We start from the raw sequence: 144,179 nt of genomic DNA, 5'->3' as shown, positions 1-144,179 counted from the left end.
AGTAGTTTATGTCAATTTTTACTTATTTTTGTCACATGTGAGTGGTTCTGTGACATTTTTTATTATTATTGTGTAGTTGTCGTGAGAACAGAGACATCCGGACATCAGCATTTAATAATGTCAATAACAGTGCATGAAGATGACTTTTCAAAGTGAAACCATGCTTCAGGGGTTGAAAGGTTGTTGTGGAGGGAGGCAATCAGTAAGGGGAAGTGCACAACCAGCCTCCTTTTAAAATGGCCAAACCTCACAAAAATGTTCTGCTTTTTGCTTTCACTTTCCCTTTCCCCTTTCTAAAATTACATGCATACACTGTCTTACTGTATGTGTGCAATCTCAAGTTCCAATCAGTACTCAATAAGACTCTTGGCTTGAAAATTGGATGTATTCTGTAGGTTTAAGGCTTTTGTTGTCATGTTTGGACTTGTGTTCCTTACCTCTATTTTAAAATGCTTCACAGTTTTATGTGGAAAATGAATATGTACCATGATTGTTAAGAAATAACTTTGATTTGAAAAATACCCAACTTATCCTTTAAGCTCCTGAACTAAAGCTTGTGGATGTTTCTTTTGGCTCTTTAAAATAAGTGAGCAGATCCAGGGTTCATTTTGGCATTATGTGTTATGTTACTAATAAAAATAACACTATTACTACTAAAAATAAATGTGACGTATACAGAATCAACTTAACCAAAATTAACACAAAATGAGGCTAGATAAACATATGCTGAATATTACAATAGGTTCACTTCATGCTCATAATAAATGGAATCTGTCCTTACTGTAGTCCACACCGTTTATAACTTGAATACTATAAAAAATTTACAGTTTGCATTAAGTTTCCTGTTGGTACTCCAGATTCCCTTCCACATCAATAAACAGCATGCAAATTATATTATTTTTAATGAGTAAGTTGGCTTCACTGTCAATTAGATGGATGGACTTCCAATTGTACCTTGTCTAATTGTTCAACCGCAGAGACCAACCTCAAATGTCATAGATGCATTCCTGTTATTGTAAACCTTAATCTTTGGAATTTATTAAAAGATAAAAAAGGGCAATTGAAGAGGATCCTTAACTAAATTTATTTACTTTTCAGCAGTAGTATTTTTCATATTTGTTTTGTTAAAAGCCAGAAGTCTGTATGACAATCAGCATCAAGTGACTCCGTGAGAACCCTAATTACAAAGAGGACTATTTCATTTATGTTAGGTAGAATGCCCATAGGGGACTGGGCGGTCTCGTGGCCTGGAACCCCTACAGATTTTATTTTTTTCTCCAGCTTTCTAGAGGTTTTTTTTTTGTTTTTTCTGTCCACCCTGGCCATTGGACCTTACTCCTTTTCTATGTTAACTTATGTTGTCTTATTTTAATTTCTTATTTTGTCTTTTATTTTTCTTTTCTTCATTATGTAAAGCACTTTGAGCTACTTTTTGTATGAAAATGTGCTATATAAATAAATGTTGTTGTTGTTGTTTAAGTCAATAACTGCACATGAACCTTGTTGTAGTATGTTCGGAACAAGGCTAGAAATGGACAGTATGTGATCTTTATTGTTGTTTTATTCTATTTTATCCTCTTACTAAACATGCTAAATAAATGTTTTAGAATCCATTCAACTTAGATGCAAATCTTGGTCCCACTCTTGCACGTCACCTGATTAGTACTGCACCTGATCCCACCCTTCGATGAGCACACATGCTTTATCTGCACAGTGTTTTCAGGCCTTGCCTGACCAGGTTACATGGCCACCAAACACGCCTCTCCTAGATAGTCTTTATTCTTATCCTCACCTGCTGTATGGTCAGAAGCATTAGGGAGTGACTGAAAGAATGAAAATTGATATTTCTGCTCATCTCCTGATAAGATATCGTGCTCAGAAATACATGAGTAGAGCCACTGCTTCTTGATTGAGAGAAGCCAGCTGAGGTGCTTTAGGCAAGTAGATGCGATACCCTATAAATATCTCTTTTGGGAGGCATACAAGGCACAGCCACCCAGAACAAAACTGTAGGACAGACTTAGGACATGATAGAGAGTCTCTTGACTGTGCTGGAAATGTCTGTGCATTAAGAACAGTTATAAGAAATTGTTGGGAATAGGAAGGCCAGGTCAGTACAGATCAGTATGTTGCTACTGCTGCCCTCACCAGGCAAACTGAATCAAAAATAAGGATAATAATAATGAGAATTCAAATTGAGGCTGGAAAGAACAATATCTTCAGGCTGTATAGAGTTATTTTTGAAGTCCTTTTACTGTTTATGTTTTAAATTTGCTCCATAAAATATAGTTTATCAACATGAATTCTCAAAGGGCAGCACGGTGGCGCAGTGGGTAGCGCTGCTGCCTCGCAGTTGGGAGACCTGGGGACCTGGGTTCGCTTCCCGGGTCCTCTCTGCGTGGAGTTTGCATGTTCTCCCCGTGTCTGCGTGGGTTTCCTCCGGGCGCTCCGGTTTCCTCCCACAGTCCAAAGACATGCAGGTTAGGTGGATTGGCGATTCTAAATTGGCCCTAGTGTGTGCTTGGTGTGTGGGTGCGTTTGTGTGTGTCCTGCGGTGGGTTGGCACCCTGCCTGGGATTGGTTCCCTGCCTTGTGCCCTGTGTTGGCTGGGATTGGCTCCAGCAGACCCCCGTGACCCTGTGTTTGGATTCAGCGGGTTGGAAAATGGATGGATGAAATATAGTTTATATATTTTGAATAAGAAAATGGATGTATTTGATAGATTTTAGTTTGGTGAAACAATTCAGTGTGGCAGATGGCTGGGGATCGTGCCCAGCTGGGATGTCTGGAAGAACCAGGAGAAAGACAATACCTTCCCCGGACTACGAGAGGGCAGCCTCCCTGGTCCACATTGGGGCCACGGTATCAGAGCTTAGAAGCTCAGCCCTGTTGGGGCCCGTGGCCACTGCCAGGGGGCGCCCAGATGATTATAGAGCCTTGGACTGCAGCACTTCCACCACACCTGGAAGTGCTGCCAGAAGAGAGTCCAGGCTCACCCGGAGTGCTTCCAGGTGCTCATGCTGCACTTCTGCCACACCAGGAAGTGCCGCCGGAAGATTGTCACAAAGCACCTGGAGCATTATAAAAGGGGCCGCCTCACTCCATTAGTGGAGCCAGAGTCGGGAGGAAGAGGACGGAGCATACGAGTGGAGGAGTGAGGGCGGCAGAAGAGTACAGGAAAGAGAAAAGTAAGAAGGGACTGAGTAATTTTGGCTGATTTATGCATTGTGTGGTGCTGTATGAGGAAAAGAATATTAAACGTGTGTGATTTTTGGACATCTGGTATCTGTCTGTCTGTATTGGGGGGCTCAACTTCCACATCAGAAATGTGCTTTTTATCTTAATTTTTCATAATAAGAATTGTATAGTATTAAGCATTTATTATAATATATGGTTTTGCTCATATTCATAAATTATTTAATTCTGTCTGAAGCAGTATTGCTATGGATTTTGAGTTACTATCTGTCCATATATTTTTGTCAGAATATTTTTTTTTTCCATTTTGAAACTTACTAACAAGCTTATTAATATGTGAAATAATTTATTTAATGAATCAAATAGCTATATTATTCAGGTTAAGTCAACATAAGACTCAAATATTGTTTTGATTTTAAAAGTTATTTCTTAATTGTCTATGTTTTATACATATATAGTCACCACGGGAGGGTGTTGTTACACCCCAAACTCCAGACACAAGTCCCAGTTTAAATAAAACGTTTAATCTTATATTTCTACCTTCTACAAAGGTTTCCACAGGGAACAAACAAAACATGCTACAATTCTTCAGTCTCTTTTTCCTTCCCTCTCTCCACTCCTGTAGATGGAGCTTTGTTCATTTCCATTCAACTCTGGCTCCCTGTACTGGGAGGAATCTGGATGTACTTCCGGTGTCACAAAAATGTCCATTGGAAACACTTCCGGGCAAGGCTGCAGTAATTACTACATACAATACAGACAGATGTTTATCAGTGCTTTAAGGATCTTTAAAATCAACTGTTAAATACAAACATTTTTGTTGTTTATCGTTCTACTAGGGGAGCAAGCCCCCCTTGTGCCTTTGGCGCCCAACCCCCAGTTACGGCCAGAATATTAGTAAAATCTGTAAATGTACAAAAAAAATATTTATAGGAGTCAAAGTCACGAAATTCTATAAATATGTAAAAGAAAAATTTATTATTATTTAACAAAGTAAAAATCATTAAATAAGAATAAAATATTTACTCCCTTACTGATTGGAGTATTCCCGTTTAGCTGAGGTCCACTATGCTTGATGAGTATTTATAAGAGACTAAATAAACGATCTATTCGTTTTAACTGACATTCTTATAAACCACGACTTTCTTGATATTTTAGTTTATAATTTAAAAATGGAATAAGAATCTGAAAATCTAACAACATCAAATTAAAGTTCAATAAACTCTGAAGAGATCGATACCAATCATATATGTGTAGGTTTTAAAATAAGCCTGATTTAAAGTGTGACAAAAAAACGTGACATAAAATCGTTGCACAAAATCGTTGCACTTTTAGGTTTAGAATTTTATATATATATATATATATATATATATATATATATATATATATATATATATATATATATATATATATATATATAATATATACAGTACTGTGCAAAAGTTTTAGGCAGGTGTGATAAAATGCTGTAAACAAAGAATGCTTTCACAAAATGCAAAGTGAGTGAACAAAAGAAAAATCTAAATCAAATCAATATTTGGTGTTACTACCTTTTGCCTTCAAACCAGCATCAATTCTTATAGGTGCACTTAGATAGATAGATAGATAGATAGATAGATAGATAGATAGATAGATAGATAGATAGATAGATAGATAGATAGATAGATAGATAGATAGATAGATAGATAGATAAATGCTTTATTAATCCCAAGGGGAAATTCACATACTCCAGCAGCAGCATACTGATACAAAAAACAATATTAAATTAAAGAGTAATAAAAATGCAGGTAAAAACAGACAATAACTTTGAATAATGTTAACGTTTACCCCCTACACCCCCCAGTGGAATTGAAGAGTCACATAGTTTGGGGGAGGAACGATCTTCTCAGTCTGTCAGTGGAGCACGACAGTGACAGCAGTCTGTCGCTGAAGCTGCTCTTCTGTCTGGAGATGACACTGTTTAGTGGATGCAGTGGATTCTCCATAATTGATAGGAGCCTGCTGAGCGCCCGTCGCTCTGCCACAGATGTCAAGCTGTCCAGGTCCATGCCAACAATAGAGCCTGCCTTCCTCACCAGTTTGTCCAGGCGTGAGGCGTCCTTCTTCTTAATGCTGCCTCCCCAGCACACCACCACGTAGAAGTGGGCGCTCGCCACAACCGTTTGATAGAACATCTGCAGCATCTTATTGCAGATGTTGAAGGACGCCAGCCTTCTAACGAAGTATAGTCGGCTCTGTCATTTCTTATACAGAGCATCAGTATTGGCAGTCCAGTCTAATTTATCATCCAGCTGCACTCCCAGGTATTTATAGATCTGCATCCTCTGCACACAGTCACCTCTGATGATCATGGGGTCCATGAGGGGTCTGGGCCTCCTAAAATCCACCACCAGCTCCTTGATTTTGCTGGTGTTCAGGTGTAGGTGGTTTGAGTCGCACCATTTAACAAAGTCCTTGATTAGGTCCCTATACTCCTCCTCCTGCCCACTCCTGATGCAGCCCACGATAGCAGTGTCGTCAGCGAACTTTTGCACGTGGCAGGACTCCGAGTTGTATTGGAAGTCCAATGTATATAGGCTGAACAGGACCAGAGAAAGTACAGTCCCCTGTGGTGCTCCTGTGTTGCTGACCACAATGTCAGACGTGCAGTTCCCGAGACGCACATACTGAGGTCTGTCTTTAAGATAGTCCACAATCCATGCCACCAGGTATGAATCTACTCCCATCTCTGTCAGCTTGTCCCTAAGGAGCAGAGGTTGGATGGTGTTGAAGGCGCTAGAGAAGTCTAGAAACATAATTCTTACAGCACCACTGCCTCTGTCCAAGTGGGAGAGGGATCGGTGTAGCATATAGATGATGGCATCCTCCGCTCCCACCTTCTCCTGATATGCAAACTGCAGAAGGTCGAGGGCGTGTTGAACCTGTGCCCTCAGGTGGTGAAGCAGCAGCCGCTCCATGGTCTTCATCACATGCAACGTCAGAGCAACAGGCCGGAAGTCATTCAGCTCACTAGGATGTGATACCTTTGGGACTGGGGTGATGCAAGATGTTTTCCTAAGCCTTGGGACTCTCCCCTGCTCTAGGCTCAGGTTGAAGATGCGCTGTAGAGGACCCCCCAGCTCCGATGCACAGACCTTCAGCAGTCGTGGCGATACTCCATCTGGACCCGCTGCTTTGCTGGCACGAAGTCTCCTCAGCTCTCTGCTCACCTGCACTGTTGTAATTGTGGTTGAGGATGTCTCTCCTATGCTGGTATCAGCAGAAGGATGGGTGGAGGGTGCAGTACTCCGAGGTGAGAGTGAGAGTGGGTTAGGGTGGTCAAACCTGTTAAAGAAGTTGTTCATTTGGTTTGCTCTCTTCACGTCTCTCTCGACGGTGGCACCCCGCTTTAAGCTGCAGCCAGTGATGATCTTCATCCCATCCCACACTTCCTTCATGCTGTTATTCTGCAACTTCTGCTCCAGCTTTCTCCTGTACTGCTCCTTCGCCGCCCTGAGCTGGACTCAAAGTTCCTTCTGCACTTGCACAAAGTCAGGGATTTTGTAGGATTATAGTCAGGTGTATGATCAACCAATTATACCAAACAGGTGCTAATGATCATCAATGTCACACGTAGGTTGAAACACAGTCATTAACTGAAACAGAAACAGCTGTGTAGGAGGCTTAAAACTGGGTGAGGAACAGCCAAACTCTACTACCAAGGTGAGGTTGTGGAAGACAGTTTCATGTCATAGCAAGACTGAGCACAGCAACAAGACACAAAGTAGTTATACTGCATCAGCAAGGTCTCTCCCAGACAAAGATTTCAAAGCAGACTGGGGTTTCAAGATGTGCTGTTCAAGCTCTTTTGAAGAAGCACAAAGAAACGGGCAACGTTGAGGATCGTAGACGCAGTGGTCAGCCAAAGTAACTTAGTGCAGCAGATGAAAGACACATCAAGCTTATTACCCTTCAAAATCGGAAGATGTCCAGCAGTGCCATCAGCTCAGAACTGGCAGAAACCAGTGGGACTCAGGTACACCCATCTACTGTCCGGAGAAGTCTGGCCAGAAGTGGTCTTCATGGAAGAGTTGCAGCCAAAAAGCCATACCTCCGACGTGGAAACAAGGCCAAGCGACTCAAGTATGCACGAAAACATAGGAACTGGGGTGCAGAAAAATGGCAGCAGGTGCTCTGGACTGATGAGTCAAAATTTGAAATATTTGGCTGTAGCAGAAGGCAGTTTATTCATCGAAGGGCTGGAGAGTGGTACAATAATGAGTGTCTGCAGGCAACAGTGAAGCGTGGTGGAGATTCCTGGAACGTTTGGGGCTGCATTTCTGCAAATGGAGTTGAAGATTTGGTCAGGATTAATGGTGTTCTCAATGCTGAGAAATACTGGCAGATACTTATCCATCATGCAATACCATCAGGGAGGCATATGATTGGCCCCAAATTTATTCTGCAGCAGGACAACGACCCCAAACATACAGCCAAAGTCATTAAGAACTATCTTCAGCATAAAGAAGAACAAGAAGTCCTAGAAGTGATGGTATGGCCCCCACAGAGCCCTGATCTCAACATCATTGAGTGTGTGTCTGGGATTACATGAAGAGACAGAAGGATGTGAGGAAGCCTACATCCACAGAAGATCTGTGATTAGTTCTCCAAGATGTTTGGAACAACCTACCAGCCGAGTTCCTTCAAAAACTGTGTGCAAGTGTACACAGAAGAACTGATGTACCTAGAAGAACTGAAGTACCTAGAAGAACTGATGCTGTTTTGAAGGCAAAGGGTGGTCACACCAAATATTGATTTGATTTAGATTTCTCTTTTGTTCATTCACTGCATTTTGTTGATTGATGAAAAGAAATGATTAACACTTCCATTTTTGAAAGCATTCTTTGTTTACAGCATTTTTTCACACCTGCCTAAAACTTTTGCACAGTACTGGATATTTAAATATATATATATATATAAGGAGTGCAGTGGAGTGTGTACACCTGATGAGCCCAGAATGAGGGCGAAACACGTGTCGTGTACTCTTTGCATTTATTTGACAGTAAACTATTTCAACCATTCTATGATCTTCTCCTCACAAAACTGAGGGCACCGTGGCGGATGTTAGCAGATTGCTGACCAACCACAAGCGTTACCTGGTAGGTAACCTCCCATACAATCAGATTGTGACACAGACTACGAATGCCGTGAATGTAATTACCCCGATCTACATACTGTCAAATAAACGAACCTCACGCCGTGGCGCAATGTTAGGGGCATCGCCGCTGACGTCCGAGGTTCGATTCCCGAGAGGGAGTGCAGTGGAGTGTGTACACCTGATGAGCCCAGAATGAGGGCGAAACACGTGTCATGTACTCTTTGCATTTATTTGACAGTAAACTATTTCAACCATTCTATGATCTGCTCCTCACAAAACTGAGGGCACCGTGGCGGATGTTAGCAGATTGCTGACCAACCACAAGCGTTACCTGGTAGGTAACCTCCCATACAATCAGATTGTGACACAGACTACGAATGCCGTGAATGTAATTACCCCGATCTACATACTGTCAAATAAACGAACCACACGCTGTGGCGCAACGTTAGGGGCATCGCCTCTGGCGCTGACGTCCGAGGTTCGATTCCCGAGAGGGAGTGCAGTGGAGTGTGTACACCTGATGAGCCCAGAATGAGGGCGAAACACGTGTCGTGTATTCTTTGCATTTATTTGACAGTAAACTATTTCAACCATATATATATATATATATATATATATATATATATATATATATATATATATATATACAGTCATATGAAAAAGTTTTGGAACCCCTCTTAATTTTTTGGATTTTTTTTTATCATTGGCTGAGCTTTCAAAGTAGCAACTTCCTTTTAATATATGACATGCCTTATGGAAAAAGTAGTACTTCAGCAGTGACATTACGTTTATTGGATTAACAGAAAATATGCAATATGCCTCATAACAAAATTAGAAATGTGCATAAATGTCGGCAACCCAACAGAGATATTACATCAATATTTAGTTGAGCCTCCTTTTGAAAATATAACAGCCTCTAGATGCCTCCTATAGCCTTTGATGAGTGTCTGAATTCTAGGTGGAGGTATTTTTGACCATTCTTCCATACAAAATCTGTCCAGTTCAGGTAAATTTGATGGCTGCTGAGCATGGACAGCCTGCTTCAAATCATCCCATAGATTTTCGATGATATTCAAGTCAGGGGACTGTGATGGCCATTCCAGAACATTGTACTTCTCCCTCTGCATGAATGCCTTTGTAGATTTCGAACCATGTTTTGGGTCGTTGTCTTGTTGGAATATCCAACCCCTGCGTAACTTCAACTTTGTGACTGATGCTTGAACATTATCCTGGAGAATTTGTTGATGTTGGGTTGAATTCATCCGACCCTCGACTTTAAAAAGGGCTCCAGTCCCAGAACTAGCCACACAGCCCCGCAGCATGATGGAACCTCCACCAAATTTGACAGTAAGTAGCAGGTGTTTTTCTTGGAATGCGGTGTTCTTCTTCCGCCATGCAAAGCACTTTTTGTTATGACCAAATAACTCAATTTTTGTCTCATCAGTCCAAAGCACTTTGTTCCAAAATGAATCTGGCTTGTCTAAATGAGTATTTGCATACAACAAGCGACTCTGTTTGTGGCGTGAGTGCAGAAAGGGCTTCTTTCTCATCACCCTGCCATACAGATGTTCTTTGTGCAAATTGCGCTGAATTTTAGAACGATGTACAGATACACCATCTGCAGCAAGATGTTCTTGCAGGTTTTGGAGGTGATCTGTGGGTTGTTTGTAACCATTCTCACAATCCTGCGCATATGCCGCTCCCGTATTTTTCTTGGCCTGCCAGACCTGGGCTTAACAGCAACGGTGCTTGTGGCCTTCCATTTCCTGATTACATTCCTTACAGTTGAAACTGACAGTTTAAACCTCTGTGATAGCTTTTTGCAGCCTTCCCCTAAACCAAGATACTGAACAATCTTTGTTTTCAGATCTTTAGAGTGTTGTTTTGAGGATCCCATGCTGTCACTCTTCAGAGGAGAGTCAAAGGGAAGCACAACTTGCAATTGACCACCTTAAATACCTTTTCTCATGTTTGGACACACCTGCCTATGAAGTTCAAAGCTTCATGAGCTATTCCAACCAATTTGGTGTTGCAAGTAATCAGTATTGAGCAGTTACATGCATTCAAATCATCAAAATTACAAGGGTGCCCAAATTTTTGCACAGCCCATTTTTCACATTTGATTTAATTTCATAAAACTAAATACTGCTTCACTAAAAATCTTTGTTTTCATATGACTGTATAGAGTAGATTATAATTTATTTTGCACAGTCACTTAACAAGATGCACAAACCAAATGAAATGTGCTTGTTTGTAGATGCTTACATTGAAACATAAAAAAATCCCTTATTAAAATTCTGGGGATACTGAAGTTTTCAATGCATTTATTTTATTTTTTCCTGCTTATAAACCCTATTTTCTTTAGTAACATGCATGCCCACTAGGAAGAAAATACTATGCAGAAAGACTCATTCAGTAATTCATATGTACAAATTTCGGTAGGTATTCACTCTGGTCTGCAGGAATATAATTTGAATTCTGTAAAAGTATTATTCTTCATTGTTAATTATATTCACATTATTAATTTTAATATGTATCCTAAATTATTATGTAGCACAGTGATTAGCCTTGCATGCCTCATGGATCCAGTACCTGAAGTTCAACTCCTGTGCCCTTTTATTGTTCAAATGGAGTTTGCACATTCTCTCACACTTGTCCTAGTACTCCAGTTATTTCACCGCAACCTCAAAATATGACACTTAGAATAATTCCAAATTGGCCACGTGTTAGTGTGAATGTGCATGAGTATGCCGTGATTGACTCTTTTTAGGGTGGTTTCCATGTCTTGTGCATGATACAGGCTCCAGCTCCCTATAATCCTGACTTGGATTAAGTAGATTTGAGAAAATTATATTATTTTTGATGGATATGTTTATTTGTTATGCTACGTGTAAACATGGTCAGATTAGTCTGGGAGAAATACAACTAGAATGTAATTCTTTGTGTTCAGAGAAGAAAAGTAGATTATTTCTTAAAAGAGTTTAAATTTGAATGATTTTTTTAACTATTATTTTATTAGATTTTTTTATATAGCCATTGTTGAAATGCATACAGAAAGCACTTTCACTTGTGCATTTGAAAAAATGTTCTAGATATTATCTACAGTACATTTAAACAATGTGTCTGAATCATGCAATGCATATTTTATGTCAGGCAGGTATAATATTTTATGCCATGTCTAATAAACCATAATAAAAAAATACTAGAAATCAAATCAAATTATTTTTGATGAAGCAGAAAATATTGCTTTCAGCAGATAACATACAACATAAATAGTCTAGAAAAATAAATAATAATCCATACAACAATTTTCTGCATCATATTTATATAATGTGTAAAAATGAACAGAAGTCAATTCTGGCAGGAAGTACAGTGACTTACTCAAATGTTATTCCAGGCTTATACAACATAATAAAAGCAGTACAATAAATGTTGACATTTACCATAACTTTATTGCTTTTTTAATAACAAATAATGTGGCATACACACTGTTTTTTCAATATTTTATATGAAATTATAATAACCATTATGTTTTGAATGTTCTACACACTCCAAAGTTTATGTGGTAGATTATTCATGAATCTCAATATCTGTTTTTGTTTTCTTGGTCTTGACAACTTAAACAAGCATTGGTAGCTAAAACACAAGGATGTATGTGTTATTGAGAAACAGAGTATAATGGGCCCAGTGGGACTTTATATTTGGGGGGTTAATCAGCTACACTTATTACTCACAGTTTTGGGACTGACAAAATTGTTACATCCAAAGAGCTCACATGCATTCTGTTTTTCATTTGCAGTTGCTGGCAAGGGCTTCTTGACCAAGACACTTTACATGACACGGGAAATGTATAATTTAGTATGTGAAACTGGCTAAATTTCAATTACATATATAGGCACATCATTTTTGGTGCCATAGATACATAATAGTTAGTGCTGCTTTAATACAGCACTATTATTGTGGGCTTTCTTTTTTTCCCTGAACAACTCAAAGATGTTCAGGTTAAGTTAATAATTGACTAAGTGACTCTACACTGACCCAATGTGATTAAGTAAGTGAATATGGATGTGTTTGTGAATATTCCTGAATTGCTCTCAATGCTGCTGGATTGGCACTGGCACATTGCAAACCTTAATTGAATGAGAGGAATACCATTTTTGAAAACAATGGTTTGACAGCGATATAATCAATAAATAGCATATTATTGTGATATTTGAATGTATTGGTTATGCATACAGTATATATATATATATATATATATATATATATATATATATATATATATATATATATATATACTGCTGAAAAAAATTAAAGGAACACTTTTTACTATAATCAGACTATAGCTTCAAGTCAATGAAACTTCTGGAATATTGATCTGGTCAGTTAAGTAGCAGAGGGGGTTGTTAATCAGTTTTAGCTGCTTTGGTGTTAATAATATTAACAACAGGTGCACTAGTAGGGAAACAATGAAACATCCCCCAAAACAGGAATGGTTTAACAGGTGGAGGCCACTGACATTTTTCCTCCTCATCTTTTCTGACTGTTTTTTTCACTGGTTTTGTATTTGGCTATGGTCAGTGTCACTGCAGGTAGCATGAGGCGATACCTGGACCCAACAGAGGTTGCACAGGAAGTCCAGCTTCTCCAGGATGGCACACCAATACGTGCCATTGCCAGAAGGTTTGCTGTGTCTCTCAGCACAGTCTCAGGGGCATGGAGGAGATTCCAGGAGATAGGCAGTTACTCTAGGAGAGCTGGACAGGGCCGAAGAAGGTCCTTAACCCAGAAACAGGAAAAGTATCTCTGCCTTTGGGCAAGGAGGAACAGGATGAGCATTGCCAGAGCCCTACAAAATAATCTCCGGCAGGCCACTGGTGTGAATGTCTCTGACTAAACAATCAGAAACAGACTTCATGAGGGTGGGCTGAGGGCCTGACGTCCTCTAGTGGGCCCTGTGCTCAATGTCCAGCAGCATGGAGCTCGATTGGAATTTGCCATAGAATACCAGAATTGGCAGGTCCACCACTGGTACCCTGTGCTTTTTAAATATGAGAGCAGGTTCACCCTAAGCACATGTGACAGACGTGAAAGGGGTCTGGAGAAGCCGTAGAGAACATTATGCTGCCTGTAACATCATTGAGCATAACCAGTTTGGTGGTGGGTCAGTCATGGTCTGGGGAGGCATATCCATGGAGGGACGCACAGATCTCAATGCCCGGCCTCATGTGGCAAGAGTATGCAGGCAGTTCCTGGAGGATGAAGGAACTGATACCATTGACTGGCCCCCATGCTTGCCTGACGTAAATCCAATAGAAGACCTCTGGGACATTATGTTTCGGTCCATCCGACGCCATCTGGTTACACCTCAGACTGTCCAGGAGCTCAGTGATGCCCTGGTCCAAATCTGGGAGGAGATCCCCCTGGAAACCATCCATCATCTCATTAGGAGCATGCCCCGACGTTGTCAGGCATGCATACATACAAGCATGTGGGGGCCATACAAACTATTGAGCACAATTTTGAGTTGCTGCAATGAAATTTCGGCAAAATGAACTAGCCCGCTGCATCATTTTTTCACTTTGATTTTCGGGGTGTCTTTGAATTCAGCCCTTTTTAGGTTGATAATTTTCATTTCCATCAAACGATGTGGCATCCTTTCATTTCTAACACATTACCCAGTCTATATCAGTATAGATATCTAGCATGTTTTTCCCTATTGAGATCTGTTTTCAAAGTGTTCCTTTATTTTTTAAGCAGTTATCTATATATTTATATATATATATCTATATATCTATATCTAATATATGTATTTATTTGTCACACACGTATGATTCGGGAACAGTTTAAAGGCTTATGTGATTGTAATTCTCCTCTGGTACATGAGGTGGTGCTATGCAATAATGTTTTCCCTTCTTCTCTCCCCTCTGCAGAAAGGGAGACTGACACAATTCCACCTATTATGTCACTTCTGGGGTCAGCCCACCAGCAATCACCTTTCTCTCTCAAAATTGCCTCTTAACTGGAAATCACGCCATCTTAGGCAATCTGAATAGGAAAGTAAGATGACTCAATAATTTGCACTTAACACATGTTGTTTTGGTTTTTTTTTTGAGATCTTTTGTATCTTTCAATATAGGGGGGTTGATTTAAAGGTGCCCCAAAACACTTTGTGCTTTGCTTCATATATATATATATATATATATATATATATATATATATATATATATATATATATATATATATATATATCTGCGGTGGGTTGGCACCCTGCCCAGGATTGGTTCCTGCCTTGCACCCTGTGTTGGCTGGGATTGGCTCCAGCAGACCCCCGTGACCCTGTGTTCGGATTCAGCGGGTTGGAAAATGGATGGCTGGATATATATATATATATATATATATATATATATATATATATATATATATATATATATATATATATATATATATTAGGTAAATTTTCAATTTGTGTATTGTATGTCTTAGAATAGGCCCTGCAGTACACTGGAGCTCTCTGCATGGCTGGTTCCTGCCTTGTGCTTGATACTTCCTTGGTAGGTTCTGGGTCACCATGGAGTTTAAGATGTTTATGTTATATTATGTTAAGAACCCGTGAAACTGACTAACATCTGTTTTATTCAAATAGTTTGAAAAGGTATAGTTTCATGGCTTATGACTTTATCTTTGTTACATACAATATGTGACAAGTCTCATGGTGAATAGTATGGGATAGTGGTTAAGGCATTGAACCTTACAGATTAAGGCCTCTACTGACAAACTAAAATGGCATCTATTCCAAATATAAAAATGTATTCAAAGAATTGTACCATAAGTACTTAACTGAAAGTGCTTAAGGGTTGTGTTCACTAACCAAAGCGCTATATAATTAATTTTTTCCTGCAGAGTATTCAAGAACTTTACATAAATCTGGTAAAAAAATATCAAGTTAAACATGAAATATAAACTTTGTGGTTCAACGTTAGATTTTGCAGTCCTACCTTTTGTACCACAATGGCTATATATTTTCATCTATCCCAACTCACTTGATTCGAGTCTGGTTGTTGTCATAAGTCGATCTTGGATAATTTGAAAGCTTGTTTGCTTTCTAATTTTATTATATGAGGGGACCCGAAAGTCAGTGTTTTTACACATCTAATACATTTTTATTATGAATTGGTATTTTATTGTTTTACAGGCAAAAGTATAACTGTATATTAAGCAGGTGTGTGGTATTCCGCCTACCAGGCTTTACCATTTTAAAGAAGAAGTCCTATGAATAGGGTAAAGGCGACGTTTCATAATTCATTAAAAGCACTTACTTGTGTAAGACATTAAGTCCAGGGTGCATTTCGCGGTCATTTTGACTTTGTCTTCGGCAGGTTTATGCAGCGGAACGCTGGCAACGGGTCGGGTATGCCTCCAGATCAGGCCTACTGGAGGACGCTGCGTGTACCCCCGTCATAAAGACGATAATCACTCTAGTCCTGCCGTTGGCAAAGAGAGGTGTGAAGCGTTTTTAGTTAAGAATGCATGCATTCATTAGTGCAAGGTCGTAATTCCCAAAGAAAAGAAGTACAGTGGAACCATGGGTCACAAACGTGTTGGACCACGTACAAATCGGGCTACAACCAAAAAGTTCGCCAAACTTTTGCATCTGTTCATGACAACACACTCGGGTGACAAACAAGCCAGTTTCCCTTCCGGTTCATACGCGCCGATGATTTCCGCACGTGTTCAGTCTCTCCTTGTTCATTTCCTGTACAGCGAGCAAGAGAGAGAGCGCGCAAGAGAGTGAGCTGGCCAAGAAAGCAGTTAAAGAATGCACCGGGCTTGTTTTTAAAGAGACTGATTCAAGCATTGTTTTAACCTCATTGTAATTAATGAAGACTTTGTTCTATTGGATTTTAACCTCCACTTCACTTCTGTTTACAGCGATCGGTTCGTAGCGTGCATTGTTGCAATGTTACTTTTCTTGGTTGTTTATTAAATTACGGATTTTTCATATGTTCATGTTTTTCCCTGTGCTTAAAACTCATTTAAAAAAAGTGTTTACAGCAAGCGGGTTCGTAAGGCTATAGCGTGAATTCTTGCAATGTTACTTTGATCTGTTCAAAGTTTTCTCAGTGTTATTCAATATTTTTACATTTAGTTTACTATTATGCTGTGCATTCTATGGTATTATTAATTATTTTTGTGCTTAAAAATCTTTAAAAAAATATATTTACATACATTTCGTATGGTAAGGAACGGATTAATTGTATTTACATACAATTCTATGGGGGAAATTACTTCAGGTCAAGACCAAATCGGGTTCCGACCAGAGTTTTGGAACAAATTATGGTTGTGACCCGAGGTTCCACTGTACTTACTTTTGTAGTGTGTATCGGCTCTTCCAAGAGAGCACCAGTTCACGCTCGCACGCATGCGAGGCCATGAGTCCTATTTATTACAAGCCTTGCAAAGATTCAGAGGAGCACCTGTGCAGAAAGCACCTGCGTCTGCTGCGATTGATTAAAGGGAGCAACATGTCGCGGGATTGGGTGGAGACTTGTGACCAGACTACAAGACGCACATCTTTAGACTCAGTGGTGTGGTTGGTATAGCTTTTTCAGTTAGTTTACCAAACAACGGCTTGTGCCTTATTTTTTTTTATAAATTTCTTATAAATATATTATAGGTATCTCTTAGTTTAGCTTTATTTTGGTGGAGGTTTTTATTTATATTTTGGGTTTTGGTGTACTTTTTTTTAGTTCTTGTATGTGCACTTTTTTTCCCCCTTGTAAATATTTTTGCCTTCTTTTGGACTTTGTTATTAATGTAGCTTCTTCCAGAACTCCTTTTCTTCATTTAGGATGACTAACAATTTTTTTTTGTATATATACATTTTTGTCTGTATTTTTTTGTTTTTGGGACTGGAAGCTTCACTGTATATATTTTGTTCACTATTCTTGACTGGGACGTTTTTTGTTTTTTGTTTCACCTGTAAATAAACCCACTCTTGTATGGAAATGCCACTTTTTTGTGTCTGTGTCTCCATGTCTGACTTTTCACACATCTGATCCCGGTCGGTCCTGCACTGCAAGATGCCCACTGTGTGTCTGTTGCCAACCTTGCCGCTACACGGGGTGTCACAAGGTGTACCTACTAATTTTGCACTCAATTTGGTCATGGTATAATTTAGAAAAAGACATCAAAATACTGTATTTTGTGTACTGTATGTTATCTGTTACCAAATAGAAATTATTATTCTCTAATACTATGAATATCGATTCTTAATATATAAATTCTGTATCTTCTCTCTTAAGACATACCTATGCAAAGGAAGGAATTCAGTTTCCACTCTTTATGTCCTCTTATGGATGAATTCAGTAATTCCTTTCTTCCATGTTTTAAATGTGTGATAGTTCTTATCTTTTAGGAGTAATAAAATAAAGTTATCATTATGCATATTATACACATTGCTTCTTGACAACCCATTTTTCATAAAATGTTTTAGTGCAAGTTCTCTATTTTAAATATTAAAACAGTGTTTCAGTGGTTTTTGTTATATTAATGATCTGAATTTTAACTATATAGTCATTACTTGTCCATCTTCATACAAGTCTGTAATATTTGATTTACGCTTTCCACAACCTTTATTTTCTATACCTTCATATGTAGTAATATTCTTTCCCAATCTTGTTATTAATATGTACTGGATTGAAACTTTTAAAACATTTACTACCCTATTCTAATTTTCTTTGTTGTTGGAATTACAAAGTCACCGTTTTGGATGTTATACACTCCAGTACACACTCACTTTTTCATAGAAAACCAGGGACTAAGTCTAATGGTACAGAGCATGTTCATAACTGCTCCCACTTGACAGACTCTCTTCACTATATATGACTGGAGACTAATAGTTTAGTTTTCTGTTATCTGACTGAACTTTACCTTTTGAAGCAGATTTAATCAAACAAAATTAAAATAGCCAGAAAATAACACCAACTTGTGAGTCAAAGTCAGAAGTCTCAAAAATCATTGCTGAGGTCCTAACCATAACTAAATAATTATTTTAACAAATAAACTCAAATGGCAATAATTTGTAGGAGTGTTTGCTTGTATTCAAAAGCTTGCATACTTTGTGCTGCATGCTGCCATCTTGAACAGGGATGGAGTGATGACATTAAAAGGTCAGGAATCATGTGATTTGCAACAGTGTTGTTACTTGAAGCAACACAGTAATCATGCACAAATCACACACACACATAAGTGGATCACAAAAATGTTGCCATAATGACGTTACCATCTAAACATTTAAGTAAATAAAACATTTAAAAATCTCAAAGCTTAAACACAGATTCTTGACACTACTCTGCTTTATGAGTTTCTTTAACATCTGCATTAATGTTTAAAGGTTTTAGACATAAAAGGAGTCCCTTGATCTGTTAAGATGTCTTTTGGGATTACACCCATGATTAGACCCCCCCAGTAATTCTTGTGTTATGGTTTTAGAATTACTGACCCAAAGCAGGTTAGTCTTCAGATATTGGGTAATATATTCTGCAATGCCCAGGATATTTTATGGCTGTAAGTAGAAGGTATTAACAGTCCCATTACATCCATAGTGATATGTTCAAATGAAAAGTCTATTAATAGAGGGCACATCAGTGGTACTTGCTAATATTATTTAAAAATAACCATTCCTCATTCAAGAGGACATACAGTAAATAACAACAATAATCAACTGCATTTTTGTCTCTGCAACTCAAACTTCATTACCTTTGGACAAAAAAAAGCAATTGACATTCCTGATTTACACATAGTAATAAAGGGTTTTGGACATTTTCTTGACCTACAGCTCTGTGTTTGCTTTCAGGACCAACCAGTAAGGTTCTTTTGCTTTGCTTATTGGAATAACCAATTTGAACTGGTTTGTTTGTTTTGATGTACATTAGAAGAACCTGCCAGCTTTCAGTTCAACAATAACAGTACTCTATATTGGACTTTTTGCCTGCTTTGTTATTTATTGTTATTTTTGCAATTAATTGTATTATAGTTAGGACATGGAAAGATGGGGGATTTAGTACTTTTCCTTAATAGCACTGTATTTATCTATATGTACCATATAGAGAATTGGGAAAAGATTAAGTGTGACCATTTATATTTTATTTATTTTACACTATGTATTGTCCAGTGATCACTGTCATTGCTTATTGTACTTGTTAATCTATAAGGTAAGCATGATTTGACTTGGCTGAATTCATCCAAACTACCAGATGAACGTTTATTTCTGAACCTGGCATTTTTTTTTCAAGATCGCTACAAATTTCTCAGGAACTGCAATAACTGTGTCTGTCTCACAATCCATGTGATTGTAGTTTGCTTATAGTTTCAGGCCAGGATCACCTTTTTATGATTCCATGGACAGGATTTGGATGTACCCTTGACCTGGACACATCACATTACACTTCTGCAAGTGGGTGCAACAACAGTAGTTGAAATGCCATTGTATCCCAATGTACACAGGTAAGCTAAATGGAAGACAGGAATTGTTGTGTTGCTCCCAGAGTGCACGTAGGCAATGTGTTTATTCCCATTCAGTTCAACATTCTCAAAGCAGGGGCTATACAAAGACCAATATGCAGTAAGCACACTTTAGCTTCCTCCATGACTCCATCCATAACTCCATACATATTGATTTACAAAGGCGGGGACAGGCACAAGTGATGTGAATGAATAATGAAAATTTGCAGCCCTTGATGTACTCTTGGTTGCAGGCAAGTTGTCCATACCTTTTTGCATTTTCTCTACTATGAAGCTTCTAACTTGGGCAGATAGTTTTTACATCTGTGCTCTCTTCTTCTCAGTGGCATAATCTGTTTCAGATCTCTTTCCAAGAAGTTCTCTCTGTAAGGATTAATTAGCTCGATCAGGTTCTATAATGTCTTCCAAAAATGTCTCTGGATGAACCTGGAAAGAGAGTCTTACACTCTGCAGTAACAGTTCTACTATCACACGTGTCACATTTTTGCCCTTTGTGTTTAGTGTAGGCTACAGTCATTTAGCTGCCTTTACCAAAAAATTAAAAACTTGTGCCCTTACTAGTTTGGCAGGATTAATATTATTGGCAATTATGACTTCCGACATTCACTGTATCACCCTGCTAGACATAAACTTCTTTTTTTCAAGGTGTCATAATCACCGGCTAAATGCTTATCTAAACCATCAAAAGTCGGTACACGACACAACTACCCCCGCTTGGTGGGAGCACTGACTCAAAATTTGGCTATACATGTTTGATGTTGCGCCTACACTCATACCGAGCTTCACTAAGCCTGCCCGATACCAGAAATTTGGCAACAGACTGTCGCTTTCTTTTAGTCTAACAAGAAAGAGATTGCCTGTTGCGGGGTTCCTGAGACTTGGAGAAAGTATAGGCCTGGGATTAAGTATTTTTTGCATAGCAATATCTTTAGTGGCCGTTTCTGGTTAAAAAAGCATTTGTTATACTGAAATTTACATTTCGTTAAATCAAAATCTGTTAATTACAATGTTGTATGAACATTTGTCCAGCTAAATGCAACATCCATTTAGCAATAATCTGTTTTTTGGAAACATAAGATTGATGATAGGAGCCAAGAATATTGACATGACTTGTGCAGATACAAACTAGGAGCTAAAGCCATCATAAAGAAAGGTTAATTTTTTTCAGAGGAGAGAGACATAGCTGAGAAACAGAATCAATCTTTGTAAAATCCTTAGACAAGTCTTTAAAATAAAAAGGCAAGCATGTGTCTAAAAAACACCATTTAAAAATACCATGAAAACTAAGGCACTCTTGAATACTGATGTCTTTTAAAATGGTCCAAGACACAAAAGGGTTTTAGAAAGGAGCATGCTAGATAATAGGCAAATAAAGCATGCTGCATGTGAACGGAAGTAAATTCAAGATTCAGACCTATGCTTGACCTCAAATTTAATCCTAATAAAAATCAGAACAGTCAGTAACAATGTAGTGCCTCAGGCAGCTCATTCACTATGATGTAATCAATTGACCATCATCTTTCCCATGTAGCCTGCAGCTTCAAGATTCATTTCCTTCTAGCATTTGGCTTGATATATAACAGGAGTACACTCTCATGTGTCCAGAAAAATAATGAAGAGACATCTTGTTTTTGCTATGAGGCATCTTTAATGTCCATTCTTGCAATCACATCTGAAATAACATCTAAGTCTTGGAATTTGCTGGTTCCTTCTGCCAGACTTTTCTGTCATTATTTAATCAACACAATTCCATCTTTTTTATCTTGTGCCCCCATGGTCTGTGGCTAGTTCATCTGGGCCTTACTTTCAATTTGGTACTTTAAGATAAATTTCTTGGAGAACTCTGATTACACATTAGAGGGCTTACTGGCCCTTATACTGTAGCTATGCTCAAAAATGCATAGTATGGTATCCTTTTGTTTACTTAATGCCATACCCTCCTTTTTGTCCTATGCAAAGCTAGAGCCTCTTGCAGTCTAGACAACCCTTCACCATCTGCACTGTATCAGATAGCAGCTGGATTTCCATCTCTTAGTCTAAAAATGTTACTAAAATACTCTGTATTATCATTAAAACTGTAGATCAGATTCTTTCTGTAAAATTCTTCTAGCACCAAATATTGTTCAGTTTTCAAAGAGCCTTGCATACATTTATTTTGGTTGAAGTTTACCTGCTTTGTTTTTCCATATTCCTTCCACTTCATTGGCAGTTACAAAGCTGGTTGTCATGATATCACAGAGGTCTTTGAATGACCTTCTTTGTTAATTAGAGTATTATTTTAGCAGTATTATGCTGTATTACTGACTAACTACCACTAGCACTTGATTTTATTCCCATTTTCAATTTTTGGTATTTTTATGTGCATTGCCATTAGTGTTGGCAACTTAGCAACTTCATTGCAGTATCTCGTGAATTTTCAGACCCCTTTGGCATTTTGTATTTGGCAGGACAAGACCAGTCTCCAAAGTTGTTCAGGTATGGACTTAGGAAGCCACCTCCAGTTTGCTGGACTGTTTTGATAGCACAGACTGGGACATGTTTGCACTGGAAATGTACTTTAAAAAATATAAACAGCACATCAAGAAACACATTGTGGACAACAACCCCCAAAGTATATGGAAGTAAATCAAAACACTAACCGACTATTAGGCTAGCACCCTGCCCACAATCGATGACACAGATCTTTCTAATACCTTGAACCAGTTTTTTACCCACTTTGACACTAAAGACAGTGGAGCAACTCTTTACACTACTATATCAGTAGGTGAACAGTTATTGGTTTTATAGTGTCACCAAGTGAGATCCACCCTTCAAAAGGTCAATGCTAGCAAAGCCACTGGCCCGGATAGAGTGCCTGGAACAGTACTAAAGGCATGTGTAGCCTAGCTGGCAGGCGTGTTCACTGAGATATTTCATTTCTCACTCCAACAAGCAGTTGTTCCAACATGCCTCAAATTTTGAGAGACTGGTGCTTTTGCATATCAGATCTGTTATTCCTCCAGATCTGGATGAACACCAGTTTGTTTATCGGTGAAACCGCTCTACAGATAATGCTATCTTGACTGCACTTCATATAGCTCTATCCCACTCAGAGCAACCAAAGACCTATGTGAGAATGTTATTTTTAGACTTTAGTTCTGCATTTAACACTATTATACCTCAAAAACTGACAAACAAACTGAGCAACTTAAGCCTGGACATCTCTCACTGCTTTTGGGTGTTGAACATCCTCATGAATAGACCACAGAGTGTCAGGACTGGAAAGCATGTTTCACCCACGCTAATCCTGAACACAGGTTCTCCACAAGGATGTGTATTCAGCCCAATGCTTTTTACCCTTCTGACACACGATTGCACCCCAATATACTCATCAAACACAATACTGAAGTTTGCTGATGACACCACAGTAGGTCGGACTAATCTCAGATGATGACGAGACAGCCTGCAGGATGTGGCACACCTGCTGAGTGGTGTATTAATAATAATCTGATCCTTAATATCAGCAAGACAAAGGAAATCATTGTAGACTTCAGGAAAACAAAAGGCAGGGAACATCTTCTCCTTTATATTCATGGCGAAGCAGAGGACTGCGTGAAGAGTCTTAAGTTCCTTGGAGTCTATATAACAAAAGATCTCACTTATATATTTCTTAACATATCTTATCTGGTAAGAAAAGCTCAACAATAAGTGTACTTTCTCAGGAAGCTGAGAAAGGCTCATCTACCTCAGCCACTTTTAATCAGCTTCTATAGTAGTGCAATAGAAAGTATCCTCTCCTAATCCCTGATTGTGTGGTATGCCAGCTGCATAATTACAGAATGGAATGCGGCACAATGAGTCATCGGGGCAGATGTCCCAAACACAGGCACCATCTATACTAGCCGAATTCGGACAAAGGCTAGCAGCATTATCAGAGACACAACACATCCAGGCCCCACTGATTTCTGGAAAGAGGTTTAGGGCAATCAGATCATGCACTAACAGACAACACATATAGACAAATTTTACCTTCACATACAAAGAACTTATTCTTAGGCAATGCATATTGATTCTTTAAATACTGTATAATTTTATTTTTTTTAAGCTGTACATAATATCATTTTGTATGTAGTAATTGAATATATGCTGCTTTTTTCTTCTTTACTTTTCTTCATTACTCATAAACTCATGAACTCATGTAACAACGGATTGCTATGCAGTTCATCACAGCACAATAGAAAATCGGCTAACGGTCAGTCACTAATTGCTTGTTGCCCCACCTGAGAAAGTACCTTTTCTCATCTAGAACTTTAAAAAATGTACCTAATAGTGAAGCTATATTTTTCACATAGTCAAAAAGTTACTGATTTCTTTCCAGTTTCTGCTTATTCTGCATCAAGTCAACAACAGACAGTTTTAAATACAAATGATCTGTTCTTAATGCACTGCCCATTACCAAAACATTTAAAAAAAGTTATTTGTTTGGCGTTGGATTAAGATGTCCCATTCAAAATTATATTTGCAAAAGTATAGTAACAATGAAAGTCAAACTATGATTTCAATGGACGGCTGAAGCCCTTCATTGGTAATAATTCTAGGATGTATTGTCTTTACCGCAAGGTGGACTACTATGCTAAATTGTGTCACATAAAGAAGAACACCTTCACTCAAAAATACATTTAAAAATCAAAACCATAAAACTCTTCAAAGCAATCTACACCACCACTTGTAGCCTAAAAAAATTGATTCCTCTGTATTAATTTTACTTAATATGTGCCGAAGTGGACCATTTTTAAAATTCCACAATAAACAAAAAGGTACACACATTTTATTCAAAAATATTTTTAATTAGTGGTCTTTAATCTACATAGAAAAATTTTGCTATTCATTTTGTATGATTACAAGTAAGCTTAGCTTACGTTTAATATATATGCTGCCTTTTCTCTTATTTCATTTTGGATGCAACATTTGTAATATTTAACTTTAAATTAGCATTTTATTTTTTCTTCTTTGGCTATGATTTATTAAAATTTCAGTAAAACCTTTTCAGCTAGTCCCTTTTTATTATGGATATGGAAATGAAATTACATCCTCTGTTGACTTCTGGTGACTTTTTGCACATGTGTTAGTGACTTTACACTGAAAATAGTTGGAAACACAGGTTGCCATATAGCGTTTTTTGTCCTTCATGGGTGTCACCATTGTATATCTGAATAAGATGTTACTTGGTTGCTAGGTTCACATGTCATGTAATCTGTGACAACATGGTGGCAATTTTGTAAAAAATGGTTATGCACATTAAGCAGCATCCAACCCTCATTGAAAAATAAATGAATGGCTTAGAAAGAAAACCTTTTAAAATGATTTGAAAGTTTTTGAAAAGTTTCTGAGTACCGAATATTTTGGTTTTATTAGTGACTAGCCACAATACCTGTCAAAGTCAGGTAATAGAATACTCTTAAAAATATTTGCCATCTCTTGTCTTAGGTGTACTTTCTGCATTCATGTGTGTTTGAACCTCTCTTCACCAGTGCTCCCTTGTCAAGCATGCTCTTGTAAAGCCTGCTTCTCTGATTCTGTCATAATTTGTGAGGCACCTTTCTTCACATTTACTCTTTCATTGTGTCACCAAAGCCAAACTGACCAATCAAACCAAACCCAAACTGACCAATCAGATTGCTAAAGGGACTGAACACACAGACTTCAGTGTTTTATTATATAGTAGATACTGAATTCAGAAACCCATTTTTAAAATTAAAGAAAGATCTCCTAATGTTGTGTGTTTGCGTTTTGGCTATGTCCAACTTTCCTTTTGTAGCATGCTTAAAAATCTGTGCTCCTCTGTGGCAAAATTCTGTTTTCCTGGAATTTTATGAAGGCTTCCAGGAGTCACAACACCCAGCAGTAAATTAATTATTAAATCTTTAAGGCTCCAGCAGTTTTTGCAACTTTTTAAAAATATTTTAGACATTTAGGCAGCTTTAATTAAATGTTAATACCATGTTATTAAATTATTACCTATTTAAACTTCATTCCTGTGTTACAGATTTTTGTGATTACCTTTTGCAGAATATACTTAGAATCTTCAAAGATTTTGAGATGATATGCAGTTTTGTTTATCTTTCTCTTTTATACTGATCAATTTTTTAAATTTCTTTGCCTACACTAAAAACATTCTATTTGCACTAGCATAGATCAAATAAATATTCAAAATATTTTATTATATTTATCAGTTTTTCATGTCCACTAAAGTGAAATGGAAACTCTCTTGTGCTGTATAAACCAAAGGGAAAGGAAATATTAATAAATTTGTAGCTGTTCCCAAAACAGCTAACTCATTAAGTGATCTGCTTTAGATTATTAATAGCAGGCGTCACATGTCAAAGACTCCAGTAGATAAATAAACTGTGTAGTAGTAATTTTCTTAGCATAAAATGGTCTTTCTTTTCAGTCTCAGTCACAGTGCTTTCCCCTCCTCAAGGTATGGTAAGTTGGTTGAGATCATGATCTGTAACTGCATCTGAAATTTATTTTCCTAGTTTCCCAGTTTGCCTCATCTTTCTGTTTAAATATCTAATGATGGAATTCTTCTTACCAAAGGCTTGGAACTTTATTAAGAATATCTCACATCATTCATTGGTGATGTCCACTTAAAGACAAAGAACATGCTAGTGTTTAATGTGAAAGACAACCCAAATATAATATTTGGTGCAGCTACAAGTTAAACTCTAAAACCTGTGTAATCATACTCAGTTGATTTGTTCTGGCTTTGATGTTATTTTTGTTATAAGAATTTGTTACTTTAAATACTGTCTTCTTTTAGTGATTAATAACAATGGTGATGTAGTACTATTCAGTTTGTGGTGACGTTTTAGAGTAAGGCTATTATTAAATTGTAGAGTATTCTAACTAGCATTCTTAAATCTGTCTTAGAACTTTCATCCTGGTAAGTTCTTAATTGGAGATGATTTGCTGTTTTTTTAATTCTTATTAATAACCTTATCAACTAGCAAAGACTTACTTTAAATTCATTGGGGAGTTAGTCATATACAACAAACAGACATCATTGACATGTTGCCTATTAAGGTCACTACTACATGATGATCTTTCTGTTTTTTTATGAGTATCAAAAATTACTTTCTTTGTTAAACACCATAAATGTTGACAACATTCAAGAACTATTCTTTATTTAGCCTTTTCCAATTCTCCTAATTCCCTTCTATTGTAGGTGGGCTTAATGCTTAATTGATGATGAATGATATTTTTCAAATATTGAATCCATTTTAATTAACTTATATTTTTGGTTCTGTGCTCTCCAGTTCAACGTGAACTCTTCCTTTTTTACATAAAAGATTTTGATTATGACAATTCTTAGAGAAAGATGTGACATATAATATATAATTTATTTCAACAAAATTATTGGGTCATACTGTCTCTTGATAATCTCCATAGATGTCACCAGTTCATATTATTAAACACATTAAGTTTTATTTGTTGTAAGGTTGTATTGTGCTCTTAAGCATTTCGTATAAATAATTAAGCACATTATATATACTACTGGATCTTCACATTCATGCGTGGAATATATAGAGATGTAATTATTTTTCTTTCCATAGAAAAATTTGTCAACATCCCATAACAGCTCATTTTATTAATAGTTGTACAAATATTTGCAATATAAGCACAATTCTTTTCACTATGTTGAATATGACTACAGATTTAATATTATTTCTAAATAATGTTGACCCATGAAAATATTTTACTTACAGCTCATGTTTATTGATATTTCCTTGTTATTTTTTATTAGTATTATCTTGTCCTGGGTATGACATTAAACTGCATCCAGCCCTGCAAGTGGTCCTCCAACTTGCAGAGAAATCATGGGGGTTGGTGGCAGGATTGGCACTCCAGCCACCGTAAAAAAACTTCACACAGCTCCAAGATGACAGAAAGGACTCCTTTTTGCTCTCCGCTGGAGTAGCTCTGCCGCTTAATGAAGGGGACGGGGGAAAGCCCTCAGTGGCCCCATCCTCGGAAGAGTCGAAACCGCTGGAGAGCCAATGGGGTCAGATCTGTTGGGGATTGGAACTGGTGTGGTGCTGAGGCATTGCCCGCTGCACAGCAGCACTCGGGTTCCAATTTGAGGCGGCCCATACGGATAGGCGCATGGAACATCTTGTCTCTCCAGCAAGATGATCATCTTCCTCTGCTGTCGGAGTAGCTGTGTAAACTCCACATTTCAGTGGCAGCGATCTCTGAGGTGTGCAGACCGGGGACTGGCCAGATCTCTGTAGGTGGATTTTTTATTGGTCTGGTCGGTCTGATGGATGTCATACTCGGGGAGTAGCTGTTGCTGTAGCGGATTGTTTTCTTCCAATATGCTTTCAACAAGCATATTATGAGACTCAGATTACGGCACTCCCTGGGTACCTTGTCTGTTGTCTCAGTGTATGCTTCAACCGCAGTGAGTGATGTCTCAGTGAGAGAGACATTTTATTCGCAGCTTCGCTCAGTGGTTGATAGGTGCCCAAGAGGTGAGACTCCTCTGGTCATGGGTGACTTCAATGCAGCCACTGGCACTGACAGGGCTGGCTATGTGGATTGTCTCGGTCTCTCCATGGGTCTGGTGGCCGTGGTGAAAGTGGCTCCATGTTCCTTGACTTTGCAAAAGGTCAGGGGCTGCAAATTGCTGGATCCTGGTTCCTGCACCCAGAACCGCATCGTTGGACTTGGTACTCCAATTATGGTGGTGCGGTGAAGGAGATCGATCACACCCTTGTGGGCAGGCACTGGAGGCTCTTGCAAAACTGCAGCATCTACATAAGTGCCCAGTTTGTGAATTCTGACCACAGACTTGTTGTTGCTACTCTTAGGATCCAGCTTAGGTCCAGCAGGTTACCACCTACTAGGAAAATGAGCCTGGAATTGGCCAGACTCCAAGACCAGGCTGTTTCTAATGAGTTTGCACGCAGTCTGTGTGAGGAACTTGCAGATTTGGGTGAGACTGCTGATCCTAATGTGATGTGGGAGACCATCCGTGACAAGACCCTGAAGGTTGCTGGTGTTGATTCTGGGGTTCGTCAGGAGTGTGTTCTTGCTCCTACTCATGTGTTTTTCCCAGTTGATTCTGGGGTTTGTCAGGAGTGTGTTCTTGCTCCTATTCTGTTCAATGCTTGCATGGACTGGGTTCTGGGCAAGGTCATGGGGTCCAGCGGCTGTGGGACATCTGTTGGTGAAGAAAGATTCACAGATCTTGACTTTGCTGTGATCTTCGCGGGTCAATGGATGCTCTGATCGAGGTGCCCGAGAGACTGAGTGAGGAGTCTGAGTGCCTGGGCTTGCACGTGTCCTGGATAAAAACTAAGATCCAGGCCTTTATTGACCTCTTGTGCACAGCCATCAGCAGTGTGTCTGTTTGTGGAGAGAGTGTCAACTATATCGAGAGGTTTACTTACCTTGGCAGTGACATTCATGTCTCTGGTGACTCTTCCTATGAAGTCTGTAGACGAATTAGGAGAACATGGGGGGTCATGAAGTCGCTGGAAAGGGGTGTGTGGTGCTCCCAATATCTATGCAAAAGGATGAAGGTCCAAGTCTTTAAAGTCCTGGTGCTTCCTGTCTTACTATATGGCTGCGAGACATGGACGCTATCCAGTGACCTGAGTTGGTTTGACTTTGTGTCGAATAAGCAGTTGCTCATGGAGTCCCGAATGAGGCACATTGTGAGGGAGCGTCAGTTATGGCACTACGGCCATGTGGCGCATTTCCCCAAGGGTGATCCAGCTCGTAAGATCATCATTGTTGGGGACCCAAGTGGCTGGACCAGGCCAAGGGGTCACCCACGTAACACCTGGCTGTGGCAGATAGAGGGTCATTTCCGGAGGGTGGGACTGGACTGCATGTCTGCCTAGGGGGTTGCCAACCAGGATCCTGGTTGTTTCATCGTGTAGTGGGTGCTAGCAGTGTATCCTCCCCAACTTGAATTGACTTGATTTTTTATTAGGATATCAGTACATAAACAAAACTTTCAATAAAGAACAAAAAAGAACTATTGAAACTGCACAAGCCACAACCTTGTAATTAATTACAGAGAAAACAGACCAAACAAGGCTTTGTTTAATAAACAAACTGTTGCTGTTACTTGGAGCAAAAGGGAAAGAACTTAGGTCTACTTATGAGGTTCAGATGCTGTGCTCAGACCTCCGTTTCCAAGTAAACTGCTGGCAAATATACAAGCGCTGGATAGCAAGTCTCATGAACTATAATGCCAGATCAATTCTCAGTGGGACATGAAAGACTGCTGTGTGCTCTCTTTCACAGAGACCTGGTTGAAATCAAACATTCCTGACACTGCAATTCAACCAGCTGGGTTTACAGTTCATCATATGAATCGAACAGCTGATTCAACTTGCAAAGATAAAAATGGCTGTTCTTTATCATGAACAATCTTTAATCCTTGGAGGTAATGTGGATATCATCTTGAAGTTCTGTTTATTTGATGTGGAATACCTTTTTGTAATATGTATCATCTCTATCTACCAAGATCATAACTTTGAAGATGCACTTTACAGACAGTAAAATATACCTACATTTCTAAATGTGAAGGCTAACTTCATTATAGCAAAGGATGTCAACCACTGTTATTTAATGCAGGGCTATCCAAAGCTTGTCATGAAAAGCTTTGGATGGCCCTGAAGAAATTGGGCATTACATCCCACCTTGTTGACCTGATAAGATCGCTATACATAGACCAAGAAGCCATAGATGTATAGAGTGGTTCAGGACTGAAAAAGATGTGCGACAAGGTTAAATTCTTTCCCCCTCTCTTTTCAGGGTGAAAAGACAGGAGGATGTCATCATGGAAATATTAGACCTGCAAAAATCCAAAATCGGTGTGAAGATTGGTAGTAAAAATTTCAATAATCTCTGCTATGCTGACAATACAACATGTGATGCGATTAGAGTCAATGGAGAAAGTAACGATGCTCGGGATCATCAGTGGAACTAGGAGACGAAGTCGTCAAAAAAGATGTTGGCTTGATAATATCAAAATGGACACTGGCCTAAGCATGGAACAATTAATAAGGAAATTTCAAGGCCAAATGTAGCGCTAAGAAAAGTGCCTTGTTAAAACTAGGTATGCTTCTGTAACACTCCTGTATCTCATTTGAAAATAAGGTATGATAATGTTATGTTAAGCTAAAGTGAAAATTTGAGTGAGGACCAAAAAAGGGATGAGCAAAAATCAAAACCAAAAGTAATTCATTATGTGTCAAAACCAGAGTGCAAGCCTATATTGAACTCAAACAGGAGCAAGCTACAGTCTAATACCAAAGAAACAGAATATGCAAGATATTTATTTTCAAGAAGCTTCTCCATAAACTGATCAGGATGCCTCCTGGACGCCTCCCTGGTGAGGTGTTCCGGGCACGTCTAACCGGGAGGAGGCCCCGGGGAAGACCCAGGACACGCTGGTGGGACTATGTCTCTCGACTGGCCTGGGAACGCCTTGGGATTCTCCCAGAAGAGCTAGAAGAAGTGGCCGGGGAGAGAGAAGTCTGGGCATCTCTGCTCAAGCTGCTGCCCCCGCGACCCAACCTCAGATAAGCAGGAGACAATGGATGGATGGATGGATGGATCTCCATAAACTTGGATGTTGACATGAACAAGGCACTGACTTAAAGCCTTTCATTAATAATGTTATTGCTGCGCGACCTCCAAAGATCTGCCCATAACAAGCCACAGTCAAGTCTAAGTAACAGTAGCTCAAAAGGAGCATACACAATGAAACAAAATGTCACAGCAAGCTTCAGAACAAGACATTAAATAAAATAAACTTCCCCAAAAATAAAGTAATGAAAGAATTAAGAAACATTGAATGTTCCTTAGCAATCCAAACTAAGAATAAACCTTAAATAAAGCTCAGAAAAAATATTACAGAAGAAATAAATGAACAAACAGCAACCATTACAGATAAATATTGTTTTTAATGACATTACAATGTAGAAGATAGCTGTAATATCTGTGCACAAGTCACACATTTTGCTTATAACACCAGCTTTTCTAGTTGGCTTGTGATGGCTTTCAGCCATTCCCCACTTTGGAGAAAGTATTTGAGACTTATAAAATAACTTTTTTTCACAGTGCATAGAATTTTCTGACTATTAACTCATGTGCATTACAACCAAGCAAAGTTGTGTAAAATGGTAGGTGTCTGTGAGAATGTGTCACTGTATCCGCATGCGCATGTCTGTTCGCTTTGACAAATAAAAAAGAAACAGACCGATTTTGACAGTGCCTTTTGAAGTCAGTTGAGTTGGGTCTACTGACAAAGCTGAAAGCACTTCATTTTGCAAACTCCTTCCAAAAGAATAATGCCCAGGCAATGCTGGGTATATTCAAAGAGCTGCTAAATTATTGTTTCAAACACTGACAGTTGCTGAAAATCTATGCCATGTTTCCTGTATCAACAGCAACTGCTGAACAAAACCTTTCAGAGCTCAATTCAAACTCACAAATCTGACTGAACAAGAATGGCTTTCTGATCTTCTGATTCTATAGTGAAAGAATCAAACAAAAATGAAGTCATTACAGTCTATTGAAACATGAGATCTAAAAGGAAGATTTTGTAATAAAACCCAAAAGTTGAAAACATTTTGAAAGCAAAATGGTATTATCTCTGTTTTGTTTTCATTACTGAGAGATCTTATTACATATATTTTATATATATAATCATTTACATTGCAGTTAATCTTTTTGGATAATAATAATTTTACTTTCCCTTGCTGAAAGTCAATTGCAAAAATAAAGAATGGTGAACTCTTTGAGAACAGATGCTTAGTTCTAGTGGCTACCTGAATATATAACCCGCAACAGGAATAAAAAAATCTTTGATTAGATGTGCTGTGGTTCTTTTAGTATCTCATGTAACTAGATGGGATTTATTTTTATTTGCTCTTACGTCTTGTTAAGATGTTTCAAGGTTTTGGAGACCCTGAAAGTCCCCCAGCTGCGAGGTGTGCCAAAACTCTGTCAACACAGGCAGGGATTGCTTGTCCATCGGTGAGGCAATTGAAGGTTCGCAGCTTCACCTCATACGTGCCAGCTGGCCGATGGCTGATGCGGGGAACATTCTAACCTGGCCCTGTTATTGCTTGTTTGCTGTGTCTGTGTGTATTAGAGTTGTAGCTCCCGTTTGAATAAAAACCCTGACTATGCCTGTTATGGTTTTCCTAAAGCCTGTGAACTCAGTGTCTTCGCTCAGGTGCAAGACAGAGACTCATGTATCACCATGTGTTATTTTACTAAAATAAAGATATTGTATGTGCAGTACCAGGGGTGTAGTGGCTTTTCTGATAAGTCTATATAAATAAGACTGAATGTCTGTCTTTCTGTTTATTTCTTATATAATCTTTTATTCTTTGACAGATCTGGACCAGTTCTTCCATATTTGCTCTCTAGGACTATACAAACTAGTCAGAACCCAAATTTTGACCCTGGGGTTAGCAGTGGGATTTTTTTTCTGTGTGCTATGCTTTGCACACCAGTGCCACATGCTGGCTCAGAGCAAGGTAAACATCCGAACAGACTGAAGTCAGACTAGCAGGCAAAATGACCAAAGCTTAACATTACTTACCTGGGCAATGCCATGTGTTATGTCTATCTGCTGTAACATAAAGAAAAGAGCATCATGTACTTTTGCAGCAGGATGTTGAGGCTTGATTGACAGTGGAAATGCAGCACAGAACAAAAGATAATCAAATGGATGTTGTTTAACTCCTACTTTGTTTGCCGTTCTTCATAATTTAATCACTACAGTCTGTCCTCCTTGAACTAAGAGGACGAGTCAGACATGGCAGCATTCGTGGTTATGACCCAGCAATTTACTGCAATTATGGAATCCAATTTGACCAAAAAAAAAAAAACCAACAAATTCTTGACTCACGAATGCAGAGACATTAATAGAGAGGCAGGGTGAGTGACGGATGCACTGTAAAAATGCCAGTAAATGTAACGATACAGATACTGTAAATGGTGAAAGTAAGATACCTTTTCTGAAAAAGGAAAGTTACCTTATATTCTTTTGAAAATTACCTGTATATCTTAAACAATACATTTCATTATATTTTACAGCCAAGTTCTGTGAAATTAATATTTATCTACCTTCAAAATATTCTACATACTGTTTACTGATACAATACAGTTACACTGAAAAAATCGATGTTAATTTTACAGTATAAAAATGTTAAATCGCGAAGGTAAACTACTGTAAAATGTAAAACGGTAAAGCACTGTTTCAGTAACTCCGACGTCAGGATATTTGCATAAGGAAATCCCCCTTTTTATCATATTGTTCCTGGCGAACCGCATACCTTTGAACAGTAGGGAAAAAAAACGTAAAGTTAACAGACTTATTTTTCCCTGCATGCTGAAGGTTTTTTGAGGTTATGGAAGCTGATTTATGGTGGGTTGTATTTGAAAAGCTGGCAAAACCTATAGGATACCATACGCCACAAAAGTAAATTTTACTTCTCCGCCAGACAATGTGTCATAACTTCCTTAAACATTGAATTATTTTCAATTTATGTAATTAAATGATACATTTGGTATTGGTTGTTGTTAGTTTACTGATGCAAACGGTATACTGGTGTTTGATCCAGACATTATTTTCTATTTTTTTATTGATTGGCATATTTATTACAGTGCAGGGATTTCAGTTTTTTTTTTTTTTTTCTTTATTTCGCCTTATACGATTTCTCGTATTAGGAATTTGTTAGTTTTCGCATACCCCTTGGGGTCAGAGCGCAGGGTCAGCCATTGTACAGCGCCCCTGGAGCAATTACAGGTTAAGGGTCTTGCTCAAGGGCCCAGCAGAGTAGGATCTCTTTTGGCAGTGACGGGGATTCGAACCGGCAACCTTCGGGATACCAGCGCAGATCTTTAGCTTCAGAGCCACCACTCCACCCCGAAATATATAAATAGGTTATAGTTAAACGTTCACTTCTATTGGAATGTGTTGCAAAAAAAAAGTTATTTACTACAAAATCATACTGTAGACCTAAAAATATTGTCACCTTATTTTTTATGGTAAAATTCTAGCAACGACAGCTGCCAGTTTTTTCAATGTAAATATAACATGTACCGTAGACCTAAAAATATTGTCACCTTTTTTTTTAATGGTAAAATTCTGGCAACCACAGCTGCCAGTACTTTACCATAAATTTAATATTATTTTTTACAGTGTGGGACAGCTAGCAAAAAGAACAGGGTCACCATTTAAAAAACTCATTCTACAAATATATTTGGACAATGCTGGGTATTTGGCTAGTCTAATATATTCTTCAATCATTGACAAACATTTTGGCCAAAGTTGTGAATATTATAATGTATTTGAAATTAGACCCAAACATATTGTGAAATTAAAAACACAAAAATAAATTTGCACAAATTTGTAGTTAAGATTAAAATGTAACAGCTCCCTTCATGAGTAGTGCATCTTCTCCCATTTATAGCCACAACCCCCCCAAAAAATTTGTACATGTCACTGTTAATGAGTCAGTGTTCCTAACAGAAAGATGCTCTTATTCCCAAATTAATTTTGTGTAAATACTGACCGTGCTCAACCTTAGAGACTGAATTGTTGTGCTCAATTCAGGTTAAAGGGAATTGTACCAAAAACAAATTTCTGCTCACCCCAAAACAGCCATCAAATAAAAATAAAGAAATACAGTGACAAATAAGAAGCACTGACGAACCGCAGTTTTGTCAAATTATTGCTAACAATAAAGAAAATATTTATTATTATAATACTGTATAAAATATTTATTTTAAATACTTATTATTTATTATTATATATTTCATTATTTTCACTCTGCATCAAATGCTGGCTTTCTTGTTCTATTTTATTGAGCTTATATTCTGTTTTGTAGTCCTTTCAGCTAGTTACTAGCCTCTCAGTTGAGATTTTTTCAGTATTTATTTATTTATATTTTGGTGAGGTAAGTTTCACCTCTTGCTAAGTTGTGTCTTCCTTGCCTACACTTCTGGTATTATTAATTTATGTTTACTGTTTCTTTTGTTCATACAGCTTTCATTTATTGTCAACTGATTGATGGATGGATCTTCTATTGTGAGCAACTGACCTTACACAACAGGTATTACAGTACACTGTCTTCAGTTTGTGGTGTTTGATGTATATATTTGTATTTTCATCACTTTTTTAATATTTTATTATATTGGGTCGCTGTGCCCTGAAGAAGTTCATCTTCGGAATGTGTCAGCCAGACATACACTTTACAACTCTTGAACTGGTCAGAAATCTAGTGACATTTCGTTCAGTTTCTCCTGATGCTATGCTTGTTTAGGCTTCATGATGTATTCTCTAAAATGATTGCTTTATTTTATGGGCTGAAACTGTTTTGTTCTGTTCTTTGTGTTTTTCTTCTATTGCTACATTCACGTTGTATCGATTTTCTGAAGTTTATTTTTTCGTTTTTATACATGTTTCATAGATATTTTACTCTGCATCATTTGGTTCTGTTTTTTGTCCCATGTGAAACTGTATTTTTTGTTTATTGAGTTTGTAATATTTTGCTCTAAGACATGTGAGATAATTAAAAGTGGGTGCTAAATCAGTTCATGGGAACACTACATTTATTAAACTGCTCAAAAAAATTAAAGGAACACTTTGAAAACACATCAGATCTCAATGGGAAAAAAAATCATGCTGGATATCTATACAGATATGGACTGGGTAATGTGTTAGGAATGAAAGGATGCCACATCGTTTGATGGAAATGAAAATTATCAACCTACAGAGTGCTGAATTCAACACCCAACCGAAAATCAAAGTGAAAAAATGATGCGGCAGGCCAGTCCATTTTTCAGAAATTTCATTGCAGCAACTCAAAATCGTACTCAGTAGTTTGTTTGGCCCCCACGTGCTTGTATGCATGCCTGACAATGTCGGGGCATGCTCCTAATGAGATGATGGATGGTGTCCTGGGGGATCTCCCAGATCGGGACAGTCTGAAGTGCAACCTGTTCTATTGGATTTAGGCCAGGCGAGCGTAGGGGCCAGTCAATGGTATCAATTTCTTCATCCTCCAGGAACTGCCTGCATACTCTCGCCACATGATGCTGGGCATTATCGTGCACCAGGAGGAATCCAGGACCCACTGCACCAGCATAGGGTTTGACAGTGGGTCCTAAGATTTCATCCCAATACCTAATTGCAGTCAAGGTGGCATTGTCTAGCCTTTAGAGGTCTGTGCGTCCCTCCATGGATATGCCACCCCACACCACCACTGACCCACCACCAAACCGGTCATTCTGAACGATGTTACAGGCAGCATAACATTATCCATGGCTTCTCCGGTCCCTTTCATGTCTGTCACATGTGCTCAGGATGAACCTGCTCCCATCTGTGAAAAGCACAGGGTGCTAGTGGTGGACCTGGCAATTCTGGTATTCCCAGTGCTGCCAGTATATCACTCCATCCAATCATAGCCAGATAGTTTTAACAAATGAAATATATTATTTTCTTATGACATATGAAATTTGCTATCTGCTTGGATGTGATTACATGTATTTAGAAGCTTTTGGATACAGCTTAACTTACTCTGCTTTCCTAACTATCCTTAAGTACATTACAACATCTTCAGGGTGGGCGTCATTGGAAGCAGCATTGGCAAGCAACCACTGTGGCTTGGAAGCTGAGAAACTCTCACTTTTCTTCCAAAATGGGATTATGTAAATTGCTGTGTTTTATATGAGTTATAATCAATTCAGTTTTATTTTTACATAGGACGTTTTTCATTTATAGCATAGAACACAGTAGACATTTACAAATGTACTTACAAGTACAAATTAAATACAAGATAACATTCATTAAAAAACATCACACAATAATACAAAAAAAGCATTGTGCTAAAACAGACAATGCAGTATGTACAGAGAAAAACTTATTTACATTCAAACTAATACTGATATTCTTAAATAATATGGTAATATATCAAATATGGTAATATATCAAATGAGTCAGATGTTAATATACAAAAAACTTTAAAATTAATACAGACGTTTGTTTACCTTTTTGTCTGTTTATGTAACCACTGGCATTCACATTTTGTCAATATATTTTAACAACTTATATTAATTAGTATTAGTTAGTTAAGTTTAAAACTTCAGGCAACAGCCAAAAATGTATACAGTGCACTACTGATGATTAAGTGACATATGCTGCCATACAAAGTTTTCAGCCAAAAATAAGGTTTTCAGATTTTTATTTGTCTCATACTTTAAACTTGAAATAGAATACTTGAAAGTTACCTAAACACTTTTAAATGCAATGTCAAATAAACATCAAAACCTTCAATAATGAAAATCATTATATTAAAAGAAACTCATCTCCTTTGTACAAGCAAGTAATTATTCCTTAAGAAAAAATATAATGTATTACATTAACAAGTCTCACAGTTTGATAATTTGACTCATTCTGTTTCGTAAATTATTGGATCACCCACCTAAAATTAATTTTTGAGGCTAAATATCCCGCACTTTCCATAAGGCCCCAACTTTTAAAAGAAAGCAAACAAATGGTGACTAAACAGCAAAGCCGATAAACATTTCTGTGACATTGCATATTTACAGCTCTGTGTAATCCAATATAGAGAAGTGGAAAAAATGCTAAAATACTACCACAATGCTGATTATGTATTCTAAATGTAGTCCCCAATGTCCATGTGTGGTGAAGTAATATGTTGCATATAAGTTAATAAATATTTTCTTTATTTGTAGAATTAGCATTTTACTTGTTATAATTTTTAAACTTTAGGAATTTTGTTTTTATGACTGAATTGCTGGCCACCTGTGGCAGAGAGGGCTAGTTTTATTGCTGAATGACTTTCTTGGTTGTATGTCTGTTCGAAGGATGATGACAAACATATAACTTTTTGGGGGGTGTTGTGCTTGAGCTAGTCTCTTGGTGAATGGCTCAGCAAGGTGTGTTTGTCAGGAACTACACAGGGCAAGAGCAGCGTTTGGGGGTGGCAAGTGGGACGACTGCCTCAGGCCCCACTCCTAAGGGGGCCCCGCTTTTGATGTCTGAGAAGTTATATTTTGATCCGGGTGTTATCTTGCAAAAATTTAGCTGAATACTGTAATGAGAAAATCCGGTGTATGATAACATTATTTTTATTAAATTTGTGTGCAAGTTTATATAGTCCTCACATATCTTTAACAGCGTTTGACATAACTGGCCCCGTGTGGGGTTGGTCAGCCATAGGCCCTGCACACCCCTAAGGTCGCCTCTGACACAGGGACTATAAATAGAGAAGCTTGCAAAGGCCTGCTCTCTGTGCCATGTTGCATCCTGACGAAAGCAGACCAGGGGGTGACCTGAAGAAAGCAGGCTGCCTTGGTCTTTGCAGATAATAAGCTGACCAGGAAGAATCAGATGCAAGTATAAGAAATGCTAGTATATGAAATTACACTTTTAGCATTATCAGGTTTTATGGTCTTGGTTTACTAAGGCAAATTCTCTTGGCTTGTATGGCATCAGTTATAGTAAAATATATTACCTATAACATAGTTTAAAGTGTAGCTCTTTCTCTTGGCTGTTTTTTTCATTATGTTTAATTGCTTGAGGTTATAAATAAAGAAGGGAAGGGAGGAGAAAGTGCTGAACTGAAGTACTGTAGCTGACCTCAGAGTAGTAAGTGTACGTATGGCATTTGAGGCATTTTACACAATCAAGAATACAAGGTGGAAAATAAGGTTACCATAGGAATACGTGACAAAGACCATGACAATCTTAAAGAAAGTTATGAATGTCAGATTAGCAAGGAAAATGCAGGGTCATGGGATTTGGTTGGGGGTTACGGTGTTCTGACCCATTTTAATGTGTGTTGATAGATTTCACAGAGTTTCTAAGTGTTCCAAAGTGCTATGTACTGTATGAGGGTCAAACATCCAAATAAGAATTTAATTGTACTCGTACATGGCACAATATACAGTATTTAAACTGTACAGAATACACTGCCTTTCATTTATTGTCAAATCAAAGCCTTAGTATTTTTTAATAGAGTCAATGCTATTGACCACTAGAACATGTGGTTATTTAGTTTGTAAAACCAATTAACTGTCAGGATAACTTTTTTGGGGCTTGTGAAAACATAATAACAAATATTCTGAGGAAATAAAAAAACAATATGTGATATAGCTGAAATGCAGGGAAACATAATGAAGGTCTACAAACGAGTTACCAATTTGTTTTTTATTTTATAGTGCATGCTGAGCCACTCTTGGTGAGAGTATGCTAGTGAGAAACAAATGGTTTGCAGGCAATGTTTTTGAGCGAGAATAACTAATCGATAGCTTGTAATGTTTCCTACTGGTAGACATTTATTCAAGTCCATAATTATAATAAAGATAATTTTTGCTTTTAGGCTTTGAAGAAAAAAAGAGTGTTGTGGTTCATAGCAAGTTTAGATCATGGTTGAATGATTTTTAATTATGTTTATTGCAGCAATGTTGGTATATCAGAATCTCACAACAAATGGCTTGCCCTGCTACAGCTGCTTCCCATGGTCTATGAAATAATTCCTACCCTTACCTGAAGACTTTGTGCTAAGCTTTACACAAAGGATGTACTTTTCATTCTGCTCATTAAACTGGAATGAATTACTGTTATTATGTGATCATCAGAGATTTGCTCAAATATGTGCCCTGTTATCCTTATTTTTACTTTTTTTTAACCCTTTATGACTTCTGACTGTTCATTTACTTCTTTTTTTACTGTTTTGGCATTAGTGGAGTTATGTATTAAGAGGGTTTTACTTTGTTTACAATAAACATGGATATTATGAAACTTAAGACCAAGTAAAAAAGTTTTTTTGTTTTGGTTTTGTTTGTCTGCAGAAGGGATGAGAAAGGGTTGATTAGGCATTTTAGTAAAATGTTTATTCAAGCCATATGTCATGCGTGTTAGCCTGTTTTGCTTGAAACTTTGAAGCTGTCCTTGTATTTGTTAGGTTGAGGCTGTCCAGACCCTATAAAGATGCACAAGTCTTCTGAACCATGGATATTCGTTCATGAAGTGAAAAAATAATTGTTGAATGTGATTTGTTTCTTTTCCATCACTCATCAAGTGACATGGTAACTGTTCTTTGTTTTTCAAGTCAGCTGGCCCCTTTTTTCTTTTTTCTGTAGAGTTGCCATGTATCAGTCTAAGTAGCAGCTATCTAGTCTCTGCCTTGTGTGTACAGCTACCCAGCTCATTACTGTGTGAAATTTGCTTTTGGTCAGCCATCTACACAGTGGGGCAAGCTACAGCTGATTCTTGTAAGCTCTCACCTATAGTAGCAGCAGCAGCTTTTTATTATTGGTTGTCTGTGGAACTGTTGTGGAACAGATGGCTGCCCAAAACAATCAGCATGTTCTATTATAAACTTGTGACATTCCTTAATTGGGAGTCTGGTTTCATGGTTTTAGGAAGAACACCTTTAATTTTCTAGCTTCACATACTGGCTGTACACATGTACACTCTGGTGTTTATTGTGTGGGTTTCCTGATATCAAGTTTCTGTTTGCTGTCCTGTGCTACTCTTTGTACTAAGAGATCTGCACAGCAGCAAGCTAAGAAGTTATTTGGGTTTATTTTGGATTTCATATTAGAAAAGCAATGTTGTTATTGTAGGGTTTTTAGTTTTCTGCAAATTTCAAATGCAGATAATTAAATTCTGAGAAGGGCTTAATCAAATTTTCAAAATATTTTCAACCAAAAGGACTATTAAATGTTTTTATATGTTTTAATTTGCAATAGTAAATAATTTTTAAGTGTTCTGTTTATTTCTGGCTTTGATCATTCTCTAACTGTCATGTTTTATACTCAACCACACACTTAACCAACCTCCTGCTTTGTGTTGCCAATGTCAACAATTTTGTATACTGTAAGCTGGAGGGCTGATCACATCCTCAGAGGACACAGACGCCCCTGGGAAAACCCCTGAAACAGCTGACAGTCTACCTTCAAGTTGTTCCTTACCCTTCTTACTTGCACTATAACGTGCGATAAACCTCTTGCGTGGTACTCCGCTTACTTAAAAGCCTTGTACAGCGCCTGTCAGTTTTGGAATTGATTGTTTACTTCTCTAACTCTCTGACATTCTCTGCTCCTTGCGGAACTGTCATCTCTGACTTGTCATGGAGCACGTTTAAACTTTTGAAAAGAGACAAATGTTTGTTTGCAGTGTTTTGAATAAAGTTCCTGTTTTTTTTCTACAACCTCCTGTGTCTCTGTGCAAACCTGTGACCCAAGCATGACAAGTGGTACCAGGAGTGGTTGCACAGATGGAAGCCGAGGAGATATTTCAACTCGCTCAGAATGTTCCGCTACCTTACGATCCGGAGGATGATCCGATTCCCCACCAGAACGAAATAATCCCCCACCATCAAAATAATCAGTGAAATTTTCCACTGCCTCCACTTCCTGAAAATTCTAAGAATGTGCTGACGAAGATGGGTTCTTCCGATGACCCAGAGATGTTTCTTTTGGCTTTTGAGCAAGTAGTGACTTTGTTGGGATGGGACAAACGACACTGGGCTGTTATCATCACCCCCTTTTTATCTGGGGATGCCTTACTTTTCTTACGGAATGTGCCTCGTGATAAGCTCGGCAATTATGATTTCCTGAAGAAGCAAATTGTTTTGCATAAGACCACAACCTTTTTGGCTAAAGGTTTTGCACTTAATGACTGGAAACTAGATATGCACAAATACAAGATTTGATTCATAAAGTACATTGATGGTTTGAGGGGGACGAGATGGAGCTAGTCGTAGAACATAGTACTGGCTGGGATACCTGCAGTTCTCCGAGATGAGTTTCTTCGTCATAATGTTGAATCATTAACGATTGTTTCCCAACGTTTACAAGGTTCTCAGACCACTTGGAGAAAAAGCGTTGGATTTGGTACCCCGTATGCTGTGTTACAACCTCAGAGAGAGTGCCCAGGGCATTCTCGTCACTTTGACCGAAGATTAGAACATCGACAAGCTTCAGGACCTGATAATCAAATGTCGTCAGGAAGGCCTCCAGGGAATGTAGTTATTGATGGGGTGCCCGTTTCTGGAGAGGCAGGAGGCGGCTGAGGCCGTGGACATCGCCGAGGATATTTCAGCAGTTGAGCTGAACGAAGATGTTTCCGGTGTGATCAACCTGGTCACTTGGCAAAGTAATGTCGCCTGTCTCCAGCTCAATCGATGGAAATTGGATTGGCAGAGGTTTGTTGCTCCTGTATTCCTGATTCATCTAAAAAAAAAGATGGCTTATTGATCTCAGTAAAGTTGGGGGGCCACAAAATCTCGGCGTTATTGGAGTCAGGCAGTGACCTTTGTGTTGACAGACCGGACTGTCTTGACGACGGATGCCTTAGTAACACTGAGACTGTAAAAATATGTTGTGTACATGGAGATGTTAAAGACTATCAGACATTGCTTCTTCCTTTGACTTATAAGGGTCATCACTTTAAAGTTTGCCCTTTTTCCTAGACTAATTGCTGAATGTCGTGCACTGGTCATCGAGTTCCCTGTTGAGCTTAGTTGGGGGGAAGAAGAAGGAGGACTAATGGCGGTCAGGGATAATCTAGAGCGCCAATTAGATATTGAACCCGATCTCTCCAGTGAGGCTGAGGGAGACACCCCCCAATTTCCCAGAGTGGCAGGGAGGTCCTTCTACATCATCTCAGATTGCAAATGCCTCTGAACTCAAGCGAGTACTAGCGAGCAGTCAGATTTTGTGCGCTTGCAGCATGCTGATGGCTCATTAGAATATGCATTTAAACAGGCTTGCACTGCTAGTGGCTCCTGTTACCAACAGCGTGATACCGGGAGCTTCAAAACTCCACACTTTCTAGAAAAAGACGGTTGCCTTTTCAGAGTGATTTCAGACCATTTAATGGGGAAATTTATTGAACAACTAGTTGTACCTGAAATACATAGGGAAATTCTTTTGCAGCTGGCCCACTCTCACATCTTGGGAGGGCACCTGGGTGCTGATAAGACCAGAGAGCAGTTATCAAAATGATTTTATTGGCTGAATATGGGAAAAGATGTTGAACGGTTTTGTACTTCATGTCCTGACTGTCAGATCGTCTCCGCTTATAAGCCTCCTCGGGCTCCCCTTTGTCCTATGCCTATTTTGGAAGTCCCCTTTCAGAGGGTGGGATTAGATATTGTAGGCCCTTTGCCTAAGACTAAAAGTGGGTATCAATATATGCTGGTGTTGGTTGACTGTGCAACACGATATCCAGAGGTGGCTGCTTTGAAAAAGGCCAACTCCTCCACTGTAGCCAAAGCTCTGTGCGGGATTTTTACTCATATTCGCATCCCTAGAGAAATTTTAACTGACCAGGGGACACCTTTTACTTCTCGTGTGATGAAACAATTGTGTGACAGCTTTGCTATTAAGAAATTGAGTACCACTGTTTACCATCCACAGATGAATGGTTTGACTGAACGGTTTAACAAGACTTTAAAACAAATAATAAGGCGACTTACTCATAATGATCCTACATCCTGGGACTCTGTCCTGCCTTTTGTTATGTTTGCGGTGCAGGAATCGCCGCAGGCATCCACCGGCTTGAGTCCGTTCGAATTGTTATTTGGCAGGCACTTGAGAGGCATCCTGAATGTTGTACGAGAAGAATGGATAGGAAACGAGTCAGCAGCTCTTAGACCGAGCTTTGCTGATCGGGTAGTTTCGTTGCAAGATAGAATTTCTAAACTTTCTTCTATTGCTGTAGAGTATCAACAGCGTGAGCAGGAAACTCAGAAACGTCTTTACGATAGGCGCAGTAATCTCTGTGAATTCAAACCTGGTGATCGTGTTTTGGTACTAGTTCCATCTGACCCGCACAAATTTCTAGCAAAATGGCAGGGCCCTGCCATTATTGAGGAGTGTATCGGATCGGTAAATTACAAGGTTAGAATACCAGGCCGGCGCAAACCATTCGAGATTTTACACATTAATCTCTTTAAGGAATGGCATGACTGACAGGAGATTTACACTTCCTTGGCTACTGTTTCTCAGACTGATGTTGCCATTGGTAACGATTTGACTGACTCACAGAAGACAGAACTGTTATCTTTGATTGAACGGAACACTGATGTCTTTTCAGACTTACCAGGCATGACTAACCTTGCAGAACATAAAATCACTACTGAACCCGATGTTCGTGTACAGATGCGGCCATATCAGATTCCGGAAGCGCGACGAAATATTGTGCGCGAAGAAGTCAAGAAGATGCTGGCATTAGGTGTAATACGTGAAAGTAAAAGTGACTGGTGCAGCCCGGTCGTATTAGGCCCAAAGCAAGATGGTTCGGTTCGCTTCTATATCAATTTCAGGTGCTTGAATAAGGTCTCTAAATATGATGCTTATCCGATGCCCCATGTTGACGAGCCGTTGGAAAAACTGGGTCAGGTGAGCTATATCTCCACGCTAGATCTCACGAAAGGTTATTGCCAGGTGCCTCTAGAAGCTGGCAGTTGTGAGAAAACAGCATTAAAGACCCCTGATGGACTTTATGAATTTACGAGACTCCCGTTTGGTCTTCATGGGGCACCTCTAACTTTCCAGCGTATGATGGATCAGATCCTGTGTCCTCATTCTGAATATTCAGGGGCGTACCTTGATGATATCGTGACTTTCAGCAATGATTGGCAAACGCATTTAGAGCGTCCTCAAGCTATTCTCAAAAGCTTGAGACAGGCTGGCCTTACTGCTAACCCAAAGAAATGTAAACTGGGTATGTCTGAGACTCATTACTTAGGTTATTCTATGGACTTTATTCTAGAGGTTTACTTCGGCCACAGTTAAGGAAAGTGGAAGAGATGCTTGCTTACCTGCAACCAAAAACACAGAAACAGATATGAGCTTTTCTGGGGCTTACTGGTTACTACAGAAGGTTCATCCCTAACTTTGCACATAGGGCTGCTCCTCTTTCAGAACTTACTAGAGGCAGGAGAAACCACCCTATTTTATGGACAGAAATTTGTGAACGTTCCTTCTGTGATTTGAAAACTGCTTTGACAACTTATCCGGTTCTGCGGAATCCCGATTTCTCAAAGGATTTTGTCTTACAAACGGACGCAAGTGAGTTTGGTGTAGGCACAGTCATGTCACAGATTTTTGATGGAGAAGAGCACCCTATCACATATTTGAGTAGGAAATTACTTCCTAGGGAACGCAATTATTTGACAATGGAGAAGGAATGCTCGGTGATTAGATGGGCTGTCGAAGCGCTTTGTTATTACTTATGGGGTTGAAATTTCACTTTGGTAACTGATCACGCTCCACTTCAATGGTTATACCATCAGAAAGATACAAACTCTCATCTCATGGGATGGTTTCTGCGGCTTACAATCTTACAGTTTTATGGTAAAGCATCGACCAGGCTTTGAGCATGTCAACGCAGACGTTTTATCATGGCTGTAAGAACCTGGTACAGAGAGTCGCTTGATTCACGAGAATGTGAATAAAGCTGAGGAGGGGGGTGTAAGCTGGAGGGCTGATCGCAACACTCAGAGGACACAGAGGCCCCTGGGAAAACCCCTGAAACAGCTGACAGTCTACCTTCACGTTGCTCCTTACCCTTCTTACTTGCGCTATAACGTGCGGTACTCCGCTACTTAAAAGCCTTGTACAGAGCCTGTCAGTTTTGGAATTGATTGTTTGCTTCTTTCTCTCTCTGACATTCTCTGCTCCTAGCGGAACTATCATCTCTGACATGTCATGGAGCACGTTTAAACTTTTGAAAAGAGACAAATGTTTGTTTGCAGTGTTATGAATAAAGTTCCTGTTTTTTTCTACAACCTCCTGTGTCTCTGTGCAAATCTGTGACCCAAGCGTGACAAAACTAAAGCCTGTGCAGCCCTAAGTGTTGACATTTCAAAAATCTTTCTATTATGAATTATTACTTTCATCACTAAATATCATGCTTTCTGTAGCTGCCCAAATATAAGGTGTAGTTAAGCACAGGTAAAACACTTGCTGAAAGAAATCTCAAAGTCCAAAAGTTCGTTTTAAAAATATTTAGTGAAAGTTAAAAGCAAATAATCCACACAAGAATAAAAGAAAAAATAGTTACACACGTAGAATAAAAGGCAAAAAAAAGGAAAAATGTATCTTCTCTAAACTTAGCTTTTCTTGAGAAACTTTAGTTATTCCTGTACTTAAAGGTTCTTTACTTCTTCTTCTCTACTTAAAGATTCTTAAATTCTTATATACTTAAAGATTCTTAGTTTCTTCTTCTGTATGCTTTAAATGTACGGCACAGCACATAAATTAAGTGATGTTTTCTTACATATTTACTTCACACACTCAAAAGGCCCGTAGGCATGTGCCCAGGCACGGTTTACAACCTTATGCCTTCCACACCTTACTCATGGCAAGGCTGTCACTAACTGAAGAATAATGTTTACTCAAAGCTGTTAGAAATGGCAAGAATATACCAATACAGTTCTATTTATGGGGGTTATAGGAACTTCCCATAGATTATGCATTGTCATCTAGTAAAATATTCATGAATCTTATAGAACTAGGAAAATGACTCTTACACTTTCCTTTGCTCAATTTTTATTATTGTTCTGTTTAAGAATAGAGGAAAAGATTTGAAATGAGGACCAGGAAATCAAATGTAAGCCACAAAATACGCTAAGATCAAAACCACAAAATCAGATCGTCTTTTGTAAAGCCAAAACAAAATCTTAATTCATAGTCAACGAAACATGGTGAAAAGATCTTCTGCCAGGAAAACACTAACTTAAGCAAACAGAAATATTACAGGGACAATTCGCCAAACAAGATTAATGAGAAAATGCCTAGACTGATCATTATACCATTGAACTGGTTGTCATGTCATGTGTGCATACTTCTGGGTCATTTCCATAGCAACGTCAAAATGACTGTGAGCAAAGTAAATGGTGTCTTGGATAAGATGTAAAAAATGATCAGCTGTATCAAAATGAAGACAAAACGAAAAGCTAATGTCAGGAATGATTCATGATCCCAACAAACCATCATAACTAAGTAATCAACTCAAGAAATATTCATGAGAACGGAGTAAAAAAATTATAACTAAATTATACTCACAGCAATTATGTGCTGGGCCTTTCTAGCTGTTATTTTGCCAAATTATTTTGTCAGTGTTTTGCTGTAATTAATAGCTTGGCAATCGCCTGATCCACACTGTATGCTCACTTGCTGCTTTAGCTTTTTTTTGGCATTGTTGTAGAGTATAATCATTCTGTTAAGAACTTTTCTGGAATATTGTTACTATTATTTTGTATTGTTTGTATTTATGTTATTACTTTCATATTATCATTTTGTACACATGGGTGGTGTCATTTTGTACTGTTTTAAGATGGGTGTGGCCACATTGTTTATAGTTTCATAGGCCATTGCCAGTCATTCAGACAGATCTGTGATATCACTATGATTTTTTTGGATTTACTTTTATAAAAAGAAACCAGTAACTTGCTTATCAATATTTAGGACTAATTAAACTAGTTGTATACAGACCTTTTTCTTTGTTTTTTGACTTAGATTCTTGCTTTTGATTTTTGTGTTTGCCATTTTTTCCCCCTAGTATTCTAACCTTTTTGCCTGTCTCTAACTATATGTAAGGCTGCTGCTTTCAATAAATACTTATTAAGTGCAATTATACTTAACAGCTCAGCACATTATAAAATTATTACAAATATAACATGGCTAAAAAGTATTCAACATAACCGCAGAAAATGACATCAAAACATGTTACATGTGTCTTTATTTAGTTAAGCCACCTAATCTGCCAAATAAACCCATTCATTATTGAATCATTTTTTTCCAGTACACGATTGAGAATAATAATCTGTTATTATTGTTATTATAACAGGAATGTGTAACAGTATCGCTGATGGCTGGCATCATAATTAAGCTTTTCACTTACCAGTTCTTAACTTAATAGATCTGAATGCGCTATAAGAAGGCACTTAAATGACAACATTTGCTGTAAAACAAAACTAAAGAAATGTGAGAAGGTTTGGGGAGAGTTGTGTTTATTTTCAAACTCTGTTGAGGTGTTCAGTGTGTTTGCACAGTGCCAATGAAGACTACTGCACAAAGATTTACAGAGAGATGTTGCCATCTGTTCAGAGACAGTGAATTGGTGCTTCAGGGGACCTTATAAAGTGGCTTACAGCAGGATGGCAAGTGAGTAGAGTCTGGCTGTGATCACTGTTCTTCATTCAGGGTGGCAACTTGTGGTCTGTGGAAGAAACAAACAGATGCATTACTGCACCCTTTGTCTCCTTCAGTTTAATCAATGTAAGCTCATGGCTGACTGTGTGTGATCAACAGCACCACTTATGTTTGGCACATTTGTAAAACCGGTTATTAAAATATTTATTGAGCACTTATACCAGTCCCCAAAAGTAACCTTTAAAGATGACAAGGTCAGAATCTGCAGACACTCATGGCAGACAACTTTACATTGTATATGTACAATATCAGGGATTTACAATACACTATGCCATGTACCATTACTAAAATAAATGAACACCAAAATACAAGTGGTATAGGCTCTAAATAATCTTGCTCCATCTTACATCTTACATAGAGGGAGAGAGAGAGAGAGAGAATGAGAGGACCCCACTGTGCAAGACTGAGTGACAAGCTGTTATAGTGAGGGGTTTTTCCCTGTGAGTCACATAAAGAGGTGGGATTAGATGTAGATGGGTTGGATGTCCTACTGCTACCATGCCAGACTGTTGGCATGTAACGAGACCTACCCCCCTGCATTCTGGTAAAGTAATGTATTTATGTTGCATGTTGATCAATAAATACACATATCTTCACTAGAGACTTGAATAAATAAACATCATTTTATGGTGAATTCAATAAATGCCTACTCATCTAACTTCACACCTTCCTTATACAGTATATCAATCCCACCTACATCTACAGTAACTCAATTCCACCCGGTGTCCTGGATTGAGGGGTACTGGTTTACAGTTGAAGTTACACCTGAAGAAGTATAAAAATCCTTCTGTGTTTTTAAGGCAAAAAAAAATAATTCATTTGTAATATTTTTCACCAGGTAGTTTAGTGTTTAAGGCTTTGGACTTCAAATTCTGCTACTGACACTGGGTGATAATAAGCAAGTCTCTTTATCTGCTTGTGTTCCAATTGGAAAAACAAAAAGAAATGTGACTTTCTTGATCTCAAATGTTGTAAGTCACCTTGGATAAAGGTGTTACTGTGTCAGCCAAATAAATACATAAATACATTTTAAAATACTGCTAATTGTTTATAAAGCTTTGAATAATCTTGCACTGCCATATATGTTGGAGTGGTTGTCCCCTTACATTCCCAGTCATAACCTTAGATCCTCAAATTCTGCTTTGTTTGCTATCCCAAGAGGGAAGTTGTGCAGAAACCAGGGAAGTCCTCCCCAGGCAGTGCCTTCTGGTGTTACCCAAAGACTCCAACAGGGCTGTGTTTCTGGACTCCAACACCCTAGGGTAATTTAATGTCCTATATATGAACCTATTTATATTAGATTAACATTTCATCGGCCATATGCTATAATCACAAAGGGGCGCCACTGAGCCCCAAACACAATTCAAATACAAAGGTTTTTATTCACCATCAACATCTTTTTTTAAAAGAGCACCAGCCACAATACACAAATACAAACTCTTTCCTTCTGCCTCCAGCTGAATGTTTGCTGTTGCTTCCCAACTCTGACTTGAATGAGTCAAGGTGGCTGGCTTTCTTTTAAAACTGACATGGAAACTGCTTCAGGAGACACGCCCAGTTCGTCCAGAGCACTTCTGGGTTGCAGATACCATAGCAGATTTGTTCCATCTGCTGAGAAGGTGTTCCCCTTGGAAATGTATGCATATGTGATAAGACTGCTCCAGTCATAGCACAGCCAAATTCAATTCTAATGCTAAACAGAGGCAACTGACCTAGGACTCGGCACCATCGTCTCCCAAGTGTATCACAAAGAGGAAAAAGGAAATGTTTCTACTTCATAAACTTTAAAAAGTACAGAGTACAACCGAGTACTTAATTCTTATGTAGGTGCCAGAGAAGCAGCGCCACTTTTTGACGTGACAATGTTTGAAATCTACACTCTTAAGAATATTAGAAATAGATGGATAATTCTGTGGGGAGATGCACCTTAGCTAAATTATTTCTCTGATAAACCTGGGCAAAACATAACCCCATTAATCAGCAGGTTATTTTTAATTAGCAAGTCTAAATTGGGTCAGTGTAAATGAGTATAAACGTATTTGTCCTTCACTTCTGTGTTGGGCTGGCAACACATCCAACAGTAGTTTCTTGTTTTGTGCCTGATACTGTCAGTATGTTTAAAAATGCAGAACTTCATGAAAATCAGAGTCCATTATTTCATAGTCCTTCCTGTTTCAACTTCCACCATTTGATCCTTGGCTCTGCCCTCACTCTCTTCCTCTTCTTGATTTCCAACATCATCCTACAGACCACCATCCTATGCTGCTTAACTACACTTTCCCCTGCCACCACTTTGCAGTCTTCAATCTCTTTCAGATTGACTCTTCTGAATAGGATGTAATCTACCTGTGTGCATCTTCCTCCACTCTTGTACGTCACCATATGTTCCTCCCTCTTCTTAAAATATGTATTCACCACAGCCATGGCCATTCTTTTGGCAAAATCCACTATCCTCTTACCTTCTTCATTCCTCTCCTTGACACCATACCTACCCATCACCTCCTCGTCTCCTCTGTTCCCTTCACCAACATGTCCATTGAAATCCGCTCCAATCACCACTTTCTGTCCCTTGGGTACACTGTTCATCACTTCATCCAACTCACTCCAAAACTCTTCTTTCTCATCCATTGCACACCCAACTTGCGAGGCATACGCACTAACAACATTCATCATCACACCTCCAGTTCCCAGCTTCATAATCATTTCTCTGTCTGACACTCTTTTCACCTCCAAAACACTCTTGACATATTGTTCCTTCAGAATAACCCCTACTCCATTTCTCCTCCTATCCACACCACAGCATTGGGCTACACATGAAGGTCTCAATTGGAAAGAGATGTGGAAAGTGAGCAAGGGAACAGACCTGGGAACAGAAAGAAATTTACAAAAAATGAAAAACACCAAAAAACAAGGTCACATTTGTAAAAATATCCTTTGTATCAGAGAATGGGGTTTTGAGACTGAACCTGAAAGGGTTTTGTACAGTGCAGGTTTGGTAAGAAAGCAGATATTAGTGCCTTTGTAGAATAATATGTGAATAATAATTCTAAAGCATTTTTGCTCTATGGTTTATGCTTCATATTTATATGCTCTTTATTGTTCTTCATTTATATGCTCGTATTCAGTTAGATTATTTCTGATTATAAAGTAACTATAAGTACCATAGCAATACACTTTACATAGCACCACATTATCCTGAAGCTTTTAACCCCAATTGATTGTGTTACTAGTATTACAGATTGAAGGATTTTCTTAAAGTATAAATGAGGAAAAAATTGAAACTCCAGTTTCCAGTCCTTTTTCAGGACCCATCTGGCTTTGGGACAGGGACAATTGGACTGGAACAAGGACTGTGGCTTTCCTCAATTACATCCAGTTCTAACATCCTCCTGGTCTCCAGCTCTACTTCCGTACATTTTGTCTCCGGGAGGTTGTAGGGTCACTCCCAGACAATCACGCCCATGTCCATCACTATGTCATACCGAACCAAGGCAGTCCAGCCTGGTAACTTCCTAACTACAGCCAGCACTGACAGGATGGCTGATTCCAGCTTCCGTTTTTGTTGCAGAGTAAGATTTAGACCAAGGTTAAGGGCTGTTTTCTTTGAGGAAAGGGAGCGGTGTGGGCCGGAGGGGGACTCTGCTTCCCATTCCTTCCACGGCTTCAACAGGTTGACGTGATATACCTGCTCACTCGGTCGACGGTTTGGTTGTTTAACCAAATAGTCCATGAGTCCCTTTCTTTCCTTAACCTCAAAGGGGCCTTGCCAATGGGCCAACAATTTGGAGTGGGAAGTTGGTACGAGCACCATCACATGGTCCCCAGGCCGAAACTCTCAGAGGGTGCTGTTTTTATTATAATGCCAGAACTGCGTTGATTGAGCCTTCCCAATGTGCTCTTTTAGAATGGGGCGAATCTTAGTCAATCTATTGCGTAACTGCGCAATATACTCTAAGATGTTGGAGCTGGGTAGAGCCTCCGCCTCCCAGCTTTCTTTTAGAATATCCAAAATACCCCGGGGCTGTTGCCTATATAATAATTCAAACGGGGAGAACACGGTGGAGGCTTGGGGTACCTCCTGGTAGGCAAAAAGCACAAGGGGGAGCAACTGATCCCAGTTTCTCCTATCCTCATTGACTACCTTGCAAAGCATCATTTAAGGTCTGATTAAAATGTTCAACCAGTACATCCGTTTGTGGATGATAGACAGACGTTTTGAGATGGTTAATGTGGAGTATCCTAGCATCCTCCTTGAATGTGTCCGAAGTAAACGGGGTTCCTCGGTCAGTGAGGACTGTCTTTGGGACCCCCACTCGTAAAAATAGCCCTATGAGTTCCTGTGCAATATTTTTCGAATTGGCCGTCTGCAAGGTGACGGCCTCTGGGTACCAAGTAGCATAATCAACCATTACTAGAATGTATTTGTGTCCCCTGGACGAGGGTTCCAATGGGCCCACGAAATCGATGCCAATTATCTCAAAGGGGACATCAATTAATGGAATAGGGACGAGAGTAGCATGGTCCCTCCTAGGAATCTGGCGAAGTTGACAGTCCGGGCAGGACTGGCAAAATTGACGGTCCTCCTCATTTATCCCCGGCCAAAAGAACCGGAGCTTGATCCGCTCCAGGGTTTTCTCAGAGCCCAGATGGGCTCCCAGGAGGTGGGCGTTGGCTAACTCGCAAACTCCCACCAGAAGGCTCGCAGGACTAGCAACAAAGACCTTACCTCACCTTCATGATCTGCCACTCGATACAACAAATCATTATTCTATTCAGAACAAAGTAAGGTCCCTGTGGTATGGAATCCTGGACGGGTTGCCCGTCAACAGAAACAACCGCATTCCTAGCGAACTTCAGGGAATTGTCATTCCATTGCTCTTGTTTGAAAGAGGAAGGAGTACACCTATATTGGAATTGTAGTGCACTCAAAGGATCCTCTGGGCCCTCGAGGGGTGGGATCTCGCTTCCCCAACCTCCTGGTGGTGTTACTTCTTGATCGGCCAGGTTAATCGAGACCTTGGTCCCCTGTGGTCCCCCCCCAGAAGTACATGGCGTGGAAACAGCAGGGTCAGGAGTTCTCCCATCCATTATCAGGCTCAATTCTTTCGCGGGTGTGCTTTGTTCCATACCGCATACACTGTTAGACCAGTCCCGCCTCAGTATAACCGGATAGGGAGGGTCCGGGAGTACTGCCACCAGCACATGTTTCAGGACTCCTTCCCAGGTGACAACACACTTGGCAGATTTATAATATCTGGTCTCTTTGTGTATACAACTCACCCCGTTGTAGTTTTTAGGAACTGTCACGGTAGGACAAAACGGTGAGCAACAATGGTAATGTTAGTCCCAGAATCAAACATAGCCACCACCTTGTGCCCATTTATCAAAATCACACATGTGTTTGGTAGGGAACAAGGATTGGACAAAGCACAGTACCTCTCTCCGCATGCCCAGGAACAATCCATCGGTTCTGTGGATAGAGGACAGGAGGTCATTATGTACCCCAGCTCCCCACACTTGAAACAGCGTGGGAGGCTGGGTGCTTTCTCTTTTGGTTTGACCAAGGGCTCTGTGGGCGGGCTTGGGAGCAGTGACATGTTCTTGTCAGGCTCCGTGAGCAGACCTTTCTGATCCCCCCAACTTGGCAACCGCCAGCTGACGTTCGACTACCTCTACGAGGGCGTCCATGTTTTTATAGGAATGTCTACGGACCTGCTGGGCGAGATAGTTGGGCATGGCATTTATATAGGTCTCGCAGGCTAGCTGTTCGACTGCTTGCCTGACGTTGTTTACATCTGGCCTTAGCCACCTGCTAATCTTGCCCCAGATCTCAAATGCTTGCACCCTAGGAGATTGATCCACATTGAACCTCCAGAGTCTCCACTCCTTCACCTGCTGGCCTGGGATAATGCCGTAGCATTTGAACAACTCACTCTTTAGGGTGTCGTAGCTGGCTGCCTCCTCCTCAGGAAGATCATAGTAAGCCCGCAACACATCACCCTTCAAATATGGTGCAAGTATGTGAGCCCACTCCGCCTTCAGCCACTGGTTACAAACGGCGGTCTGCTTGAAAACTAACAGGTAGGACCCAATGTTGTTGCCCTCCGCTAGCGGTACTAGGTAAGCGGGGGGAGCCCGAGAAGCCTCTGGTCTTACCACACCTCCTGCGATGCAGGTTTTGTTCTTCCAACATTCTTCCTTGAACAAATTACATCAATCCTGCCGACTATGCCAATCTGTGAACAATAGAAAGGAAGAGACAACACTCTTACAAAGGTTTGGGGTTTTTCCTGCCACGTATAGTTTGAGGTCTGCTTGTCTTATCAAGGCTTTTGTATACATAAAGAATACAGCCAGGACGACATGTTGGTATTACAGGCGGATTTATATAATGGACAGACAGGAAGTACAAAGGTTGATGGAAAAAATCCAAGGGACGTCTGGGTGATGTAAGAGGGTGGAACTGGAAGTGATGTCATCAGACTGGGATGGGGGTGCACTTGTAAACACAGAAAGGAACTCGAGTGCATGACTTCTTATGGGCTTGTTTGTTCTTCAGTTTTCCTGCTAAACAAAAGAGAGAGGAGTTAGCGCTCTGTTTCAAACCTATTCCCTGTGAGGAATCACGCTCCGTTGAGCCGTTGAGCTGCTCCCTACTCACTCATGTGTGACACTACATATATACAAGAGAACATTTACAAAATAAGACACAAGCCGCTGTTCAGTATACAATAAAATGAGCTATACCATCACATTGCCAAGTCAAAAGACAAACCCCAAGAGGCAGGAAGTACATTTTATACTCTGGGAACAAATCTTCACCCAATCTTGTAATTCACCGCTCTTTTCCACCTATAGCAGCTGACGCAGGTGCATTGTGCACAGGTGCTACACTCAACCCCTGCAAGACCTGTATTTGCTAGCAGCCTCGCCTGCGTGCGAGCTTGTGCGCAGACCAACGCGTTCCCGTCAGATGAGCCAGTTACGTTCTGTCAAAGTAAGTTAGTTTTCTTGGGGATTCCCTTCTCACCCTAAGGCATGTACAAACTTAACTAAATGCTTCACACCTTTTCCTTTGGTAACAGCAGGTAGCTAAAAAGAAATGCTAGGCCTGATGACGGGGTATGCACGCATCCTAACCTGGAGGTGTGCTCGACCCGTTGCCAGTGTCCTGGTGTGTGAACCTGCCAAAGTAATGAAAAAAGTTGACCGCGAAAGTGCACCCTGTATTTCTACTATTTAAACAAGTAAATGCTTTAACTTTTACTCCTCAAAAGTCAACTTTTGTTTAAACTGGTAATGCCTAGCAGACACATTACCACATAGAAGCCTCCTGAAACAGGGAGTTCCTCTCCCTGCAGCACCCCCTGACGGCATCCAAGAACCCGACAGGATTGTTCTTCAGGACTAAGACTCCCATATATCTCTGGGTTCATGCCAGCAGAGCACTGCCATCTAACGTATTAGGGAGAAACTGTCCTTGATGCCCCAATATTATCCTCTAATCTATCCCTTTGTTTGGGATATTGATTCGATTCCATTCCGGCTGGGTTATACCTTCTTCCATACTGTCCTTACATTACAGCTTCCCCAGCCGTGAAAGGCTCCAGCACAGCACTCACAGTATCTAACAACACATCAGACAACAACCATTAGCCATAGCAAAGATGGAAGAATGGCGAAAATATTAACATTAGGTGCAATAACTGTTTTTAAAGGCTTATGCAAAATCATTACCACATTTTCCAGGATTGATGCTGTGATAATTTTAAGGTCAGATTGAGAATTTAAACATTTTTGTATCAGTAATATAGTAAATATGTAAAAGTATTATAGACAATAAGTTCATGATAAGAATTAAAAGACTGAGAGGTTTTAGATTTTATTTAAAGTTTTTTATCTCTTTATCTCTGTGTTAAGAGCTTGTCTAAACCACACAAAAGAGGAAGTGAATGCAAGGGACTTTTTTTTCTTTTGATGCATGAGTCAGACTTGCAGAGAGGGATATTTTCTTTTTAATGTTTAAGGCAAACAAACAAAGGGTGAAACACTAAATATGGTGAAACAGTCATTTTCTGGACTTTCCATACCTGGGGTATACATGCGTAAATGTGAGGTGCTCGAACTAGTGGATACCTTTACCTTGTGAACATGTTTTGACTGGTGTCCCCATTACCATTGACGGCAGTGGCGGTCGCTTAAAGGTGGATCAGTTAAATCTGTGATGAATGAATAAAAAGTTTTAACCTGCTCCCCTGCTTGCTTTGTTGCTCTGTCTTGCTGTATGGGGTTTAGAGAATAAAGAGGGAATGCCAAGCAAATTTAGGAGAAGAGGAGTACAGTAATAGTCAATCCTGTATGGAGTTAGACAGTAGTCCCAGGTGCAAGTACATTACAGCTATGGGCTGTATCTCCCTCTCAGGCAGGTGAGGGCTGTAATAGTAGGATAAGTTCTTGGGTGGAGGACATTTATACGTCTACATAACAAACAATCAGAGAATGTGTATAAACAAATCTGTTTTAGAATAGGGTCAATCCAAAAACAGTCAGCCAGGAAATAAATGTTAAAAAATGAACACAAAGCTCAATTCTCAGTGATGTACAACAAATCTCGTTTTATAATAAAAACAAGATTTGCTAGGAAGAGACCCATTAGCTTGCAAGGGAGGTGCACTAGATTATACGATCAATGAGAGGTGATATACAAAAAATTACTGTTTAGTAATTATTATGTTTATAAAAGACAAAATGAGAAATAAGCAGCTAGATCATAAAGGCACAACTTATCTGGGTTAAAGGAAGTGCATAGGTTTGTAAAAAAGAAATCAATGAATATATGACAAAAGCAATGTATAGTAAATGAGAAGGGAAAATATTTGAAGTCTCTTAATCCATTTAAATAAAAAATAATGTACCGTTTGGAAAGATTTAGCATATTCAAGTTTGACTGTAAATCAAATCATATTGTGGTTGCCATTAGTATTTTCTGCAGGATTTTGTTAGAATGTAACTCACTTCGGTTAAAAATGTCTACTAAGTAAATATGTGAAGGTGTAATGCATTTTATCCTCACACTCACAACTAAGCTGACCACAGTGGTCTGAAAACAAGAGTAGGACAGGAAAGATTACTTTCAATTTGCCTTGCTGGCATACAGAACAGCCTTATAGGAATCTGTTTGGATGCAATTCAGTTTTAAAAGTTTTTGGCAGAAGATCCAACCAATTGTGTTAAGGACTTTTGTAGCACTTCAATTTCTTAGTGAGATTGACCTTCTGGACCAGAGCATGTCCAGAAGTCTCTTCTCCTAATGCACACCTTTGCCTTAGAGCACTTTAGACATACAAGCATTAAGCATAAATGGCAGAATGACACTCACTACTACAGTATTGTATGTCACATCAGTGACCTTAAGTAGGATACAGCTGTAGCTGGAAATGGTCATTACTCCTGAGTTGCAAATAACCCAGGAGGAATTGTCTGCTATGTGTTTGAGGTATTGGGGTAGATGTATTAGCAGATCTGCTCCCAAACCTAGAAACACTTTGCAGTAGTCCAATGGGACTGGTTCTCTCTCTATCTGCTACATTTTGAGAACAGAACTTCTAAACAATCCCTAACAATACTTTGCCTAACCCATATGAAGTCTGTACCACCAGTGTTTAAGGTGAGGAGAGTCGAGGTTGTAGCAACTTTCCCAGGGAATGCAAAAGCCCTATCAGTCTCATAGTGAGTTGGAGGATTTTGATGGCAGTCTGTCTGGTCTGAGCAAGGCTGCCAAGATGAATAACCCTGAGGGGCAGTGTAACCCCGGGAAGCATTAAGCAGCCAAGACAGAGTGCAGTTTACATATAGAAAGGGAAAATGGTTGAGTGTGGAGAGAAAAGTGCATTTTTGTGAGGCAGCATCAAGTGCCTTAACAAGTGAACAAGTTTAGATCTTCAGACTAATGTTTTTTTTCTTTAATGCGACTGAAATTCAAAATGGGTGTTCTGCCAAAAACAGATAAAATGTTGCAGTTTTTTTTTCTGAAGAAGTTAAACGTCAGTTCAAAAGTACCACTAAAAGTACAAGCTGTACAAGTACAGCATGGAGGCTCATTTGTTGGTTTGTTGACTATAACTGTCAGTACACTTCTGTATAGTAAATTACTTGAAAGAACTTTTGGACCACATATGTTCTTATTTCAAAGTACAGTAAGCTTATTTAAGTGATAGTAATTTAAAAACAAAAACATAAATACAGTATGTAAGCCAGATAGTCACCTCTCACTTTATAGTTGAACCTGATCAATTACTCATCTTTCTGTTCTGATGCTTCCCTAATGTTAATCTAATAAAGTCTAGTATTTAACATGTTGTTCTTTGCCCATATTTCTTCCTCATCAAAGAGGAAGGCATCCATTTTTTGAAATTAACATCTGATTGAATATAATCAATTTACACTGAGTAAATATTTTAACAAATGTATACATACACATACTTTGTATTCACTTAAATATTTGAAGTTTGTATTATTTGCAGTTGAAATTAAGGCAAAATCAAGGTTACTTTTAATTTTCTTTTAAAAATACCTTTTTATTTCTGTCAAAGCTATGGTCTGCCATTTTTCCTTATGTTGTAATAACATTAATGCAATCAGACTCTTTAGGCATTACAATTCTACAATCTGGCATTTTTTGAGCAGACAAATGGTTCAGATTAGCAGTAAACATTCACTTGCCAATTAAACAATTAACGGAAACAAGACTGGAATGTATTCTAGCATTTTAAATAGCTACTTACACAGATGGTTGGATTCCCCTGTGCCACTACCACCCAGGAATAAATCATGCATTGAATATTTGATTTATACTTATTATGTACTTGTGTTCTTGGAAAGACTAAAGAATGTGTCACTGTAACAGAGTTAATATCACTATAAAATTTATTTTTAAGCAGATGAGTTTATTATTGTTTCAAATACTATTTTAAACAACTTTCAGAAGAAGTATATATTACTATGTACATTTCTTGAAAAAAAACATAAAATGGCATAAAATATGCTTTATATTGTAACAGGTTTGGGGCTATGACATACGATTACTTACCTAACATCTGATCAGCAAAAAAATCAACTTAATCTGATGAGTTTACGGAACATTCCCCTTGCTTGGAAAGTTATAGGCACTCTTTTCTATTGTGGGATGATGACTCTCTACCATTTATTGCAAATGTTTCCTACCTTAACATCAGGATTCAGCTGGCATGGATAAAGAAAACAAAGTTGTGCTGTTGAATTGTAGCAATCGCCAGTGACACAACAAATAATAAACACAGTCCAAATCTTTACAAAAGCTGCAAATGTATCAAATGTTCATAAGTTGTTTATCAAGAAGTCACAAGACTAAGTTCCTCGACAGGTTTATAAATAAAAGATACATTTTGCTGTAGCCTATTGTTTACTAAGCAGCAATTTTGAATTCTTCTTTACCTTTTCTTATTCCAATTAAAAATGGAAGCTGCTGCACCTGCACTGAAGCTCGTTGTCCAAAATGAAATGGTGTCCATTTTAATTTAAAGGACAAAATAAAATGGATCAAGTCCTCCCACTATACCATTAAAATAGATAAAGCTGACTGGACCCCTCTCATGTAGCACTTTTTTCAACAGTCCTATGCATTTAAGGCAAGTCTTGGATTTAATATTTCTGATTTTGTATATTTCCAATGTGCCAATGAATTGGATTAAATGGGCTAGAGAATGTTATGTGAGGGTATTTGTATTTCTCATGTACAGGACATGTGGTGTGTCTAACAATCACAATATGCATCTAAGTAAATGTAATATTGCTGTCTTCAGTATAGAGTATTTATATCTAATATGTCAGTGCTAGTGCTGGGAGGTATACCAGTTCATACTGAAAACCATTTTTAATTTTTGCTATGATATGGATTTTTCTTATACCGCAACACCGGTTTAAATAGCCTAAACAACATTTGGAACATGGCGCAACGGTAAACTGTTTAAGGGGGGACCTTTTTCATTGCTACACCACTAAACATGCATGCAACGGAATACATGCATTAGTGGAGGTACTGAGCGGTGAAAATGGACAGAGAACATTCCGAAACTGAAGCTGTAGCAGACGATAAAGTTGAACATGTTGACACAAAAGAACTTTTGCCGAAAAAAGGAGCTGTGTCTGTTGTCTGGTGATACTTTGGTTTTAAAAGGTCAGATGTGGACCGAACAACAATTTACTGCAAATGCTGTTGAGCTAAAGTTGTTGCCGGAGGCGGTAACACGAGCAATTTGCTGCACCATCTTAGCCGCAAACATGCTTTGGAGTACCATGAATTTATGGAACTAAGATTGGCACCCTCCACGTCCTTAGGTAAAGCTGAAAAAGCTAGATGACACTACAGATAGATGTCACTTGTAGACACGTTTGCTAGAGGTACTGCCTACAACAAAAGAAGCAAGCAGTGGATCGAGATAACCAACGGCATTATAATCCATATAGCTAACGTGTCAGTGGACAGAGATTGCTAACATTAACAGAAAGTGTGGTTGGTTTACATAAAATATTTACTATTTATTCCTTTTCTGAGACATGTTCAGTGCAATACAACTTTTGACAAGCACCTCTGGATATTTTACTAAGTCTGAATGCCTCTTTGGATGGCTGAAAATATGTTGTCAAAATTTATAGTTTAAGTTGTTTGCAAAATTTGTTCAATAAAAAGGTTCTATATTTTGACTGTAACTGTCATGCAATGTGATTCCTTCTCTTCATTAGTGCCACCCCCTTGAAAACTATCACTTTATGGGGCTATGCAAACCTGTATTAATACTTGTGTGCACATTAAAAAATTTTTTGTACAATGTACAATTCTCATGATAATGGAATAGATTATTCTTAGCAGTAATTGCAGTGGAAAATGTAGTTAACATCCACTCATGCATGGGAAAAAAATACCGTTGAATACTGTGAAACCGGAATAATTTTGAAAAACACAGTGATATAGAATTTTGGTCATACCACCCAGCACTAGTCAGTGCTACTTATTATAACTGCTCCATGCTACTCATATAAATAGACTATTAGTCTTATACACTAATATTTACATTTTTTTCATTATTCTTTACACTTAAGTTTTGCAGTATGCAGCATATCCCAGTATCTAAAGTGCTGTATGCGATTGACAGAATGTAAGAATTAACGACACTGTTTTGCCATATTGTTTTGTGTTTATTTGCTTCACTTTGCATGAAATCGGTGTGGTGTGTGGCATCATGGTAGCAGTCTTATTTATAGACGAGCAACATGTAAGATTCAACCAAACTATCTTTGTAGTAAAGGAATGACTCAGTTTCAGAAATCACTCCTAATATCATAAAATCATTTAGGAAAGTTTCACATTTTAACCAAGTAATCATTAGGGACTTCAAGTTTATTCGACCCAAACAGCAACTTTCCCTGTCTCTGATCATTAATGTTTTGACCCTTGCTTCCACTCCTTTATACAGAATTCTTTAACTTTGAATAAGCACCTAAACTTTTGTACATAGAATAATTACGGATGGAAATTAAATATTTATTGTGGAAATGTTAATACTCGAAACTGTTCTTGCAAAGAAAAAATGCCAAAGTGAGATGTACATTTTTTCTTGTTTTATTATTTTTTTAAATTTTATTTGAAGAAAATAACATTACATACTACCAAGTCGAACTTATACAACAAATTACTTCATAGATTTGGATGCTCTGATCAATCAGTTGCTGATCTAAATTGACCAATCTTCACTAAAAAGACTCATTTCAGCTCATGCATGGTATTGCCATAGTTGAGCCAGCTCCATCTTTTTTTTTTTTTGCAGCAAACTACAAGTGTAAACAAAGAGCAGCAAGTCGAGGCTTGTTTTAGCAGTACAGGGTCTTCCGTATAGCAGAGAGTTAGAGGCAATTCGAATATTAGCCTTTATGTTATAGAAAGTGGAGTAATAAACTGAGAAAAAGGAATCAGAGGAGTTATTCTCAGCATTCTCTGCAAGAAAGCTACTTTAATGAATTCAGACCTTTTTATTTTGTCCTTTAAATTAAAAACGGACAGCAGGTTTCACTGTGAGTGCAGCAGCTTACGTATTTAATTGGAAAAAGTAAAGGTAAAGAAGAAGTTGAAATTGCTGCTTAGTAAACAATAGGCTTGTTAGCTTAACAACAAAATGTATCTTTTACTTATAAACCTATTAAACATTAGTCTTGTGTCTTTTTGATAAACAGCATATGAACATTTGATGCAACTGTGGCTTTTTAAAAGATTTGTACTATGTTTATTATTAGTTGCTGTGTGTCATACAACATATATTTTGGTCATAAACAAGTACTACATAATTGAAATTGTAATCCATATTTGTAATTACACCTTGAGAATCACGAATGTCTAGCTGAGACACTAACAAAAACACACCTGTATAAGTACAGTAAATGTATATTTTTAAAGCAAAAAAGCTGTAGTGCAATTAATGATTTAAAATGATTAAAAACATTATATAAAACTAGCCAACCCATGGCGTAGCATACGCCGCATAATTATGTATTGATGGGTGAACACTTCCTGAACGGCACAGTTGTCCAAATGGGGTGGGTTTATGGATACCACTGTGAGTGAATACAATACAATACAGTTTATTTTTGTATAGCCCAAAATCACACAGGAAGTGCCGCAATGGGCTTTAACAGGCCCTGCCTCTTGACAGCCCCCCAGCCTTGACTCTCTAAGAAGACAAGGAAAAACTCCCAAAAAAACCTTGTAGGGAAAAAATGGAAGAAACCTTGGGAAAGGCAGTTCAAAGAGAGACCCCTTTCCAGGTAGGTTGGGCGTGCAGTGGGTGTCAAAAGAAGGGGGTCAATACAATACAATGCAGTTCACGAATGAAAAGATGGACCTCTGGAGAGAGCAACATACAATTGTCCATGACTGAAAGTGAGATCGTCTGTGACGATAGAGGCCACGCTGGTGAAAGTTACTTCATCGGTAGGGATAAGTTTCAGCACTTGTTCATTAAGGTGTAGTGAGTCTTCGTTGTTGACGCTTAATATAGCTTGCGTACTGAGTTGTTCCGGAGTCACAGTTGAGAAACACTTTTTTAATGTCTTTTAAGCACAGGGAAAAAAATGAACATGTGAAACATCCGTAATGTAATAAGGCACCAAGAAAAGTAACATTGCAATAATGCTATCTACGACGCGATCGCTGTAAACAGAAGTGAAAACAAAATCGAGCCCGATGCATTCTTTAACTGCCTTGTAGCGCAGCAGTAGTGTTGCTGCTTTGCAATAAGGAGACCGTGGAAGATTTTGGGTTCGCTTCCTGGTTCCTCCCTGTGTGGATAGCGCTTTGAATACTGAAAACACCGGTATATCAATGTAATGAAGTATTATTATTCTTATGTGCCCAGCGCTCTCTCTCTCACGTGCGTGCGCCTGTATGTGTGTGTGTGTGTCGCTCGCTCGCACGTGTTCCTGCAGGCATACGCCGCATAATCATTTATTGATGGCTGAACAGTTCCGGAAAGACACAGTTGTCTAAAAGTGTTGGTTTTGAGGATACAACAGTAAGTGAATGAAAAGATGGAACTCTGGAGAGAGCAACATACAACTGTCCATGACTGAAAACTGGTTTTGGCAGATACATGCATATCTTTTTGAAAGTTTGGCCCTGTGCCATATTAATTGTCATCGCAAAGGCCAATCTAACAGGAAATTGTCTTCGTGTAAAAATAAAAGCCAAATTATCTACGACAAGCAAACTGTTTTACACGCTGCATACTTACTTCGCCGCATAATCACGCCACTTTTTTAATGTTTTTTAAGCAGAGGGAAAAAAACAAACATTTGCAAAATCTGTAACGCTGCTTTCAGTAAGTACAATGCACATGCGTTTAATTTGTCGGCCACTTTTTGCCAGCCGTCTTTTCTGGTTTGGGCTGCTTTTGCAGTGTTACTGCTTGTGCATATTAAATCTTGAAATCCTTCGAGTAACTAACTAACTAACTAACTAACTAACTAACTAACTAACTAACTAACTAACTAACTAACTAACTAACTAACTAACTAACACCCACCTACCCACACACACAGCTTGTGTGAAAAAAATGCGCCCGAACTTTCATCATTTTGTTGCAGCCTATCAAAGACTTGCTGATCATGTTTTCTAGACTCAATATACATTGGCTTTTCACTCAGCGCGGGGGCGTGCATTCATCTCGGATTATTACATCCAGCTACACGGCTGCGTTTGGAAAACCGACATATCCCGGATGAGTTTCACCTGCATTAATGATTAGGAATCTGGTTGGAACAAAACCCTGCAGCCACAGGGGTTCACCAGGATCGAGTTTGAGAAACACTGCTGAACACAGACGAAAGCGACTCAGGTGAGGAGTTGGGGCGGGCAAAGTAGTTGCAGCTATTGATTATTCAGTGTTGTTTGCCTGGGTGTCTGATCTGCTCGACGGGATCATAAATAAAAGGAAAACAATGTGAAGGCAATGTCACAGGTGAACCTGTGGTACAGCGGGTCCACAGCTCCCCTTCAAAAGGCCATTTTTAAATAAATAATCATCACACTCACAGCGTAGCGAGGGGCGTGGAAGTGTGGCTGAAACGGTTTCCGGGTGGAGTCGTGCTGTGGGCATTTCTCCCCTGTGCAGTGTGCGAGCGAGTGAGGAGAGAGAGAAAGCAGGCTCAAAAAGGTAATGTGTTCCTGTTGTATAGCGGGTCCATAACTCCCCTTCAAAAGGCCATTTTTAATCAGGCGACTGAAAGTAGTGGAGTCAGGCACAGAGAAGGTCAGCTGCTGAGAGAGCGTCTCGACTGTTGCAGGGACTGCATCGGTGAAGCAGGTGAGACGCTAATGAAAAAGAGGAACAGGGCTTATTGGTTTTTAACGACTGCTTCCTTCATTGTGTGTTAACCTCAGTTTTAAAGGATTGTTTTAAGGATCCCGTGGGATACCTCTCGCAAACTGTTTTAAATGCTGCATACAGCGATTCACATCCACGAGAAACATGCCTCTATGAACAGTCAATGTGGCTCAGAGGTGCATGTGGACTCTAGCACAGACAAACATAAATGACGGTGTGTTTTCCGAGGCATCGCTTCCGAGTTGGTGGGCGTGGCTCTGCGAGTTGTCGTCGTATCCAATGGTCTTAGAGTTGGTGGGCATGGCTGTCTTGCGTGCTTTCCATGGGTGTCTACTTGTCGGCGGCTTAGTGAATTGTATATATAGATTATAGGTGCATGTATATTTATCTTTAAGCAGTGTTTAATTACCAATATCAGTTGATTGTTTGAGAAATATATATAATTATTTTTTGCTGTTAAAGAAATAGTGAAAACTACTTTTTTTAATTAAACCTTGTTTCAGATAGGTATATTATAGAAAAAAATAAACAATATTTTCTTTTATGCCATATGTTTTATGGATACATATTGTAGTATTTTTATGGTCAATGAACAATAAGCCTACATGATTTCATTTTGTTAATAAAACATAAACAGTTAACACATGTGGCCTATAGTTTAATTATAAAAATACACTTTAATATAGGACATAAGGCTTCTATGTGTCTGGTTATGCAGGATATTAGTATAAGCCTTTTTATAAAGGAAAAAAAAATCAGAATTGTTATCAGAATCGGACGATCATGTAACATGAAACCGGTGATCGTTATCAGCCTTAAAAAACCTGATCAGAGCATCCCTACTTCATGGTCAAAGTAGCAAGAAAAAAAATTCTGAAAGTTAAAAAAAAAAGCATGATGAAAAAGAGACAAAAACTAACAAAACAGAATTCAATTCCCGTACGATTTTTCTTTTTTTCTAAACTGTCAGGCACATACTTCAAAGATGGTTGGTTGCTTGTTCAGCTTGAGTTCTTTGGGGTGAAAACTAAACCAAAATACCAAGCCTAAGATAAAATCCAAAAAATGGCAAGACATCAAAAGCACTAAATGCATACAGTAAATGCTAAATTCTTATCTCCATAAAGCAACAAAGGAAAAGGGATCACAGAGAGATTAAAGAAGAAGAATATCAGAAACAAAGAAAGAAGTCAGTGCTCCTATTTTACTCCTACTGCCTTTCCCAACTGACTTTTGCATAACTGATGTTGCCAACAGGCCATTAGAAGATATCATGATAAAGGAGGTGCCTTGAACAGATTCACTCACCTTACATATCTATATGGTAATAATACATTTTCTGGTCTTGGTCGTGAATTTGTCTCATTCTATTACCCTACTATTGTGTACATTTCTATATGCAAACTGTGGAGTCTGGTGCTGTCAGAGCCAGATCGCTGCAACATTGGGTGTAAGGCCAAAAACAGCCTTGGAAGGGATGTCAGTCTATCACCGAACAAAATCTTCAAGTTGGATTATAAGATTTTACTATCAACTGCTATTTTTCCCAAGAAAAGTAATACCATTTTAGAATGTGTGCCCTATAAATACATTTTATAATAAAAACAATAATATTAAAATTCTAGCCAAATCTGTCCCAATTAAATAGAGAATGTGATTCCTTCTATAAGTTTGCAAGATCAAAATGAATTTGTTAAAGGCAACATCATCATCAAATTTTGGATGTCTTATTAAAGTAATATAGCTTAGTTTTAGAATGGGTGACCAGACAGGGCAATCTTTCCTCAACAATTTTATTTTCCACTGTTGTCAAGCCTTTCTCCAATTGCTGTATTTTGGCAAACAAAGTTTTAGAAAATTGTAAAAGAAGAACCTGGACCTTTTTATGCAGATTATAATCAACTTTAAATTAGTGTTTCATACATCTAGAACTTTTTCTAGCTTCTAGCTTCTTCTAGCAGGTCCTGATGTCCTTAGATGCCTGAGCTTTCAGTCTTTCTTAAAGAGGTAGGATTCTTAGGAGGTGCCTGTGCTTTTAAAGGTTCCAACTTGTGATTGTCTGCATCCTATTGTCCAAGAGATTTTCTGTTCTGATGTAGTGACAGTTATCCCTGTCAACTATTGGATTACCTGGCCCTTAGTTTTATCAGGGAAATGACATATTTTCTCCCAGTCTGCATCTTTCTATTGTTTGTACTGGTGCTTCTGCCTATTGCCCTTCCAGGGGCCTCATGTATAAACGGTGCGTATGCACAGAAATGTTGTTACGCTCACTGCATCTTGTTTTTCTTTCAGCTGCTCCCGTTAAGGGTTGCCACAGCAGATCATCTTTTTCCATATTACTCTCACTGCACCACTCGGAGTATTTATATCACTGTATCTGAGTGTAAATCACAGCAGCAGCTGATCGGAAAGAGAATTATCGGTATACAGTTTCAAGCACACACTACCTCAGCCACGGCAAAACGCGTCAAAGCCTTTCCTGTACGGACCTCGCATTTCAGAAACAGTTTCATCCCAAGAACTATAAACACACTCAATCAGTCCATCAAGTGCTCCTTGTAGAACTGTGTGTACTTATAAGTACAATCACCTCACTGTAAACTTGCACTACAGTTATAATATTGCACAACCTGCGCCACCTTATAAAGTGCGTATGATGACGGTATCATTTTTAAGATGAAATGCAGCAAAATATGTTACTTATAGTATACAGATAAAACTTTAACTTCATTTAAATAATCTGTATTGTTAATAATTAAACATGTGAGGACACGGTGCTGCAGCACTAGCTAGTTCACGGATAGATCCTACCTTGTGCTGTATTATTGCTGGTGCTGACGCGACACTGGAAGGATAGATGGATAGGATAATTAAACATGTACTACGAAGATATTTCAATGTTCCTTAAAAGTTTTGAAGAATCGGCGTTCTAAGCTTACAGACGGCTTAACGTTTATTACAGAGCTGATTGTCTGGCGATTAGGTATTTGGAGAAAGAAAAGTAAGGGCAGGAATTGGAGGTTAGTACGTTTAAAAGAGACAGTACTTCTGTAATAAATTATTTAATGGAAGATCGCACAATGGCGCAGCAAGCATCTTGCATGAGATATGAACAATCACTGCACCACCGTGTTCACATGTTTAATAACATGCTTTCAGTCCTATCATCATGAAAAAGATATCACATATACATCTCAGTATTTTAATTATGATGTTCTACTTTAATGACAAAATAAACTACATGATTAAAGTGGAAATTTCGAGATTACAGTTGACATTTCGAGCTTTTTTCCCACTGTGTCCCTATTTTTTTTTTCTCTGTACCCTAATAAGCTTTCATATGACACTCACACGGTCTGCTACGAGTCGCCTTTTCACAGCGACTTTGATATGTGAGAACTTCTTTTTTATTTCGGGCACTGTGCGACTTTGTGAACTTGAGCTTTCGAGTTTCTCCGACACTATGTCACTCGATCAACTTCCTTTTGTTGATTATACTACTGTTTAAACCAACAAATAGTACGTTTTTCCTTTGCCTCCACTTGGTATTTGCTGAAATTCTTATATTTTCCCCCGTGCTTTTCCCATTGTCTTTTCACAGAAGGCTATTTATATCGATTTCATATTCAAAGAGGCATAATTCTGGGAGGAGTTGGGGCGGGACAGAAGGTGCGTGCACATGCATTACTTTTCACGCTGATCGGGATTTATGTCGTGGAAGAATGTGAAAGTTTGCGTATGCACAGATTCCTGCATCTGGATTTTTCTGTGCGTACGCACATTTCCGCTTTTGTGCTTACGCCATGTTATAGTGTGAGTTCTACGCACGGCGTCATACATGAGGCCCCAGGTCATTTTAGTCACTTAAACTATTTACTACCTTCCTATGAATCTACCTTCTATCTGTGTGGTCACACTTGTATGTGCAGGACCTCTCCAGTTGTCAGTTTGGTTCTGTCTCTCACTTTTGGGCATCTTGTGTGAGTCCTAAAACTGCAATGGACCATCCTGGTGGTGTCCCTGCCTGGGATTCTGCTATCAATCGGGCAACAGTTTACCATGCCTAACGCAGTGTAGAACTCATTACAGATTTCATTTACAAGCTAGTGGCTTTCATAATAAAAAAGCTGTCAAGTTCCATATATTATAGTACTAAATTCAACATTAAATGTCATGTTTAAGGTAACGTTTTAATAACCACATATATATTGCATGTATAGCACAGGCTTTTTAGAGCATTTAACGCTGTTGTTTATTTATTTCTGAACATTATTGGTATTTTTTTTATCAGTTGTACTACTTTATATATTTGTGACTTTTATACACTTCTGATAAGCTTAAGAGAGCAATTTAGACATTTCTCTTAAAATGCATAATACATTATGAAATGATTTATGTGTTAATCTTGCTTAATAAAAGGTGTTATGCAGGTCAACTGCATGTACTGAGAAAAAAGAAAAGGATAAAGAGAGACAGATCAATCTTGGTTAAAGTTACGGCTTAAAGGGTGTATCTTTGCTACAGGGCATGAAAATATCACATCTGGTTGTCTGATTCCCAGGCCGCCCTGACATTTGAAGGAATTACTGCAGCCCTTCCTGAGCTGGCATATATACAAAGCTTTCTGTGAATATTAAATTATCTTTTATTTTCCACTGATTTCTTTTTCATAGAAAATCACACCTAAACATGACTGAACTATGACAGTTATAAAAAGTATAACCGAGAACTAGCTTTAAGGAGATGCTGATGTGCACGCTACATCCCATTTTTGGCATTAGGAAAGTTCTGCCCATTTTGCCAGACTGCCTCATATGCCAAGGGAGGACCCAGTAAGATTCAATGAAGCAGTCACTGGCATGTTCAAGTCAGTTGTGTTGAACTTGGAAAGTGCATTTGATTTGGAAGGTGATGAAAGAATTTTTAATTCCCTTTTTTAGAAATCTTACAAACACAATTAATTGCTCCATTCATTGTTTCAGTGCATGCCAGAAAAAAACAAAAACATAACAAATTTTAAAATACAAAAACTGTTTTGATGCTAAAGTGGGTATAACCTGAAAGTTACATCATGCATACATTTTCTGACTTTAACTTGTTTTTACCTTTATGTTTTTGACAGTAGCACTTATTTGACAGAAAAATTTGTTTTCTTTTATTTATAAAATTTAAAGAAAAACATGTATATACATGTATATTAGACAGTCTTCAGGGGACTAGTCTTCAACAACCAAAAGCCATTCTGGGAATTCTACATCCAAATGCACAATAGCTGGCAAAAGAACTGATCTTAACTTGGGGCAAATTAATAAATGCTTATATACTTTTAACCTTGACCAAAAACATGCTTGCATGAAAGTTCATGTTATTTTGAATGAATTAGATTAATACCTTTAATTGTTTATTGTATGATGTAAACAAAAGTTATTTTCTTTTGATGCAACAGACTGTTTAAATAACTGCAGTTTAAATAGATATGCAAAAAAATCAAAATTTAAATTTAATGACTTAAAAAAAATACTTAAATTCTATACTGAAACTATATAGTGATAATTACTGAAAATAAATAGCTCATAATTCTCAAAGCTAAAGTTAAGCCGTTAATGTTCTGGTCTGCTTTATCCAGAAAAATAATACACATTACTTTTACAAGAGCAAATTTCCTTATTGCATTACTGTTTATATTCAGCTCTGTGTAACCTCCATTATTTTAACAAACTGTGTTCAGCTATTTGTGAAGTGTTTGTGCAAAACATTGTATCATAATACTGAGTCCTTACAATACTACAGATATATCCAGGCTACATGAACAGCCACTCTCTTTGCTTTCATGGTTTCCATCAAAGTGATTCTTAGTGATTTAAGAGCTTTCTGGAAGATTCCAGTTAAAAGAAACTTGAATGTGCAGTATAACTACAGTAGATACCAAGAATGTTTCCTTCAGATATATCAGAGCCAAATAAATAAATAAATAAAATAAAATAAAAATCATTACTTTTTAAAAATAATTCTTCAGATGATAGCATGAATATTTTCACTGGAAAAAAATAGTGCACCACACTATTAAGTGAAATGAAATCCAGGAAATTGTAAATGTACCCTAGTTGGAGAACAGAGAATGTATGATCTTATAGGATGTGGGATGTTAGGGGTCCGTTTCAGTGTGTAATTTTTTAGGTATAAACATTGTGCTTAGACTGGGAGGTTGTAGATGCACAGGTTTATGTAGCCAAGTGATTTTGGGGTGTTAATGGGGAAATTGGCTGATCATCCATTCATGTGCAGATTTTACACTTCAGATGGATTCTTCATTAGCACTCTGAGGATTGTAATTAGGGCACCTCCATCCACTATAGTATTAAGGAGCCTGAGTAGAAGAGAGGAACAAGACAAGAAAAAAAGACAGGGCGTTAAATTGAAAGAAAGAACAGAAAGAAGTCAGTCAGGATTGTGGTAGAGCTGCTGCTGTGGGGAGAAGGCATGGTGGTCAGGGATGTCCAGGGGCCTCATGTATAAAAGGGTGCGTACGCACAGAAATGTTGCGTAAGAACGTTTCCACGTTCAAATCGCGATGTATAAAACCTACACTTGGCGTAAAGCCACGCACTTTTCCACGGTACCTCATACACTGTCGTATGCAAGTTCTCTGCTCGGTTTTGCAGACTGGCGGCACCCAGCGTCAAAGCAGTGCTGCTGTTCCTGTGTGGTTACCCTTTCTTAGATCCACATCCACGACGGCGGCTTTATCAAATACACTGAAATTAACCGCATATCGTTCATAAATTTAATGCATCTGATTGTAATTAACCTGTAACAATATAATGGTCCACAGAATGGTCAAACTATTCTAAATACCATAACTGCTTTAGCGTTGTTATTCTCATTGCACCTTCTTCTTCTTCTGTCAGCTGCTCCCGTTAGGGGTTGCCACAGCGGATCGTATTTTTCCATATTACTCGCACTGCACCACTCGGAGTATTTATATCACTGTATCTGAGTGTGAATCACAGATCTACCGCGATCGGAAAGAGAATTATTGGTATACAGCATCAAGCACTAGCTGCCTCAGCCATTCGCTATTTGAACTGCTCTCATTCGACCCACGCTTCACAGCCTTTCCTGTTCGGACCTCGCGGTTCACAAACAGTTTCATCCCAAGAACTATACACGCTCTCCATCAGTCCATCAAGTGCTCCTTGTAGAACTGTTTGTACTTGCAAGTTACCATGAGGTAATTGTACTTATGATACAGTTATAATATTACACAACCTGAGCCACTGTATAAAGCGCGTATTTACATATGATGACGATATAATTTTTAAGATGAAATGCAGCAAAATATGTTGATTATATTATACAGATAAAACTTTAACTTTAACTACACGGTGCCGCAGCGCTAGCGAGCTTGAGCTTCGTTCATGGATTGTTCCTGCCTCGCGCTGTTTTCATGCTGTGGCTGGCGCGACACTGGAAGGATAGATGGACAGAATAATTAAACATTACGAAGATATTTTGGTGTTCCTTAAAAGTTTTGAAGAATCGGCATTCTAAGCTTACAGGTGGCTTAACGTCTATTACAGAGCTGATTGTGTGGCGATTGGGTATTTGGAGAAAGAAAAGGAAGGACAGGAATTGAGGGTTAGTACATTTGAAAAATGCAGTACATCTGTAATAAAGCATTTCATTGAAGGTCGCGCATGGTGCAGCAAGCATCTTGTTGTAAGACATGAACAATCACTGCGCCACCGTGTTCCCATGTTTAATAACATGCTTTAACTCATATTATCATGAAAATGATATCACGTATACTTCTCAGTATTTTAATTATTCAGAGAGCTGTAATATTACGAATGTAATGGATTCTGTGTCCTGTCGGAGGAAGAGCACGTAGTGATTCGGGCACATAGAGCACCTAGAAGATCAAATACAAAACAAAGCATTTAACGTGCTACTTTAGTTATAATGGGATTTGAGAAACTAGTAAATTAAATGATTTTAAGATGAAGTTTATGATGTTCTACTTTAATGACAAACTACGTGATTAAAGTGGAAATTTCGAGATTAAAGTTGACATTTCATGCTTTTTTCACACTGTGTGCCTATTTTTTTTTCTCTGTACCCTAATAAGCTTTCATATGACACTCAGATGGTGGGCTAAGACTCGCCTTTTCATGCCGACTTTGATATGTGACAACTTTTTTCATTTCGGGCACTGTGCGACTTTGTGAACTTGAGCTTTCGAGTTTCTCCGACACGCTTTGTCACTCAATCAACTTCCTTTTGTTACTTATATGACTGTTTAGACCAACAAATAGTACATTTTTTCTTTGCCTCCATTTGGTATTCGCTGAAATTCTTATATTTTCCCCCGTGCTTTTCCCATTGTCTTTTCACAGAACACTGGGCTTAAGGGCTATTTATACTGATTTGCATATTCAAATAGGCGTAATTCTGGGAGGAGTTGGGGCGGGACAGGAAGCGCGTGCACTTGCGTTTATTTCCACGCTGAGCGGGATTTATGTAGTGGAAGAATGCTGGTTGGCGAACGCACAGATTCCTGCATCTGGATTTTTCTTTGTGTAAGCACATTTCGGCTTTTGTGCTTACGTCATGTTATAGTGCAAATTCTACGCACGGTATTATGCATGAGGCCCCAGAAGTAGTAGTATTCTGGGGAAGGGTTGATCCTGAATGCTGCAGGGGAAGCAACCGCTCTTCATGATCTTGTGGACGCCAAGGGACAGTGGTTAGAGAAAGCGAGTAGGGCTTGTGAGACCCCCTCAGACACTAAGGGATGGTGATTGGTACACAAGCCAGATGAAGGTTCAAAACACTTGTTGGAGGACATCTAGCTTTTGCTGCGCAGGCCATGGAAGAGGCAAAGAGGGTCATGAAGTTTTTAAAGGGACAAATCTTGATGGTGAATTTTAAACCTGAATTTTAACCAAGTTTAGGAAATGCTTACTTATTGTGATTTTAACCTCCTCAAAGCATTGCTATATGGATTATGTATTTATGTATTAAGAAAAATACACTACACTTTGTTCATTGTTGAGTACCATTGAAAATAAAAAGTACAAAGCACTTTTGTACATACCCCTAGCTGTAATGTGTCCTTGTTCACCTTAGTCCATCTTGGTTTCTGGCTATCAATGTCCAGGTATAAAAGGAATATGCCAGGTGCGGGCAATGTGGACATCACATGAGAACAAAGAAAATTTTGCAGCCATTAAGAATAAAATGGAAAAAGCACCACATGGATGCTGGAATAATCTAATTTAAGAAATACAGTAATATTTCAAATTTTCATTGATCTCTTTGCTTTATGAAAAATGGTGAATATTTTTAACCATCTTCTTTATTATGGAACATAATGCCTGAGAAATTAGTTAGGGTCAGACAGACGTATAACATTAGTAGGTCAAAAGTTTTTCTAAAATGATGTCCTCAGTTTGCCTATTGTGGGAGGATTAAAATAATAAAGTTTTTTTGTTTTCTTTTTTCAAATTAGCTTACTACTCAGGAACAGATCTATTCCAATTTTTAAAATTGTACTTTGTGCTTTATAAAATATTTAACATTAACACTTCTTTCTTTAACTCCAGATTCTGTGAAAATAACAGAGTGACCCAAGATGTAAAAGAATGATCTCACACCAGCTGCACTGCCTTCTCAAGGGACATGTTCTGCCAGAGTTCAAAGACAAGCGCTCTTTGAGAAGTGTCTTTAGAAAGAGGTGTTTATAATGATACCAAATGTTAAACTCACCCAGTTTGGTCCAGAAGTCATTACAAAGAAATACTAAAATAGAAATATATTTCATTAACAGATGGTAGCCTTTCTAGATGTAAAATACTAAAGTGACCAAAAAAAAAGGGGAAAAAAATACAGAAAACAAATTGGCAAAGTGAGATAAAAGTGAAAAATTAAATGCTTGCTCAAAGATTCTATAGTTTAAAAGAAAGCACCATAGCAGAGGGTTACTTTTAAATTCTGAAATTTTATTTTTAATATTGTAACATTATGATTAATATGTTCCTTTACCATACCAAGGTCATGAAATGGCTAAAGTAAAGAAAAATCACATCAAGGCGTGAATATTTGTACAAAATCTAGGCAGATGTTTTAAGGAATTGAACCCAGAATCCTTAGTTCTGCATACTTCATGACTATGCTGGCCCTTCCAGTTTAATTTTAACTTTATTTTCGTGGCACAGTATACCAAAGTAATTACCATATAATGTATCAATATTACTACAGATATTTCTAAAGACTTTTTAAAAAGTTATTTTTACAAATTATGTTAAGTGTAGTGCACATACAGTATGTATATTGAGTTTATTTCAATGTGTTTTTGTTTTCTATGTACTACAGTATCATTCAACACATAGTGTATGCCTTAAATAACATAAATCTAATGTGGGTAAATGTATAAATATAATTGAAAATTTAAGCATTGGTTAAATAATAAGTGAGGAAAGTTTAATGTAGTTTGTTTTATGTTTTTACTATTTTTCAGTTGGGCATGTAGGGGTTAGTCGCAATGTACCTGAGATAGTACTGTACCAGCAGTGGATCAAGATCAACCTATCTAATGTATGTGTGACTGCTGGCTTAACACTAGAATCCATGAATTTTAGGAAAAAAATCGTAATCTTCAACTGTTTTGCAATCTTCAATTTGTTTTGCAAATGTGTCGATCAGCACAAACAGCAAGCAGCCTGCTATCCCATCCCCCACCAATGCAGCTGACATTCTTTCAGCTCTCATCTCTTTATCTGGGTGTGAGGTGTCTGGAATTGTATAGGGTAAATAATACAGTGGAACCTCGAGATACGAGTTTAATTCGTTCCGGCACTGAGCTTGTATAGCGAATTTCTCGTATCTAGAACAAACTTCCTCATTGAAAATAATGGAAATCCAGTTAATCCGTTCCGCACCCCCAAAAATATCAACATAAAAATCAATTTTCCTAACAAATAACACTGATAAATAATATATACTGTAGTTTACCTTTAATAAATATCACTGGTAAATAATATAACTGTAGTTTACCTTTATGAAGAGTCCTGGCTGGCTTGAGGGAGGTGGGGAGGAGGAAACGGTTTACTGTGGGGAAGGAGAGTCCCCCTCTGATTCAGGAAGGCTCTCTCTTCTTGGGAATTTTACCCCACTGGAAGCAGGTTCTGGGTCAGAATCACTTAACTTTCTTTTAGTTGCAGGTTGCTTTACCAAAAACTTATCTAATGACACTTGCTTCTGTCTTCTTTTTAAGATGCCCCTAAAATGCGACACTACATTTTTCTTTGCAGCACTATCTGAGGCAACAATCTTCTTGAGAGGCATCGTGGAATAATTATTTTCACGTTAAATGCAAAAAAACAATGAAATCACAAGCGCACAAACGCATAGATCCTCGCGCTACGGGAGAACAAGGAACACTGAGTGAGCTGACGGGCGGGCAGCGTCAGCTTGGGTGAATCCCCGAGTCGAGGCGGATCGGGAAATGCGTCACGCATACTCACAGCCTGGCTCGTGGCTCGTTACGCGAGCCAATGCTCGTATTTAGATGCGAATTTTTCGCTCATACTTTCCTCGGATCTTGAATTTCTCCTATACAGAGCTGTTCGTATCTCGAGGTTCCACTGTATATCCTTATATGGAATACATGCATTTCATGTGTATTCCGTGTCTACAACAATCTGGGTAAATGTAGGATGACAGGAAATGCGAGGCAAGAAATGCTGAACACATAACTAAAACAGAAACTTTTTTCATGTTATAGCTTAATAATGATAAAATGTTGACGTGAAGTGTATAATGTGTGAAGACTGATGTCCAAATATGAAATAAACACTTTCACAAAAGGTATAACAAAGCAAGTGCACTTTTATTCAAGAATATAACCAAAGAAAAATAAATCATTTAATTTACATGTTGCTGTCAATAAGTTAAAAACCCAAGCCCAAATATCAATCGACATAAAGTGGACATGTTTGCTTGGCTGGTGCAGGGGTAAGAACAGCTGCCTAGTAATCAAGAGGTTGTGGGCTTGAGCCTGGACTTTCCCTGTTTTGAGTAGTGAGCTGCCATTATTATTACTATTACATAATAAAACATATATTTGATTTAGTCTGTAACACACGATGTGAATTTTTGCTACTTGTAAAAGTTACTGTTTTTTTTCTTGCATATCCATCTCTGAGTTGATGGCGTTTATCTCCATTCTTTTCACAAGAGCAGCAATGACCACAGTTGGTGCTGTGGTTGATGCCTGCTCAGAACTATTTGTACCGACAATCAACAATATGATGCCCTGTGACCGCTATCAGACTACCATGTGGCGTTTGGACTTTGACAACAAAGACACCCATTCAGAACATGTGAAAATGACAGATTTGCTGCAATCTCGGACATCTGGCAACATTTTGTTGAGAATTATGTTTTGGGTTACAACCCAGGGCAACATATTGCTGTTGATGAGCAACTGTTTTCATTTAAGGTCCGTTGTTCTTTCTTGCAATACATCTCAACCAAGCTTGACAAATTTGGCATAAAGTTTTGGATTAGGGCAGATTTGGAGACAAAGCACATATGCAATGCCACTTATTATTTAGGAAAAGATCCCAGTTGACCCACGGTAGAAAGACTTTCCAAAACTGAGGTCATAAAGCTTAAGGAGCCGTTTCCGGACAAAGGTAGAACCGTAACAACAGACAACTTCTTCATGTTGCTTTCGCTGGCTAATACACCCCTGCACCGCAACACAGCTCTGTTTAGCACCATAAATAAAGTGGGATGAGAACTTCCACCTGCAGCTAAAGTCACTTTAGTACACAAACAATTCTCCATTCTAGTATTGAGATCTGGCTATGCCATGCTGACGGCATATGTGTCCAAAAAGAAGAAGTCTGTCTGCATTCTCAGTACCATGTACCACAATGCAGAGAATGGGAAAGATCAAAAAAACACATGTTCAAATGACATAGCGTTTTCAAATACTGTAGTGACGTTTTCATGCATGTATGTGTGTATGCATGCATGAAAGAGGCAGAGACAGATTGGATGTTTTTCAAGTGGTTACTGGAATATAAAATAAACACTTTCACAAAGGTATAATGAAACAAGTGTGATTTTATTAAAGAATATAACTGAATAAAAAATATTCAAGTGACAGCAAGATACCAAGAAGACATGATTCATCAGCGTTTGTGTGCCATCTATCCCATCAGAGATATCTTTTACTGTGTGACACTAGGGGTCGCTGTTGCCCCGTAAAACCCACAGACAACACGTCCAAACACCAGGTAAAAGTCCCAGTAATATTTTTAATTATTATAATAATGTGCACAAAGCACCTCCACCTCCACAATACACAAATAAATCAATACAATAATAATCCTCCTCTCCACCCAGCAGCTCTGTCACTCTTCCTCCCAACTCCGGCTCTCCTGCTGGGTTTCCCACAGTCCTTTAAATAGTCCTTGACCCGGAAGTGCTTCTGTCCTTCAGTCCATGTGATTCCATAGCACTTCCGGGTCAGATAAAGAGTTATATTTTTCTTCAGCCCGGAAGTACTTCAGTTCTTCCATCCCCATGACTTGGGAGTACTTCTGGGCTATACGGGAAATAAAAATCCCCTTGTCTTTCTGCAGCATCCTATGGTGGTACCCAGGGTCCCCAACAGAGCTGTGAAACCGAACTCCATCTCCCATTGTGCCCTGCGGGAATCCTGGGTACTTCTATGCTGTATGGGAGACGCCATCTAGTGGCCTAGATCTGTCGGTTGGGATGAGTTGCTTGCCGTCCATCACAACTGGTATCAAAAATTTACACCAGGTGTTACAGATTCAAATCAAATGTATGTTTTTATTATATTATAATAATTACATAGCAGCTCACTACTCAAAAACGGGGAAAGCCCGGGTTCAAACCAGCAACCTTTTACTTATGAGGCAACATGTTGGCTTTGTGTCAAATGAGATTTGGGCTTGGGTTTTTAACTCATTGACAGTAATATGTAAAATGAATTATTTATTTTTCTTTGGTTATATTGTTAAATAAAAGCCCACCTGTTTTGTTATACCTTCTGTGAAAGTGTTTATTTGATATTTGGGTTTCAGTTTTCACGTCAACATTTTGTTATTATTACTATACCATGAAAGAAGTTCCTGTTTTAGTTATGTGTTCACCATTTCTTGCCTCTCATTTCCTGTCATCCTACATTTACCCAGATTGTTGTAGACATGGAACACACATGAAATGTATGTATTCCAAATAAGGATATAATATTTACCTTATGCAATTCCAGAGACCTCACACCCAGATACACAAACTTGAGCTGGGAGAACTTCAAATGCGTTGGTGGGGGATGGGGTAGCAGGCTACTTCCTGCTTTTGCTAATTGACACATTTGCAAAACAAAGACGCTGATGAAGAGGTGCAAAGGAATTTAAGGTAGCCCGGCATTTCGACTTTTTTCATCGGCTTTTTACTATTTTTAAATTGGGCCTGTAAGGGTTAGTTGCAATGTACCTGACATAGGATGAACTTGATCCACTGCTAGTATGGTGCTGTCTAATGCATGTATGACTGCTGGCTTAAATTTCTGAGGGTTAGGGTTCTTACACAGCAAAATCGCAAGTGTTACATTAATTTTATTGTGTCAAAATAATCCTTAAAAATGTATATATGGAAATTGTGGACCAATATATACATTTGAAGTGTTAATTTCACACTAGCAATTTTGCAGTGTAGTGTGAAAATATACAGTGCATCCGGAAAGTATTCACAGCGCATCACTTTTTCCACATTTTGTTATGTTACAGCGTTATTCCAAAATGGATTAAATTCATTTTTTTCCTCAGAACTCTACACACAACACCCCATAATGACAACGTGAAAAAAGTTTGAGGTTTTTGCAAATTTCTTAAAAATAAAAAAACTGAGAAATCACATGTACATAAGTATTCACAGCCTTTGCTCAATAGATAGATAGATAGATCTACTTTGTCAATGCACCTTTGGCAGCAATTACAGCCTCAAGTCTTTTTGAATATGATGCCACAAGCTTGGCACACCTATCCTTGGCCAGTTTTGCCCATTCCTCTTTGCAGCGCCTCTCAAGCTCCATCAGGTTGGATGGGAAGCATCGGTGCACAGCCATTTTAAGATCTCTCCAGAGATGTTCGATCGGATTCAAGTCTGGGCTCTGGCTGGGCCACTCAAGGACATTCACAGAGTTGTCCTGAAGCCACTCCTTTGATATCTTGGCTTTGTGCTTAGGGTCGTTGTCCTGCTGAAAGATGAACCATCGCCCCAGTCTGAGGCCAAGAGCGCTCTGGAGGAGGTTTTCATCCAGGATGTCTCTGTACATTGCTGCAGTCATCTTCCCCTTTATCCTGACTAGTCTCCCAGTCCCTGCCGCTAAAAAACATCCCCACAGTATGATGCTGCCACCACCATGCTTCACTGTAGGGATGGTATTGGCCTGGTGATGAGTGATGCCTGGTTTCCTCCAAACGTGACACCTGGCATTCACACCAAAGAGTTCAATCTTTGTCTCATCAGACCAGAGAATTTTCTTTCTCATGGTCTGAGAGTCCTTCAGGTGTCTTTTGGCAAACTCCAGGTGGGCTGCCATGTGCCTTTTACTGAGAGGCATCCGTCTGGCCACTCTACCATACAGGCCTGATTGGTGGATTGCTGCAGAGATGGTTGTCCTTCTGGAAGGTTCTCCTCTCTCCACAGAGGACCTCTGGAGCTCTGACAGAGTGACCATCAGGTTCTTGGTCACCTACCTGACTAAGGCCCTTCTCCCCCGATCACTCAGTTTAGATGGTCGGCCAGCTCTAGGAAGAGTCCTGGTGGTTTCGAACTTCTTCCACTTACGGATGATGGAGGCCACTGTGCTCATTGGGACCTTCAAAGCAGCAGAAATTTTTCTGTAACCTTCCCCAGATTTGTGCCTCGAGACAATCCTGTCTCAGAGGTTTACAGATAATTCCTTTGACTTCATGCTTGGTTTGTGCTCTGACATGAACTGTCAACTGTAGGATCTTATATAGACAGGTGTGTGCCTTTCCAAATCATGTCCAGTCAACTGAATTTACCACAGGTGGACTCCAATTAAGCTGCAGAAACATCTCAAGGATAATCTGGGGAAACAGGATGCACCTGAGCTCAATTTTGAGCTTCATGGCAAAGGCTGTGAATACTTATGTACATGTGCTTTCTGACTGTTTTTATTTTTAATAAATTTGCAAAAATCTCAAGTAAACTTTTTTCACGTTGTCATTATGGGGTGTTGTGTGTAGAATTCTGAGGAAAAAAATGAATTTAATCCATTTTGGAATAAGGCTGCAACATAACAAAATGTGGAAATTGATGCGCTTTCCGGATGCACTGTACGTGCATAGCATCCTAGGGCCTGTGGGGGTCTTAATCTGGACTTGCTATAAGTCATTTCCTAATTACATAGATAATGCTGAGAAATTATACTTTTCATTCATTATGAGCCCAGCTTTTCCTAATATCTAAATTAATTTAACAGTCAGCAAAGCATATACCTGTAAAATACCCAATCAGAGGCTGGACAGTATTTTTAAAGGATATCTCATCACAGCACAAACTTCATGGTAGCACAAGCTTTATATAATACATACTATGAAAGACCTCATATCATATCTAAAGAACACTTGCACAGATACCTTCACGACACTACACAGGAATACAGCATGGAAGAAACTGGTAGCGTGTTTCAATGCACACTTCTCAAACAGGCAGCTGAGCAATTTCTTAACTAGAGACACTGGTTCTGCCTCTTTTTATAGAAGATTAATGGGTAAATGTATGTTGATCCGTATATTTCTATTTCTTACATTATCAATATAAATATTTCCATGCATCAGCTGTCTTTTTCTGTGGCATTAAGTTAAATATATTTGATTTATTATCATGCTATACTTCAGTCAAAATATAAATATAAAATATAGTTTCCATATTTTCTCTGGCATGTTTGCTCTTTTTCATGTCCATAACGCATCTGTCTGATGAATACACAACTTTGCTCTCCTTCTCCAACTCCAAGAAGCACACTACAACAGCACTTAGTCTTGATCCGCTGCTAATCCACAGCTATGAGGCACACTGCAACTGCTAAACCCAACTGTTAGCCTTGTTACTGTATATACAGTATGTACTAAGACCATATCACAGAATCATCCAGAGCTCATAGCCCACTGCAACGGATCCAAAATGTTTTTTGATGAATATTTAATCACTGAAAATGACTACATTTTATATCTGATTATTTAAATGGTTATTTAATGCAGAGGAGGCTGAAAAGAGAAGATAGCAGATGGACATTCTGATTTCAGTTTGGTTTGTGACATCACCTACAGGAGAAGTAGCAACTGGAAAAATGCTGAACTGTAGAATAAAACAAAATATAAATAACTTAAAAAGAAAAATATTTTTGCAAATATATATCTTGCACAGTGAAATTATATACAATATAATTTAGAATATTACAATTATAAACTGTGTCCCCAGCTGTTAAGAGAATGCAAAGAGCATGAGTAGAACAGAGAAAAAGTCATAGCTTGGTGAATTTGTAATCCTGAAAATGGCAAGAGCACAATAGTCAGAGACACCAACATGGTCATTGCTTGGGTTAAAGCATTCAGTGTTCCACCACAAGGCTAAAGGGCAGGCTACTAAGCATCTTGCAGCTAATCTTGGTTATCTGCATTATGATTGGTGTTCTTTATTAATTTTTTACAAGTTTTTCTGGACCTATTTTTATGATCTTTATAGGCAATCATTTCTGACATTGTTTACTTTCTAAAATGTTGCTTTCAGAAAGTTATGAATTTATGTCTTATTTTGATGCCATCTTGATTTTATGATTAGGTGTTTTCACTAGATAGGATGGATTTGCGGTTTTGATCTTTTTGCTTGTATTTAGTGATGTTTATTCTCCCAGTCACCTCCATTATTAAAAGTTTGCTTTATGGCAAATATAACACTCTGTCTAGAAAGGAAATTGCAATGGAAGGACTGTTATACCTCCTGGCATAAAATAGTTGCAACTGGGACTTTATCCTGGTATCCCTACAGTTATCTTATGGCAACACTAAGCCCCCAAAGCATTCTATGGTTTTGCTGGAAGCAAAAGCAAGTTAGAGTTTGAAGTCACAGAATCAAAGCCATATTACAACCAGAGATGAGGGGAAGAGTTTGTGGCTAACACTCAACTGGCAGTAGGAACAAAAACAGATTGAGAAATAGAATGAGACAGTGTATAAGCAGGGATTAACAAACTTAAGAAAGATGTATTGCAACAACAATCTGTTTCTAAATATTACTAAGACAATATAATTCTTTGCAAACTTATGGATACAAATTAGTATAAGTGGGTCATCAACTGATAGTGGCATTTCTTGGGTTACAGTGTTCAGTTATGTTTCAGCCAGAGCATCATGCCTGGCTCAAGTATGTTTTATTTTTATTTAAATTTCTTGTTGTTGGTACAATATAATTGTTATATTGTGTTGTTGATTATGTTGTTGGTTTTAATCTTTCTGCTTTCTATTTATTGAATATTGTGTTATTTATTACCAGTAGTGGCACACTGCAGAATACACTTCACTTGAGCATTCATAGTTTTCATACTCTTTCTCTGTACATTTAGCATTCATTTGCTCAGAGGTTGATGCGCTTGCTGCTTCCAGAGCAGCTCTTCTTTTCTCCACCCTAGTAGCCCAATTCTTCTCTTCTTTCATTGGCATCTTTTCGCGTTAAAACTGATTAAGTCAGTGTTTGTGTTGCAATTACTTAGTAAGTTTTCTTGAATTTTTCACTTAAGCTGGCACTTAAGTCTTCAATCTGCCTCAAGAATGATTTAAGATATAAAGAGGTAGGGGAAGTGACGGTGAAGTTGGTAGGGAATGAGAACGGCGCCCATACACATTCGCTGCACAGCCGCCCTGCTGGCCACTGCAGAGAGTTGATTCTACAATAAATTAAAATTAAAAGAGGAATAACCTTGAAGGTCAATCATCACCCCGAAAGCACATAGTAGGCGTCACGTAGTATATGCGTACCAAATTTCAGGTCAAAAGGTCAAACAGTTTGCGAGCTACAGGTGATTTAAAATCTTGGACAGACAAGTGAACAGCCACGGTAGCGTATTATATATAAAGATAGTGCATTTCTATACTATGTTAATGTATTAGTTTTCTGTGTTTTCTGCTCTGTCTTCTTTAGATGTAGCATCAGGGGGCAGGGCCACCTAATGCTACAGCTGGGGAACCTCCCAGAAGTATTTTAGGAGAAGCAGCTGTTATCATGGAAGCTTTATTTGTGAATATGAGAAGAAAATGTAGATTCCACATAAACAGTATTCAAGCTATGATTCCAACTCTGGAGTTGAATCATATAGTATGATCTAATTGGCCAGATAAAAAACAGATAGCAGAATTTTCTGAATGTGTTCTGAATGTTGTTTATTTTCAAGTGACATGGGTCAAGTTCTTAAGTATTAAACAGGATATGTTTTGCCATGCAGGCAAATGGATGGACCAGGATATAAACTAGAGTCAAAAACAAAGCAACAGTTGTAACCAAAAGAAAAAACATCAAAGCAATGAAACTTGTTGTCAAAATGCCAAAAGCAAAAAAGAGATCAGAGAAGTAGAAAGACCCACGCAAACTTAGATATTCTTTTCTTTTTGTTTGATTCCTGTACACTTGGACAAATAAGTGAGCCTGAGATTATCTGCAGGGGAATGCAATTTAATATATAAGCATACTAAAACAACCCCAAATCAAGAAACTAAAGTCAGGAATGGCTACAGCAAACTGAAGAGAAAAAAAACAGCTAAAATGTAATAGAGTAATAATGACAAGTAACCACTATTCAAAGACGTATTGGTAATAAGCAAAGTAGGTTTCATTACTTCATGCTCACACACAATTATTCGTAAAAGCAAGAGAGAACCCAAACTTGGAGCCATCATATGAATCAAACAGTTCCATTAATTCAGAATAAAGCAGGGTGTCCCAGTTTTGAGGAAAAGCAGATATATAAGCAGGGTAAACCAACCTAACTATTGCTAAAAGAAAAATGTGATTAAGTGGTCAGCTAGTGTTAGGAACAGATTTAATTACCTGTGGTTGAAATTATTTTGAATGGCTTTGATCAGGAGGAGAAAAGAGGTTTTAAAGTGCCTGGCAGATCTTAAGTTAAGAACACGAAAAGAAAAACAATGTATACAACTTGTGCAAAAAACAAAAATAATAAGATTCATGTCACATAAGTTGGCTTCCCAACTCTGCAGACAAGAATAAGACAGCACCCAGCAGGTTAACAATCTACCAGCTGTTCAGAGATCAAATGAATTCAGTTGCCAATGGTGTGAATCTGGCAAATGCACAAGCAAACATGATATAACAGATGCTGTCTTGACTGAGATACATAGACAAGGAGAAAAGGAATGTAAAAATGCATGGGATGATTGTGATCATACATTAGAAATAATTGGGCAGAAATCCCAACAGGAAAAAAGAGTTGCCAGCAAGCTCATTCACCAGCTTTGCTGAACCAAGCTGCTGCTTATTGGATGGGTACTGCCTAACACAAACAAGAATATAAAAGTTGCCCCTTAGGAAAATGTTCTGCTAAATATGTTAGAATTTTAAAAATAAACTAATTATCTTTGGGCTAGTTGATTCACTCAGGACCAACTCATAATTACCCTTCCATAAAACAAAAGCAAGTTTTTTTATCGTTTTTTATTTCTTGTTCATTCATCCATTTATTTTCTACTGTGTATCATTTGTTGCAAGAAGGTGAAAAACATGGGAAGGCACATCTGTCATTCTTTAATGAAATGCTTTGGGTCCAGTGTGCCTAAGACTGACATAGAATGAAAAATTTACAGTTTTCAGTAGCACCACAGAATGGAAAGCACCATGGAAAAGACAAAGGCAGGACATGTTGAAGATCTATTACTAGAAATGTTGAACCAAACAGATCTCAAAACCAGAGTGCTAACCAGAAAGAACTGGCTTGGGTTTGTTGTAACTTACTAGTCTGCCATAAGGTATGTTGTTTCAATAAGATTCAGCACTGGGATAGTGACTGCTGTGTGCTGCCATTTTACCTGGGTGGAGCATGATGATGCAGTATGCCACCTAATCTCTGTATTACATGCATCACAGCCACAATCGGCATGGCCAAGGGGCCATTTGCTTGTTTTGGTTAATGATTTTACCTCTTTGCCTACTGGTCCTTTGAAACCTCTTTCTTGCCAAATTCATCATGACAGAGTATCAACAAATATTTTCTTAGAACTTTACAATTACTTGTGCTGAAAAAAGGACTGTTTAGTCTTTATATGATACACAATGCCAGAACAAGACTGTTGCTCAACTGAGGTGCCAACTTCTTACTTCTGGATTATACTCCTTTGCATTTCACCCTCTTTAACAAATACAGACATCTATTTTTTATGGTTTGTTGACTCTTCGTTATTGCCAAAGACCCTACCTCTGCAGTCTTTCCTGGTATGTAAATTGACCGAGCTAACCACATTATTTGTTCTTCCCTTAACTCACATTTATACCCACAATAACTGTGTCACTCTCTCAAGTGACTTCCATCTGTCCATCTCAGTATCATTTTATATACTTCTGCTTATGACAGATCCAGCAACTTTGAGGGGATCCCACAAACCCTAAGGATGTCCCACAGGGCAGCTCGATCAACTGAGCTGAACACTTTATGAAAATCGACAAAGGCTGCCAAAAAAATCTGATGATTTTTTTGTGTCTGTGCGCCATGAGAACCCCCAGTGCCAGGATGTGGTCAACTTCATAGGCGTAAAACCAGACTGCTTCTGTCACTGGTAGGTGAGCAAGTGATCATGGATCCTATTGAGGATGACCCTAGCAAGGATCTTACTTGGCACTGAGAGCAATGTTATCCCCCTGTAATTGCCATAGTCCAGGTGATCACCCTTCCCTTTCCAGATAGGGATGAAAAGACCCATTTTCCAGTCAGTTGGGATGATGCCAGTCCCCCAAATGGAAGCAAAGATTGCTAACAATGCCAGAAGGACAGCCTTACCACCAGAATGGAGATGTTCACCCTGGATACCACAGATCCAGCAGCCTTGCCTCCCATGAGCTAGTTCACCTCCTGTTTGCAGAGTGGAGGCAGAGCCTCTGTCTTTTTCCCAGTTGATTCTGGGGTTCATGCTTGTTAGGAGTGGGTGTTGGGCAAGGTCGTGGGGTCCAGTGGCTGTGGGGCATCTGTTGGTGAAGAAAGATTCACGGATCTTGACTTTGCTGACAATGCTGTGATCTTTGTGGAGTCAATGGAGGCTGTGATTGGGGCTGTCAAGAGACTGAGCAAGGGGTCTGAGTGTCTGGGCTTGTGAGTGTCCTGGATAAAAACCAAGATGCCGGCCTTTAATGACCTCTTAGGCACAGCCATCAGCAGTGTGTCTGTCTGCAGAGAGAGTGTCGACATTGTCGAGAGGTTTACTTACCTTGGCAGTGACATTCATATCTCTGGTGACTCTTCCTATGAAGTCAGTAGACAGATTGGGAGAGCATGGGGGGTCATGAGGTCTCTGGAAAGGGGTGTGTGGCACTCCTGATATCTATGCGAAAGGACGAAGGTCTGAGTCTTTAGAGTCCTGGTGCTTCCTGTCTTGCTTTATGGTTGTGAGACATGGATGCTATCCAGTGACCTAAGATGAAGACTGGACTCCTTTGGTACTGTGTCTCTCCGGAAAATCCTTAGGTACTGTTGGTTTGAATTAGTGTCAAATGAGCAGTTGCTCATGGAGTCCCAAATGAGGCACATTACCTGCATTGTGAGGGAGTGTCAGTTACAGCACTGTGATCATGTGTCGCGATTCCCCGAGGGTGATCCAACTCGTAGGATCCTCATTGTTGGGGATCCGAGTGGTTGGACCAGGCCAAGGGGTCACCCACGTAACGCTTGGCTGCGGCAGATAGAGGGTCATTTTCGGAGGGTGGGACTGGACTGCATGTTTGCCTGGGGGGTTGCCAACCAGAATCCCAAGCTGTTTCGTCATGTAGTGGGTGCGGCAATGCACTATAACAGTGCATGGTCCCCAACTTGACTTGATTTGAATTATGTCAGATAGGTAAGAACAGCTAAACCTGTTTTTCCCATCTCTCATGTGCTGTTCATTTCAAACCAATTATCTTGTTCCCTTTCATCAACTTTTAAAAAATAATAATGATAATAAACAATATTACAAAAATAATAATTATTTTAAAAATAATGATAATGGGGCATGTGATTTGACATAAGTAACTTTTGGCTTTTCACTATTATTGTGTTTTTTTTTGGTTTTTCTAAATTTTGACCTTAACACATGTTTAAGATTTTAGCCTCCTGCATTTTTATTTATAACCTACCAGTCAGCTTTTGTACAAGAACATTGTTGGCTTGTAACAACACACCTGATTTTGATAAAAAACTTTTGAGTTATCATTTTTGAAATTACTCCTTGGATCGTCCCAACATCTGTTTAGAACTGTTCATATCAAGTGAATAGTAGCCACACATATGCCAAATTAGAGAAGACATTATGATGACCTAGTAGTGTTTTGAAACCTTATACAGTTATTAGCAAATTACATGTTAGTTGTTGAAGCAGCTATGCATTGAAGAAACAATATATAATTTATGACAAAAGTGGATTGAAAGTAAAGCACATTTTTAACAGACTGTCAAATACCTTAATTCAAAACTAACTTGCAATATAATGAAAGCTTGGCTATAACATCTTTCATATTTATAATTACCTCACTGAACACTCATTTTTTCTACTATGCTGACCTTGCATACAAATTAATCTTCTAACAGTATTCATTATTTTTAAGCCTATTTTTAAGTAGATTATGTAAGTTGTGAGGGGTGGCTGGCCATATATTCCGGCCCACACCTCCAAACCGCCAGGTGGAGCTCTCCCAGCAGTATGGAGGCTCCCCGAATTCCAGCAGGGCCTCATGGACCTTGTAGTTTTTATAAACAGCCCTGCTGGATACCATGGGGACCACCAGGAGCCGCTGTAGGGAGGCTTGCAGAATGCTACGTGCCCTATAACCCAGAAGTACGTCCTGATCACATGACCAGAAGGAACGACGTGCTTCCAGGATGAAGAAAAGGACTTTTAATCTGACCCGGAAGTGATAACGAGTCATGGGCTGCAGGCTTGGAACCACTTCCGGGTCAGGGGATATAAAAGGACCTTGGGAAAGCCCAGACGCTGAGCTGAGCTGGGAGGAAGGGTGGCTAAGTGTATGGGAGAGAAGGATTGGGATTGAGAAGTATAGTAGAATTGTTTATTGTATGAGTAGTGTGGAGTGGAGGGTGCTTAGTGCATGTTATTGTTATAATAAAAATAATAAGTATTACACTTTTACCTGGTGTTTGGCGTGGTACCTGAGGGTTCAAGGGAGCAATAGCGCCTCCTACTGTTACAAAGTTTAATTCTAATTGTTAATAATTAAACTGCATTTTATCCTTTATGGTACCTGTAAAAATTACTCTTCCTTCTTTTGAATTCCATCATTTTATTTGAATAAATCTTAAGACATTAAAGTGGAATTTTCTTAATTATCACAAAACAGCATCAAATGGAACTGGAAAGAAAATTCTGCAAATCGTCCTTAATTATAAATAAAAGCAAAAGTAATTATACATCTACAAACTACAATTCTTGTTACTAAAGTAATTAATCATTTTAATAGAAACCTATGATAAAATGCAACTAATAGACTAGTCTTATTAGTAGAGTTATTGAATAGTGACCCTATCACAAAAACATTAATTTCTTGAGGATATCTTGTTCTTCGCAGATGCACAGTTGTGACATCTTTCTCCACATCATTACAATGTACTTAAAATTACATTATAACATCTTTGAGATTTTCCTATCTTCTATTCTAGCAGAATGTCAAAATCATTTTCATGGCCACATGATAGATAATTAATTTCCTTTATCATCAAGAATAAGTTCATATATTTTATTATCGAAATTTCAAGAATATCTAAATCCTTTTGATGCAAGCAATAATTCTCTTCAAACTCCAAAGACAGCTAAACCTCATAAACAGGGGAATACTAAAGCCAAACTAAAGAAATTAGATCAGCAATAAAAATCTTTGTCATTATTATATTTGCCTAATGCTTCAACACCATGGGTCCTTTGAGTCAAACAAACCTCAATTATTTTATGCTTAATACTTGGAGTGGCTTCTTCAATGTCACCACAAGAGTCTTCTTGTGCTTAATTACTTGAACCATAAAAACATTGTATTTCATTAGTGACACAATCATACTGTTTCATATTTAAAACTGCAAATTTATGAAAAAGTATACCAGTAAAATAACAATATTTAAATGACAGAAAACATTTTGGTTTGTTTACTTATCGCAATTGTGTTAAATTACACATAAAGATAGACATTTGACTAAGACTAAGAAACTAAGATGCAATGTGCATACAAGTACCTACTCAGCAGCTCTGATCAGGGTATTCTAGAGTAGTGAGTCTTGAACCTGGCTTTAAAAGCTAGAATGTTTCCAGCAGCTTGCTAAATCTATACCTTAAAAAACTGAGGCTATTCTGTGGTCAGAATGTGTTAGATAGGCTTATGTCAGTGGCCAATAAGTATAGTTAAATCTGTCTATTGTCTGTTCTTGAGTCCTTTGCTGTTTATCTGTTTCCAGATGACTTAGCTTGGAGAAAAAGAAATTAATGGCTATATGTAATTTTAGAAAAGATTTTACCTGTCTAGGTAAGAGCATGGTGGTAGTAGGCATGCTGCTTAGAACTGTATGTAGGTCTGCAGAGGCCTGACTTAAATAAGGTTTCAGAACTACAGAGACCTAGGGCCATTGGGGGGACCTCTGAAAGAACAGCTCTAGGAGGTCTTACAGGGCATTCCTTAACTCAGAAATATTTCTGGGCTGCTGTGGCTCAGAATGTTGTAAATCTTAGTTTTTATAAAATTTAGTTTTTGTCATTATTTTCGACATTTATTTGATATTTCAATATGGTTGATAGATTGACATTTTTTATTTTTGTGACAGCACCACAGTACTGTACAGCATTTTGGGTTTTCCAATGTCCCTGGGCATTTTATTGTTAACAATCACTTGTTACAACATGACCACTGGATGTTCGATGCATGATGCTATCAATCTATAGGGTTATGAATAACACACCTGATTTTTGTAGTGTGTGTAGGTAGGATGGTCTAAATCTATTTAAGGAATCAGGACTTTTGTGTGACTCTCTGACAGTGATTTTTGGTTAGTATTTCGGATTTTGATGTCTCTGTATTGTTTCTGTTTTTTGGCTCAAACCCCAACATCTTGTTAAACTTCAGTTATCTATCATTCTCTGGTCTATTCTCAAATGTTTTGGCCTTGTGGCCTACTTTTTTCCATTTCAAGCAGAAGAGAAATTAAATTTATTAACTCTTTTTGGTCAAAGTTCTAGCAAATTTAGAGCTGCAAACAAGAAAGAAAAGTGACCAGGTATTGTTGAAGAGGACAGATGAGTACAGAAGAAGGAGTACTTTATTTGTTGTTCTGATGTGGGCAATTGGACAAAGCAAAATCACCATTGTAAAATTAGCACTTCAGTTGCTGTTTTTGAGGTCCTGTAGTTGTGAAATAGAGGAAGGTAGAAAGCTAAATAAAGAAAAGTGTACACATAAAGCAAATAAACTTTATTTTTTCAATGTTTTAAAATTACTTTTTGAAGAGGCCTCCTTTCTTTATGTATTGTTAAATGAAAACACAAACAAGAGAGCTGTGCTTACAAAATGGATTAATAAAAACAGCAGCTGTGAGGACGTGCAGGGTTCCTTGATGATGTCATGAATGAGGGACATCACAATTACCAAACACAAAGAAGAAAAAAAGGACCCACACCAAAGAAATCCATAAACAATGGGAAGAAACAGCAGGAAGCAGTGCAAAAGGCCCAAAACATGCCTAAAATTTCAAAATTCTATCAGAGGAGTTCTTTGTTTTACAAGCTTTTCACTCTATAAACTGTAAGATGTCCTTGCATCACTGTTTCTCTATGTAACAACAGGCTTTGTGTTTATTTTATTTATTTATTTATTTTTTGCTGTTGCAGAAGATTACTTCCATTGTGATTTTTATTATGAAAGATTGAAGTTTTCTGTTCTTAATTACTGCACTTATATATGGTATCTGCACAATATTCACTGTTGCTGAATGTAGCTGTTTATACCCATAGCTGAGACTACTCCTGTAATGCTTCAAAAGAGGACGTTGGTAAAATTAATATGTCAGAGACCTCTGCCTATCAAAACGAATACCATGCTTCCATTCTGATTTTGTAATCTATTTTTTCCATTTTCTCTGCCCTATTCATATTTGTGTCATAATTTCACATATTTATCTGATGTGATATGGTAAGAAACTTCTTTGAAAAGACTTCACTGTTAGACAAGGACAGCTAATTAATGACATATGTTTGTAGAGCTCCAAATTAAACAGGTCTGCAGGAAAGTTGAAGACTTGACAGAAATACCATGATGAATTCAAATTGTGAGAATAATACACAACACAAATAAAGAAGAAACAAAAACAAATGAAATAGTAATTTTTTTTGTGTTTTACTTTGTAATCCATTAAATTTTGACAAAAAGAAAAATGGGTAAAAAAAAACCAAAAAAAAACCCACTAGAACTTAAGGTTTTATTCAGGCCCTTAGACCTCAAACTCAAAAAAGTAAAGCTGCAGTAGCTCTAGGTTTTCACTACACTCCATTTTTAAAGAGTAGTGTACTACTGTATCATATGGAATATACTTGCAAGATATAATAATTAAATGCAATAACATATGTCATTAGCAAGAAGACCCCTCCTTTAATCGCCACCTTATCGTGGTGGAGGGGTTTGCGTGTCCCAATGATCCTAGGAGCTCTGTTGTCCGGGGCTTTATGCCCCTGGTAGGGCCACCCAAGGCAAACTGGTCCTAGGTGAGGGATGAGACAAAGAGCGGTTAAAACAAACCTCCTATGATGGAAAACAATTTTGGACGGCATTTTCCCTTGCCCGGATGTGGGTCACCGGGGCCCCACTCTGGAGCCAGGCCTGGAGGTGGGGCTCGATGGCGAGCGCCTGGTGGCCGGGCCTGCACCCATGGGGCTCGGCCGGGCACAGCCCGAAGAGGCAACGTGGGTCCCCCTTCCCATGGGCTCACCACCTATGGAAGGGGCCAAGGAGGTCAGGTGCAGTGTGAGTTGGGTGGTGGCCGAAGGCGGGGACCTTGGCGGTCCGATCCTCGGCTACAGAAGCTGGCTCTTGGGACGTGGAATGTCACCTCTCTGAAGGGGAAGGAGCCTGAGCTAGTGCGCGAAGTTGAGAGGTTCCGGCTAGATATAGTCGGACTCACCTCGACGCACAGCTTGGACTCTGGAACCAATCTCCTTGAGAGGGGCTGGACTCTGTACCACTCTGGAGTTGCCCCCGGTGAGAGGCGCCGAGCGGGTGTGGGTATACTTATTGCCCCCCGACTTGGAGCCTGTACATTGGGGTTTACCCCGGTGGACGAGAGGGTAGCCTCCCTTCGCCTTCGGGTGGGGGGATGGGTCCTAACTGTTGTTTGTGCGTATGCACCGAACAGCAGTTCGGAGTACCCACCCTTTTTGGAGTCCCTGGAGGGGGTGCTAGAGGGCATACCTTCTGGGGACTCCCTCGTTCTGCTGGGAGACTTCAATGCTCACGTGGGCAATGACAGTGAGACCTGGAAGGGCGTGATTGGGAGGAATGGCCCCCTCGATCTGAACCCGAGCGGTGTTTTGTTATTGGACTTCTGTGCTCGTCACGGATTGTCCATAACGAACACCATGTTCAAGCACAGGGGTGTTCATATGTGCACTTGGCACCAGGACACCCTAGGCCTCAGTTCGATGATCGACTTTGTGGTCGTGTCATCGGACTTGCGGCCACATGTCTTGGACACTCGGGTGAAGAGAGGGGCGGAGCTGTCAACTGATCACCACCTGGTGGTGAGTTGGCTTCGATGGTGGGGGAGGATGCCGGTCAGGCGTGGTAGGCCCAAACGTGTTGTGAGGGTCTGCTTGGAACGTCTGGCAAACCCCCCTGTCAGAAGTAGCTTCAACTCCCACCTCCGGCAGAACTTCGACCACATCCCGAGGGAGGTGGGGGACATTGAGTCCGAATGGGCCATGTTCCGTGCCTCTATTGTTGAGGCAGCTGACCGGAGCTGTGGCCGTAAGGTGGTCGGTGCCTGTCGTGGCGGCAATCCCCGAACCGGTTGGTGGACACCGGCGGTGAAGGATGCCGTCAAGCTGAAGAAGGAGTCCTACCGGTCCCTTTTGTCCTGTGGGACCCTGGAGGCAGCTGATAGGTACCGGCAGGCCAAGCGGAATGCGGCTTTGGTGGTTGCTGAGGCAAAAACTCGGGCGTGGGAGGAGTTTGGGGAGGCCATGGAGAAAGACTTTCGGACGGCTTCGAGGAGATTCTGGTCCACCATCCGGCGTCTCAGGAAGGGGAAGCAGTGCAGTGTCAACACTGTATATGGTGGGGATGGTGCGTTGCTGACCTCGACTCGGGACGTTGTGGGTCGGTGGGGGGAGTACTTCGAAGACCTCCTCAATCCCATTAACATGTCTTCCAATGAGGAAGCAGAGCCTGGGGACTCAGAGGTGGGCTCCCCCATCTCTGGGACTGAGGTCACCGAGGTGGTCAAAAAACTCCTTGGTGGCAGGGCCCTGGGGGTGGATGAGATATGCCTGGAGTTCCTCAAGGCTCCGGATGTTGTAGGACTGTCTTGGTTGACACGCCTCTGCAACATCGCATGGACATCAGGGACAGTGCCTCTGGATTGGCAGACCGGGGTGGTGGTCCCCCTCTTTAAGAAGGGGGATCGGAGGGTGTGTTCCAACTACAGAAGGATCACACTCCTCAGCCTCCCTGGAAAAGTCTATTCAGGGGTCCTGGAGAGGAGGGTCCGTCGGATAGTCGAGCCTCGGATTCAGGAGGAACAGTGTGGTTTTCATCCTGGTCGCGGAACAGTGGACCAGCTCTATACCCTTAGCAGGGTCCTGGAGGGTGCATGGGAGTTTGCCCAACCAGTCTACATGTGTTTTGTGGACTTGGAAAAGGCATTCGACCGTGTCCCTCGGGGAATCCTGTGGGGGTTACTCCGAGAGTATGGGGTACCGGCCCCCTTGATAAGGGCTGTTCGGTCCCTGTACGATCGTTGCCAGAGCCTGGTCCGCATTGCCGGCAGTAAGTCGAACCCGTTTCCAGTGAGAGTTGGACTCCGCCAGGGCTGCCCTTTGTCACTGATTCTGTTCATAACTTTTATGGACAGAATTTCTAGGCACAGCCAGGGCGTTGAGGGGGTCCGGTTTGGTGGGCTCAGGATTGGGTCACTGCTTTTTGCAGATGATGTTGTCCTGTTTGCTTCATCAGGCCGTGATCTTCAGCTCTCTCTGGATCGGTTCGCAGCCGAGTGTGAAGCGGCTGGGATGAGAATCAGCACCTCCAAATCCGAGACCATGGTCCTCAGCCGGAAAAGGGTGGAGTGCCCTCTCAGGGTTGGTAGCGAGATCCTGCCCCAAGTGGAGGAGTTCAAGTATCTCGGGGTCTTGTTCACGAGTGAGGGAAGAATGGAGTGTGAGATCGACAGGCGGATCGGTGCGGCATCCGCAGTAATGCGGGCGTTGCATCCGTCTGTCGTGGTGAAAAAGGAGCTGAGCCGCAAGGCGAAGCTCTCAATTTACCAGTCGATCTATGTTCCTACCCTCACCTATGGTCATGAGCTATGGGTAGTGACCGAAAGAACAAGATTGCGAATACAAGTGGCTGAAATGAGTTTCCTCCGCAGGGTGTCTGGGCTTTCCCTTAAAGATAGGGTGAGAAGCTCAGTCATCCGGGAGGGGCTCAGAGTAGAGCCGCTGCTCCTCCGCATCGAGAGGAGTCAGATGAGGTGGCTCGGGCATCTGATCAGGATGCCTCCTGGACGCCTCCCTGGTGAGGTGTTCCGGGCACGTCTAACTGGGAGGAGGCCCCGGGGAAGACCCAGGACACGTTGGAGGGACTATGTCTCCCGGCTGGCCTGGGAACGCCTCGGGATTCTCCCGGAAGAGCTAGAAGAAGTGGCCGGGGAGAGGGAAGTCTGGGCATCTCTGCTCAAGCTGCTGCCCCCGCGACCCAACCTCGGATAAGCGGGAGACAATGGGTGGATGGATGGATTAACAAGAAGAATTTGCTTTTAATTATGAAACTGGTTGCAGCAAAAATCTGAGGCCATTGTAAATGGAGGAATATTTTGGTCAAAATTAAATAAGTACAGTGGAATCTTGGTTTGCGAGTAACTTGGTTTACGAGTGTTTTGCAAGATGAGCAAAAATTTTTAATAAATTTTGACTTGATAAACGAGCGAGGTCTTGCAGTACGAGTAGTATGTATATGCTTTGTCTGCTGAGCGTCATGTGATCACAACGGAGCTGATGGTTCTTCTCTCTCTCTAGCTGCGGGATTGTGGGCAATCGTCTCCTATTCTCCGTCTGAGTCGGCGTGCCTCACTCATATAGTCAACATCCGTACAAGCGTATAGATAGATAGAGATAGATATACTGTTTACTACAGCATTAGCATTGTGACTGTGTGTGCTTGCTCGCTCGCGTGTGTGTATTTGTGTGTGCACGAGCGCGCTCGTGTATGTGTTCTCACTCGCGCGTGTGCTGTGATGTGCGAGTCCCCGTCTTGCACCCTAAAACACGAAGCTGAGTCTCAGTACTTTAGCAACACCAGCTTTATTCAGCTTGAAACACAGCAACAGTGTGGTTATTTATACACAGACACAGCAGTCAGGAAGGGCCCTGCACATTTATAATATTCCTTGTTCCTTGTATCACCCATCGACTGCAGGCGCATATAGCATGTCCGCGATCTTTTCGGATTCACTTTTATGGCGAACTATTGGGTGCAATCCCACAAGAGTTTAGAAACTCACTCACACCAGCCATGATTCTTTTCAAAGGTAAAGTGCAGGTTAATTTGTTTTATGTATTTTTACTTTATATTTTGTATTAATCATTTTTAAATGAATAGTTTTGGGTTGTGGAACAAATCATCTGAGTTTCCATTATTTCTTATGGGGAAATTCACTTTGATATACGAGTGCTTTGGACTACGAGCACGTTTCTGGAACGAATTATGCTCGCAAACTGAGGTTCCACTGTATACCGCTTTGCTTGACATAAGCATCCTGTGGTTAATGTGCATGCTCAAAATTGTGACTGTGCATGTTTGATACAAGTACAAGAAAAGTTTCCAGGAATTACTGTTTGAAACAGTAACTTTAAAGAAACTCCAAATTCATCATTAGGGGTTTGCATTTGAAGAATCTGCTGAAATATGGCACTTGATGGCTGAAAATGTATTTCCGCTCTAACACAGATTTACCAATCCAAAAACCATCATCATCATTGCACCCATCTATGCAAGATCTGTACTTGTCATGCTGCCTTAGGAGAGCCACCAAGATAGTCAGAGACTTTACCCTCCCAGCCTATAGATTGTTCAGTCTTTTGGCTTCTGGCAAATGCTACTGCAGTATGTGGTGCAAGACTACCAGACTCAGTAGGTGTTTCTTCCCACAGACTACTCAACTCCATCTAACCACAAACAACATGCTGACCTATTGGGACTGTTAATTTCCTAAACACACATAAAGACTGTTTCAACACATATATTCAGAATCTCATATATAAAATGCTGTTATGTCTGTGCATTATATTAATGATTTTCATCACCTGAAAACTTTGCAACTATTCAGCAATGTGTTTATTGGATTATACATATATTCTGTTTATGCAGTCTATTATGTCTATCTGTTGTTGTATAACATGCACTTGTCTTTATGTTTGTGTTCGAACATTGAGCCTGGAGAAACGCTATTTTGTTTAGCTGTATACTCCTTGTTGTATACTTTGTATAACAATAAAGTAAATCCATCCAGATCCATCTATCCATCAAGAAACAGTACTCATTGGAACTGGCCCTCTCAACTTTGATGAGAGTAAGTGACAGTTTTCCTTTCAGGGCTTATTTCATGTTGCATGCATGTCACTGAAATAAATTAATGAAGAAATCTTTAAATAATACATACTGTAAAGTAATAAGCAACAAAAATATATTACAACACATTTAATTATTTGTACTCACATTTCATGTTGCTATATATCAGGTTGCTACATGGTTACGAGATGTGGACGCTATCCAGTGACCTGAGACGAAGTCTGGACTCCTTTGGTCCTGTGTCTTTCCGGAAAATCCTTGGGTGCCGTTGGTTTGACATTAGTGTCGAATGAGCGGTTGCTCATGGGGTCCCGAATGAGGCACGATACTTGCATTATGAGGGAGCATCAGTTATGGCACTGCGGCCATGTGGCGCGTTTCCCCGAGGGTGATCCAGCTCATAAGATCCTCATTGTTGGGGACCCAAGTGGCTGGACCAGGCCAAGGGGTCTACCACGTAACACCTGGTTGTGGCAGATAGTGGGTCATTTCTGGAGGGTGGGACTGAACTGCTTGTCTGCCTGGGGGGTCCCTAGTTGTTTCGTTGTGTAGTGGGTGTGGCAATGCACTATACCAGTGCATGCTCCCCAACTTGACTTGACTTTGACATTTCATGTTGTTATCATTTATTTGTCACATTTCATAGTACTTTTACTTATTTGCATATTTATTCATTTATTTAATTTTTTGTCCAAAGTATTCCTTCATAACTGCAGCCCTCCAGGAGCTAATTTATGCCATGTCTGTTTCTTTTGGTTGAAACTAAACCCTTAGGTGGGTGGCACACTGGTGCAGCAGTCAGTTCTTCTGTCTTACAGCTCCGGCAGTTTTAATTTTCATTCACATCCAGTCACTGTGCGACATTTTCACACTTTTCTGTGATTTTTTTTTGGGGGGGTGGGGGTCTTGTGTTTTGTTTTGTTTTTTTGTCCTACAACCAAAAGTCATGCATGTTAAACCAATTTCTGAATGATAAAATGTTTAAATGTGTGCTAAACTTGTATCCATCCATCCATTTTCCAACCCGCTGAATCCGAACACAGGGTCACGGGGGTCTGCTGGAGCCAATCCCAGCCAACACAGGGCACAAGGCAGGAAACAACCCTGGGCAGGGTGCCAACCCACCGCAGGACACACACAAACACACCCACACACCAAGCACACACTAGGGCCAATTTAGAATCGCCAATCCACCTAACCTGCATGTCTTTGGACTGTGGGAGGAAACCGGAGCGCCCGGAGGAAACCCACGCAGACACGGGGAGAACATGCAAACTCCACGCAGGGAGGACCCGGGAATCGAACCCAGGTCCCCAGATCTCCCAACTGCGAGGCAGCAGCGCTACCCACTGCGCCACCGTGCCGCCCCTAAACTTGTATGGTTATAGGAATTGGACTACAGTCCTATGCAGGGCTAGTTCCTGCCATGTACCTGATGCACCTGTTACAGGCTTTAGCACCTCATGTTCCTACCTCAAATTCTAGATATATTCTCTGGATATTTATTCCAGTTTTGCTTCCCCATTTCCAAAGGTTTTATTGTTAGGTTAAATGGTAATTCATTGGGTAATCCATTACTGGAGTGTGTTTGATTGGGTTATGCAATGGACTGGAGCTGTCTTTAGAGCTGAATTCTGACATTGGGATTGAGCCCCACCCCAAAAACCATAATGTAGGTTGGTGAATGGTAAGTTTTCAAACTAGAAGAGATAGGGATTCAATGAGGTTTTTGAAGGATTAACTTGAATACAATTTCTACAATATAAGGTGATAAGGCCACTGCTTCTTTAATATATATAAATGACCTAAAGACAAATGTTACCAAATCAGATATCCTATACTAGACATAATGTTTAGTATAAATAAATGGGTGCACCAGCTGCCCAAACCCACCACAGACAAACACCAGGCACAAGTTCAGTACACAACACACATACGGAGATAATGCCCTGAACACACTCACTCCTCCGGTCTTTCTCTCCAGCTGGTGTTCCCCGCAGGGAAGAGCCCCTCACAGTATGTAACAGAAGGCTTAAATTTAATAATTATTATTAATATTAAAATTAATGATTATTATTATTATTATTTTATAAATACACAATGAATGTGGAGTTCTGAAGATAGTATTAACGCTTTATGAGAATGTATTTGGAGTTCTAGTTGACTCCTTGCTGCTTTTAAACTAAGTTTATGCCCAAGACATTAAAAAGGGTTAGGAGGTTGTTCATTTATATGGAATTCTAGTACAATGCAAGTCACAATAGGTAATGCCAAAGTTATGGAATGTAGTTCTGAGGTTACATGTGGAAAATTGTGTTTGGTTTTAGTTTATTTTCCTTATTAGAAGAAGAACATAACAGTGTTGGAAAAAGTACAGGGAATATCTACTAGAATTAACTCAATAACGACAGGATATTGATTATTTAAAAGATTAGTCTTTCTAGTTTAAGCAGGTGGAGGAAACATGATAAAAATGTTTTAAAATTTTGAATAGGGCAAGTAGGGGGGAATACAAAGTGTAGCTATTTTCAAATTTGTTATTATTTAATTAATTTTTAAAGTTTTTGTTCTTCAAAAAAGACTGTGATCACTAGTGTAAGTTACATAAAGATATGTTTCACAGAAATAAAATATAATTATACAGAAAACTGTGGACAGATGAAAGAAGTTAACAAGTTGTGTAGTTGAAAGCTGTACCAGGGACTAATTAGAGTTTGACTTAGCATTATTTTATAAACATTAGCTGAACACAAAATATAACAGTATATTGTGCTGAACAGCCTATTTATTTTTATTTTATTTAATAATTGTTTTGCATCTTCATATTATTACTAATTGGTAGTGAGCTAACTCAGGCAGACAGACTGTCTGCTGAGATAGAGTGTCTGCAGGACAGACCTAAAAGATACAAATTGGCAGTTCATGCTGTGAAATTTGCTAATCCATATTCCAACAAGTCGCCATTCTCTCCTGCCATGTTAGAGTCTTCTTTCATATGCACATGAATAACAGATGCCTCTCAGTAAGTTCAAGGCCAAAAGATTGTTGGTAACTGGGACCCATTGATGGACACCAACAGTATAGAAAGTGTCTAAGTTGAAGAAAGAATTTTCAGTGCAATGTTAGCAGGAGGGTCTCCAGATTTGACAGAGATGTATTATTATGCCTCAAGGTGGCAACTGTAGCAATGGCAAAAGTGAGGGCACATACAGTATGTGAATGGAATTCAAGGAGACCATGACTTTCACATGGCCTTGAAGAGGTTTTGGCAAACAATTTCATAACCCCAATAAATATGCCATTCACAGATCAGCTGCAGCAACATTGACCTCGAATGTGATAACTCGAAGGAACACTGTGAGGAACTCCTAAACCCTGTCAATATGCTCTTCTTGGGCATTGGATGGGGTTGGAGCCACCTCTGTTGCTGAGGTTGCTGGGGTGATTAAAAATCTCTATAATGGTGTGGCGAAACTAGTGCCCAGAAGGGTCCAACAGCTCCTGCTGCAGCACCCCCTGGCGGCACCTATGGAACCCAACAGAGCTGCACAAAACTCCAACACCCATGAAGCCCTGGGAGAGTCTGAGGCACCGCTACAACCCAGGGAGGCTGCCATCTAGCGTCCAGGGGGAGATGTTGTGTTTCCCATGCTTGCTCCCTTGGTACATATGCTGCAGGGGCGTCCCGGCCAGGCATGGGTCCTGGCCATCCGTCACAACATATTTTTAGAAGAGGGAGGAACATAGGGTGACGTACAAGAGTGGAGGAAGATGCACACAGGTAGATTACATTCTATGCAGGAGGGTCAATCTGAAGGAGATTGAAGACTGCAAAGTGGTGGCAGGGGAAAGTATAGTTAGTATAGGATGGTGGTCTGTAAGATGACGTTGTAGATCAAGAAGGGGAGGAGAGTGAGGGCAGAGCCAAGGATCAAATGGTGGAAGATGAAAAAGGAAGACTGCAAGGTTGAGTTCAGAGAGGAGTTAAGACAGGCACTGGGTGGCAGTCATGAGTTGCCAGATAGCTGGCAGATGTAGTAAGGGTAAGAGCAAGAAGGGTGCTTGACGTTTCATCTGGACAGAGGAAGGAGGAAAACGAGACCTGGTGGTGGAATGGGGAAATACAGGTGAGTATACAGAGGAAGAAGTTGGCGAAGAAGAAGTGGGATAATAATAATAATAATGATACATTTTATTTATATAGCACCTTTCTCATGCCCAAGGCGCTAGTCAGAGAGATGCAGAAAGTAGACAAGAGTACAAGGAGATAAGATGTAAGGAGAAGAAAGAGGTGGAGAAGGCTAAAGAAAAGGTGTATAATGAGTTGTATGAGAGGCTGACACTAAAGAGGGAGAAAGGAACTTGTGCCTGTAGACAGAGGGTACAAGCTGAGAAAGATGTGCAGCAGGTTAGGGTGATAAAGGATAAAGATGGAAACGTACTCAAAAGCAAGGAGAGTGTATTGAGCAGATGGAAAGTGTACTTTGAGAGGCTGATAAATGAGGAGAATGAGAGAGAGAGAAGGTTGGATGATGTGGTGATAGTGAATCAGGAAGTGTAATGGATTAGCAAGAATGAAGTAAGGACAGCTAGGAAGAGGATGAAGAATGGAAAGGCTATTGGTCCAGATGACATACCTGTGGAAGCATGGAGGTGTTTAGGAGAGATGGCAGTGGAGTTTTTTACCAGATTGTTTAATGCAATCTTGGAAAGTGAGACGATGCCTGAGGAGTGGAGAAGAAGTGTACTGGTACAGATTTTTAAGAATAAGGGGGATGAGCAGAGCTGTAGTAACTACAGGGGGATAAAATTGATGAGCCACAGCATAAAGTTATGGGAAAGAGTAGTGAAAGCTAGGTTAAGAAGGAAGGGAATGATTACCGAGCAGCAGTATGGTTTCCTGCCGGGAAATACCACTACAGATGCAATGTTTGCTCTGAGGGTGTTGATGGAGAAGTATAGAGAAGGCCAGAAGGTGTTGCATTGCATCTTTGTGGACCTGGAGAAAGCATATCACAGGGCGCCTCGAGGGGAGTTGTGGTATTGTACGAGGAAGTCAGGAGTGGCAGAGAAGTATGTAAGAGTTGTACGGGATATGTACGAGGGAAGTGTGACAGTGGTAAGGTCTGCAGTACGAGTGACAGATGCATTTAACGTGGAGGTGGGATTACATCTGAGCCCTTTCTTATTTGCAATGGTGATGGGCAGGTTAAAGACAAGATTAGACATGAGTCCCTGTGGACTATGATATTTGCTGATGACATTGTGATCTGTAGCGAGAGTAGGTAGCTGGCTGAGGAGGCCCTGCAGAGGTTGAGATATGCTCTAGAGAGGAGAGGAATGAAGGTCAGTAGGAACAAGACAGAATACATGTGTGTAAATGAGAGGTAGGTCAGGGGAATGGTGAGGATGCAGTGAATAGAGTTGGCGAAGCTGGATGAGTTCAAATACTTGGGATCAACAGTACAGAGTAATGGGGATTGTGGAAGAGAGGTGAAAAAGAGAGTGGAGGCAGGGTGGAATGGCAGAGAAGAGTGTCAGGAGTACTTTGTGACAGATGGGTATCAGCAAGAGTGAAAGGGAAGGTCTACAGGGCGGTAGTGAGACCAATGGGTTGGAGACGGTGGCACTGACCAGAAAACAGGAGACAGAGCAGGAGGTAGCAGAGTTAAAGATGTTAAGATTTGCACTGGTTGTGACGAGGATGGACAGAATTAGAAATGAGTACATTAGAGGGTTAGCTCAGGTTGGACGGTTTGGAGACAAAGTCAGAGAGGCGAGATTGCATTTGTTTGGACATGTGCAGATGATAGATGCTGGGTATATTGGGAAAAGAATGCTAAGGATAGAGCTGCCAGGCAAATGGAAGGCCTAAGAGAAGGTTTATGGAAGTGATGAGAGAGGACATGCAGGTGATAAGTGTAATAGAGGAAGATGCGGAGGACTGGAAGATGTGGAAAAACATGATCCGCTGTGGCAACTCCTAACGGGAGCAACTGAAAGAAGAAGAAGAAGCTGTCTTGCAACGGTGTATTGCCTACAAATGATTGAAGAACATTGCTGTGAAAACAGAGACCTTTTCAGATTAACTTAGCACATTGTTGTCACAACTCTTACCAGGAAAAGCAGAAAACGTGAGCTAAAACAATGATGTCTACCAGACAAAGACATTCAGCATACAGACCACCTTGAAGGAGGTCTTCAAAAATGATTCTCATTAATGATATTTTCTTGCAGAACAATACTTTACATTATGTTAAATGAAATGGGGGTTCCCCAAGTCTTTGTTATCTTTGTGTCTCTTATTTTACAACTAAATACCAGACGATTGCAAACATGTTGCATTTCACTCAATTCTATTAGTATTAAACTACAGTCATCTGGCAGTTTAATACAGGAACATAAAATCCCACTCTACAAAATAAGGTTCTGGGCCTCACAGGCCTTGGAACAAGTTAGGTCAAAATCAGATCCATTGCAAACCTGGGCATTCTACAGTGTATACTTTATTATTGTTAAGTGATTCCTTTCCAGTCCAATATTCCATTCCAAAGACAATAAATAATTTTTTTTCAAAATAATTGCAGTACATAGTGCCACTACAAAACACCAAGGAGAGAAAGAAAATGAGAAAGGTAAAAATCAGTCATAGTAACTTCTATAATTATTATAAAGTAATGTGAACAACAGCTCTAACAAGGAAATTATTCGCTAAAGTCATAGGACTTCAAATCATGATTTAAATGTTAAGAGCAATCGTGCATTCCACATGCTAATAGTCGGATTATTTCAGATTTTAGGGGCCTGTAAATAAGGGTTAGATTTTAACCACCCTTGGTCAAAATTTCATACGCTGACTGGACATGACCATCTTTGTACTACTTTATGTAAAATGAGCTGTGCTATCTATGGAAGACAGGTTGAAAGCTAAATAATCAATGTAGACCTCAGTGTATTCAGTGTTAGTGTTTACAGTGCACCATCTATTGGAATGTATTTGTAATGCGTGTAGTAGTAAAATGCATTGATTTTGGTTAATTCTAACAGATGGTTCACCACAAACATTAGATAGATAGATAGATAGATAGATAGATAGATAGATAGATAGATAGATAGATAGATAGATAGATAGATAGATAGATAGATAGATAGATAGATAGATAGATAGATAGATAGATAGATAGATAGATAGATAGATACTTTATTAATCCCAGGGGGAAATTCACATTAGCACTGCCTTTATGAATCTCCTCCTAAGTGGCAGATAACAGAGACATAGCAACCAGATGGACTCATAGATACACAGACACAAATACGCACGCACAGACACTTGTCCTTTTATTAAGGTGGACAAGTAGGATAAAGACATTTATAATACATAGATCATGCCTGTTCATCATTGAACAGACAGCACTGGCAACAAAATATAGGATGTGATCAGAAACAGATTTTTGCTAAAATTAAAAAAGATAGCATCCTTCACTCAGTTATAAGTTACCCCAGATATTATCTAGCATTTCATTTAATACTTATACTTGCCTTTGATGTCCCTTATCCTGTATATTCAGTAAACAACTCCAATACAAATCACTATGTTCACACAATGTCTCTTGAATGCAATCTGTGAAATGCAAGTAAGCATATATTATTTAGTAAATAGAAATGGGCACTGTTTATTCACACTACTCAATTACTAGGTATGTGAAGACTAAGCCTCTCTGTGGTTGTAAAGGTGCAATTGAATGTAAAATAAATAAGATACTTGGTTTTGATATAGGTAAAATCTAAGGCAGTACAGTGTGATAAGAAACCATTACATTTTGAAATCAGTGTATCAAGATCTCTTAGAGAATATCGTGAATTAAATTAATCTTAACAGATTTAACTATTCTAAAGTTTTTATAACTAGATGAAGATTCAGATTATCTTTTTTCATTTTGTACTATTATGACCATATGGCCACAACCCTTGCAGTATTTGCAGTTGTGTTCATGCAAACAATTTTTAATTTATAGCATGCATTTCTTTAAAGATTACCCAACCCCGTACAGTGTACAGAACTAAAATGTAATTTTATGTACATAGTTTTTACAATCGCAGCCCACACAACTCTTTATCTACTAACTTTACCTACTGGCTACAAAGCTATAAATATAAATGTTGTTGCAATTAGTAGTTGTCACTGGTTTTTCCTTTAACAAGGTATTCATTATTTTGTTCTTTTAGTTTATTTCTAAAATGTTTACATCATAAAAAGTGTAATTCAAACTAAATGTATGTGACCTCAATGTGATGTATGTCAATATAATTTTCCACTCTCACTGACATGTGAAAGATGATTATACAAAGGGAAGAAATATACTTAAAAGTGTGGGATTGTCAGAATCCATCCATTTTTAAATGATGAACTTGTAGAAAATAGCAATGATTAACATCACTTCTAAAATTAAAGAAAGTGTTTAAGGCAGGTGGGAAGTTGTGGAGCACCTGACCAAAATATCTCACCCCCAGACACGTAACCTCTTTACTCTCTGCGCCTCCTGAAACTCGTTTAACAGCCAGATTGCCAGCAGCTGTTGTGGAAATAAAGCTCAACCTTTGCAGGAAGCTAAAAAGAAAAATATTTTCTTTGGCATTTCTGGAAAAACTTTTGGCTGGGTTGAATTTGTAGTTGAGGTGCAATCCAACATTTCCTTCTGCTCTTAAAGTCTAATCTCAAGAGGGTACAGTTCATTCATCCGAAGAACTCATGGTGTATGACAAACATGGCACTTCAGAAAAAGACATAGACTTTTCTTTGAACTGGAAAAAATAATGTCATATTATATTGTCAGGACACAATATCACAATGTCAGCACTCTCCAATGATATTAAGACATAAAAGTAGTACAGATATAATAAATGGATTATAATTTGCAATAATATACTGAGGGATACTCCCTTGGTTCAATAGTTTGAATATTTCTGTCAGAGCAATCTGTCTTTTTGTCCACATCTGTAAGAATGAAAAGGCCAGCACTAACCCTCTGGGGGCATATTATTTGGCATGGGGATGACTTACAAAAAGAGCACAAGGTGGAAAGTGAATAATGAGGAGCTGAGATGGCATTAAACATCTATTCTCAGCAGCCTTGGTAATTATTTCTTGGAAAAGTAGAAGGGGGAATTATATAATATAGGGGGTTTTTTTTACTCAAAATGTGCTCTTTCATTTCTATTCTGCGTAATAAAAATATCCAGCTACATGTGAAAGGCACCTACATAATTATTTCCGCTAAAGGAAACATCCTTAATATTTTAAGTTCTCTTAAACATGTCTGAAATTACAAATATATCTAATATACCATTCAGTAAGTACAGTATATAAACAGAAAATAACTTGCAACTGAAATGCTATGTTATGGGACAACAATATACATAAATAGACATATGTTTTTTATACTGATTTTATTTTTTTAAAGAAAGAAAAATCTATTCCCAGATTCAAGTTGCCATTACTGTCCAGCCCTGTTATTGACACTCAGTGGTGGTACATCACAGCACAAGCAGCAGAATGCCATGAAGGCCAGATAGTTACTTTTGTCATTGGCAAAGTCCAAGGTATACTAATTGTCAACCAAGGTCACCATAAGGAGAAGAAGTGTTTAGAAAAGGCTTAATAACAGGCCATCAATGCTGGTAAATTTACTAAATCGTAACATGCACAACCTCAGTAGAGGTTCTAAGAAAATTTATCATAAATAATGAGTCTTCTGCCTTGATTTAGAAGCTGAGACCAACTGAAATTGTCTACAATTACAATGTGCCTCGTTTCGCAGTCTGAGGGCCCAATACTTAATGACCACCTCCTACTGCAGTAATTTTATGCATTCTTATTTATACTAAAAATTTAAGCTGGCCTGTACATTATTCATTGTTCTCCATTGAAGCTTTAATTCTTGGCATTATTATTTAATTAAGAGGCTATGTGGTATCATTCAATTATGGTGATTCTATTTAGGCCCAAATTACTTTAATTTGCAGAAGAGCAGCTTTACCTAAAGCCATTTTAAAATCCTATGCTGTATTTTTGTGTTAGTTGAGCCACATTATTATTAGTCTTGACAATCTGGGGTTCTCAGAATGCCTATAATTCTTAAGGTAGTGCTATCACTTACATGCCCGCAGTTCTAGTTCTTAACACTCCTGTAAAAGGTAATCAAACCATAATATAATATGGTTTAATTAACAAGACAGATAACTACATTTTAAATGTTAATGTCAAAGGAGATAATTATATGAAATGTATTATTACGTGACTGTTCAGAAAATTTCACAGCAAAAAAAGCTAATTTTGTGTTATTTATTTCTACCTATACATGGATATTTAAATAATGATATGCCTCATAGCTAATTCAGAGAAAAGATGTCCACACAAGAACTTAGAATAACAGGACGAAAATTTTTACATCAGTAACACAACTCTTTTTAATTTGGCTTTGCTTAACACCAGGACCTCAAATGATGTACACTATGACTTTAGCATTTTAGAGTTCATTGTTAAAAATTCATTGCAAGTCTGTCTCTGTGCTTTCAGGTGTAATTTTGTTCTCTTAGCAGTAGATGAAGAAGTACACACATGGACAGATTATATTGTCTATATGATCTTCTTTGTAATGAAAAGTCAAGCAAAATGACACCTTTTATTGACTAACTAAAAAGATTAAAATATGCATGCTTTTGAGGCAACTCAGGCCCCTTCTTCAGGCAAGATGTAATGATCTTCTTTTAAATTCTGATGTTTTCCTTCAGCTTGTCTGCATATCAAACAAGTTTCTCTTAGGTAAAATTATACAGTACTAGCAAAATACCCGCGCTTCGCAGCGGAGAAGTAGTGTGTTAAAGAGGTTATGAAAAAGTAAAGGAAACATTTTAAAAATAACATAACATGATTGTCAATGTAATTGTGTTGTCATTGTTATGAGTGTTGCTGTCATATATATATACATACTAGCAAAATACCCGCGCTTCGCAGCGGAGAAGTAGTGTGTTAAAGAGGTTATGAAAAAGTAAAGGAAACATTTTAAAAATAACGTAACATGATTGTCAATGTAATTGTGTTGTCATTGTTATGAGTGTTGCTGTCATATATATATACATATACACATATACACACACATATACACACATATACAGATATATTATATATACATATACACATATATTTTTTATATATATATTTTTTATATATATATATATATATATATATATATATATATATATATATATATATATATATATACACATACATACATACATACATACATATACACACATAGATGCACTTACAATAACATAGAAATCAATATAAAGAACATTAACATCATTATCATATGAGAATATGAAGTAATATATAAGAAGCACATTTCATATAAATATAAATTATTAAACAGTAAAATCTTCTTCTATAATTTGCTACCGTGGCTTTTCGTTGGTCTGTCCAGGATTTTAAATCACCTGTAGCTTGCAAACCGTTTCACCTATTGACTTGAAATGTGGTACACATATAATACGTCACGTCTGCTATCCGCTTTATGGGTGATGATTGTATTACTCTTTTTATGTTTATTTTATTTTAGAATCAACTCCTATCTGCGCACACCAGGGCGGCCGTGGGCAGATGCGTATGGTGTATTCACTCCATGTTATCGTGCATTGCGCTGTCACTGGTATTTTGATAAAAGAATTTGAACAATATATAAGAAGCGTATAAATTATTAAACAGTAAAACATTAACATTTAAGAAGTAAAGTTACATTGAGTACTACTGCAGTGCCTTCGGGTATACCTCATTTTTTCTTTGCCCATTCCATGCTTAAATGTATACATTTTTTGGTGTACCTACCCGAGAACACGCGACATATAACCGACCGTGGGAGAAGCATGGATTTTAAACACGCGTTGAGTTCATCTGCTGGTCTCCCTCGTGGAATAACTGGTAATGTTTGACTAAAATCTACAGCGAGTAAAACGACATTACCTCCTTTTTTTTTTTTACGATCTCTGAGATCTTGCTTTTTTCGGTTCAAGGCTTCATAAGCTCTTTTATGTTGTATGGTGTACTTATCCCAAACCATCATCTTTGAATGTTGCAAGACTTTCGCCTTGTATGTAGATCGGGGTAATTACATTCATTGCATTCCTAGTCTGAATCACAATCTGATTGTATGGGTGGTTACCTGGCACTGTAGGGTTGCCACCCGTCCTTTAAAATACGGAATCGTGCCGCGTTTGAGAATGAAATTGCGCATCCCGTTTTGAATCAATACTGGACGGGATTTATCCCGTATTTTTTTTATCATTTTTTTTTTTAAAGCAGCGTGTCATGCAAATCATCCCACACGCATTTTATGAAGATGCCTCCTTTCCTACTTTTGATTGGGTAATACTTGATGTCATCGTTAGTTTGATTGGTGTTTTTAACTGTCCAGTGAGGAGGGCGTGTCTTTTAAGTAGAGTCTGCAAAGTGTTGGCACTGAGATGTGGTGTCAGCGCCATAGTTGAAGCCCCTAACGTTGCGGTCAGCAAGTCGGCTAACATCCGCCATGTGCCGTCTTTCAGTTGCGAGAAGCAGATCATAGAATGGTTGAAACTGTTGCCCCTAACATTGCGCCACGGCGTGTGGTTCGTTTATACCTCGTGTCTTCTCATTAAACTTTTATCTCGAGAATATGTTATTGCAATCCGCAGCGGGAGCGTTTCTATAAACTTAATTTAAACTTACGTTTTACACCGTGCTTTGTTTCCCTTATGAACATGCTTGTATGCTTAACTCGCTCCGTTCTCAATCGTTTAATTAATTTTTTGCTGTTCGCTGTTTGCGGCTGTTCCTCCATTTCCCCCTACTTCGTTCTTTTATCTCGCGAATATGTTATTGCAATCCTTAACGGGAGCGTTTCAATAAACTGATTGAAAATAGTTCTGCATTTACCTTTTTAGTAAAAGGCGAGCTTTTAAGCCTGAGAAATCACCCCGTAAATGCACACGTTTAATTGGACATGTGTTAATATGTATGGTTACACAGTATTAAAAGACAGTGAACAACGTCAGTTACCTTTCTTCCCGCGTTTGATAAAAGGTGAGCTTTTAAGCCTGAGAAATCACCCCGTAAATGCACACGTTTAATTGCACATGTGTTAATATGTATGCTTACACAGTATTAAAAGACAGTCAAAAATTAACGTCATTTACCTTCGTTCCCGCGTGTGACTCGTGCTGTAAATGTCTTCCTTGTTTTTAGTTCACGTGATTATGTAGGAGGCGTGATGACGCGATACGTGTCTCCGCCTCCTCCATTACAGTGTATGGACAAAAAATATGTTCCAGTTATGACCATTACGCTTTGAATTTCGAAATGAAACCTGCTTAACTTTTGTAAGTAAGCTGTAAGGAATGAGCCTGCCAAGTTTCAGCCTTCCACCTACACGGGAAGTTGGAGAATTAGTGATGAGTGAGTCAGTCAGTCAGTGAGTGAGTGAGTGAGTGAGTGAGTGAGTGAGTGAGTGAGTGAGTGAGTGAGTGAGTGAGTGAGTGAGTGAGTGAGTGAGTGAGTCAGTGAGGGCTTTGCCTTTTATTAGTATAGATTCCTTGTCAGATACCCAGGCACCCAGAACGCATTTTACGAGTACTGCAGGGTTTTCACAGGTTGAACTCCGGAACTGTAAATTAAAGTGTTGAAAATTATGAGTATTTTATTTATAGCATCTACAGATGTGCTGCCAAATCCCCTTTCTGACTGTAACACATTCACTCTGCAGTCGAATTGGTTCCACTGCTGATTTTGGCCACTCACTGATTACATGACATGTCAGGAAAGCCTGAGGTCAAATCAGAAATAGTAGAATGATCAGAACAAACCTAGTCCATCCAGTTTTCAACTTGTTCTGAAGCCATCATTGGTCGTAGATGTCAGTTGTATCTTTTTTTACACATTTGTGTATTTTTTAGAATTTATTTTACTTCTGTTTTGTTTGCTTGCAATCTCTCATTGTTAAGAAACAGACAATTTTATATAATGAGCACCCAAAAGTCAACCCCCAACACAGTATTAAAATAAAAATGTCAAAAGTTTAAAAGATTACAGTAATAAATTCTGTATTATAAAACCATTTTAACCGCAAATATAAAAGAGTTACAAAAATAAAATCATCAGACCATGAAATGCTCCTTTTTAAATCTGTTTTTCATTATAAATGGTTTAGTTGGATTATTAATTACATTTTATTAAGATATTCTGTCTTGTGTATTACTTTTTAATTTATTAGAATCTTGTTATATCATTTTCCTGTTTGTAATTTTCCTTATTTTTGTGTTTACCAATATTATTACACATTCACTATTATAGTTGTATCTGTTTAATTGTATCTTGCCATTCTTACATGTTTGTTTTGTAATACCAGATATGTTAGTGTCATCTTTTATTAATGATTTTTTTAAAATAATTATTCTCTTGCTTTCTCATATATTAATCTACCATTATTTCCAGTGTCCCATGATAGCTTCCATATCATGATGTCATGGAGTATGGTCAAACAGTGAGATTGGCTGGTCATGTGGTGGACATGTGATGCAAAAGCATGGTCAAGGGGCTCTGGCAGTCACTTTCGAACAATGCTCAGACTGACTATCTAAAAATATGGTCAAACTGTCAGCTGTTCTGACTGACTTGCACTTGTTAAGTACTTTGGAAGCATAATTTGCTTCTGTGGCTGTACATTGTGCACCTTATGTCAGGAATTTGTTGGGGCTTTACCTCTCTCATTTTGCATAACTCTGTTTTTGCTTTCATTTTGTATAAATAATTATACTGTAATGTGTTATGTTTTTGCAATATGATCATACACTGTGTAATTGTTATTAGTTGTTTGTCAATGTCTTTTTGGTTACTATTTAAATATTCTGTGCTGTGTTTGTTCTCTTGAGTTTTAAATGTAGTGCCGGATATGAAGTAGCCCCAGTCATTCAGACATGTGGCTGTAGTGGCAGCTACCCAGGTGCCTACCTAAGGCATCTTTAAGCCCCATTCTAACTGCTTGAGCATTTCATTCCATTCTCTACACCTTGGCTTCACTTAAATGAGTTGGTCTGTCTTCTTTTGTATTGAGTTCATTATTATTGTTTTGAATAGAGAGATTTACCTTAAGCAGGACCTGCTGTTTCAGGTCTTTAGTTTTTTTTTTTTTTGTTTAAAGCAGTTTACCTTTATAACTTTTTTAGCATTGGGGCATTTATTCTGTTTAGAAGGGAGTTAAAGCAGACAGATGCCAATTTCGATTGCATATAATGTGTGGGTGAAGGAAGCTCTTGTCAGCTCAGCATAGGACTGCTGTTTTAGGGTTCAGTTCTCACACTAGAGATAGAGCATGTTAGTTTTTTTTTTAAACGTATGTCCTTCATACAGAAACCTGACAACAACAACCACAATGTAATTTTTAGACCTAAAACTCAAACAAGGAATACCTCGATGGGCTTTAACAGGTTGTTTTTTTGACAGCCTCCCAACCTTGACTCCTTTTAAAGACAAGAAAAAATCCCCTCTCCCTACACAAAAAAAAACCTTGTAGGGAAAAAGGAAGAAATCTTGGGAAAGGCAGGAGTTCCAGGTAGGAATTCAGCAGCTGTTTTTCTACATTCATTTTTCTTGTCCTTTTTTTATCTGTCTGCTGGTCATGACACTTCACTGTAATTGTGCCTTGGAATAGATTGGTTTCCATTACTAGAGTAGATTCTAATTTTCTCCTAATGCTGTAGAGATATACTCCTATTCCTTATGATTCCTCAGTTGGTGTAAGCAGGTTTGGCAATTGAACTAATGTGTCTACAATGACCATGAGCAGTATGGAGCAATAGTACAGTGGTGATGCAGTTAGAGCTGCTGCTTTACGGCTTCAGTGTCCTGAGTCTGAATGGTGAACCTGTGTAGGGTTTGTACATTTCCACAATTTACACTTGCACTTGTAATTTACAGATGCACTGTTTTTTCTCTGACATCCACAGAGACATGATGATTCTAAGTTGTAAGTGGATCCTACGATGGATTAGCACACTTTCTCATGGGTTGTTTCCAGTGTTATGGTAAAGACTGCAATTATAGGCTCAATGGCTCTTGCTCCTGAAAGCGTATGGAACCTGAAAGTGGTTGTACAGACAAATTTTATTTGGTTTTCATTAAAAACAGAACGTATTTATTTCTTGCTGCTCCTTTTGTAAAATACTTATGGAAACACTTTGAGATTTTTTTATTTGATGATCACTGTAGTTAATGTTATTCACCTGATCATGCTGTGGAAAGAAGCTTTAGTCTGTTGTATAAGTAAGAAGATTACAGAGTGTTGTGAACATTTTGAAAGAGTTGGGGATTTGTTTTAGGCAGACAAACAAGACAATAACAACAAAATAAGACCTGGTTTTGACCTGTTTAACAGAACATCATGGAGATGAAGTTATATTTCACAAATGTCATATTAACCAATTAATTGTAAATTAAAAAAAAAGAATGCATACAATGCACAAGTATATCCATTCATTATTAAGTGCAGTCTGACATGTAATTTAATTCTGTAATATATGAGTGTTATGCAAAAGTAAAAGTAAAATTATTATTCACTAAAAAATATGAATTTTGAAATTTCTGCATGTCTACTGATATCTTTGCTTATTTCTCAATGAAATATCCACTGCAACTAAAAGATTATTGCTACCAACTTCAATAGGTGCATTGGCATCATTATTAACCTGATAGCATCCTTGTATGGCACCTGCTCAGCCAAGACAAGAACTGCAAAGGGTGATGTCTTTTTTGTTATTTATTTGTGGCATGTCAGTTTCTAATGAAAAGAAGCCTGAGATAGTTTCCACAGCAGTAAATTTTGTGTTATCTTAAAAATAAACTCTCTAAAGTCAAGAAATGGGTTGATTGAAATAGCAGGTTTCAAGTAAAGTGTTTAAAGTCATAAACCAGTCATCTGTCAGTAACTGGACAGTTTTGTAAATGATGGCGGTATTTCATAAAGTCTAAAGATGAAACTTAGCAGAGTGTTGTGGATTGACAGTTGATAAAAAAAAACTCCTGTTTGATGAGAAACAAAAACTTGGAGAAAGAGTTAAACGTATGTGTTCATTATAAAATGGTAACTCAAACTATCCAGTGAAAATGGCAAAAATCAATAATATACAGCATTTAAATTATATTAGTGACGGGATATTTTTTTACCATATCTCCTTTCTTAGTTACACTATTGCTTAAATTAATTTAATGTGTTCATTACAAAATGATAAAACATTAAAAGCTATACTGTGTAATGAAAAGAAAAAGAATTAATACATCACATTTAAATTATTACTCCATTCATCCCCATTGCTCTTTTTTGTCAGCAAGAGATAAAAGGAAAAGATATGGTATTAAAAATAGGTTAAAAAGGGTTTTAATAATCATAAAATAATCAGTTATAAAAAGTACCAGTTCTATGCCAGTAAACATACAGGAACAGAAAACATTAGAACAATCTAGATGAAAACAAGCCATTTAGTTCAACAAAGCTCAGGAGTTGTATTCACTTAATTCTCCAACAAAAACATCAAGCATAGCTATAAAAATCCCTGAACTCTCACTGTCTATGTAGCTTATTCCATGTGTCTATGGTTCTCTGTGTAAAAAAAAACTTCCTGTTTCTGTGTAATTTACCATTAACAGGTTTCAAGCTGTTGCCCGTGTTCTTGATGAACTCATTTTAAAATAATAGTCTCAATACACTGTATTAATTCCCTTTGTAATTTTAAACACTTCAATCATGTCACCTCTTAATCTTCTTTTGCTTAAACTGAAAAGGGTCAATTCTTTTAATCTTTCTTCATAATTTATCTCAAGTAGCTCTGAAATCACCCTAGTCACTCTTCCCTGGACCTTTTTTAGTGCTGCCATGTCCCTTTTATAGCCTGGAGACCAAAACTGTACACAGTACTCCAGATGAAGCCTCACCAGCACTTTATAAAACTTGAGCATAACCTTCCTTAATGGCTTCTAAACACTGTCTGGAAGTTGATAGTGTTGAGTCCACCACGATTCCTAAAACTTTCTTGTAAGGTGTATTTTCAATTTTCAGACCTCCCATTGTGTATTCAAACCTAACATTTTTACTTCCTAAATGTAATACTTTACATTTACTGACATTAAATTTCAACTGTCACAAAACTGCTCAGGGCGGCACGGTGGCGCAGTGGGTAGCGCTGCTGCCTCGCAGTTGGGAGACCTGGGGACCTGGGTTCGCTTCCCAGGTCCTCCCTGCGTGGAGTTTGCAAGTTCTCCCCGTGCCTGCATGGGTTTCCTCCGGGCGCTCCGGTTTCCTCCCACAGTCCAAAGACATGCAGGTTAGGTGGATTGGCAATTCTAAATTGGCCTTAGTGTGTGCTTGGTGTGTGGGTGTGTTTGTGTGTGTCCTGCGGTGGGTTGGCACCCTGCCCGGGATTGGTTCCTGCCTTGTGCCCTGTGTTGGCTGGGATTGGCTCCAGTAGACCCCCCGTGACCCTGTGTTCGGATTCAGCGGGTTGGAAAATGGATGGATGGACAAACCTGCTCAAGTCTGTATGCTCTCCAAGTCCCTCTGTAATGATTCAATGGATTCTAGATCATCTGCATCTAACCTATCTGCAAATCTGCATCTAACACTAAAGTACTAAAGAAAAATGCCATACTTCAAGTAATTTTAGGGTCAATTATTGTGTGCTCCTTTCCTTGAAATCCCATTGAAATGGTAACCTATGTACTTTAAGTAGAGCTTTTAAACCACCAGCACAAATAATGATTATAAAGAAAGTCCATTGTCATGTCTGATGTAAGTCATGACATTACGTGCATTGTAAGAGAGAGAGAGATGTATGAAGTTTTGGTGCACCCTAAGACAAACCCAGTAAACTGAATGAAAATAAAATGTATTGGACAAATGGTGTTGAGAAAAAACTTCTTTCCAGAGGCAAGTCTAACTGTTCACCGTCAAAGACGGCAATGTCTTCATTTTTTTAGTACTTCCAGCAGTAAGAGGTGGGTCTAGGTGGACGGACACCAGAAGTGATGTCATCAATCTGTCATAAAGCTGTCAATGTTCCATTCTTCAGAGAAGGTGTTCTGTCAGAGAACAGGCAGATACATTTTTGAGCAGAACTGGGGGATGTGCATAAGAAAACAAAACGAAAAAAAATATGAAATGAAACCAACTCCCAATACATGAGACAATAGCCATTATCGAGAGAACAAGAGGGTCAAGACGAAAAGTGCACATGAGAAAAGAGCACAAAGATAAACTTTGAATTTTTCAGTTATTTGGTACCCGCAGATTGGATAAGGGTTTGCGCTCTCAGCAGTTCTTTTAATCCCGTCATGTCAGTTACGCATGGATCCCAGCCTCAGCAATGCTGAAAGTCGATCTAGTCATAGAGAAAGCCCGGCATCCTTTGAGGACACAAAATCATACCAAATCATGACAGGAGAAAGAGAAAAAGCATTAATACACAGCAGCAACCTGTGGAAGAGTGGATTATTACTATTACTAAAGTCCTTAACCTTAACTCTATGTGCGTGTTCATGACACTATGTATATTGTATAATAATAAAAAGTAACACATTAAACAAATTTAATTTTTCACCACAGTGTTTACTTGCATTAAGCATCTTTTTCATTTTTATTATAGTTAATATATATTTTATTTTCAGTAGTAACATATTAAAAATAGAAATTTATTTGTAATTGAAGATCTCATTGTAAAAATTGGCCAGTATGGTGCAGTACTTGTAAAGCTGATTTTTATTAATATATTGGTAGTTGCATTCAATGCAGAAAAAAATCAGGTTGCTTTAAAGAATACAGTGAGGTCATCCTTGGTGTGCCTGTTCCTTGAAAATATGAAGAATGAGGGAGATTGTGTTGTTCATAACATATATAGTGTCACAGGAGGCTGAGGGTCAGACCCGTCCGGGACGCCTGGAAGGACTGGGAGGTGGCGTGTTCGTCCTCCGGGCAACGAGGGGGCAACCGCCCTGGACCGGAAGAGGGATATGGAAGGGGAGCAGGGAGGCTCAAGCCCATTGGGGCCCGTGCCCACCACCAGGGGGTACCCCGAGCCTCATGGAGCCCGGGACACATTTACTTCTGCCACACCTATGGTGGATGATCCTTCCAGGGACACCTGGAATGCTTCCAGGTGCTCTCCTGACATTTCCGCCACACCAGGAAGTGTCGTCAGGCAGAGTACCTGGAGTTCATCCGGGTGAGAATAAAAGGGGCCACCTCCCTCCAATCAGGGAGCTGGAGTCGGGAGCAGGAGCAGGAGAGAGGACAGGTGGCCCGTGGACAAGAGAGAGAAAGGCCCGGAGTAAAGGTGATTGGGGCAAGAAGCACAGTGTGTTGTGCAGGACAGTTGTGTTGTGTGTTGGAGAACAGAAAAATAAACGACAGTTCTATAAAGATGCGGTGTCTGTCTGATGGTGTCCAGGCAAGTCTCACAATAGTTAAAGGACATCACAGACCCCGTGGCATTTACTGACAAATATGGAACTGGAAAAACAATGCAGTTAGTTAAAGCCAACCTGCAGCAACTAATGCCTGAAAACTACACAAACCATTTGTATTTTAATTATTTTTCTTTTGGTAGGTGAATTTATGTAACATACATTTATTTAAAGTTGAATCAGTGACAGAAGTTATGATTTCAGCTTCCCTAACATCATAGGCTCAATAGACGACATTCACGTGTGAATAACGGCACTGCCAACCTCATTAGATATTGACTATGTAAACAGATAGATAGATAGATAGATAGATAGATAGATAGATAGATAGATAGATAGATAGATAGATAGATAGATAGATAGATAGATAGATAGATAGATAGATAGATAGATAGATAGATAGATAGATAGATAGATAGATAGATAGATACTTTATTAATCCCTAGGGGAAATTCACATACTCCAGCAGCAGCATACTGATACAAAAAAACAATATTAAATTAAAGATTGATAACAATGCAGGTAAAAACAGACAATAACTTTGTATAATGTTAATGTTTACCCCCCTGGGTGGAATTGAAGAGTCACATAGTTTGGGGGAGGAACAATCTTCTCAGTCTGTCAGTGGAGCAGGACAGTGACAGCAGTCTGTCGCTGAAGCTGCTCTTCTGTCTGGAGATGACACTGTTTAGTGGATGCAGTGGATTCTCCATAATTAATAGGAGCCTGCTGAGTGACCGTCGCTCTGCCACAGATATCAAGCTGTCCAGCTCCATGCCAACAATAGAGCCTGCTTTCCTCACCAGTTTGTCCAGGCGTGAGGCGTCCTTCTTCTTAATGCTGCCACCCCAGCACACCACCGCGTAGAAGAGGGCGCTCGCCACAACCGTCTGATAGAACATCTGCAGCATCTTATTGCAGATGTTGAAGGACGCCAGCCTTCTAAGGAAGTATAACCGGCTCTGTCATTTCTTACACAGAGCATCAGTATTGGTAGTCCAGTCTAATTTATCATCCAGCTGTACTCCCAGGTATTTATAGGTCTGCACCATCTGCACACAGTTACCTCTGATGATCACGGGGTCCATGAGGGGTCTGGGCCTCCTAAAATCCACCACCAGCTCCTTGGTTTTGCTGGTGTTCAGGTGTAGGTGGTTTGAGTCGCACCATTTAACAAAGTCCTTGATGAGGTCCCTATACTCTTCCTCCTGCCCACTCCTGATTCAGCCCATGATAGCAGTGTTGTCAGCAAACTTTTGCACGTGGCAGGACTCCGAGTTGTATTGGAAGTCCGGTGTATATAGGCTGAACAGGACCGGAGAAAGTACAGTCCCCTGTGGTGCTCTTGTGTTGCTGAACACAATGTCAGACGTGCAGTTCCCAAGACGCACATACTGAGGTCTGTCTTTAAGATAGTCCACAATCCATGCCACCAGGTATGAATCTACTCCCATCTCTGTCAGCTTGTCCCTAAGGAACAGAGGTTGGATTGTGTTGAAGGCGCTAGAGAAGTCTAGAAACATAATTCTCACAGCACCACTGCCTCTGTCCAAGTGGGAGAGGGATCGGTGTAGCATATAGATGATGGCATCCTCCGCTCCCACCTTCTCCTGATATGCAAACTGCAGAGGGTTGAGGGCGTGTTGAACCTGTGGCCTCAGGTGGTGAAGCAGCAGCCTCTCCATGGTCTTCATCACATGTGATGTCAGAGCAACAGGCCGGAAGTCATTCAGCTCACTAGGACGTGATACCTTTGGGACTGGGGTGATGCAAGATGTTTTCCAAAGCCTCGGGACTCTCCCCTGTTCCAGGCTCAGGTTGAGGATGCGCTGTAGAGGACCTCCCAGCTACGATGCACAGACCTTCAGCAGTCATGGCGATACTCCATCTGGACCCGCTGCTTTGCTGGCACGAAGTCTCCTCAGCTCTCTGCTCACCTGCGCTGTTGTAATTGTGGGTGGGGATGTCTCTCCTATGCTGGTATCAGCAGAAGGATGTGTGGAGGGTGCAGTACTCCGAGGTGAGAGTGAGAGTGGGTTAGAGTGGTCAAACCTGTTAAAGAAGTTGTTCATTTGGTTTGCTCTCTTCACGTCTCTCTCGATGGTGGCACCCCGCTTCAAGCTGCAGCCAGTGATGATCTTCATCCCATCCCACACTTCCTTCATGCTGTTATTCTGCAACTTCTGCTCCAGCTTTCTCCTGTGCTGCTCCTTCGCCACCCTGACCTGGACTCAGTTCCTTCTGCACGCGTTTGAGTTCATGCTGATCACCGCCTTTAAAAGCCCTTTTCTTCTGGTTCAAAAGGTCCTTGATGTCACTTGTGATCCATGGCTTGTTGTTAGCATAGCAGCATACAGTTCTTACTGGAACTACAATGTCCATACTGAAGTTGATGTAGTCAGTAGTGCAGTCAACAACCTCCTCAATGTTCTCACTATGTGACCCCTGCAGGATATCCCAGTCTGTAGTTCCAAAGCATTCTCTCAGAGTCTTCTCTGCCTCAGGGAACCACTTCCTGAATGAGCGTGTGGTTGTAGGTAGGACCCTCACTCTTGGTTTGTAGTGAGGCTGAAGCAGAACCAGGTTATGATCTGCTTTCCCAAGTGCAGGCAGCGGGGTGGCGCTGTATGCGTCTTTAACGTTTGCATACAGTAAATCAATAGTCTTATTTCCCCGGGTGTTACAGTCCACATACTGGGAGAAGGCAGGTAATGTTTTGTCCAGCGTCACATGGTTAAAGTCTCCAGCGATTAGCAGAAGTGCCTCAGGGTGCTGCGTTTGTAACTTAGCAACAGCAGAATGGATGATGTCACTCGCTGTCTCCACGTCCGCCCGAGGAGAGATGTAAACAATAACAACAATTACGTGTCCAAACTCTATGGGCAAGTAATAGGGATGCAAACTTACGGCCAACAGTTCGATGTCCCTGTAGCAAGTGGAGACTTTGACGTTAACATGTCTCCAGAGTTACACCACCGTGTATTAACATAGAGAGCGAGTTCTCCTCCTTTGTGCTTCCCGCTGGTACTTGTATCTCTGTCCGCTCTAACTGTGCTAAACCCGGGTAGCTCCACGTTAGCATCTGGGATGGTGGTAGTTAGCCACGTTTCGCAAAAGCACAACAAACTGCATTCTCTGTAGGTTCTGACATTTTTCACCAGCGCAGCCAGTTCGTCGATCTTATTTGAGATTGAGTTCACATTTCCCAGAATCACAGAAGGCACCGAAGGCTTAAAACGGCACTTTCTCACAAGCCGCAAGAAGCTTAGTGCCGGCTCTGCTGCCACGATACCGCCTTTTTACCTCGTCGGGTAAATAGGGAACCACACCGGCACTGGCATTTGTTCTCAGCGCTCGAAGTTGAGTAATTGAATAGGCGAGTCTCGGTGTGTAGAAATCCATGCCCACGTTGTAAAAGTAAGTGTGTCCAGGGAACAAATCCACATAAAATAAAGTGATAGGAGTGATCAATAAAAAAGAGAAAAATAAAAGTAGAAAAATAAAGTCGTACACGGAGCTGCTGAAATGGCTGCCACTCTTGGCGGCGCCTGAGTCATACTATGACTCAGTATGCAAATCAGTCTGTAGCATCAATGCACAGTAAGTCATTTATAATGATATTGATGTGTATGGCCAGTTGTATTGTGCAATTAAATATTCTGATTAGGGGAAACCCCATCATCAGGAGTGGCACTGGGGCATCGCATGAGTAGCAGAAGCTGCAGCTTTCTTTTTGGTTCCTAAATGCACAATATATATTAGCTTATAAATGTATATTCTAGTAATTCTGATGTATGTTATGTTTGCAAATAAATCAGTTTAATTTTGAAATACGGATTCTCTCTTAATATTAACATCAGTATTTGCCATTGTCAAGAATATTTTCCGCTTGATGCATACAACAATGATAATCCAATTGATTAAAAAAACCTATATACAGTTGTCCCAGATGGATGCGGACCCTACCCAGCCGGGTCGCCTGGATGGTCCCTGTGATGGACAATACCTCCCCTGGGCCATGAGGGGGCAGCCGCTCGGGTCTGCTTATGGGCCACTGGACCGGAGCTGGGATGCTTATCCCTATCGGAGGACGTGGCAACCGCTAGGGGGCGCCCAGACAGCTGTGAGGTCCTGGATGGCAGCACTTCCGCCACACCAGGAAGTGCTGCCGGAAGAATTCCCAGGGGCACCTGGAGTGCTTCTGGGGGCTCTCTTGACACTTCCACCACACCAGGAAGTGTCGTCAGGGGGAGCACCTGGAGCTCATCCGGGCCAGTATATAAGAGACCGCCTCCCTCCAGAAGCTGAGCCAGAGTTGGGAGGAAGGAGACGAAGCTTGTGAGGAGGGGAGTAGAGGTCAAAGGAAAAGAGAAAGAGAGAAAGAAGAAAGAGTGTTGGAGGAAGGCATTGTGGTGCGCAAAGAAAATAAAAGAAGTGTGTTTTGGACATTCTGGTGTCTGTCTGTCTGTGTCCGGGGGTATGCTTTCCACAACAGTTTAAAATCATAATTGTGTCTAATTTACATTTCAATATTAAATACGGTATGCATTATGTTTTCTTCTATTGAATATTTGAAGTTGGCTTAAAAATTGTCATCTTTATTTTATTAGGTTATGCAGTATAACGGTACTTGAAAAGTACCAAAAATCCACATATAACCAAATTATTGAGTTCAGGGTTTTCAGTTGCACCAATTTGTTAACAAGTGCATAAAATCAAGCAGAAAGCCATGCAATCTCCGTCAACAAATGTCAACAGTAGAATGGGTCGTACTGAAGAGCTTAGTGCCTTTACACGTGGCACTGTCATAGGATGTCACCTTTGCCACAAGTCAGTTTGTGAAATTTCTGTTCAGCCAGATCTTTTCCGGTCAACTGTAAGAGTTACTGTTGTGTAGTGGAATGTTCTAGGAGCAACAATAGCTCAGCCACAAAGTGGTAGACAACACAAACTCACAGAGGGGGGCTGGTGACTGCTGAAGTGAATAGCCTGTGAAAATCACCTATCCTCACACAACAGAATTCCAATCTGCCTCTGGAAGCAACATTACCACAAGAACAGTGTATCAGCAGCTTTATGAAATATGTTTTCATGACTGAACAGCTACACACAACCCTCAAATCACTATGCACAATGCCAAGGGTCAGTTGGTGTGATGGAAATGTGTTCTCCAGAGTGATGAATCATGCTTCACTATCTGGCAGTCTTGTGACAAATCTGACTTTCGTAGATGCCAAAAGAATGCTATCTTCTGGACTGCATAGTGCTTAATGTAATGTTTGGTGGAGAAGGAATGATGGACTGGGCCTGTTGTTCAGGCTTTGTGCTAGGTCCCTAGGTTTAAATGAAGGGTACTTTTAATGCTACATTTAAACATTTTAGACAATTGTTCACTGTCACTCTGTGGAAAATGTATGGGGAATGCCTTGTTTTATTCCAACATGACTATGGCCTTATGCACAAAGCCAAGTCCATAAAGGCGTAGTTCGATGGGTTTGGTGTGACCTCAAACCTACTGAAAACTGGAATGCTGAATGTGAGCCAGGTCTTCTTGTCTAATACTAGCACCTCACTGGGATAAGAGGTCTGTGGCGCAGTGCAGTTTTTAAATAATAATTGAGTCCCAGAGCGTGCAGACTCAGAATTGGTACAGGTGTGTGCATGACAGCACCAGGGTTGATTACGCACTCACATGCAAATGTGGGTGGATCAGTTCGGTGCCTCATTCACACCTTGGGAGTGGGCAAAGCACCACACCTGCACCCAATAAGGCCAGATAAAAGGAGTCTGCATGGCAGAGAGAGGGAACAAAGAGAGACAGAAAGAAGGAAAGAGAAAAGAGTGAGAGGGAGGTTAAAGGAGGAGAGAGAAGGGCAGGAATTGGACAGTGCCAGTGCAGGAGAATGGAGGCAGGTGGACAGGAAAGTGAGCCCAGGAGAAGAGAGTGTAGCAGACACTCAAGGAGGCTAAGGGTTGCTTGTGCTGAACAGTCTGGGAGCAGGAGTGACCCAAACCACCCTGTAAGGCTAGGGAATGGTAGTGAGAATCAGACGGAGTAAAGCTTGGTGCAGCACCCTGTACTCACTGATGGACTGGCAATGGGGGTCCAAGCGGGATAAAAGGGCCATCAGCACTTGATGAATGACGTCTACTGGTACTGCAGGATTCAAACAAACAGGATGAGCCAGGGAGATGTCGGATTTTAGAAGGCAGCACAGAGGCTCATGGTTTTTAACAAGGATATACACCCCTGGACCTTGTTTAATGGATCATTATTATGGATTTTTAACCTAAACTGGACACTAATTTTATTGATTATATATTTATTGGGATAAAGTTATGCACTGCAAGTTTTTTCAAAGAAGCATCTGACATGCTAATTGATAGTGTGTTTGACATAGTAAACTCATCGTTAGATACGGGGTGTTTTCCTGACTGTCTTAAGATTGCTGTTGTTAAACCCCTGCTCAAGAAAAATAATCTCCTGTGTTTTTGACAATTTTAGACCTATTTCTAATTTGCCTTTTTTAAGTAAAATCCTAGAAAAGGCAGTCATTACGCAGCTAAATGATTACTTGAATAAGCATTCTATTCTTGACAAGTTTCAGTCAGGTTTTAGAGCAAATCACAGTACAGAAACTGCACTCGTTAAAGTAGTAAATGACTTGTGGGTAAATGCAGACAGTGGCCGTTTATCTGTTCTCATCCTCTTAGATCTGAGTTGTTATATTTGATACCATTGATCACAATATTCTTAGAAATCGCCTTAGTCAGTGGGTGGGCCTCTCTGGAAATGTCTTAAATTGGTTTGAGTCTTACTTAACATGTAGAAAATTCTGTGTTATTTGTAGTAATTATACTTCGAAGACACATGATATTCTATATGGTGTTCCACAGGGATCTGTTCTGGGTCCACTGCTCTTTTCAATCTACATGCTTCCTTTAGGTCAGATTATCTCAGGGCATAACGTGAGCTGCCACAACTATGCTGATGACACACAACTGTATTTATCAATCGCGCCTGATGATCCCGACTCTCTTGGTTCACAGACACAATGTCTTACTTGTGTTTCTGAGTGGATGAATAGTAATTTTCTCAAACTAAATAAGGAGAAAACAGAAATCTTAGAAATTGGCAAAAATAGACATAGTGAGGGTATTAGAAATAAACTTGATCCATTAGGCTTAAAAGACAAGACAGAGGTAAAGAATTTAGGAGTAATTATTGTGTCTGATCTAAATTTTAAATCACCTATTAATCAGATTACTAGGACAATCATTTTTTTACTTAAGAAATATAGCAAAAGTTAGATCCCTTGTAACTTTCCAAGATGCAGAAAAATTTTATTTTTAGTCGACTAGATTACTATAGTGCACTCCTCTCAGGACAACCAAAAAAAACATCAATCGGTTGCAACTAGTGCAGAATGCAGCTGCCAGAATCTTAACTAGGAAAAGAAAATCCACATTTCTCCAGTTTTGATGTCACTACACTTGTTACCCATGCTATTTAGAATTGACTTTAAAATACTGCTTATGATTTACAAAGCCTTAAATAATCTTGCTCCATCCTGTATTTCAGAATGCCTTTCACCTTACGAATCGTAACCGTAGATCTTCAAATGAGTGTCTGCTTATTATTCCAAGAGCTAAACCTAAAATAAGTGGTGAGGCAGCCTTCTGCTGGTATGCACCTAAAATCTGGAATAGCTTACCTATATAAATTTCCCCAGGCTAATAGCAGAGTACTTTAAAAACAAAAAAAAATTAAAAACCCATTATTTTAACATGGTTTTCTCATAGCTTCAGTTTAGTGTACCCCTGATATTCTGCATATGCATAGAATTAACATTTTTATCATGGCTCCACAATTCATACTAACCCCTACTTTCTCTGCTGTTCTTTTTCCGGTTTTCCTGATCAAAGCACCATGCAGTCCTTACATTGATAGATCGATGGCCAGATGTCCACATGACCATCATTATCTAATTCTTCCACGTGAAGCCTGAAAACCATGAGGACTGATTTAGATCATTTATGATAGGTAGAATGCCCAGAGGGAGCTGGCGGTCTCGTAGATTTTGTTTTGGTTTTTTTTCTCCAGTCCTCTGGAGTTTTTTTTGTTTGTTTTTTTCTGTCCTCCCAGCCATTGGACCTTACTTTATTCTTTTTATTTAGTATTGCCTAATCTTATTTTTATATTTTTATTTTTTATAAACTTTACTTTCTTCATCTTGTTAAGCACTTTGAACTACATCATTTATATGAAAATATGCTATATAAATAAATGTTGTTGTTGTTGTTGCTCTATTTGCACTTTCTGTTTGGTTTTAATAAAAACACTGCACCTTTTGCACCAACCCCTTGCTGCACGTATGTGTTCTCATTTGCCTGTCTCATCTTGGTTCATGACTATTGATGGTTTTGGGTTCAAGAGGCTCCAAGAAGTGACAAGGGAGCGTGTACCCGACATGGACTCACATACCCTTCTCATCTTTTGGCTGAATGCATACAGATTCCCACTAACACACTTCAAAATCTTGTGGAAAACTTTCCCAGAAGAGTGAGTCTGCTATAGCCACAAAGTGGGGCCAACTCCATAACAATGCCCATAGTTTTGAAATAGGATGTCCAGGTGGCCATAAACTTTTGGCCCCATAATGCATTTGTGTTTACAGTGTGTGGCTTACAGAGATCATCCTATGTTCATTAAGTGAATATTTATTAAATAAAGGAACAACTTATATTTTGAGTATTTCATTCTCAAAAGTTATCAAAAAAGTGTTGAATGTTCATAAGAGATGCCTTTTCAGTCACAACTTTTAAATCCAGGCTGAACACTTACTACTTTAGTTTAGAATATTCTGATTTGAGCTGCTGATATGATGTGCATATTACATTTCTGTTTGTTAGCCATTTGCACAAAAACAGAAGTAACAAAATAACTATCAACCATTACTACCCCTCATCTATTCTGTTGCTCTTCTCAGTGTTCTGGTATGTCTTTTGCTGCCATTGCACTACTTTGAAGTTGTTTTCCTTCCCATGGGAAAGACAACTGAAATACTGGGGGCCTTGGAATCAAATGTTAAATACTGAAAACCACAGACCTTGCTGGATTATAATCTGGAACATGATATGAAGATCAGATCAGTTTTCAACACTTCGCACTTACCTTCACATTCCATCTGTGGCAATGCTCAATTGTGCTCAATTGCTCTTTGTAGTTAGCTTGTTGGCTAAATAGTAATAATACAGCATTTTTTGTTTTCCCTTCAATTTATTATATTATTTTTGCCATTTTTGAGAGCTACATTTTTTGTGTCTGGGTTTGATTTTTGCTTTTTACCTAATGCTGTCAGGATTAGCTTTGGTGGATTAACTAGATTTAATATTGAATAAATGGACTGAAGGAAACATTTATTTGTTTATTTTTAGAAAAAAAAATTTAATATGTTTCTGGCTTGAAGTCATTCTTCCAAGATCAGATTTGTGATTCTCAATTTATGATCTGAAGTAATTTTAGATTAAGCTTGAACGCTTTTTAATAATCTATTGTATACAGTACACTGCTTATGTCACAGGTCCTCCCTGTGTGGAGAGTGCTTTGAGAATTCAGAAAAGCACTATATAATAATAATAACACTGCACAACAATTTTTTGAAAAGTCTTGCTTCCTGAAAAGTTTTTGCTGATTGTGACAGGTACCTACTGGGTATGCACAAATATAGTTTTGGTTTTACAGCATCACATAGGAACTCTGAGAAACAGACATTTATATGTTTACTGACAATAACGTATTTAGTCACGTTAAACCCAGCCACAGGGGATGCACAAACCAGTGTGTTTCTTTGTGCCGGTCCCAAGCCTGGATAAATGGGGAGGGTTATGCCAGGAAGAGCATCCGGTGTAAAATTTTGCCAAATCAATATGCGGACAAAGATGATCTGCTGTGGCAACCTCTAACTGCAGCAGCCGAAAGAAGAAGAAGAAGAATGTATTTAGTCACGTTTATGTTTCACATAAGCTAATAAATTCAACAGAATGAAAAGTGTTTTGCTCCTGATTTTCTTTTGTATTCAATGTCCGGTGCATCACTTTGCAGTGTCTAACAGTAGTCAGCAAGCATTGACGGATTCCAGTTGCCCTGGTATCGTTTCTCCATCATAGCAATGTCCTGGTGAAACCTTTCACCGTGTTTGTCACTGACAGCACAGAGATTTGAGGGGAAGAAGTCCAAGTGTGAGTGGAGGAAATGAATCTTGAGTGATATGTTGCACTTCATTGTCTTGTATGCTTTGAGAAGTTTGTCAACCAGCTGAATGTAGTTTGGGGCTCTGTAATTGTCCAGAAAATTGTCAACAAAGTCTTTGAAGGCTTTCCAGGCAATTTTTTCCAGCCCAACTAACAGATCTTCAAACCGCTTGTCACTCATAACATGTCTGATCTGGGGGCCAACAAAAATGCCCTCTTTGATCTTGGCGTCAGTTATTCTTGGGAACATCTGTCTTAAAGAACGAAAACCTTCGCCTTCCTTGTTCAGTGCTTTCACGAAATTCTTCATGAGTCCCAGTTTTATGTAAAGAGGAGGCAAACATATCTTTGCCGGGTCAACAAGTGATTCATGTGCCACATTTTTCTGTCATCCAAAGTCTCTGAGCCGCAAGTGTATATTCGTCACAGATATAGCAGAATGTATCGCGGCTGTTACAACATTGACACCAAACACCCGACACCAAAAACGTCTATAGAATCAAGCTTACTTTACTGTTATATTGCTACAGATACTATACTTTACTATACTGATACTATACATACACACTGTCTATCTATATTAACAAAATGAGCAGGATCGGTGTATGCAAGCCACCTTTATAGCATGCGAAGACAGCATCAAGCTCGTTCAGACCTGCCCAGGCATGTCCAGGGTGTCAACTTCCACAGAACAGCTTCCAACCTGGCCTGATTCCATGCCTGGCCATGCCCAGGCTACACAAACCGTTGTTGATAAGTCACTTACGGGAGCGAAAATGTTTGGATACAAATATAAGAAAAGATCATGACAAAATTGAAGTTTCCTCTGAAACGGTACATGATGGGTAAACTTTGATGTGATATTCGTGATCAGCACCCAAAAATATATAAGAAACACCCATCAGTGTTCAAGAAACAAAAACTTTGTTGTGCAGTGTAATAATTATTATTATTATAAAAGGGTATGTGCTTCACTTGCCCACATAATTTTTTTTCAACATCTGGTCATGACCAACATTCTGTATTTCTGTTCAAATTGTTGAATGAATGAATGAATGAAATTGTTTGTGTCTGAATAGCTTAAATAAATATGCCAGTTTAATAAATACATTTTCAAGTCTGTGATTATAATGCATAAAATTTCACATTACTACATACAATTAGATAACTATATTGAATAAAAATAAGTAATGCTCACAGGGTAATGGAATTGGTCCTTAAAAAGAAACATTTCTGCTGAATGTATGTTGTTTTTCACTTAACAGTAACGTAACGAGCATGATGGTTGCCAGCTCTACATGTACATACATCATAGAATTGGTTGTAAATGGGATACTACTGTTTGAAAGTATTTTCAGTATGAAAATTTCAGTAACAAGAACAAACATGGTAACAAGGTGGTCAGGTAAGGAGCACAAATAAATGGAAAGACCTTGCCAAATTTAAAAGCACTATTAAACTGCTTTCATAAAGATGTCTATAAAGTGGTTGAGGATCAAGACATGCTGAAAAAACAAAACCAATCAAATAAAGTAAAATTACACATTATATTGGTCAACAAATGTTAACTTTGCCTTGACAGAAAGCTGTTGCTGGATCAATTTAGTCAACCAAACAAAAACTGGGACAGCTATTTATCAAATGTCTACCAGGGTGTGTGAATTATTTGCTTTCAAAATGTACTTTGAAGCACTTGATCCAAAGCTTAAAATGCCAAGTGCTGCCAATCTGGTCCTTGAACAGCTGGACTCTGCAACAGCTCAAGTGACATGCATTCCATAAAGAATTCAGTGGATAGCTCTCTGTATCGATGGCTAAAGCTAAAAAAGATTCACTGAGTCTTTAATGAGCATTTCTACACGGCTCCACAATCCCTTTGCTATATGGGCAAAGTGTGCATTTCATAATCTTCATCGAATAGTCCTTTTTAAGCTAAAAAAAAAAACACACAACTAAATTGTATCTTCTAAAATAAAAACTAATTAAGGTTAGTCACCAAAAATAAAAACTTAAATAGAAATAGTCAAAATTTCTTAAAACTAAACTGAAAATGAAATGACATGTTAAAATATGTATAGAAATGAAAACTATTGCAGATATTCACGGATAAGCCAACCCTTGAATTTTTAGCCAAAATACCATGAAAAATGTGTCACCCGCAGATAAGACAAACTTGAAAATTTAAAACATAATGATACTTTTTAAAATAATGAGTATCTTAACACACTTTACTTATCCATATTACTAACTGAGAATGCTAAACCGGATGGACGCAGGGACATCCGGCCATGGGCCGTGGCCACAAAAGACGTACTGCGCAGGCGCCCCACAAACCCCCTCCAAGCAACGTAAACCGGCCGGATGGAATGCAACGTAAACGCACGAAGCCATTGCACACGAAACGGGACACACACAAAGAAGAGGATTGCACTCAATCAGTCCATCAAGTGCTCCTTGTAGAACTGTTTGAACTTATAAGTACAATTAACTCACTGTAAACTTGCACTACAGTTATAATATTGCACAACCTGCGCCACTTTATGAAGCGTGTATTTACATATGATGATATCATTTTTAAGATGAAATGCAGCAAAATATGTTGATTATATTATACAGCTAAAACTTTAACTTCATTTAAATAATCTGTATTGTTAATAATTAAACATGTGAGGACACGGTGCCGCAGCGCTAGCTAGTTCATGGATTGTTCCTGCATTGCGTTGTATTCTTGAGCTGACGCAACACTGGAAAGACAGACGGATAGAATAATTAACATGTACTACGAAGATATTTCAATGTTCCTTAAAAGTTTTGAAGAATCGGCGTTCTAGGCTTACAGATGGCTTAACGGCTATTACAGAGCTGATTGTGTGGCGATTGGGCATTTGGAGAAAGAAAAGTTAGGACAGGATTTGGAGGTTAGTACGTTTGAAAGAGACAGTACTTCTGTAATAAATTATTTAATCGAAGGTCGCACATGGCGCAGCAAGACTCTTGCGTGAGACATGAACAATCACTGCGCCACCGTGTTCCCATGTTTAATAACATGCTTTCATTCCTATCATCATGAAAATGATATCACGTATACATCTCAGTATTTTAATTATTCAGAGAGCTGTAATATCACGAATGTAATGGATTCTGTGTCTTGTCGGAGAAAGAGAAAGAACGGAAGCACGTAGTGATTCACACACATAGAGCACATAGAAGATCAAATACAGAACAAAGCATTTAACGTGCTACTTGAGAAACTAGTAAAATAAACGATTTTAAGATGAAGTTTATGATGTTGTACTTTAATGGCAAAATAAACTACATGATTAAAGTGGAAATTTTTTTGTTGGAAAATGTTTTGTCTGTACCCTAATAAGCTTTCATATGACACTCAGACGGTGGGCTACGACTTGCCTTTTCACGGCGACTTTGATATGTGATTTCTTTTTTATTTCGGGCACTGTGCGACTTTGTGAATTTGAGCTTTCGAGTTTCTCCGACACTCTGTCACTCGATCAACTTTCTTTTGTTGATTATATCACTGTTTAAACCAACAAATAGTAAGCTTTTCCTTTGCCTCCACTTGGTATTCGCTGAAATTCTTATATTTTCCCTGTGCTTTTCCCATTGTCTTTTCACAGAAGGCTATTTATATTGATTTGCATATTCAAAGAGGCATAGTTCTGGGAGGAGTTGGGGCGGGACAGAAGGCGCGTGCACGTGCGTTACTTTTCACGCTGATCGGGATTTATGTAGTGGAAGAATGTGAAATTTTGCGTGCGCACAGATTCCTGCATCTGGATTTTTCTGTGCGTACGCACATTCCCGCTTTTGTGCTTACGCCATGTTATAGTGTGAGTTCTACGCACGGCGTTATACATGAGGCCCCTGGTTATTTCACAGAAGTATTTGCTGCTGCTTTTGCTGCTTTGCTGCTGTCTGTATGACATCGTGTAGAAATATGTGCTCTGGTCGTCTTGTGACAGGTAGTGAGGAAAATGTCAAGGATGTCCATAGCATGCAATTAAGGCAAAAAAAGAATACAAATTACAGGTACACATTTAATCCTGTATGATTTGAGTGGCAAATTTAGGGTTACAGTGAGACAGTGAATATCACAGTGGCAATGAGTTTAAGGCAAGAAAACATGGTATGGTGGTCCTATGAGCACAATCACACAGCCAACCAGAAAAGCATGTGCTGTATGCAATGAAGTAACAGAAAAGTATCAGTTTAATCCTGCCATTTGCTAGAGATATTTTGAAACAGTGTGATCTGGTGGCACAGGGGCTATTCTTCATACCGCAAATCTTTGAGGGCTCGCATTTGGGGATGGGAAAACTAGATAGATGTTATTTACTTCACAGCACATGAAGGACTAAACATTTATTTAAAAAATCAGGAGTGTGCTCCCCTCTACTTTCTCGTATACTGAGATAGAGGAAAAGGTCATCAGGACCACTTCCAGTTGGGCAATATTTCTAAAATATAATATGTCTTTGTTTCTCATCATAACTAATTGACAATATTGATACATAATCATTTATCTCTATTTATAATCAAACTTTATATTAAAATGATATTTTCATACTTAGGGAGGTCGAAAATGGTAGTGGAATTTTTTCATGATTACATATATATTACCCAGATTACATGCAAAGTAAAAAGAGTTATAGTCACTTAAAAACATAGAAAAAGTGTTATATTATATAATATTTGTTGCAATAAATTGCTATAGGTAAAACTGCATTTAGCTACATTTAATTATGATAATGATGGCGGAAATTTAAAAAAATCATAAAATTAAATGTATTACCAGGAACATGAAGGAGACGTAGCAGCTTATTGTTCCCATTACATCTTCATATTTACATGGCATGTTCAATGTTTACATATTATTGTTAAACTGATGATGTATAAATTAAAATTAAATTTATAATAGTTATTGAAAGAATATGCATTATGCTGAGTTTTTTATATCGTGTACACATTTATATTTCCATGATTCAAAAAATTTGGATGTCTGTTTAAATAAAATACTACTTCCAGTTGAATACTTTTTCTCAAATTTCATATCTGTTTGCTTTTTATCGTTATAAATATCTAAACAAAATTTGAATCATCTATCTGTAATTATAACCATAGTTTATTTGAAAATTCATGAAAGTATTCAATTAAAGTACCGGAAGTGACCCAAAAGTTGATAGGATTCCTCATTTTTTATATAAAGCAGGTGTACAAAATCTCATTGAGTTATTGTGTTTACATACAGACACACATAATTTCAAAAATGGTATTTTCGGACTCAGGAAGGTCTAAAATGCCAAGATTCAATCTCAAAGTGGAATTTCTTCATGATTCCTATACTTTATGCTATGTATACGAGAAAGTAAAAACACAATGTTGCAATCAAGTCCCAACCTCATTGGGCCATATTTTTTGGGCCTGCACCAAATTAACATCATAAATGCCTTTCAGACAGCCTTGGTGTCACAATCCCTCCTAACCCATTAACAGCTGTGTTTGGTATACCGGCAGATGGGCTTACAGTGGAGAAGGACAAACAAACTGTCATTGCCTTTACTAAACTATTGGCACGTAGATTTATCTTGCTCAACTGGAAGAATTCTAACTCTCCTCTTTTAAGTCAGTGGGTAACTGATGTTATATACTATTTGAAACTGGAAAAAATCAAATTCACACTTAGAGGATCTGTGCAGAACATTTTTAGAACCTGGCAGGATCTGATCAATAACATTTTAGAATAAGCACTTAAATTGGGGGAAAGGAATTTCTTCCCTTTTTTATTTTTATTTCCTACTCTTAAAATTCTACTCTGTCTGTTGGCCTGGCTCTTTTTGATTTGATTTGAACTTAGTTTTGTCAAGTTTGACTTGCTTGTATCGATTGTTACTTGCTTTTAATAAATTCAATAAAATTAAAAAAAAAAAAAAAACACAACAAAATTGCCAAATTTCATGAAGGTTCTTCTATGGGCTTAGGAGTCAATAACAAATGCTGGCCAGTGAAATGTGCAGTTTTTTAAACAAAAGCATAAAAGGTTTTGTTTGAAACAAGCTTTTGTACAATGCTTGTAATGCATTACATTTTATAATAAGCAACACATTAATTTAATTTGTTGTAAGTAATCTATACTAATAAAAGGCAAAGCCCTCACTGACTGACTGACTGACTGACTCACTCACTCATCACTAATTCTCCAACTTCCCGTGTAGGTGGAAGGCTGAAATTTGGCAGGCTCATTCCTTACAGCTTACTTACAAAAGTTAGGCAGGTTTCATTTTGAAATTCAAAGCGTAACGGTCATAACTGGAACCTCTTTTTTGTCCATATACTGTAATGGACGGGGGCGGAGTCGCGTATCGCGTCATCACGCCTCCTACGTAATCACGTGAAACGCCTTGGGGCCGATCTGGAAGAAGGTAGCGCAGCGCCTTGATTTAAATGATTCCATGTCTTGGTGGGTTTAATACTGTGTAAGCATACATATTAACACGTGCAATTAAACGTGTGCATTTACGGGGTGATTTCTCAGGCTTAAAAGCTCGCCTTTTATTAAAAAAGTAAATGCAAACTGTTTTCATTCTGAAGGGCACAAACCACGTTGGATTTTGTAATGATAGTTGATTAGTAAGGTCTATTAAGGGATACTTACAGAATGATTAGTAATGCCTGTGAATGCCAATGCAAGTAGGAGAATGGGCGTGAACTAAAGAACGAGTAGTAACATGTACTGTAAATGTCTCTAAAGTCTGTCTATTAAAAAGTTATTATATCTTTCAATCCTGTGTATTGATTAAACTACGAACCTAACAAGATCACTACATGGTGTCAGAAGTGGCGGATTGGAAGAGGAATGTGAAGAAGAGGTTCAGCTTTTGAACGAGTCTCGTGTCTGTGAGTAACCCGAAAACGTGGTCAGAAAGCGCTAAGACGTTCTAGCAAAAGAGAAAAAAAATATGGAAGGGTTACAGCCCCCACCAAATCTCCAGTTAAAGGGAAATGTAGCTGAAAATTGGAAAAGATTTAAACAGAGATTCGAGTTGTATCTTGCTGCGACTGAAGCAGATAGGAAAAGTGAAAAAATGAAAGCGTCTATGCTTCTACATGTAATTGGCGAAGAGGTGCTAGAGGTGTATAACAATTTTCAGTTTGAAGAAGATGGAGACAATATGAAATTGAACAAAATAGTTGAAAAATTCGAAGCGTATTGCAACCCAAAGCGCAATGTGACGTTTGAGCGGCACAAGTTTTTTACATTTTTCCAGAAAAGCGGTGAAACAATAGACCAGTATGTGACGGAATTGCGTAATAGGAGCTGTTCTAAGAAGAAACCGTCGAGACATCAAAGTACCAATAACCTCTAATCAGAACACTAACACCAGCGAAACAAATATTAACGAGAAAACAAGTATAAATCAGGAAAGAACATCTCAACTGCAAACACAATTAACCAGAAGATCAAAACGTCAAGTAAAACCACCAGAACGACTCATTGAGACATGTTGAGGATTAAAGGAACATTTTCAATTAAGAAATGCTGAATTCCTTTAACAGTTGTGCTTTTTATACATAGTTTGAATGCTGGATGTATGCCTGAAATGTTCTGGATAGTTCAGTTGTTTGAAGTGATAAAGTTTATCAAAGTAGCATTTGAAATGTATAACATTACTAAGCTTATAAGTACTGCCTTACTTTTCTTTAAGAAAGGAAGATGTAATGATACTTGATTTAAACGATTCCATGTCTTGGTGGGTTTGCGTAGCTTATTGTCAATATCTTTACACCTGTTTTTAAGATTTACTGACTGAAACGGGCTTTCACGAAAAAAGTTAGGGCTTTGCTACAGGATACACCCTCCACAAGTTAAGGAAGTAAAAATAAAGGTATGTATTTCTGTTTTATTTAAACCTTTTAAGTTCGTATGCATAGCCCCATTTGGCTGTTTTAGTTTTTTTTTTTCTTTCTTCAGTAATATTTAATCTCCTTAAAGAAAAACAACATATGCATTTTACTTTTTTTGTATCTCTTTAGTAATATTTTAGTGTAAAGGGATAACCAGTATTTAAACCTTTTATGTTACTTTATAAAGTTATTTTACACAATGTTGAAAAATTAATAAGAAAGCTACATATTTTGGCAGCTGCTGCTTTAATTTTCAATGAAATGAAAAAAGCTCTCCAAGAGAAAACCTCAATGAAGAAGAAACAGGTTGCACTATCTAAAAAGGAGAAACCCTCATTTATAAAAGTTTGCTGCAGATGACTTAACTGAAAATAAATGAATAGTTCCTATGTGTATAATACATATTTATCTATTTGACTTATGCCTTTATTCCAGCAACTTGCAACATCTGAGGTACAATTTGTTACATTACTTTTATTTTTTGCAGCACAGGCAGGTGAAGTGACTTCCTCAGGGCCACACAGTGGTGTCAGTACCAGGATTTGAACTGACAAGCTCCGGGTTTGCTGAAATATTACTGAAGAAAGAAAAAAAACGAAAACGGACAAATGGGGCTATGCATACAAATGTCCATCCATCCATTATCCAACCCGCTATATCCTAAATACAGGAGCCAATCCCTGCCAACACAGGGCACAAGGCAGGAAACAAACCCCGTGTAAGGTGCCAGCCCACCGCAGGGCGCACACACCCACACACCAGGGACAATTTAGAATCACCAATGCACCTAACCTGCATGTCTTTGGACTGTGGGAGGAAACCGGAGTACCCGGAGGAAACCCAGACAGACACGGGGAGAACATTCAAACTCCACGCAGGGAAGCGAACCCGGGTCTCCTAACTGGCACCTTTCACTGCGCCACCATGCCGCCCGCATACAAACTTAAAAGGTTTAAATAAAACAGAAATATATACCTTTATTTTTACTTCCTTAACTTGTGGAGGGTGTATCCTGTAGCAATGCCCTAAGTTTTTTCATGAAAGCCCCTTTCAGTCAATAAGCCTTAAAAACAGGTGTAAAGCTAAACTTGCAGCACCACTATTCAATTACACTTGCCTAACGCCTCTCCTAAGGGGAGATACTGTGGGATCTAGGCATCAGTCAAAGCACTCAATCACAGGCCCGATTAGAAAGTGGGAAGCTGTGATTTGTCGTCTCCCTCCCATGTAACAACCACAGCCCGTGTTACAATGCACTATGTATGTATGTGTATATGTATATATGTATATGTGTATGTTTATGTATGTGTGTATATGTATGTGTATATATATGTTGATATGTGTATATATATATACGTATATATATGTGGATGTGTATATGTATATATATATATATATATATATATATATATATATATATATATATATATATATATATATATATGTATATGTAGATATGTATATATATGTATATATATATATGTATATATATGTTTACATAACCTCTTTAACACACTACTTCTCCGCTGCGAAGCGTGGGTATTTTGCTAGTGATTTATATAGCTAAGTTACTTTTAAAAGTTCCCCAACACTTTTGGCACCTGATGGGCCTTAAAACTTTATTATATTATTTAATACTTTGAGTGTGATCGCAGTGCCATTACTCAAACAAAGCAAGCATCTATTTCAGCAGACTCTCCTTTATCTAAAGAATTCTTGCGGCTGATACACCTTTCATTTTAGCGTCACATTTGTCTAATAAGAATCATTTACAAACTGAATCTCTAGAATTTTTCCAATGTTTAGAAACCTTTCTGGTTTGTGTGAACTTTCCTTTTACCAATAAAAATGTACAAATTTTCGTTGATTCTTGAAATCTGAAAAAATTCTCCACCCAAAAATTATACTGTTAAAAAAATGTTACTTACTCCACGTAGTTTGTAGTGATGGTTGAGAAACAAGAGAAAATCGTTTGGGTTAGTTGCAGTGCGGCCTGAGATCGGGATAATCCCATGATGATCTGATCTTAGTATGCATTTATGTCAACAAGACTAATGTTTGAGCTTAGCACTGTTGCTGTGTGCCATAGAGCTGTGGACTAGCAGCAGACTAAGACTAAAGGTAAATGCAGCTGCAGTGTGGTTCTTGAAGACGGAGAAGGAAAAAAACTTGCGTTCTTAGACTACCTTGTGAGCAGGTTTAACTGACATAGTACAGTGGATAATCATTGAAAATTAATTCCACATGCATCAGACTGTTATTAAAATGAAACTGCACTTATATGTTGTTAAAAAAGATAGAAACCATATTTTATTTTTACATTTGGACTGAAGCATAGCATGATAATGAATGAAGCATGTATAACTCAATACAACAGAAAAATCAAACAATGCATGGAAATATTTATTTTTCTTAATGTACTGTAAGAGACAAATAATGATCAACATAATTCATCAGTGTCCCAAATGGAAACAAGTGTCGGTACTCTCTGTTTTGCTCCTCCTCCTGATTTGTTGCATATATTACATTATTTTAAACAAATGCCTCCTCACAGTTTCGATCACTACGATATTTGTATATTAGATCAGACAAATTGGGGCCCTTAAATTGGGGGTCCCCTTTAAGGTCAGAGTGAGAGATGCCACTTACTGCCAGTATGTCACTGCAAAAAACTGCATAATGACGGTATGCTCTATAGACCACACTTCTTAAAAAGATTCAGAGTCGGTGTCACTAATTCAAATATTGCTCGTCTGCCAGTGCAAGATGCTGCCAGTTTCTTCCATGCTGTATTCCTTCTGAGTGAGGTATCTTTGTAGGAGTCCTCCAGATCTAATATGAGAAGAGTTCTATCATAGTATGTATTATATAGAGCTATGGAGTTTGTGCTGTGATGAGGCATTCTCTATGAATACCATCCAGCTTTTGAGTAGTGTAATAAAGGTGCTATATAAGAGCCTGACCCGACACAGATTCACACTGGAGGCATGTATAAAATAAAAAGACTTTTATTTTTCTTCACCTGTAGGGCACGTCTTCCCCGTAATCCTCACAGGCACAACACAGTCCCAAGTGTGCAAGCACCACCAAACACACCACACACTTTCTTCTCCTTTCTCTTCCACCACCACTCCTTCAAGCTTTGTCCTCCTCCTCCTGACTCTGGCCAATGAGAGGTGGTTGCTGGCTCCTTTTATTAGGCACCTGGGAGTGCTGCAGGTGCTTGATTGCTGAAATCCGGCTGCACCTCCGGGTGTGGCGAAACTAGTGCTCAAAAGGGGCTAGCAGTTCCTGCTGCAGCACCCCCTGGTGGCGCCTGCAGAACTCAACAGGGCTGCACCAAACTCCAACTCCCATGGAGCCCTGTGGGAGTTCGAGGCACCGCTGCAACCCAGGAAGGCTGCCACCTAGCATCCAGGGGGAGATTCTGGGTTTCCCATCCTTGCTCTACAGGAACATATGCTGCAGGGGCACTCGGGTGGGCATGGGCCCCGGCCACCTGCCACAGTAGGTATTGTATAAATGGCTATTAAGGAATGCTGGGCACATAAAGAATAACCAGTATGAACTCTTCTCAATCACCTACGTAACTGGGAAATAAGTTACAGTAACAGAATTGTGCTACAGATATGATTCCACTAATGTGTACCTCTCGTCATCATTACTTTCCATATAGAAATTTCAGGGCCTTTTCATATAGACAGAGTAACTAACATTTAAAATAAAAATTGAGCTGTTACTTTACATAGGCTGAACCTAATTTTTCGGGTCTATTTTGTATCCTAAAATTCTCAGCTTATCTGCGGCATATGGTAATTAAAATGGAAATAAAATAACCTTGGTTCATATATTTTTTATTTTGTATATCCCATTTGCATTTATTTAAAAATGGCACTGCCTTTTTTATAATAGTCTGATGTATTTTGCATTTTTTACATCCTTGGTTCAGTGCAATATAAAACACTGCTTTTGTATATCACCTCCTTTTGTTTATTCTTTCATTATTTTCTATCTTGAAAAGTTTTTACATCTCAAGCCCTGTAATGCTTTATGGATATAAAGCACCTGCTCATTACCCATTTTATAACTTTACCAGGTATCAAAAACACTACAGATATATGCATGATTGCTATTTTGATTATTATTCTTTTCCTTTTGTGTTTGGCTTTCTTGGTGACCCTAGCATTTTAACTCTCGTATTTGATTTACATCTCTTGCCACATATTGTTAGTTTTGTTGTTCTTTATTTTGACAACAATTTTAGTCTCTGTATTTTAACTTATTCTCTATTTTTATGTTGTATTGTGGCTTTTCTTTATATTTACTTTTGCATATTCCTATGTTTAGTTCTAAACCTGATGCTTAACAGTAGTTAACAGTATTACTGTGCTTTCAATACTTGTTTTTGTCTCTATGGAATAGAGAAGCATTATCCTTATCCATCCATCCATTTTCCAACCCGCTGAATCCGAACACAGGGTCACGGGGGGTCTGCTGGAGCCAATCCCAGCCAACACAGGGCACAAGGCAGGAAACAATCCTGGGCAGTGTGCCAACCCACCGCAGCATTATCCTTATACAAGAGAAATTGAATTTGCTTTCTTCTGCTCCCCAGGGTATTTATCACCTTGATCTTTTTGACATTAATCATGTAGTTTCTTGTTCTACACACAAACAAAAGAACCCGGTCTTATTTCTCATTTTATTGGAAATGATTTATAGCACACATTTACATCTTGTAAAATATGATTTATTTTGTCTAATACATTGTTATCTTTGCATAATAACTATATTGGATGCCATATATTTAAATTGTTAAAAATTTCCTTTTTTCAGTGTATACAGTGAACTTGTGCCCCAACTATGGAGTACTGCTATTTAGCCGCCTTTATTACCAGACTTTGACTTTAGGCCTGTGCTCCCTGTGATGCTGACCAGAAAAAGCAGGCTTTTGTCAACTTTAAATATATATACAGTATTTTCTTTTTCTGTTCAAATATTTCAGCTGATTTTGTGCCACTTGAAACCAACTCTCACTCTGAGACAATAATGTATATCTTTAATGAAGAATTTGTAAATCTATAACGTTGTTTTCAATATTCTTTTAAACATCATGTTTCAATCACCTTCACATACAAACCTCCTGTAACTTTACCTAAAATTATGGAAAATAACCTAGATATAGATGCAAGCATTTTCTTTTTGAAAACTTTATGATTTAAGTGCAACATTGATTTGTATCCTGACATCATAACTGTTTGCCTCAAAATAAACCAAATATAAATTTATTAAAAGGCATTTTTATTGTTTAAGAATGCTTACAGATTAGTCATTCTTTCTGGTCTTTGTAACTTTCCAAAAACGGGCAAAGCCAAAGGAGGACCGGTTTTCAGTCCAGGGTGTCAAAACTTGTTTTTCAAAAACAGAGCCAATCGAAGCAAGGATTCAAACTTAAAAAGTTTATTTTTTTCCTATTCTGTGAATTACTAATTATATTTTCCCGGAGAAAAACTTTTTAACTAATCCTGATCCATTTGAATGATCTGAGTTCTTACTTAAAGTAAAAAAGGTCTATTTTTCCTTGTTTCTATGCATAATTCTGACTAAACTGCAATTTGTTAGTTTGATAGAATTAAATTATATTAAGTTATACTGATCATGCATTAGGGTTGCTACAGCACCATGAATTCCTGCAGGGCATGCTGGGAGCTGGAGTTTGCTATAGCCCCTATTGGATTCCGTGGGTGCTGCCGGGGGGGGTTGTCTGAGGGGCTGCAGAGCATGAACAGCCCCACTACATTGGGCTTCTGTCACACCTGGAAGTACTGCTGGAAGAAGATCACTATAATACCCTATAAAAGGAGCCAGCCACCAGTGCTCCGGGAGACAGAGTTGGGAGGAGGTGGATGAAGCTTGCTGGAGGAGGAGTGGAGGTGAGAGAAAGGAAGAGAAAGAGAAGAAGAGAAAAGGGTGCTGTATTGTACTGTGCTTGGGAACTGTGGTATTGTGGGGAACGAGGCAAAATTGTCTTGTGTGCTGAACTTGGCCTCTGTGTATGTCCACGGTTTTTTTATTTTTTTTGATTTCACCTTATACAATTTCTTGTATTAGGAATTTGTTAGTGTTCGCATACCCCTTGGGGTCAGAGTACAGGGTGAGCCATTGTACAGCGCCCCTGGAGCAATTATAGGTTAAGGGTCTTGCTCAAGGGCCCAGCAGAGTAGGATCTGTTTTGGCAGTGACGGGGATTCATACCGGCAACCTTCTG

The sequence above is a fragment of the Erpetoichthys calabaricus genome, chromosome 6 (assembly GCF_900747795.2).
Source record: "Erpetoichthys calabaricus chromosome 6, fErpCal1.3, whole genome shotgun sequence".
In the NCBI taxonomy this organism is placed as follows: domain Eukaryota; kingdom Metazoa; phylum Chordata; class Cladistia; order Polypteriformes; family Polypteridae; genus Erpetoichthys; species Erpetoichthys calabaricus.
Note: the sequence above shows the minus strand (reverse complement) of the source record.